The sequence below is a fragment of the Syngnathus typhle genome, linkage group LG2 (genome assembly GCF_033458585.1).
Source record: "Syngnathus typhle isolate RoL2023-S1 ecotype Sweden linkage group LG2, RoL_Styp_1.0, whole genome shotgun sequence".
Lineage (NCBI taxonomy): Eukaryota > Metazoa > Chordata > Actinopteri > Syngnathiformes > Syngnathidae > Syngnathus > Syngnathus typhle.
Window position 1 is genome coordinate 27,910,178 of NC_083739.1, and position 144,179 is coordinate 28,054,356.

Sequence of the window (144,179 nt, forward strand, 5' to 3'; positions counted from 1 at the left end):
CAATAAAATTAAAAATGCTTATTAAACATAAACCAAACGTTGGAGGTGGTCATTTCTTCATGCGCAGTGAATAACTCGGCACTCTAAAGCACCCGAGAGCGTTTTTTTCGATGCCAACCTAACCAGAGTGACGGGAGCGGCACAATTCAGAAAAAGTGCTCAGCTCGCCGAGAAAATGCGATTTAAGCAATAAAATTAAAAATGCTTATAAAACATAAACCAAACGTTGGAGGTGGTCATTTCTTAATGCGCAGTAATAAACTCGGCACTCTAAAGCACCCGAGAGCGTTTTTTTCGATGCCAACCTAACCAGAGTGACGGGAGCGGCACAATTCAGAAAAAGCGCTCAGCTCGCCGAGAAAATGCGATTTAAGCAATAAAATTAAAAATGCTTATAAAACATAAACCAAACGTTGGAGGTGGTCATTTCCTAATGCGCAGTAATAAACTCGGCACTCTAAAGCACCCGAGAGCGTTTTTTTCGATGCCAACCTAACCAGAGTGACGGGAGCGGCACAATTCAGAAAAAGTGCTCAGCTCGCCGAGAAAATGCGATTTAAGCAATAAAATTAAAAATGCTTATTAAACATAAACCAAACGTTGGAGGTGGTCATTTCTTCATGCGCAGTGAATAACTCGGCACTCTAAAGCACCCGAGAGCGTTTTTTTCGATGCCAACCTAACCAGAGTGACGGGAGCGGCACAATTCAGAAAAAGCGCTCAGCTCGCCGAGAAAATGCGATTTAAGCAATAAAATTAAAAATGCTTATCAAACATAAACCAAACGTTGGAGGTGGTCATTTCCTAATGCGCAGTAATAAACTCGGCACTCTAAAGCACCCGAGAGCGTTTTTTTCGATGCCAACCTAACCAGAGTGACGGGAGCGGCACAATTCAGAAAAAGTGCTCAGCTCGCCGAGAAAATGCGATTTAAGCAATAAAATTAAAAATGCTTATTAAACATAAACCAAACGTTGGAGGTGGTCATTTCTTCATGCGCAGTGAATAAGTCGGCACTCTAAAGCACCCGAGAGCGTTTTTTTCGATGCCAACCTAACCAGAGTGACGGGAGCGGCACAATTCAGAAAAAGCGCTCAGCTCGCCGAGAAAATGCGATTTAAGCAATAAAATTAAAAATGCTTATTAAACATAAACCAAACATTGGAGGTGGTCATTTCTTCATGCGCAGTGAATAACTCGGCACTCTAAAGCACCCGAGAGCGTTTTTTTCGATGCCAACCTAACCAGAGTGACGGGAGCGGCACAATTCAGAAAAAGCGCTCAGCTCGCCGAGAAAATGCGATTTAAGCAATAAAATTAAAAATGCTTATAAAACATAAACCAAACGTTGGAGGTGGTCATTTCTTCATGCGCAGTGATAAACTCGGCACTCTAAAGCACCCGAGAGCGTTTTTTTCGATGCCAACCTAACCAGAGTGACGGGAGCGGCACAATTCAGAAAAAGTGCTCAGCTCGCCGAGAAAATGCGATTTAAGCAATAAAATTAAAAATGCTTATAAAACATAAACCAAACGTTGGAGGTGGTCATTTCTTCATGCGCAGTGAATAACTCGGCACTCTAAAGCACCCGAGAGCGTTTTTTTCGATGCCAACCTAACCAGAGTGACGGGAGCGGCACAATTCAGAAAAAGTGCTCAGCTCGCCGAGAAAATGCGATTTAAGCAATAAAATTAAAAATGCTTATAAAACATAAACCAAACGTTGGAGGTGGTCATTTCTTAATGCGCAGTAATAAACTCGGCACTCTAGAGCACCCGAGAGCGTTTTTTTCGATGCCAACCTAACCAGAGTGACGGGAGCGGCACAATTCATAAAAAGTGCTCAGCTCGCCGAGAAAATGCGATTTAAGCAATAAAATTAAAAATGCTTATAAAACATAAACCAAACGTTGGAAGTGGTCATTTCTTCATGCGCAGTGATAAACTCGGCACTCTAAAGCACCCGAGAGCGTTTTTTTCGATGCCAACCTAACCAGAGTTACGGGAGCGGCACAATTCAGAAAAAGCGCTCAGCTCGCCGAGAAAATGCGATTTAAGCAATAAAATTAAAAATGCTTATAAAACATAAACCAAACGTTGGAGGTGGTCATTTCTTCATGCGCAGTGATGAACTCGGCACTCTAAAGCACCCGAGAGCGTTTTTTTCGATGCCAACCTAACCAGAGTGACGGGAGCGGCACAATTCAGAAAAAGCGCTCAGCTCGCCGAGAAAATGCGATTTAAGCAATAAAATTAAAAATGCTTATAAAACATAAACCAAACGTTGGAGGTGGTCATTTCTTAATGCGCAGTAATAAACTCGGCACTCTAAAGCACCCGAGAGCGTTTTTTTCGATGCCAACCTAACCAGAGTGACGGGAGCGGCACAATTCAGAAAAAGTGCTCAGCTCGCCGAGAAAATGCGATTTAAGCAATAAAATTAAAAATGCTTATAAAACATAAACCAAACGTTGGAGGTGGTCATTTCTCAATGCGCAGTAATAAACTCGGCACTCTAAAGCACCCGAGAGCGTTTTTTTCGATGCCAACCTAACCAGAGTGACGGGAGCGGCACAATTCAGAAAAAGTGCTCAGCTCGCCGAGAAAATGCGATTTAAGCAATAAAATTAAAAATCCTTATAAAACATAAACCAAACGTTGGAGGTGGTCATTTCTTAATGCGCAGTAATAAACTCGGCACTCTAAAGCACCCGAGAGCGTTTTTTTCGATGCCAACCTAACCAGAGTGACGGGAGCGGCACAATTCAGAAAAAGCGCTCAGCTCGCCGAGAAAATGCGATTTAAGCAATAAAATTAAAAATGCTTATAAAACATAAACCAAACGTTGGAGGTGGTCATTTCCTAATGCGCAGTAATAAACTCGGCACTCTAAAGCACCCGAGAGCGTTTTTTTCGATGCCAACCTAACCAGAGTGACGGGAGCGGCACAATTCAGAAAAAGTGCTCAGCTCGCCGAGAAAATGCGATTTAAGCAATAAAATTAAAAATGCTTATTAAACATAAACCAAACGTTGGAGGTGGTCATTTCTTCATGCGCAGTGATAAACTCGGCACTCTAAAGCACCCGAGAGCGTTTTTTTCGATGCCAACCTAACCAGAGTGACGGGAGCGGCACAATTCAGAAAAAGTGCTCAGCTCGCCGAGAAAATGCGATTTAAGCAATAAAATTAAAAATGCTTATAAAACATAAACCAAACGTTGGAGGTGGTCATTTCTTCATGCGCAGTGAATAACTCGGCACTCTAAAGCACCCGAGAGCGTTTTTTTCGATGCCAACCTAACCAGAGTGACGGGAGCGGCACAATTCAGAAAAAGTGCTCAGCTCGCCGAGAAAATGCGATTTAAGCAATAAAATTAAAAATGCTTATAAAACATAAACCAAACGTTGGAGGTGGTCATTTCTTAATGCGCAGTAATAAACTCGGCACTCTAAAGCACCCGTGAGCGTTTTTTTCGATGCCAACCTAACCAGAGTGACGGGAGCGGCACAATTCAGAAAAAGTGCTCAGCTCGCCGAGAAAATGCGATTTAAGCAATAAAATTAAAAATGCTTATAAAACATAAACCAAACGTTGGAGGTGGTCATTTCTTCATGCGCAGTGATAAAGTCGGCACTCTAAAGCACCCGAGAGCGTTTTTTTCGATGCCAACCTAACCAGAGTGACGGGAGCGGCACAATTCAGAAAAAGTGCTCAGCTCGCCGAGAAAATGCGATTTAAGCAATAAAATTAAAAATGCTTATTAAACATAAACCAAACGTTGGAGGTGGTCATTTCTTCATGCGCAGTGATAAACTCGGCACTCTAAAGCACCCGAGAGCGTTTTTTTCGATGCCAACCTAACCAGAGTGACGGGAGCGGCACAATTCAGAAAAAGTGCTCAGCTCGCCGAGAAAATGCGATTTAAGCAATAAAATTAAAAATGCTTATAAAACATAAACCAAACGTTGGAGGTGGTCATTTCTTAATGCGCAGTAATAAACTCGGCTCTCTAAAGCACCCGAGAGCGTTTTTTTCGATGCCAACCTAACCAGAGTGACGGGAGCGGCACAATTCAGAAAAAGTGCTCAGCTCGCCGAGAAAATGCGATTTAAGCAATAAAATTAAAAATGCTTATTAAACATAAACCAAACGTTGGAGGTGGTCATTTCTTCATGCGCAGTGAATAACTCGGCACTCTAAAGCACCCGAAAGCGTTTTTTTCGATGCCAACCTAACCAGAGTGACGGGAGCGGCACAATTCAGAAAAAGCGCTCAGCTCGCCGAGAAAATGCGATTTAAGTAATAAAATTAAAAATGCTTATTAAACATAAACCAAACGTTGGAGGTGGTCATTTCTTCATGCGCAGTGATAAACTCGGCACTCTAAAGCACCCGAGAGCGTTTTTTTCGATGCCAACCTAACCAGAGTGACGGGAGCGGCACAATTCAGAAAAGGTGCTCAGCTCGCCGAGAAAATGCGATTTAAGCAATAAAATTAAAAATGCTTATAAAACATAAACCAAACGTTGGAGGTGGTCATTTCTTCATGCGCAGTGAATAACTCGGCACTCTAAAGCACCCGAGAGCGTTTTTTTCGATGCCAACCTAACCAGAGTGACGGGAGCGGCACAATTCAGAAAAAGTGCTCAGCTCGCCGAGAAAATGCGATTTAAGCAATACAATTAAAAATGCTTATAAAACATAAACCAAACGTTGGAGGTGGTCATTTCTTAATGCGCAGTAATAAACTCGGCACTCTAAAGCACCCGTGAGCGTTTTTTTCGATGCCAACCTAACCAGAGTGACGGGAGCGGCACAATTCAGAAAAAGTGCTCAGCTCGCCGAGAAAATGCGATTTAAGCAATAAAATTAAAAATGCTTATAAAACATAAACCAAACGTTGGAGGTGGTCATTTCTTAATGCGCAGTAATAAACTCGGCACTCTAAAGCACCCGAGAGCGTTTTTTTCGATGCCAACCTAACCAGAGTGACGGGAGCGGCACAATTCAGAAAAAGTGCTCAGCTCGCCGAGAAAATGCGATTTAAGCAATAAAATTAAAAATGCTTATTAAACATAAACCAAACGTTGGAGGTGGTCATTTCTTCATGCGCAGTGAATAACTCGGCACTCTAAAGCACCCGAGAGCGTTTTTTTCAATGCCAACCTAACCAGAGTGACGGGAGCGGCACAATTCAGAAAAAGCGCTCAGCTCGCCGAGAAAATGCGATTTAAGCAATAAAATTAAAAATGCTTATAAAACATAAACCAAACGTTGGAGGTGGTCGTTTCTTAATGCGCAGTAATAAACTCGGCACTCTAAAGCACCCGAGAGCGTTTTTTTTCGATGCCAACCTAACCAGAGTGACGGGAGCGGCACAATTCAGAAAAAGTGCTCAGCTCGCCGAGAAAATGCGATTTAAGCAATAAAATTAAAAATGCTTATAAAACATAAACCAAACGTTGGAGGTGGTCATTTCTTAATGCGCAGTAATAAACTCGGCACTCTAAAGCACCCGAGAGCGTTTTTTTCGATGCCAACCTAACCAGAGTGACGGGAGCGGCACAATTCAGAAAAAGTGCTCAGCTCGCCGCGAAAATGCGATTTAAGCAATAAAATTAAAAATGCTTATTAAACATAAACCAAACGTTGGAGGTGGTCATTTCTTCATGCGCAGTGAATAACTCGGCACTCTAAAGCACCCGAGAGCGTTTTTTTCGATGCCAACCTAACCAGAGTGACGGGAGCGGCACAATTCAGAAAAAGCGCTCAGCTCGCCGAGAAAATGCGATTTAAGCAATAAAATTAAAAATGCTTATTAAACATAAACCAAACATTGGAGGTGGTCATTTCTTCATGCGCAGTGAATAACTCGGCACTCTAAAGCACCCGAGAGCGTTTTTTTCGATGCCAACCTAACCAGAGTGATGGGAGCGGCACAATTCAGAAAAAGCGCTCAGCTCGCCGAGAAAATGCGATTTAAGCAATAAAATTAAAAATGCTTATAAAACATAAACCAAACGTTGGAGGTGGTCATTTCTTCATGCGCAGTGATAAACTCGGCACTCTAAAGCACCCGAGAGCGTTTTTTTCGATGCCAACCTAACCAGAGTGACGGGAGCGGCACAATTCAGAAAAAGTGCTCAGCTCGCCGAGAAAATGCGATTTAAGCAATAAAATTAAAAATGCTTATAAAACATAAACCAAACGTTGGAGGTGGTCATTTCTTCATGCGCAGTGAATAACTCGGCACTCTAAAGCACCCGAGAGCGTTTTTTTCGATGCCAACCTAACCAGAGTGACGGGAGCGGCACAATTCAGAAAAAGTGCTCAGCTCGCCGAGAAAATGCGATTTAAGCAATAAAATTAAAAATGCTTATAAAACATAAACCAAACGTTGGAGGTGGTCATTTCTTCATGCGCAGTGATAAAGTCGGCACTCTAAAGCACCCGAGAGCGTTTTTTTCGATGCCAACCTAACCAGAGTGACGGGAGCGGCACAATTCAGAAAAAGTGCTCAGCTCGCCGAGAAAATGCGATTTAAGCAATAAAATTAAAAATGCTTATTAAACATAAACCAAACGTTGGAGGTGGTCATTTCTTCATGCGCAGTGATAAACTCGGCACTCTAAAGCACCCGAGAGCGTTTTTTTCGATGCCAACCTAACCAGAGTGACGGGAGCGGCACAATTCAGAAAAAGTGCTCAGCTCGCCGAGAAAATGCGATTTAAGCAATAAAATTAAAAATGCTTATAAAACATAAACCAAACGTTGGAGGTGGTCATTTCTCCATGCGCAGTGAATAACTCGGCACTCTAAAGCACCCGAGAGCGTTTTTTTCGATGCCAACCTAACCAGAGTGACGGGAGCGGCACAATTCAGAAAAAGTGCTCAGCTCGCCGAGAAAATGCGATTTAAGCAATAAAATTAAAAATGCTTATAAAACATAAACCAAACGTTGGAGGTGGTCATTTCTTAATGCGCAGTAATAAACTCGGCACTCTAAAGCACCCGAGAGCGTTTTTTTCGATGCCAACCTAACCAGAGTGACGGGAGCGGCACAATTCAGAAAAAGCGCTCAGCTCGCCGAGAAAATGCGATTTAGGCAATAAAATTAAAAATGCTTATAAAACATAAACCAAACGTTGGAGGTGGTCATTTCTTAATGCGCAGTAATAAACTCAGCACTCTAAAGCACCCGAGAGCGTTTTTTTCGATGCCAACCTAACCAGAGTGACGGGAGCGGCACAATTCAGAAAAAGCGCTCAGCTCGCCGAGAAAATGCGATTTAAGCAATAAAATTAAAAATGCTTATAAAACATAAACCAAACGTTGGAGGTGGTCATTTCTTCATGCGCAGTGAATAACTCGGCACTCTAAAGCACCCGAGAGCGTTTTTTTCGATGCCAAGTGACGGGAGCGGCACAATTCAGAAAAAGTGCTCAGCTCGCCGAGAAAATGCGATTTAAGCAATAAAATTAAAAATGCTTATAAAACATAAACCAAACGTTGGAGGTGGTCATTTCTTAATGCGCAGTAATAAACTCGGCACTCTAAAGCACCCGAGAGCGTTTTTTTCGATGCCAACCTAACCAGAGTGACGGGAGCGGCACAATTCAGAAAAAGTGCTCAGCTCGCCGAGAAAATGCGATTTAAGCAATAAAATTAAAAATGCTTATAAAACATAAACCAAACGTTGGAGGTGGTCATTTCTTAATGCGCAGTAATAAACTCGGCACTCTAAAGCACCCGAGAGCGTTTTTTTCGATGCCAACCTAACCAGAGTGACGGGAGCGGCACAATTCAGAAAAAGTGCTCAGCTCGCCGAGAAAATGCGATTTAAGCAATAAAATTAAAAATGCTTATTAAACATAAACCAAACGTTGGAGGTGGTCATTTCTTCATGCGCAGTGAATAACTCGGCACTCTAAAGCACCCGATAGCGTTTTTTTCGATGCCAACCTAACCAGAGTGACGGGAGCGGCACAATTCAGAAAAAGTGCTCAGCTCGACGAGAAAATGCGATTTAAGCAATAAAATTAAAAATGCTTATAAAACATAAACCAAACGTTGGAGGTGGTCATTTCTTAATGCGCAGTAATAAACTCGGCACTCTAAAGCACCCGAGAGCGTTTTTTTCGATGCCAACCTAACCAGAGTGACGGGAGCGGCACAATTCAGAAAAAGTGCTCAGCTCGCCGAGAAAATGCGATTTAAGCAATAAAATTAAAAATGCTTATAAAACATAAACCAAACGTTGGAGGTGGTCATTCCTTAATGCGCAGTAATAAACTCGGCACTCTAAAGCACCCGTGAGCGTTTTTTTCGATGCCAACCTAACCAGAGTGACGGGAGCGGCACAATTCAGAAAAAGTGCTCAGCTCGCCGAGAAAATGCGATTTAAGCAATAAAATTAAAAATGCTTATAAAACATAAACCAAACGTTGGAGGTGGTCATTTCTTCATGCGCAGTGATAAAGTCGGCACTCTAAAGCACCCGAGAGCGTTTTTTTCGATGCCAACCTAACCAGAGTGACGGGAGCGGCACAATTCAGAAAAAGTGCTCAGCTCGCCGAGAAAATGCGATTTAAGCAATAAAATTAAAAATGCTTATAAAACATAAACCAAACGTTGGAGGTGGTCATTTCTTCATGCGCAGTGATAAACTCGGCACTCTAAAGCACCCGAGAGCGTTTTTTTCGATGCCAACCTAACCAGAGTGACGGGAGCGGCACAATTCAGAAAAAGTGCTCAGCTCGCCGAGAAAATGCGATTTAAGCAATAAAATTAAAAATGCTTATAAAACATAAACCAAACGTTGGAGGTGGTCATTTCTTAATGCGCAGTAATAAACTCGGCACTCTAAAGCACCCGAGAGCGTTTTTTTCGATGCCAACCTAACCAGAGTGACGGGAGCGGCACAAGAAAAAGCGCTCAGCTCGCCGAGAAAATGCGATTTAAGCAATAAAATTAAAAATGCTTATAAACTATAAACCAAACGTTGGAGGTGGTCATTTCTTCGTGCGCAGTGAATAACTCGGCACTCTAAAGCACCCGAGAGCGTTTTTTTCGATGCCAACCTAACCAGAGTGACGGGAGCGGCACAATTCAGAAAAAGTGCTCAGCTCGCCGAGAAAATGCGATTTAAGCAATAAAATTAAAAATGCTTATAAAACATAAACCAAACGTTGGAGGTGGTCATTTCTTAATGCGCAGTAATAAACTCGGCACTCTAAAGCACCCGAGAGCGTTTTTTTCGATGCCAACCTAACCAGAGTGACGGGAGCGGCACAATTCAGAAAAAGTGCTCAGCTCGCCGAGAAAATGCGATTTAAGCAATAAAATTAAAAATGCTTATTAAACATAAACCAAACGTTGGAGGTGGTCATTTCTTCATGCGCAGTGAATAACTCGGCACTCTAAAGCACCCGAGAGCGTTTTTTTCGATGCCAACCTAACCAGAGTGACGGGAGCGGCACAATTCAGAAAAAGCGCTCAGCTCGCCGAGAAAATGCGATTTAATCAATAAAATTAAAAATGCTTATAAAACATAAACCAAACGTTGGAGGTGGTCATTTCTTAATGCGCAGTAATAAACTCGGCACTCTAAAGCACCCGAGAGCGTTTTTTTCGATGCCAACCTAACCAGAGTGACGGGAGCGGCACAATTCAGAAAAAGTGCTCAGCTCGCCGAGAAAATGCGATTTAAGCAATAAAATTAAAAATGCTTATTAAACATAAACCAAACGTTGGAGGTGGTCATTTCTTCATGCGCAGTGAATAACTCGGCACTCTAAAGCACCCAATAGCGTTTTTTTCGATGCCAACCTAACCAGAGTGACGGGAGCGGCACAATTCAGAAAAAGTGCTCAGCTCGCCGAGAAAATGCGATTTAAGCAATAAAATTAAAAATGCTTATAAAACATAAACCAAACGTTGGAGGTGGTCATTTCTTAATGCGCAGTAATAAACTCGGCACTCTAAAGCACCCGAGAGCGTTTTTTTCGATGCCAACCTAACCAGAGTGACGGGAGCGGCACAATTCAGAAAAAGTGCTCAGCTCGCCGAGAAAATGCGATTTAAGCAATAAAATTAAAAATGCTTATAAAACATAAACCAAACGTTGGAGGTGGTCATTTCTTAATGCGCAGTAATAAACTCGGCACTCTAAAGCACCCGAGAGCGTTTTTTTCGATGCCAACCTAACCAGAGTGACGGGAGCGGCACAATTCAGAAAAAGTGCTCAGCTCGCCGAGAAAATGCGATTTAAGCAATAAAATTAAAAATGCTTATTAAACATAAACCAAACGTTGGAGGTGGTCATTTCTTCATGCGCAGTGAATAACTCGGCACTCTAAAGCACCCGATAGCGTTTTTTTCGATGCCAACCTAACCAGAGTGACGGGAGCGGCACAATTCAGAAAAAGTGCTCAGCTCGCCGAGAAAATGCGATTTAAGCAATAAAATTAAAAATGCTTATAAAACATAAACCAAACGTTGGAGGTGGTCATTTCTTAATGCGCAGTAATAAACTCGGCACTCTAAAGCACCCGAGAGCGTTTTTTTCGATGCCAACCTAACCAGAGTGACGGGAGCGGCACAATTCAGAAAAAGTGCTCAGCTCGCCGAGAAAATGCGATTTAAGCAATAAAATTAAAAATGCTTATAAAACATAAACCAAACGTTGGAGGTGGTCATTTCTTAATGCGCAGTAATAAACTCGGCACTCTAAAGCACCCGAGAGCGTTTTTTTCTATGCCAACCTAACCAGAGTGACGGGAGCGGCACAAGAAAAAGCGCTCAGCTCGCCGAGAAAATGCGATTTAAGCAATAAAATTAAAAATGCTTATAAACTATAAACCAAACGTTGGAGGTGGTAATTTCTTCGTGCGCAGTGAATAACTCGGCACTCTAAAGCACCCGAGAGCGTTTTTTTCGATGCCAACCTAACCAGAGTGACGGGAGCGGCACAATTCAGAAAAAGTGCTCAGCTCGCCGAGAAAATGCGATTTAAGCAATAAAATTAAAAATGCTTATAAAACATAAACCAAACGTTGGAGGTGGTCATTTCTTAATGCGCAGTAATAAACTCGGCACTCTAAAGCACCCGAGAGCGTTTTTTTCGATGCCAACCTAACCAGAGTGACGGGAGCGGCACAATTCAGAAAAAGTGCTCAGCTCGCCGAGAAAATGCGATTTAAGCAATAAAATTAAAAATGCTTATTAAACATAAACCAAACGTTGGAGGTGGTCATTTCTTCATGCGCAGTGAATAACTCGGCACTCTAAAGCACCCGAGAGCGTTTTTTTCGATGCCAACCTAACCAGAGTGACGGGAGCGGCACAATTCAGAAAAAGTGCTCAGCTCGCTGAGAAAATGCGATTTAAGCAATAAAATTAAAAATGCTTATTAAACATAAACCAAACGTTGGAGGTGGTCATTTCTTCATGCGCAGTGAATAACTCGGCACTCTAAAGCACCCGAGAGCGTTTTTTTCGATGCCAACCTAACCAGAGTGACGGGAGCGGCACAATTCAGAAAAAGCGCTCACCTCGCCGAGAAAATGCGATTTAAGCAATAAAATTAAAAATGCTTATTAAACATAAACCAAACGTTGGAGGTGGTCATTTCTTCATGCGCAGTGAATAACTCGGCACTCTAAAGCACCCGAGAGCGTTTTTTTCGATGCCAACCTAACCAGAGTGACGGGAGCGGCACAATTCAGAAAAAGCGCTCAGCTCGCCGAGAAAATGCGATTTAAGCAATAAAATTAAAAATGCTTATAAAACATAAACCAAACGTTGGAGGTGGTCATTTCTTCATGCGCAGTGATAAACTCGGCACTCTAAAGCACCCGAGAGCGTTTTTTTCGATGCCAACCTAACCAGAGTGACGGGAGCGACACAATTCAGAAAAAGTGCTCAGCTCGCCGAGAAAATGCGATTTAAGCAATAAAATTAAAAATGCTTATAAAACATAAACCAAACGTTGGAGGTGGTCATTTCTTCATGCGCAGTGAATAACTCGGCACTCTAAAGCACCCGAGAGCGTTTTTTTCGATGCCAACCTAACCAGAGTGACGGGAGCGGCACAATTCAGAAAAAGTGCTCAGCTCGCCGAGAAAATGCGATTTAAGCAATAAAATTAAAAATGCTTATAAAACATAAACCAAACGTTGGAGGTGGTCATTTCTTAATGCGCAGTAATAAACTCGGCACTCTAAAGCACCCGAGAGCGTTTTTTTCGATGCCAACCTAACCAGAGTGACGGGAGCGGCACAATTCAGAAAAAGTGCTCAGCTCGCCGAGAAAATGCGATTTAAGCAATAAAATTAAAAATGCTTATAAAACATAAACCAAACGTTGGAGGTGGTCATTTCTTAATGCGCAGTAATAAACTCGGCACTCTAGAGCACCCGAGAGCGTTTTTTTCGATGCCAACCTAACCAGAGTGACGGGAGCGGCACAATTCAGAAAAAGTGCTCAGCTCGCCGAGAAAATGCGATTTAAGCAATAAAATTAAAAATGCTTATAAAACATAAACCAAACGTTGGAAGTGGTCATTTCTTCATGCGCAGTGATAAACTCGGCACTCTAAAGCACCCGAGAGCGTTCTTTTCGATGCCAACCTAACCAGAGTTACGGGAGCGGCACAATTCAGAAAAAGCGCTCAGCTCGCCGAGAAAATGCGATTTAAGCAATAAAATTAAAAATGCTTATAAAACATAAACCAAACGTTGGAGGTGGTCATTTCTTCATGCGCAGTGATAAACTCGGCACTCTAAAGCACCCGAGAGCGTTTTTTTCGATGCCAACCTAACCAGAGTGACGGGAGTGGCACAATTCAGAAAAAGCGCTCAGCTCGCCGAGAAAATGCGATTTAAGCAATAAAATTAAAAATGCTTATAAAACATAAACCAAACGTTGGAGGTGGTCATTTCTTCATGCGCAGTGATAAACTCGGCACTCTAAAGCACCCGAGAGCGTTTTTTTCGATGCCAACCTAACCAGAGTGACGGGAGCGGCACAATTCAGAAAAAGTGCTCAGCTCGCCGAGAAAATGCGATTTAAGCAATAAAATTAAAAATGCTTATAAAACATAAACCAAACGTTGGAGGTGGTCATTTCTTCATGCGCAGTGATAAAGTCGGCACTCTAAAGCACCCGAGAGCGTTTTTTTCGATGCCAACCTAACCAGAGTGACGGGAGCGGCACAATTCAGAAAAAGTGCTCAGCTCGCCGAGAAAATGCGATTTAAGCAATAAAATTAAAAATGCTTATTAAACATAAACCAAACGTTGGAGGTGGTCATTTCTTCATGCGCAGTGATAAACTCGGCACTCTAAAGCACCCGAGAGCGTTTTTTTCGATGCCAACCTAACCAGAGTGACGGGAGCGGCACAATTCAGAAAAAGTGCTCAGCTCGCCGAGAAAATGCGATTTAAGCAATTAAATTAAAAATGCTTATAAAACATAAACCAAACGTTGGAGGTGGTCATTTCTTAATGCGCAGTAATAAACTCGGCACTCTAAAGCACCCGAGAGCGTTTTTTTCGATGCCAACCTAACCAGAGTGACGGGAGCGGCACAATTCAGAAAAAGTGCTCAGCTCGCCGAGAAAATGCGATTTAAGCAATAAAATTAAAAATGCTTATTAAACATAAACCAAACGTTGGAGCTGGTCATTTCTTCATGCGCAGTGAATAACTCGGCACTCTAAAGCACCCGAAAGCGTTTTTTTCGATGCCAACCTAACCAGAGTGACGGGAGCGGCACAATTCAGAAAAAGCGCTCAGCTCGCCGAGAAAATGCGATTTAAGCAATAAAATTAAAAATGCTTATAAAACATAAACCAAACGTTGGAGGTGGTCATTTCTTAATGCGCAGTAATAAACTCGGCACTCTAAAGCACCCGAGAGCGTTTTTTTCGATGCCAACCTAACCAGAGTGACGGGAGCGGCACAATTCAGAAAAAGTGCTCAGCTCGCCGAGAAAATGCGATTTAAGCAATAAAATTAAAAATGCTTATTAAACATAAACCAAACGTTGGAGGTGGTCATTTCTTCATGCGCAGTGAATAACTCGGCACTCTAAAGCACCCGAGAGCGTTTTTTTCGATGCCAACCTAACCAGAGTGACGGGAGCGGCACAATTCAGAAAAAGCGCTCAGCTCGCCGAGAAAATGCGATTTAAGCAATAAAATTAAAAATGCTTATAAAACATAAACCAAACGTTGGAGGTGGTCATTTCTTAATGCGCAGTAATAAACTCGGCACTCTAAAGCACCCGAGAGCGTTTTTTTCGATGCCAACCTCACCAGAGTGACGGGAGCGGCACAATTCAGAAAAAGTGCTCAGCTCGCCGAGAAAATGCGATTTAAGCAATAAAATTAAAAATGCTTATAAAACATAAACCAAACGTTGGAGGTGGTCATTTCTTAATGCGCAGTAATAAACTCGGCACTCTAAAGCACCCGAGAGCGTTTTTTTCGATGCCAACCTAACCAGAGTGACGGGAGCGGCACAATTCAGAAAAAGTGCTCAGCTCGCCGAGAAAATGCGATTTAAGCAATAAAATTAAAAATGCTTATTAAACATAAACCAAACGTTGGAGGTGGTCATTTCTTCATGCGCAGTGAATAACTCGGCACTCTAAAGCACCCGATAGCGTTTTTTTCGATGCCAACCTAACCAGAGTGACGGGAGCGGCACAATTCAGAAAAAGTGCTCAGCTCGCCGAGAAAATGCGATTTAAGCAATAAAATTAAAAATGCTTATAAAACATAAACCAAACGTTGGAGGTGGTCATTTCTTAATGCGCAGTAATAAACTCGGCACTCTAAAGCACCCGAGAGCGTTTTTTTCGATGCCAACCTAACCAGAGTGACGGGAGCGGCACAATTCAGAAAAAGTGCTCAGCTCGCCGAGAAAATGCGATTTAAGCAATAAAATTAAAAATGCTTATAAAACATAAACCAAACGTTGGAGGTGGTCATTTCTTCATGCGCAGTGATAAACTCGGCACTCTAAAGCACCCGAGAGCGTTTTTTTCGATGCCAACCTAACCAGAGTGACGGGAGCGGCACAATTCAGAAAAAGCGCTCAGCTCGCCGAGAAAATGCGATTTAAGCAATAAAATTAAAAATGCTTATAAAACATAAACCAAACGTTGGAGGTGGTCATTTCTTAATGCGCAGTAATAAACTCAGCACTCTAAAGCACCCGAGAGCGTTTTTTTCGATGCCAACCTAACCAGAGTGACGGGAGCGGCACAATTCAGAAAAAGTGCTCAGCTCGCCGAGAAAATGCGATTTAAGCAATAAAATTAAAAACTGCTTATAAAACATAAACCAAACGTTGGAGGTGGTCATTTCTCAATGCGCAGTAATAAACTCGGCACTCTAAAGCACCCGAGAGCGTTTTTTTCGATGCCAACCTAACCAGAGTGACGGGAGCGGCACAATTCAGAAAAAGTGCTCAGCTCGCCGAGAAAATGCGATTTAAGCAATAAAATTAAAAATGCTTATAAAACATAAACCAAACGTTGGAGGTGGTCATTTCTTCATGCGCAGTAAACTCGGCACTCTAAAGCACCCGAGAGCGTTTTTTTCGATGCCAACCTAACCAGAGTGACGGGAGCGGCACAATTCAGAAAAAGCGCTCAGCTCGCCGAGAAAATGCGATTTAAGCAATAAAATTAAAAATGCTTATAAAACATAAACCAAACGTTGGAGGTGGTCATTTCCTAATGCGCAGTAATAAACTCGGCACTCTAAAGCACCCGAGAGCGTTTTTTTCGATGCCAACCTAACCAGAGTGACGGGAGCGGCACAATTCAGAAAAAGTGCTCAGCTCGCCGAGAAAATGCGATTTAAGCAATAAAATTAAAAATGCTTATAAAACATAAACCAAACGTTGGAGGTGGTCATTTCTTCATGCGCAGTGATAAAGTCGGCACTCTAAAGCACCCGAGAGCGTTTTTTTCGATGCCAACCTAACCAGAGTGACGGGAGCGGCACAATTCAGAAAAAGTGCTCAGCTCGCCGAGAAAATGCGATTTAAGCAATAAAATTAAAAATGCTTATTAAACATAAACCAAACGTTGGAGGTGGTCATTTCTTCATGCGCAGTGATAAACTCGGCACTCTAAAGCACCCGAGAGCGTTTTTTTCGATGCCAACCTAACCAGAGTGACGGGAGCGGCACAATTCAGAAAAAGTGCTCAGCTCGCCGAGAAAATGCGATTTAAGCAATAAAATTAAAAATGCTTATAAAACATAAACCAAACGTTGGAGGTGGTCATTTCTTAATGCGCAGTAATAAACTCGGCACTCTAAAGCACCCGAGAGCGTTTTTTTCGATGCCAACCTAACCAGAGTGACGGGAGCGGCACAATTCAGAAAAAGTGCTCAGCTCGCCGAGAAAATGCGATTTAAGCAATAAAATTAAAAATGCTTATTAAACATAAACCAAACGTTGGAGCTGGTCATTTCTTCATGCGCAGTGAATAACTCGGCACTCTAAAGCACCCGAAAGCGTTTTTTTCGATGCCAACCTAACCAGAGTGACGGGAGCGGCACAATTCAGAAAAAGCGCTCAGCTCGCCGAGAAAATGCGATTTAAGCAATAAAATTAAAAATGCTTATAAAACATAAACCAAACGTTGGAGGTGGTCATTTCTTAATGCGCAGTAATAAACTCGGCACTCTAAAGCACCCGAGAGCGTTTTTTTCGATGCCAACCTAACCAGAGTGACGGGAGCGGCACAATTCAGAAAAAGTGCTCAGCTCGCCGAGAAAATGCGATTTAAGCAATAAAATTAAAAATGCTTATTAAACATAAACCAAACGTTGGAGGTGGTCATTTCTTCATGCGCAGTGAATAACTCGGCACTCTAAAGCACCCGAGAGCGTTTTTTTCGATGCCAACCTAACCAGAGTGACGGGAGCGGCACAATTCAGAAAAAGCGCTCAGCTCGCCGAGAAAATGCGATTTAAGCAATAAAATTAAAAATGCTTATAAAACATAAACCAAACGTTGGAAGTGGTCATTTCTTCATGCGCAGTGATAAACTCGGCACTCTAAAGCACCCGAGAGCGTTTTTTTCGATGCCAACCTAACCAGAGTTACGGGAGCGGCACAATTCAGAAAAAGCGCTCAGCTCGCCGAGAAAATGCGATTTAAGCAATAAAATTAAAAATGCTTATTAAACATAAACCAAACGTTGGAGGTGGTCATTTCTTCATGCGCAGTGAATAACTCGGCACTCAAAAGCACCCAGAGCGTTTTTTTCGATGCCAACCTAACCAGAGTGACGGGAGCGGCACAATTCAGAAAAAGTGCTCAGCTCGCCGAGAAAATGCGATTTAAGCAATAAAATTAAAAATGCTTATAAAACATAAACCAAACGTTGGAGGTGGTCATTTCTTAATGCGCAGTAATAAACTCGGCACTCTAAAGCACCCGAGAGCGTTTTTTTCGATGCCAACCTAACCAGAGTGACGGGAGCGGCACAATTCAGAAAAAGTGCTCAGCTCGCCGAGAAAATGCGATTTAAGCAATAAAATTAAAAATGCTTATTAAACATAAACCAAACGTTGGAGGTGGTCATTTCTTCATGCGCAGTGAATAACTCGGCACTCTAAAGCACCCGATAGCGTTTTTTTCGATGCCAACCTAACCAGAGTGACGGGAGCGGCACAATTCAGAAAAAGTGCTCAGCTCGCCGAGAAAATGCGATTTAAGCAATAAAATTAAAAATGCTTATAAAACATAAACCAAACGTTGGAGGTGGTCATTTCTTAATGCGCAGTAATAAACTCGGCACTCTAAAGCACCCGAGAGCGTTTTTTTCGATGCCAACCTAACCAGAGTGACGGGAGCGGCACAATTCAGAAAAAGTGCTCAGCTCGCCGAGAAAATGCGATTTAAGCAATAAAATTAAAAATGCTTATAAAACATAAACCAAACGTTGGAGGTGGTCATTTCTCAATGCGCAGTAATAAACTCGGCACTCTAAAGCACCCGAGAGCGTTTTTTTCGATGCCAACCTAACCAGAGTGACGGGAGCGGCACAATTCAGAAAAAGTGCTCAGCTCGCCGAGAAAATGCGATTTAAGCAATAAAATTAAAAATGCTTATAAAACATAAACCAAACGTTGGAGGTGGTCATTTCTTAATGCGCAGTAAACTCGGCACTCTAAAGCACCCGAGAGCGTTTTTTTCGATGCCAACCTAACCAGAGTGACGGGAGCGGCACAATTCAGAAAAAGCGCTCAGCTCGCCGAGAAAATGCGATTTAAGCAATAAAATTAAAAATGCTTATAAAACATAAACCAAACGTTGGAAGTGGTCATTTCTTCATGCGCAGTGATAAACTCGGCACTCTAAAGCACCCGAGAGCGTTTTTTTCGATGCCAACCTAACCAGAGTTACGGGAGCGGCACAATTCAGAAAAAGCGCTCAGCTCGCCGAGAAAATGCGATTTAAGCAATAAAATTAAAAATGCTTATAAAACATAAACCAAACGTTGGAGATGGTCATTTCTTAATGCGCAGTAATAAACTCGGCACTCTAAAGCACCCGAGAGCGTTTTTTTCGATGCCAACCTAACCAGAGTGACGGGAGCGGCACAATTCAGAAAAAGTGCTCAGCTCGCCGAGAAAATGCGATTTAAGCAATAAAATTAAAAATGCTTATTAAACATAAACCAAACGGTGGAGGTGGTCATTTCTTCATGCGCAGTGAATAACTCGGCACTCTAAAGCACCCGAGAGCGTTTTTTTCGATGCCAACCTAACCAGAGTGACGGGAGCGGCACAATTCAGAAAAAGCGCTCAGCTCGCCGAGAAAATGCGATTTAAGCAATAAAATTAAAAATGCTTATTTAACATAAACCAAACGTTGGAGGTGGTCATTTCTTCATGCGCAGTGAATAACTCGGCACTCTAAAGCACCCGAGAGCGTTTTTTTCGATGCCAACCTAACCAGAGTGACGGGAGCGGCACAATTCAGAAAAAGCGCTCATCTCGCCGAGAAAATGCGATTTAAGCAATAAAATTAAAAATGCTTATAAAACATAAACCAAACGTTGGAGGTGGTCATTTCTTCATGCGCAGTGATAAACTCGGCACTCTAAAGCACCCGAGAGCGTTTTTTTCGATGCCAACCTAACCAGAGTGACGGGAGCGGCACAATTCAGAAAAAGTGCTCAGCTCGCCGAGAAAATGCGATTTAAGCAATAAAATTAAAAATGCTTATAAAACATAAACCAAACGTTGGAGGTGGTCATTTCTTCATGCGCAGTGAATAACTCGGCACTCTAAAGCACCCGAGAGCGTTTTTTTCGATGCCAACCTAACCAGAGTGACGGGAGCGGCACAATTCAGAAAAAGTGCTCAGCTCGCCGAGAAAATGCGATTTAAGCAATAAAATTAAAAATGCTTATAAAACATAAACCAAACGTTGGAGGTGGTCATTTCTTAATGCGCAGTAATAAACTCGGCACTCTAGAGCACCCGAGAGCGTTTTTTTCGATGCCAACCTAACCAGAGTGACGGGAGCGGCACAATTCAGAAAAAGTGCTCAGCTCGCCGAGAAAATGCGATTTAAGCAATAAAATTAAAAATGCTTATAAAACATAAACCAAACGTTGGAAGTGGTCATTTCTTCATGCGCAGTGATAAACTCGGCACTCTAAAGCACCCGAGAGCGTTTTTTTCGATGCCAACCTAACCAGAGTTACGGGAGCGGCACAATTCAGAAAAAGCGCTCAGCTCGCCGAGAAAATGCGATTTAACAATAAAATTAAAAATGCTTATAAAACATAAACCAAACGTTGGAAGTGGTCATTTCTTCATGCGCAGTGATAAACTCGGCACTCTAAAGCACCCGAGAGCGTTTTTTTCGATGCCAACCTAACCAGAGTTACGGGAGCGGCACAATTCAGAAAAAGCGCTCAGCTCGCCGAGAAAATGCGATTTAAGCAATAAAATTAAAAATGCTTATTAAACATAAACCAAACGTTGGAGGTGGTCATTTCTTCATGCGCAGCGAATAACTCGGCACTCAAAAGCACCCAGAGCGTTTTTTTCGATGCCAACCTAACCCGAGTGACGGGAGCGGCACAATTCAGAAAAAGTGCTCAGCTCGCCGAGAAAATGCGATTTAAGCAATAAAATTAAAAATGCTTATAAAACATAAACCAAACGTTGGAGGTGGTCATTTCTTCATGCGCAGTGAATAACTCGGCACTCTAAAGCACCCGAGAGCGTTTTTTTCGATGCCAACCTAACCAGAGTGACGGGAGCGGCACAATTCAGTAAAAGTGCTCAGCTCGCCGAGAAAATGCGATTTAAGCAATAAAATTAAAAATGCTTATAAAACATAAACCAAACGTTGGAGGTGGTCATTTCTTAATGCGCAGTAATAATCTCGGCACTCTAGAGCACCCGAGAGCGTTTTTTTCGATGCCAACCTAACCAGAGTGACGGGAGCGGCACAATTCAGAAAAAGTGCTTAGCTCGCCGAGAAAATGCGATTTAAGCAATAAAATTAAAAATGCTTATAAAACATAAACCAAACGTTGGAAGTGGTCATTTCTTCATGCGCAGTGATAAACTCGGCACTCTAAAGCACCCGAGAGCGTTTTTTTCGATGCCAACCTAACCAGAGTTACGGGAGCGGCACAATTCAGAAAAAGCGCTCAGCTCGCCGAGAAAATGCGATTTAAGCAATAAAATTAAAAATGCTTATAAAACATAAACCAAACGTTGGAGGTGGTCATTTCTTCATGCGCAGTGATAAACTCGGCACTCTAAAGCACCCGAGAGCGTTTTTTTCGATGCCAACCTAACCAGAGTGACGGGAGCGGCACAATTCAGAAAAAGCGCTCAGCTCGCCGAGAAAATGCGATTTAAGCAATAAAATTAAAAATGCTTATAAAACATAAACCAAACGTTGGAGGTGGTCATTTCTTCATGCGCAGTGATAAACTCGGCACTCTAAAGCACCCGAGAGCGTTTTTTTCGATGCCAACCTAACCAGAGTGACGGGAGCGGCACAATTCAGAAAAAGTGCTCAGCTCGCCGAGAAAATGCGATTTAAGCAATAAAATTAAAAATGCTTATAAAACATAAACCAAACGTTGGAGGTGGTCATTTCTCCATGCGCAGTGAATAACTCGGCACTCTAAAGCACCCGAGAGCGTTTTTTTCGATGCCAACCTAACCAGAGTGACGGGAGCGGCACAATTCAGAAAAAGTGCTCAGCTCGCCGAGAAAATGCGATTTAAGCAATAAAATTAAAAATGCTTATAAAACATAAACCAAACGTTGGAGGTGGTCATTTCTTAATGCGCAGTAATAAACTCGGCACTCTAAAGCACCCGTGAGCGTTTTTTTCGATGCCAACCTAACCAGAGTGACGGGACGGCACAATTCAGAAAAAGTGCTCAGCTCGCCGAGAAAATGCGATTTAAGCAATAAAATTAAAAATGCTTATAAAACATAAACCAAACGTTGGAAGTGGTCATTTCTTCATGCGCAGTGATAAACTCGGCACTCTAAAGCACCCGAGAGCGTTTTTTTCGATGCCAACCTAACCAGAGTTACGGGAGCGGCACAATTCAGAAAAAGCGCTCAGCTCGCCGAGAAAATGCGATTTAAGCAATAAAATTAAAAATGCTTATAAAACATAAACCAAACGTTGGAGGTGGTCATTTCTTCATGCGCAGTGATAAACTCGGCACTCTAAAGCACCCGAGAGCGTTTTTTTCGATGCCAACCTAACCAGAGTGACGGGAGCGGCACAATTCAGAAAAAGCGCTCAGCTCGCCGAGAAAATGCGATTTAAGCAATAAAATTAAAAATGCTTATAAAACATAAACCAAACGTTGGAGGTGGTCATTTCTTCATGCGCAGTGATAAACTCGGCACTCTAAAGCACCCGAGAGCGTTTTTTTCGATGCCAACCTAACCAGAGTGACGGGAGCGGCACAATTCAGAAAAAGTGCTCAGCTCGCCGAGAAAATGCGATTTAAGCAATAAAATTAAAAATGCTTATAAAACATAAACCAAACGTTGGAGGTGGTCATTTCTCCATGCGCAGTGAATAACTCGGCACTCTAAAGCACCCGAGAGCGTTTTTTTCGATGCCAACCTAACCAGAGTGACGGGAGCGGCACAATTCAGAAAAAGTGCTCAGCTCGCCGAGAAAATGCGATTTAAGCAATAAAATTAAAAATGCTTATAAAACATAAACCAAACGTTGGAGGTGGTCATTTCTTAATGCGCAGTAATAAACTCGGCACTCTAAAGCACCCGTGAGCGTTTTTTTCGATGCCAACCTAACCAGAGTGACGGGACGGCACAATTCAGAAAAAGTGCTCAGCTCGCCGAGAAAATGCGATTTAAGCAATAAAATTAAAAATGCTTATAAAACATAAACCAAACGTTGGAGGTGGTCATTTCTTAATGCGCAGTAATAAACTCGGCACTCTAAAGCACCCGAGAGCGTTTTTTTCGATGCCAACCTAACCAGAGTGACGGGAGCGGCACAATTCAGAAAAAGCGCTCAGCTCGCCGAGAAAATGCGATTTAAGCAATAAAATTAAAAATGCTTATAAAACATAAACCAAACGTTGGAGGTGGTCATTTCTTAATGCGCAGTAATAAACTCGGCACTCTAAAGCACCCGAGAGCGTTTTTTTCGATGCCAACCTAACCAGAGTGACGGGAGCGGCACAATTCAGAAAAAGTGCTCAGCTCGCCGAGAAAATGCGATTTAAGCAATAAAATTAAAAATGCTTATTAAACATAAACCAAACGTTGGAGGTTGTCATTTCTTCATGCGCAGTGAATAACTCGGCACTCTAAAGCACCCGAGAGCGTTTTTTTCGATGCCAACCTAACCAGAGTGACGGGAGCGGCACAATTCAGAAAAAGCGCTCAGCTCGCCGAGAAAATGCGATTTAAGCAATAAAATTAAAAATGCTTATTAAACATAAACCAAACGTTGGAGGTGGTCATTTCTTCATGCGCAGTGAATAACTCGGCACTCTAAAGCACCCGAGAGCGTTTTTTTCGATGCCAACCTAACCAGAGTGACGGGAGCGGTACAATTCAGAAAAAGTGCTCAGCTCGCCGAGAAAATGCGATTTAAGCAATAAAATTAAAAATGCTTATAAAACATAAACCAAACGTTGGAGGTGGTCATTTCTTCATGCGCAGTGATAAACTCGGCACTCTAAAGCACCCGAGAGCGTTTTTTTCGATGCCAACCTAACCAGAGTGACGGGAGCGGCACAATTCAGAAAAAGCGCTCAGCTCGCCGAGAAAATGCGATTTAAGCAATAAAATTAAAAATGCTTATAAAACATAAACCAAACGTTGGAGGTGGTCATTTCTTCATGCGCAGTGATAAACTCGGCACTCTAAAGCACCCGAGAGCGTTTTTTTCGATGCCAACCTAACCAGAGTGACGGGAGCGGCACAATTCAGAAAAAGTGCTCAGCTCGCCGAGAAAATGCGATTCAAGCAATAAAATTAAAAATGCTTATTAAACATAAACCAAACGTTGGAGGTGGTCATTTCTTCATGCGCAGTGAATAACTCGGCACTCTAAAGCACCCGAGAGCGTTTTTTTCGATGCCAACCTAACCAGAGTGACGGGAGCGGCACAATTCAGAAAAAGTGCTCAGCTCGCCGAGAAAATGCGATTTAAGCAATAAAATTAAAAATGCTTATAAAACATAAACCAAACGTTGGAGGTGGTCATTTCTTAATGCGCAGTAATAAACTCGGCACTCTAAAGCACCCGAGAGCGTTTTTTTCGATGCCAACCTAACCAGAGTGACGGGAGCGGCACAATTCAGAAAAAGTGCTCAGCTCGCCGAGAAAATGCGATTTAAGCAATAAAATTAAAAATGCTTATAAAACATAAACCAAACGTTTCTTAATGCGCAGTAATAAACTCGGCACTCTAGAGCACCCGAGAGCGTTTTTTTCCAAGCCAACCTAACCAGAGTGACGGGAGCGGCACAATTCAGAAAAAGTGCTCAGCTCGCCGAGAAAATGCGATTTAAGCAATAAAATTAAAAATGCTTATAAAACATAAACCAAACGTTGGAAGTGGTCATTTCTTCATGCGCAGTGATAAACTCGGCACTCTAAAGCACCCGAGAGCGTTTTTTTCGATGCCAACCTAACCAGAGTTACGGGAGCGGCACAATTCAGAAAAAGCGCTCAGCTCGCCGAGAAAATGCGATTTAAGCAATAAAATTAAAAATGCTTATAAAACATAAACCAAACGTTGGAGGTGGTCATTTCTTCATGCGCAGTGATAAACTCGGCACTCTAAAGCACCCGAGAGCGTTTTTTTCGATGCCAACCTAACCAGAGTGACGGGAGCGGCACAATTCAGAAAAAGCGCTCAGCTCGCCGAGAAAATGCGATTTAAGCAATAAAATTAAAAATGCTTATAAAACATAAACCAAACGTTGGAGGTGGTCATTTCTTCATGCGCAGTGATAAACTCGGCACTCTAAAGCACCCGAGAGCGTTTTTTTCGATGCCAACCTAACCAGAGTGACGGGAGCGGCACAATTCAGAAAAAGTGCTCAGCTCGCCGAGAAAATGCGATTTAAGCAATAAAATTAAAAATGCTTATAAAACATAAACCAAACGTTGGAGGTGGTCATTTCTTCATGCGCAGTGAATAACTCGGCACTCTAAAGCACCCGAGAGCGTTTTTTTCGATGCCAACCTAACCAGAGTGACGGGAGCGGCACAATTCAGAAAAAGTGCTCAGCTCGCCGAGAAAATGCGATTTAAGCAATAAAATTAAAAATGCTTATAAAACATAAACCAAACGTTGGAGGTGGTCATTTCTTAATGCGCAGTAATAAACTCGGCACTCTAAAGCACCCGTGAGCGTTTTTTTCGATGCCAACCTAACCAGAGTGACGGGAGCGGCACAATTCAGAAAAAGTGCTCAGCTCGCCGAGAAAATGCGATTTAAGCAATAAAATTAAAAATGCTTATAAAACATAAACCAAACGTTGGAGGTGGTCATTTCTTCATGCGCAGTGATAAAGTCGGCACTCTAAAGCACCCGAGAGCGTTTTTTTCGATGCCAACCTAACCAGAGTGACGGGAGCGGCACAATTCAGAAAAAGTGCTCAGCTCGCCGAGAAAATGCGATTTAAGCAATAAAATTAAAAATGCTTATTAAACATAAACCAAACGTTGGAGGTGGTCATTTCTTCATGCGCAGTGATAAACTCGGCACTCTAAAGCACCCGAGAGCGTTTTTTTCGATGCCAACCTAACCAGAGTGACGGGAGCGGCACAATTCAGAAAAAGTGCTCAGCTCGCCGAGAAAATGCGATTTAAGCAATAAAATTAAAAATGCTTATAAAACATAAACCAAACGTTGGAGGTGGTCATTTCTTAATGCGCAGTAATAAACTCGGCACTCTAAAGCACCCGAGAGCGTTTTTTTCGATGCCAACCTAACCAGAGTGACGGGAGCGGCACAATTCAGAAAAAGTGCTCAGCTCGCCGAGAAAATGCGATTTAAGCAATAAAATTAAAAATGCTTATAAAACATAAACCAAACGTTGGAGGTGGTCATTTCTTAATGCGCAGTAATAAACTCGGCACTCTAAAGCACCCGAGAGCGTTTTTTTCGATGCCAACCTAACCAGAGTGACGGGAGCGGCACAATTCAGAAAAAGTGCTCAGCTCGCCGAGAAAATGCGATTTAAGCAATAAAATTAAAAATGCTTATAAAACATAAACCAAACGTTGGAGGTGGTCATTTCTTCATGCGCAGTGATAAACTCGGCACTCTAAAGCACCCGAGAGCGTTTTTTTCGATGCCAACCTAACCAGAGTGACGGGAGCGGCACAATTCAGAAAAAGCGCTCAGCTCGCCGAGAAAATGCGATTTAAGCAATAAAATTAAAAATGCTTATAAAACATAAACCAAACGTTGGAGGTGGTCATTTCTTCATGCGCAGTGATAAACTCGGCACTCTAAAGCACCCGAGAGCGTTTTTTTCGATGCCAACCTAACCAGAGTGACGGGAGCGGCACAATTCAGAAAAAGTGCTCAGCTCGCCGAGAAAATGCGATTTAAGCAATAAAATTAAAAATGCTTATAAAACATAAACCAAACGTTGGAGGTGGTCATTTCTTCATGCGCAGTGAATAACTCGGCACTCTAAAGCACCCGAGAGCGTTTTTTTCGATGCCAACCTAACCAGAGTGACGGGAGCGGCACAATTCAGAAAAAGTGCTCAGCTCGCCGAGAAAATGCGATTTAAGCAATAAAATTAAAAATGCTTATAAAACATAAACCAAACGTTGGAGGTGGTCATTTCTTAATGCGCAGTAATAAACTCGGCACTCTAAAGCACCCGAGAGCGTTTTTTTCGATGCCAACCTAACCAGAGTGACGGGAGCGGCACAATTCAGAAAAAGTGCTCAGCTCGCCGAGAAAATGCGATTTAAGCAATAAAATTAAAAATGCTTATAAAACATAAACCAAACGTTGGAGGTGGTCATTTCTTAATGCGCAGTAATAAACTCGGCACTCTAGAGCACCCGAGAGCGTTTTTTTCGATGCCAACCTAACCAGAGTGACGGGAGCGGCACAATTCAGAAAAAGTGCTCAGCTCGCCGAGAAAATGCGATTTAAGCAATAAAATTAAAAATGCTTACAAAACATAAACCAAACGTTGGAAGTGGTCATTTCTTCATGCGCAGTGATAAACTCGGCACTCTTAAGCACCCGAGAGCGTTTTTTTCGATGCCAACCTAACCAGAGTTACGGGAGCGGCACAATTCAGAAAAAGCGCTCAGCTCGCCGAGAAAATGCGATTTAAGCAATAAAATTAAAAATGCTTATAAAACATAAACCAAACGTTGGAGGTGGTCATTTCTTCATGCGCAGTGATAAACTCGGCACTCTAAAGCACCCGAGAGCGTTTTTTTCGATGCCAACCTAACCAGAGTGACGGGAGCGGCACAATTCAGAAAAAGCGCTCAGCTCGCCGAGAAAATGCGATTTAAGCAATAAAATTAAAAATGCTTATAAAACATAAACCAAACGTTGGAGGTGGTCATTTCTTCATGCGCAGTGATAAACTCGGCACTCTAAAGCACCCGAGAGCGTTTTTTTCGATGCCAACCTAACCAGAGTGACGGGAGCGGCACAATTCAGAAAAAGTGCTCAGCTCGCCGAGAAAATGCGATTTAAGCAATAAAATTAAAAATGCTTATAAAACATAAACCAAACGTTGGAAGTGGTCATTTCTTCATGCGCAGTGATAAACTCGGCACTCTAAAGCACCCGAGAGCGTTTTTTTCGATGCCAACCTAACCAGAGTTACGGGAGCGGCACAATTCAGAAAAAGCGCTCAGCTCGCCGAGAAAATGCGATTTAAGCAATAAAATTAAAAATGCTTATAAAACATAAACCAAACGTTGGAAGTGGTCATTTCTTCATGCGCAGTGATAAACTCGGCACTCTAAAGCACCCGAGAGCGTTTTTTTCGATGCCAACCTAACCAGAGTTACGGGAGCGGCACAATTCAGAAAAAGCGCTCAGCTTGCCGAGAAAATGCGATTTAAGCAATAAAATTAAAAATGCTTATTAAACATAAACCAAACGTTGGAGGTGGTCATTTCTTCATGCGCAGTGATAAACTCGGCACTCTAAAGCACCCGAGAGCGTTTTTTTCGATGCCAACCTAACCAGAGTTACGGGAGCGGCACAATTCAGAAAAAGCGCTCAGCTCGCCGAGAAAATGCGATTTAAGCAATAAAATTAAAAATGCTTATAAAACATAAACCAAACGTTGGAGGTGGTCATTTCTTCATGCGCAGTGATAAACTCGGCACTCTAAAGCACCCGAGAGCGTTTTTTTCGATGCCAACCTAACCAGAGTGACGGGAGCGGCACAATTCAGAAAAAGCGCTCAGCTCGCCGAGAAAATGCGATTTAAGCAATAAAATTAAAAATGCTTATAAAACATAAACCAAACGTTGGAGGTGGTCATTTCTTCATGCGCAGTGATAAACTCGGCACTCTAAAGCACCCGAGAGCGTTTTTTTCGATGCCAACCTAACCAGAGTGACGGGAGCGGCACAATTCAGAAAAGGTGCTCAGCTCGCCGAGAAAATGCGATTTAAGCAATAAAATTAAAAATGCTTATAAAACATAAACCAAACGTTGGAGGTGGTCATTTCTCCATGCGCAGTGAATAACTCGGCACTCTAAAGCACCCGAGAGCGTTTTTTTCGATGCCAACCTAACCAGAGTGACGGGAGCGGCACAATTCAGAAAAAGTGCTCAGCTCGCCGAGAAAAGCAATAAAATTAAAAATGCTTATAAAACATAAACCAAACGTTGGAGGTGGTCATTTCTTAATGCGCAGTAATAAACTCGGCACTCTAAAGCACCCGTGAGCGTTTTTTTCGATGCCAACCTAACCAGAGTGACGGGACGGCACAATTCAGAAAAAGTGCTCAGCTCGCCGAGAAAATGCGATTTAAGCAATAAAATTAAAAATGCTTATAAAACATAAACCAAACGTTGGAGGTGGTCATTTCTTAATGCGCAGTAATAAACTCGGCACTCTAAAGCACCCGAGAGCGTTTTTTTCGGTGCCAACCTAACCAGAGTGACGGGAGCGGCACAATTCAGAAAAAGCGCTCAGCTCGCCGAGAAAATGCGATTTAAGCAATAAAATTAAAAATGCTTATAAAACATAAACCAAACGTTGGAGGTGGTCATTTCTTAATGCGCAGTAATAAACTCGGCACTCTAAAGCACCCGAGAGCGTTTTTTTCGATGCCAACCTAACCAGAGTGACGGGAGCGGCACAATTCAGAAAAAGTGCTCAGCTCGCCGAGAAAATGCGATTTAAGCAATAAAATTAAAAATGCTTATTAAACATAAACCAAACGTTGGAGGTTGTCATTTCTTCATGCGCAGTGAATAACTCGGCACTCTAAAGCACCCGAGAGCGTTTTTTTCGATGCCAACCTAACCAGAGTGACGGGAGCGGCACAATTCAGAAAAAGCGCTCAGCTCGCCGAGAAAATGCGATTTAAGCAATAAAATTAAAAATGCTTATTAAACATAAACCAAACGTTGGAGGTGGTCATTTCTTCATGCGCAGTGAATAACTCGGCACTCTAAAGCACCCGAGAGCGTTTTTTTCGATGCCAACCTAACCAGAGTGACGGGACAGGCACAATTCAGAAAAAGCGCTCAGCTCGCCGAGAAAATGCGATTTAAGCAATAAAATTAAAAATGCTTATAAAACATAAACCAAACGTTGGAGGTGGTCATTTCTTCATGCGCAGTGATAAACTCGGCACTCTAAAGCACCCGAGAGCGTTTTTTTCGATGCCAACCTAACCAGAGTGACGGGAGCGGCACAATTCAGAAAAAGTGCTCAGCTCGCCGAGAAAATGCGATTTAAGCAATAAAATTAAAAATGCTTATTAAACATAAACCAAACGTTGGAGGTGGTCATTTCTTCATGCGCAGTGAATAACTCGGCACTCTAAAGCACCCGAGAGCGTTTTTTTCGATGCCAACCTAACCAGAGTGACGGGAGCGGCACAATTCAGAAAAAGCGCTCAGCTCGCCGAGAAAATGCGATTTAAGCAATAAAATTAAAAATGCTTATAAAACATAAACCAAACGTTGGAGGTGGTCATTTTTTAATGCGCAGTAATAAACTCGGCACTCTAGAGCACCCGAGAGCGTTTTTTTCGATGCCAACCTAACCAGAGTGACGGGAGCGGCACAATTCAGAAAAAGTGCTCAGCTCGCCGAGAAAATGCGATTTAAGCATTAAAATTAAAAATGCTTATAAAACATAAACCAAACGTTGGAAGTGGTCATTTCTTCATGCGCAGTGATAAACTCGGCACTCTAAAGCACCCGAGAGCGTTTTTTTCGATGCCAACCTAACCAGAGTTACGGGAGCGGCACAATTCAGAAAAAGCGCTCAGCTCGCCGAGAAAATGCGATTTAAGCAATAAAATTAAAAATGCTTATAAAACATAAACCAAACGTTGGAGGTGGTCATTTCTTCATGCGCAGTGATAAACTCGGCACTCTAAAGCACCCGAGAGCGTTTTTTTCGATGCCAACCTAACCAGAGTGACGGGAGCGGCACAATTCAGAAAAAGCGCTCAGCTCGCCGAGAAAATGCGATTTAAGCAATAAAATTAAAAATGCTTATAAAACATAAACCAAACGTTGGAGGTGGTCATTTCTTCATGCGCAGTGATAAACTCGGCACTCTAAAGCACCCGAGAGCGTTTTTTTCGATGCCAACCTAACCAGAGTGACGGGAGCGGCACAATTCAGAAAAAGTGCTCAGCTCGCCGAGAAAATGCGATTTAAGCAATAAAATTAAAAATGCTTATAAAACATAAACCAAACGTTGGAGGTGGTCATTTCTTCATGCGCAGTGAATAACTCGGCACTCTAAAGCACCCGAGAGCGTTTTTTTCGATGCCAACCTAACCAGAGTGACGGGAGCGGCACAATTCAGAAAAAGTGCTCAGCTCGCCGAGAAATCGCGATTTAAGCAATAAAATTAAAAATGCTTATAAAACATAAACCAAACGTTGGAGGTGGTCATTTCTTAATGCGCAGTAATAAACTCGGCACTCTAAAGCACCCGTGAGCGTTTTTTTTCGATGCCAACCTAACCAGAGTGACGGGCGCGGCACAATTCAGAAAAAGTGCTCAGCTCGCCGAGAAAATGCGATTTAAGCAATAAAATTAAAAATGCTTATAAAACATAAACCAAACGTTGGAGGTGGTCATTTCTTCATGCGCAGTGATAAAGTCGGCACTCTAAAGCACCCGAGAGCGTTTTTTTCGATGCCAACCTAACCAGAGTGACGGGAGCGGCACAATTCAGAAAAAGTGCTCAGCTCGCCGAGAAAATGCGATTTAAGCAATAAAATTAAAAATGCTTATAAAACATAAACCAAACGTTGGAGGTGGTCATTTCTTAATGCGCAGTAATAAACTCGGCACTCTAAAGCACCCGAGAGCGTTTTTTTCGATGCCAACCTAACCAGAGTGACGGGAGCGGCACAATTCAGAAAAAGTGCTCAGCTCGCCGAGAAAATGCGATTTAAGCAATAAAATTAAAAATGCTTATTAAACATAAACCAAACGTTGGAGGTGGTCATTTCTTCATGCGCAGTGAATAACTCGGCACTCTAAAGCACCCGAGAGCGTTTTTTTCGATGCCAACCTAACCAGAGTGACGGGAGCGGCACAATTCAGAAAAAGCGCTCAGCTCGCCGAGAAAATGCGATTTAAGCAATAAAATTAAAAATGCTTATAAAACATAAACCAAACGTTGGAGGTGGTCATTTCTTAATGCGCAGTAATAAACTCGGCACTCTAAAGCACCCGAGAGCGTTTTTTTCGATGCCAACCTAACCAGAGTGACGGGAGCGGCACAATTCAGAAAAAGCGCTCAGCTCGCCGAGAAAATGCGATTTAAGCAATAAAATTAAAAATGCTTATAAAACATAAACCAAACGTTGGAGGTGGTCATGTCTTAATGCGCAGTAATAAACTCGGCACTCTAAAGCACCCGTGAGCGTTTTTTTCGATGCCAACCTAACCAGAGTGACGGGAGCGGCACAATTCAGAAAAAGTGCTCAGCTCGCCGAGAAAATGCGATTTAAGCAATAAAATTAAAAATGCTTATAAAACATAAACCAAACGTTGGAGGTGGTCATTTCTTCATGCGCAGTGATAAAGTCGGCACTCTAAAGCACCCGAGAGCGTTTTTTTCGATGCCAACCTAACCAGAGTGACGGGAGCGGCACAATTCAGAAAAAGTGCTCAGCTCGCCGAGAAAATGCGATTTAAGCAATAAAATTAAAAATGCTTATTAAACATAAACCAAACGTTGGAGGTGGTCATTTCTTCATGCGCAGTGATAAACTCGGCACTCTAAAGCACCCGAGAGCGTTTTTTTCGATGCCAACCTAACCAGAGTGACGGGAGCGGCACAATTCAGAAAAAGTGCTCAGCTCGCCGAGAAAATGCGATTTAAGCAATAAAATTAAAAATGCTTATAAAACATAAACCAAACGTTGGAGGTGGTCATTTCTTAATGCGCAGTAATAAACTCGGCACTCTAAAGCACCCGAGAGCGTTTTTTTCGATGCCAACCTAACCAGAGTGACGGGAGCGGCACAATTCAGAAAAAGTGCTCAGCTCGCCGAGAAAATGCGATTTAAGCAATAAAATTAAAAATGCTTATTAAACATAAACCAAACGTTGGAGCTGGTCATTTCTTCATGCGCAGTGATAAACTCGGCACTCTAAAGCACCCGAGAGCGTTTTTTTCGATGCCAACCTAACCAGAGTTACGGGAGCGGCACAATTCAGAAAAAGCGCTCAGCTCGCCGAGAAAATGCGATTTAAGCAATAAAATTAAAAATGCTTATTAAACATAAACCAAACGTTGGAGGTGGTCATTTCTTCATGCGCAGTGAATAACTCGGCACTCTAAAGCACCCGAGAGCGTTTTTTTCGATGCCAACCTAACCAGAGTGACGGGAGCGGCACAATTCAGAAAAAGCGCTCAGCTCGCCGAGAAAATGCGATTTAAGCAATAAAATTAAAAATGCTTATAAAACATAAACCAAACGTTGGAGGTGGTCATTTTTTAATGCGCAGTAATAAACTCGGCACTCTAGAGCACCCGAGAGCGTTTTTTTCGATGCCAACCTAACCAGAGTGACGGGAGCGGCACAATTCAGAAAAAGTGCTCAGCTCGCCGAGAAAATGCGATTTAAGCATTAAAATTAAAAATGCTTATAAAACATAAACCAAACGTTGGAAGTGGTCATTTCTTCATGCGCAGTGATAAACTCGGCACTCTAAAGCACCCGAGAGCGTTTTTTTCGATGCCAACCTAACCAGAGTTACGGGAGCGGCACAATTCAGAAAAAGCGCTCAGCTCGCCGAGAAAATGCGATTTAAGCAATAAAATTAAAAATGCTTATAAAACATAAACCAAACGTTGGAGGTGGTCATTTCTTCATGCGCAGTGATAAACTCGGCACTCTAAAGCACCCGAGAGCGTTTTTTTCGATGCCAACCTAACCAGAGTGACGGGAGCGGCACAATTCAGAAAAAGCGCTCAGCTCGCCGAGAAAATGCGATTTAAGCAATAAAATTAAAAATGCTTATAAAACATAAACCAAACGTTGGAGGTGGTCATTTCTTCATGCGCAGTGATAAACTCGGCACTCTAAAGCACCCGAGAGCGTTTTTTTCGATGCCAACCTAACCAGAGTGACGGGAGCGGCACAATTCAGAAAAAGTGCTCAGCTCGCCGAGAAAATGCGATTTAAGCAATAAAATTAAAAATGCTTATAAAACATAAACCAAACGTTGGAGGTGGTCATTTCTTCATGCGCAGTGAATAACTCGGCACTCTAAAGCACCCGAGAGCGTTTTTTTCGATGCCAACCTAACCAGAGTGACGGGAGCGGCACAATTCAGAAAAAGTGCTCAGCTCGCCGAGAAATCGCGATTTAAGCAATAAAATTAAAAATGCTTATAAAACATAAACCAAACGTTGGAGGTGGTCATTTCTTAATGCGCAGTAATAAACTCGGCACTCTAAAGCACCCGTGAGCGTTTTTTTTCGATGCCAACCTAACCAGAGTGACGGGCGCGGCACAATTCAGAAAAAGTGCTCAGCTCGCCGAGAAAATGCGATTTAAGCAATAAAATTAAAAATGCTTATAAAACATAAACCAAACGTTGGAGGTGGTCATTTCTTCATGCGCAGTGATAAAGTCGGCACTCTAAAGCACCCGAGAGCGTTTTTTTCGATGCCAACCTAACCAGAGTGACGGGAGCGGCACAATTCAGAAAAAGTGCTCAGCTCGCCGAGAAAATGGGATTTAAGCAATAAAATTAAAAATGCTTATAAAACATAAACCAAACGTTGGAGGTGGTCATTTCTTAATGCGCAGTAATAAACTCGGCACTCTAAAGCACCCGAGAGCGTTTTTTTCGATGCCAACCTAACCAGAGTGACGGGAGCGGCACAATTCAGAAAAAGTGCTCAGCTCGCCGAGAAAATGCGATTTAAGCAATAAAATTAAAAATGCTTATTAAACATAAACCAAACGTTGGAGGTGGTCATTTCTTCATGCGCAGTGAATAACTCGGCACTCTAAAGCACCCGAGAGCGTTTTTTTCGATGCCAACCTAACCAGAGTGACGGGAGCGGCACAATTCAGAAAAAGCGCTCAGCTCGCCGAGAAAATGCGATTTAAGCAATAAAATTAAAAATGCTTATAAAACATAAACCAAACGTTGGAGGTGGTCATTTCTTAATGCGCAGTAATAAACTCGGCACTCTAAAGCACCCGAGAGCGTTTTTTTCGATGCCAACCTAACCAGAGTGACGGGAGCGGCACAATTCAGAAAAAGTGCTCAGCTCGCCGAGAAAATGCGATTTAAGCAATAAAATTAAAAATGCTTATAAAACATAAACCAAACGTTGGAGGTGGTCATTTCTTAATGCGCAGTAATAAACTCGGCACTCTAAAGCACCCGAGAGCGTTTTTTTCGATGCCAACCTAACCAGAGTGACGGGAGCGGCACAATTCAGAAAAAGTGCTCAGTTCGCCGAGAAAATGCGATTTAAGCAATAAAATTAAAAATGCTTATAAAACATAAACCAAACGTTGGAGGTGGTCATTTCTTAATGCGCAGTAATAAACTCGGCACTCTAGAGCACCCGAGAGCGTTTTTTTCGATGCCAACCTAACCAGAGTGACGGGAGCGGCACAATTCAGAAAAAGTGCTCAGCTCGCCGAGAAAATGCGATTTAAGCAATAAAATTAAAAATGCTTATAAAACATAAACCAAACGTTGGAAGTGGTCATTTCTTCATGCGCAGTGATAAACTCGGCACTCTAAAGCACCCGAGAGCGTTTTTTTCGATGCCAACCTAACCAGAGTTACGGGAGCGGCACAATTCAGAAAAAGCGCTCAGCTCGCCGAGAAAATGCGATTTAAGCAATAAAATTAAAAATGCTTATAAAACATAAACCAAACGTTGGAGGTGGTCATTTCTTAATGCGCAGTAATAAACTCGGCACTCTAAAGCACCCGAGAGCGTTTTTTTCGATGCCAACCTAACCAGAGTGACGGGAGCGGCACAATTCAGAAAAAGTGCTCAGCTCGCCGAGAAAATGCGATTTAAGCAATAAAATTAAAAATGCTTATTAAACATAAACCAAACGTTGGAGGTTGTCATTTCTTCATGCGCAGTGAATAACTCGGCACTCTAAAGCACCCGAGAGCGTTTTTTTCGATGCCAACCTAACCAGAGTGACGGGAGCGGCACAATTCAGAAAAAGCGCTCAGCTCGCCGAGAAAATGCGATTTAAGCAATAAAATTAAAAATGCTTATTAAACATAAACCAAACGTTGGAGGTGGTCATTTCTTCATGCGCAGTGAATAACTCGGCACTCTAAAGCACCCGAGAGCGTTTTTTTCGATGCCAACCTAACCAGAGTGACGGGACAGGCACAATTCAGAAAAAGCGCTCAGCTCGCCGAGAAAATGCGATTTAAGCAATAAAATTAAAAATGCTTATAAAACATAAACCAAACGTTGGAGGTGGTCATTTCTTCATGCGCAGTGATAAACTCGGCACTCTAAAGCACCCGAGAGCGTTTTTTTCGATGCCAACCTAACCAGAGTGACGGGAGCGGCACAATTCAGAAAAAGCGCTCAGCTCGCCGAGAAAATGCGATTTAAGCAATAAAATTAAAAATGCTTATAAAACATAAACCAAACGTTGGAGGTGGTCATTTCCTAATGCGCAGTAATAAACTCGGCACTCTAAAGCACCCGAGAGCGTTTTTTTCGATGCCAACCTAACCAGAGTGACGGGAGCGGCACAATTCAGAAAAAGTGCTCAGCTCGCCGAGAAAATGCGATTTAAGCAATAAAATCAAAAATGCTTGTTAAACATAAACCAAACGTTGGAGGTGATAATTTCTTCATGCGCAGTGAATAACTCGGCACTCTAAAGCACCCGAGAGCGTTTTTTTCGATGCCAACCTAACCAGAGTGACGGGAGCGGCACAATTCAGAAAAAGCGCTCAGCTCGCCGAGAAAATGCGATTTAAGCAATAAAATTAAAAATGCTTATTAAACATAAACCAAACATTGGAGGTGGTCATTTCTTCATGCGCAGTGAATAACTCGGCACTCTAAAGCACCCGAGAGCGTTTTTTTCGATGCCAACCTAACCAGAGTGACGGGAGCGGCACAATTCAGAAAAAGCGCTCAGCTCGCCGAGAAAATGCGATTTAAGCAATAAAATTAAAAATGCTTATAAAACATAAACCAAACGTTGGAGGTGGTCATTTCTTCATGCTCAGTGATAAACTCGGCACTCTAAAGCACCGAGAGCGTTTTTTTCGATGCCAACCTAACCAGAGTGACGGGAGCGGCACAATTCAGAAAAAGTGCTCAGCTCGCCGAGAAAATGCGATTTAAGCAATAAAATTAAAAATGCTTATAAAACATAAACCAAACGTTGGAGGTGGTCATTTCTTCATGCGCAGTGAATAACTCGGCACTCTAAAGCACCCGAGAGCGTTTTTTTCGATGCCAACCTAACCAGAGTGACGGGAGCGGCACAATTCAGAAAAAGTGCTCAGCTCGCCGAGAAAATGCGATTTAAGCAATAAAATTAAAAATGCTTATAAAACATAAACCAAACGTTGGAGGTGGTCATTTCTTAATGCGCAGTAATAAACTCGGCACTCTAAAGCACCCGAGAGCGTTTTTTTCGATGCCAACCTAACCAGAGTGACGGGAGCGGCACAATTCAGAAAAAGTGCTCAGTTCGCCGAGAAAATGCGATTTAAGCAATAAAATTAAAAATGCTTATAAAACATAAACCAAACGTTGGAGGTGGTCATTTCTTAATGCGCAGTAATAAACTCGGCACTCTAGAGCACCCGAGAGCGTTTTTTTCGATGCCAACCTAACCAGAGTGACGGGAGCGGCACAATTCAGAAAAAGTGCTCAGCTCGCCGAGAAAATGCGATTTAAGCAATAAAATTAAAAATGCTTATAAAACATAAACCAAACGTTGGAAGTGGTCATTTCTTCATGCGCAGTGATAAACTCGGCACTCTAAAGCACCCGAGAGCGTTTTTTTCGATGCCAACCTAACCAGAGTTACGGGAGCGGCACAATTCAGAAAAAGCGCTCAGCTCGCCGAGAAAATGCGATTTAAGCAATAAAATTAAAAATGCTTATAAAACATAAACCAAACGTTGGAGGTGGTCATTTCTTCATGCGCAGTGATAAACTCGGCACTCTAAAGCACCCGAGAGCGTTTTTTTCGATGCCAACCTAACCAGAGTGACGGGAGCGGCACAATTCAGAAAAAGCGCTCAGCTCGCCGAGAAAATGCGATTTAAGCAATAAAATTAAAAATGCTTATAAAACATAAACCAAACGTTGGAGGTGGTCATTTCTTCATGCGCAGTGATAAACTCGGCACTCTAAAGCACCCGAGAGCGTTTTTTTCGATGCCAACCTAACCAGAGTGACGGGAGCGGCACAATTCAGAAAAAGTGCTCAGCTCGCCGAGAAAATGCGATTTAAGCAATAAAATTAAAAATGCTTATAAAACATAAACCAAACGTTGGAGGTGGTCATTTCTTCATGCGCAGTGAATAACTCGGCACTCTAAAGCACCCGAGAGCGTTTTTTTCGATGCCAACCTAACCAGAGTGACGGGAGCGGCACAATTCAGAAAAAGTGCTCAGCTCGCCGAGAAAATGCGATTTAAGCAATAAAATTAAAAATGCTTATAAAACATAAACCAAACGTTGGAGGTGGTCATTTCTTAATGCGCAGTAATAAACTCGGCACTCTAAAGCACCCGTGAGCGTTTTTTTCGATGCCAACCTAACCAGAGTGACGGGAGCGGCACAATTCAGAAAAAGTGCTCAGCTCGCCGAGAAAATGCGATTTAAGCAATAAAATTAAAAATGCTTATAAAACATAAACCAAACGTTGGAGGTGGTCATTTCTTCATGCGCAGTGATAAAGTCGCCACTCTAAAGCACCCGAGAGCGTTTTTTTCGATGCCAACCTAACCAGAGTGACGGGAGCGGCACAATTCAGAAAAAGTGCTCAGCTCGCCGAGAAAATGCGATTTAAGCAATAAAATTAAAAATGCTTATTAAACATAAACCAAACGTTGGAGGTGGTCATTTCTTCATGCGCAGTGATAAACTCGGCACTCTAAAGCACCCGAGAGCGTTTTTTTCGATGCCAACCTAACCAGAGTGACGGGAGCGGCACAATTCAGAAAAAGTGCTCAGCTCGCCGAGAAAATGCGATTTAAGCAATAAAATTAAAAATGCTTATAAAACATAAACCAAACGTTGGAGGTGGTCATTTCTTAATGCGCAGTAATAAACTCGGCACTCTAAAGCACCCGAGAGCGTTTTTTTCGATGCCAACCTAACCAGAGTGACGGGAGCGGCACAATTCAGAAAAAGTGCTCAGCTCGCCGAGAAAATGCGATTTAAGCAATAAAATTAAAAATGCTTATTAAACATAAACCAAACGTTGGAGCTGGTCATTTCTTCATGCGCAGTAATAAACTCGGCACTCTAGAGCACCCGAGAGCGTTTTTTTCGATGCCAACCTAACCAGAGTGACGGGAGCGGCACAATTCAGAAAAAGTGCTCAGCTCGCCGAGAAAATGCGATTTAAGCAATAAAATTAAAAATGCTTATAAAACATAAACCAAACGTTGGAAGTGGTCATTTCTTCATGCGCAGTGATAAACTCGGCACTCTAAAGCACCCGAGAGCGTTTTTTTCGATGCCAACCTAACCAGAGTTACGGGAGCGGCACAATTCAGAAAAAGCGCTCAGCTCGCCGAGAAAATGCGATTTAAGCAATAAAATTAAAAATGCTTATAAAACATAAACCAAACGTTGGAGGTGGTCATTTCTTCATGCGCAGTGATAAACTCGGCACTCTAAAGCACCCGAGAGCGTTTTTTTCGATGCCAACCTAACCAGAGTGACGGGAGCGGCACAATTCAGAAAAAGCGCTCAGCTCGCCGAGAAAATGCGATTTAAGCAATAAAATTAAAAATGCTTATAAAACATAAACCAAACGTTGGAGGTGGTCATTTCTTCATGCGCAGTGATAAACTCGGCACTCTAAAGCACCCGAGAGCGTTTTTTTCGATGCCAACCTAACCAGAGTGACGGGAGCGGCACAATTCAGAAAAAGTGCTCAGCTCGCCGAGAAAATGCGATTTAAGCAATAAAATTAAAAATGCTTATAAAACATAAACCAAACGTTGGAGGTGGTCATTTCTTCATGCGCAGTGAATAACTCGGCACTCTAAAGCACCCGAGAGCGTTTTTTTCGATGCCAACCTAACCAGAGTGACGGGAGCGGCACAATTCAGAAAAAGTGCTCAGCTCGCCGAGAAAATGCGATTTAAGCAATAAAATTAAAAATGCTTATAAAACATAAACCAAACGTTGGAGGTGGTCATTTCTTAATGCGCAGTAATAAACTCGGCACTCTAAAGCACCCGTGAGCGTTTTTTTCGATGCCAACCTAACCAGAGTGACGGGAGCGGCACAATTCAGAAAAAGTGCTCAGCTCGCCGAGAAAATGCGATTTAAGCAATAAAATTAAAAATGCTTATAAAACATAAACCAAACGTTGGAGGTGGTCATTTCTTCATGCGCAGTGATAAAGTCGCCACTCTAAAGCACCCGAGAGCGTTTTTTTCGATGCCAACCTAACCAGAGTGACGGGAGCGGCACAATTCAGAAAAAGTGCTCAGCTCGCCGAGAAAATGCGATTTAAGCAATAAAATTAAAAATGCTTATTAAACATAAACCAAACGTTGGAGGTGGTCATTTCTTCATGCGCAGTGATAAACTCGGCACTCTAAAGCACCCGAGAGCGTTTTTTTCGATGCCAACCTAACCAGAGTGACGGGAGCGGCACAATTCAGAAAAAGTGCTCAGCTCGCCGAGAAAATGCGATTTAAGCAATAAAATTAAAAATGCTTATAAAACATAAACCAAACGTTGGAGGTGGTCATTTCTTAATGCGCAGTAATAAACTCGGCACTCTAAAGCACCCGAGAGCGTTTTTTTCGATGCCAACCTAACCAGAGTGACGGGAGCGGCACAATTCAGAAAAAGTGCTCAGCTCGCCGAGAAAATGCGATTTAAGCAATAAAATTAAAAATGCTTATTAAACATAAACCAAACGTTGGAGCTGGTCATTTCTTCATGCGCAGTGAATAACTCGGCACTCTAAAGCACCCGAAAGCGTTTTTTTCGATGCCAACCTAACCAGAGTGACGGGAGCGGCACAATTCAGAAAAAGCGCTCAGCTCGCCGAGAAAATGCGATTTAAGCAATAAAATTAAAAATGCTTATAAAACATAAACCAAACGTTGGAGGTGGTCATTTCTTAATGCGCAGTAATAAACTCGGCACTCTAAAGCACCCGAGAGCGTTTTTTTCGATGCCAACCTAACCAGAGTGACGGGAGCGGCACAATTCAGAAAAAGTGCTCAGCTCGCCGAGAAAATGCGATTTAAGCAATAAAATTAAAAATGCTTATAAAACATAAACCAAACGTTGGAAGTGGTCATTTCTTCATGCGCAGTGATAAACTCGGCACTCTAAAGCACCCGAGAGCGTTTTTTTCGATGCCAACCTAACCAGAGTTACGGGAGCGGCACAATTCAGAAAAAGCGCTCAGCTCGCCGAGAAAATGCGATTTAAGCAATAAAATTAAAAATGCTTATAAAACATAAACCAAACGTTGGAGGTGGTCATTTCTTCATGCGCAGTGATAAACTCGGCACTCTAAAGCACCCGAGAGCGTTTTTTTTCGATGCCAACCTAACCAGAGTGACGGGAGCGGCACAATTCAGAAAAAGCGCTCAGCTCGCCGAGAAAATGCGATTTAAGCAATAAAATTAAAAATGCTTATAAAACATAAACCAAACGTTGGAGGTGGTCATTTCTTCATGCGCAGTGATAAAATCGGCACTCTAAAGCACCCGAGAGCGTTTTTTTCGATGCCAACCTAACCAGAGTGACGGGAGCGGCACAATTCAGAAAAAGTGCTCAGCTCGCCGAGAAAATGCGATTTAAGCAATAAAATTAAAAATGCTTATAAAACATAAACCAAACGTTGGAAGTGGTCATTTCTTCATGCGCAGTGATAAACTCGGCACTCTAAAGCACCCGAGAGCGTTTTTTTCGATGCCAACCTAACCAGAGTTACGGGAGCGGCACAATTCAGAAAAAGCGCTCAGCTCGCCGAGAAAATGCGATTTAAGCAATAAAATTAAAAATGCTTATAAAACATAAACCAAACGTTGGAGGTGGTCATTTCTTCATGCGCAGTGATAAACTCGGCACTCTAAAGCACCCGAGAGCGTTTTTTTCGATGCCAACCTAACCAGAGTGACGGGAGCGGCACAATTCAGAAAAAGCGCTCAGCTCGCCGAGAAAATGCGATTTAAGCAATAAAATTAAAAATGCTTATAAAACATAAACCAAACGTTGGAGGTGGTCATTTCTTCATGCGCAGTGATAAACTCGGCACTCTAAAGCACCCGAGAGCGTTTTTTTCGATGCCAACCTAACCAGAGTGACGGGAGCGGCACAATTCAGAAAAAGTGCTCAGCTCGCCGAGAAAATGCGATTTAAGCAATAAAATTAAAAATGCTTATAAAACATAAACCAAACGTTGGAGGTGGTCTTTTCTTCATGCGCAGTGAATAACTCGGCACTCTAAAGCACCCGAGAGCGTTTTTTTCGATGCCAACCTAACCAGAGTGACGGGAGCGGCACAATTCAGAAAAAGTGCTCAGCTCGCCGAGAAAATGCGATTTAAGCAATAAAATTAAAAATGCTTATAAAACATAAACCAAACGTTGGAGGTGGTCATTTCTTAATGCGCAGTAATAAACTCGGCACTCTAAAGCACCCGTGAGCGTTTTTTTCGATGCCAACCTAACCAGAGTGACGGGAGCGGCACAATTCAGAAAAAGTGCTCAGCTCGCCGAGAAAATGCGATTTAAGCAATAAAATTAAAAATGCTTATAAAACATAAACCAAACGTTGGAGGTGGTCATTTCTTCATGCGCAGTGATAAAGTCGGCACTCTAAAGCACCCGAGAGCGTTTTTTTCGATGCCAACCTAACCAGAGTGACGGGAGCGGCACAATTCAGAAAAAGTGCTCAGCTCGCCGAGAAAATGCGATTTAAGCAATAAAATTAAAAATGCTTATTAAACATAAACCAAACGTTGGAGGTGGTCATTTCTTCATGCGCAGTGATAAACTCGGCACTCTAAAGCACCCGAGAGCGTTTTTTTCGATGCCAACCTAACCAGAGTGACGGGAGCGGCACAATTCAGAAAAAGTGCTCAGCTCGCCGAGAAAATGCGATTTAAGCAATAAAATTAAAAATGCTTATAAAACATAAACCAAACGTTGGAGGTGGTCATTTCTTAATGCGCAGTAATAAACTCGGCACTCTAAAGCACCCGAGAGCGTTTTTTTCGATGCCAACCTAACCAGAGTGACGGGAGCGGCACAATTCAGAAAAAGTGCTCAGCTCGCCGAGAAAATGCGATTTAAGCAATAAAATTAAAAATGCTTATTAAACATAAACCAAACGTTGGAGCTGGTCATTTCTTCATGCGCAGTGAATAACTCGGCACTCTAAAGCACCCGAAAGCGTTTTTTTCGATGCCAACCTAACCAGAGTGACGGGAGCGGCACAATTCAGAAAAAGCGCTCAGCTCGCCGAGAAAATGCGATTTAAGCAATAAAATTAAAAATGCTTATAAAACATAAACCAAACGTTGGAGGTGGTCATTTCTTAATGCGCAGTAATAAACTCGGCACTCTAAAGCACCCGAGAGCGTTTTTTTCGATGCCAACCTAACCAGAGTGACGGGAGCGGCACAATTCAGAAAAAGTGCTCAGCTCGCCGAGAAAATGCGATTTAAGCAATAAAATTAAAAATGCTTATAAAACATAAACCAAACGTTGGAAGTGGTCATTTCTTCATGCGCAGTGATAAACTCGGCACTCTAAAGCACCCGAGAGCGTTTTTTTCGATGCCAACCTAACCAGAGTTACGGGAGCGGCACAATTCAGAAAAAGCGCTCAGCTCGCCGAGAAAATGCGATTTAAGCAATAAAATTAAAAATGCTTATAAAACATAAACCAAACGTTGGAGGTGGTCATTTCTTCATGCGCAGTGATAAACTCGGCACTCTAAAGCACCCGAGAGCGTTTTTTTCGATGCCAACCTAACCAGAGTGACGGGAGCGGCACAATTCAGAAAAAGCGCTCAACTCGCCGAGAAAATGCGATTTAAGCAATAAAATTAAAAATGCTTATAAAACATAAACCAAACGTTGGAGGTGGTCATTTCTTCATGCGCAGTGATAAACTCGGCACTCTAAAGCACCCGAGAGCGTTTTTTTCGATGCCAACCTAACCAGAGTGACGGGAGCGGCACAATTCAGAAAAAGTGCTCAGCTCGCCGAGAAAATGCGATTTAAGCAATAAAATTAAAAATGCTTATAAAACATAAACCAAACGTTGGAGGTGGTCATTTCTTCATGCGCAGTGAATAACTCGGCACTCTAAAGCACCCGAGAGCGTTTTTTTCGATGCCAACCTAACCAGAGTGACGGGAGCGGCACAATTCAGAAAAAGTGCTCAGCTCGCCGAGAAAATGCGATTTAAGCAATAAAATTAAAAATGCTTATAAAACATAAACCAAACGTTGGAGGTGGTCATTTCTTAATGCGCAGTAATAAACTCGGCACTCTAAAGCACCCGTGAGCGTTTTTTTCGATGCCAACCTAACCAGAGTGACGGGAGCGGCACAATTCAGAAAAAGTGCTCAGCTCGCCGAGAAAATGCGATTTAAGCAATAAAATTAAAAATGCTTATAAAACATAAACCAAACGTTGGAGGTGGTCATTTCTTCATGCGCAGTGATAAAGTCGGCACTCTAAAGCACCCGAGAGCGTTTTTTTCGATGCCAACCTAACCAGAGTGACGGGAGCGGCACAATTCAGAAAAAGTGCTCAGCTCGCCGAGAAAATGCGATTTAAGCAATAAAATTAAAAATGCTTATTAAACATAAACCAAACGTTGGAGGTGGTCATTTCTTCATGCGCAGTGATAAACTCGGCACTCTAAAGCACCCGAGAGCGTTTTTTTCGATGCCAACCTAACCAGAGTGACGGGAGCGGCACAATTCAGAAAAAGTGCTCAGCTCGCCGAGAAAATGCGATTTAAGCAATAAAATTAAAAATGCTTATAAAACATAAACCAAACGTTGGAGGTGGTCATTTCTTAATGCGCAGTAATAAACTCGGCACTCTAAAGCACCCGAGAGCGTTTTTTTCGATGCCAACCTAACCAGAGTGACGGGAGCGGCACAATTCAGAAAAAGTGCTCAGCTCGCCGAGAAAATGCGATTTAAGCAATAAAATTAAAAATGCTTATTAAACATAAACCAAACGTTGGAGCTGGTCATTTCTTCATGCGCAGTGAATAACTCGGCACTCTAAAGCACCCGAAAGCGTTTTTTTCGATGCCAACCTAACCAGAGTGACGGGAGCGGCACAATTCAGAAAAAGCGCTCAGCTCGCCGAGAAAATGCGATTTAAGCAATAAAATTAAAAATGCTTATAAAACATAAACCAAACGTTGGAGGTGGTCATTTCTTAATGCGCAGTAATAAACTCGGCACTCTAAAGCACCCGAGAGCGTTTTTTTCGATGCCAACCTAACCAGAGTGACGGGAGCGGCACAATTCAGAAAAAGTGCTCAGCTCGCCGAGAAAATGCGATTTAAGCAATAAAATTAAAAATGCTTATAAAACATAAACCAAACGTTGGAAGTGGTCATTTCTTCATGCGCAGTGATAAACTCGGCACTCTAAAGCACCCGAGAGCGTTTTTTTCGATGCCAACCTAACCAGAGTTACGGGAGCGGCACAATTCAGAAAAAGCGCTCAGCTCGCCGAGAAAATGCGATTTAAGCAATAAAATTAAAAATGCTTATAAAACATAAACCAAACGTTGGAGGTGGTCATTTCTTCATGCGCAGTGATAAACTCGGCACTCTAAAGCACCCGAGAGCGTTTTTTTCGATGCCAACCTAACCAGAGTGACGGGAGCGGCACAATTCAGAAAAAGCGCTCAACTCGCCGAGAAAATGCGATTTAAGCAATAAAATTAAAAATGCTTATAAAACATAAACCAAACGTTGGAGGTGGTCATTTCTTCATGCGCAGTGATAAACTCGGCACTCTAAAGCACCCGAGAGCGTTTTTTTCGATGCCAACCTAACCAGAGTGACGGGAGCGGCACAATTCAGAAAAAGTGCTCAGCTCGCCGAGAAAATGCGATTTAAGCAATAAAATTAAAAATGCTTATAAAACATAAACCAAACGTTGGAGGTGGTCATTTCTTCATGCGCAGTGAATAACTCGGCACTCTAAAGCACCCGAGAGCGTTTTTTTCGATGCCAACCTAACCAGAGTGACGGGAGCGGCACAATTCAGAAAAAGTGCTCAGCTCGCCGAGAAAATGCGATTTAAGCAATAAAATTAAAAATGCTTATAAAACATAAACCAAACGTTGGAGGTGGTCATTTCTTAATGCGCAGTAATAAACTCGGCACTCTAAAGCACCCGTGAGCGTTTTTTTTCGATGCCAACCTAACCAGAGTGACGGGCGCGGCACAATTCAGAAAAAGTGCTCAGCTCGCCGAGAAAATGCGATTTAAGCAATAAAATTAAAAATGCTTATAAAACATAAACCAAACGTTGGAGGTGGTCATTTCTTCATGCGCAGTGATAAAGTCGGCACTCTAAAGCACCCGAGAGCGTTTTTTTCGATGCCAACCTAACCAGAGTGACGGGAGCGGCACAATTCAGAAAAAGTGCTCAGCTCGCCGAGAAAATGCGATTTAAGCAATAAAATTAAAAATGCTTATTAAACATAAACCAAACGTTGGAGGTGGTCATTTCTTCATGCGCAGTGATAAACTCGGCACTCTAAAGCACCCGAGAGCGTTTTTTTCGATGCCAACCTAACCAGAGTGACGGGAGCGGCACAATTCAGAAAAAGTGCTCAGCTCGCCGAGAAAATGCGATTTAAGCAATACAATTAAAAATGCTTATAAAACATAAACCAAACGTTGGAGGTGGTCATTTCTTAATGCGCAGTAATAAACTCGGCACTCTAAAGCACCCGAGAGCGTTTTTTTCGATGCCAACCTAACCAGAGTGACGGGAGCGGCACAATTCAGAAAAAGTGCTCAGCTCGCCGAGAAAATGCGATTTAAGCAATAAAATTAAAAATGCTTATTAAACATAAACCAAACGTTGGAGGTGGTCATTTCTTCATGCGCAGTGAATAACTCGGCACTCTAAAGCACCCGAGAGCGTTTTTTTCGATGCCAACCTAACCAGAGTGACGGGAGCGGCACAATTCAGAAAAAGCGCTCAGCTCGCCGAGAAAATGCGATTTAAGCAATAAAATTAAAAATGCTTATAAAACATAAACCAAACGTTGGAGGTGGTCATTTCTTAATGCGCAGTAATAAACTCGGCACTCTAAAGCACCCGAGAGCGTTTTTTTCGATGCCAACCTAACCAGAGTGACGGGAGCGGCACAATTCAGAAAAAGTGCTCAGCTCGCCGAGAAAATGCGATTTAAGCAATAAAATTAAAAATGCTTATTAAACATAAACCAAACGTTGGAGGTGGTCATTTCTTCATGCGCAGTGAATAACTCGGCACTCTAAAGCACCCGAGAGCGTTTTTTTCGATGCCAACCTAACCAGAGTGACGGGAGCGGCACAATTCAGAAAAAGCGCTCAGCTCGCCGAGAAAATGCGATTTAAGCAATAAAATTAAAAATGCTTATAAAACATAAACCAAACGTTGGAGGTGGTCATTTCTTAATGCGCAGTAATAAACTCGGCACTCTAAAGCACCCGAGAGCGTTTTTTTCGATGCCAACCTAACCAGAGTGACGGGAGCGGCACAATTCAGAAAAAGCGCTCAGCTCGCCGAGAAAATGCGATTTAAGCAATAAAATTAAAAATGCTTATAAAACATAAACCAAACGTTGGAGGTGGTCATTTCTTCGTGCGCAGTGAATAACTCGGCACTCTCAAGCACCCGAGAGCGTTTTTTTCGATGCCAACCTAACCAGAGTGACGGGAGCGGCACAATTCAGAAAAAGTGCTCAGCTCGCCGAGAAAATGCGATTTAAGCAATAAAATTAAAAATGCTTATTAAACATAAACCAAACGGTGGAGGTGGTCATTTCTTCATGCGCAGTGAATAACTCGGCACTCTAAAGCACCCGAGAGCGTTTTTTTCGATGCCAACCTAACCAGAGTGACGGGAGCGGCACAATTCAGAAAAAGCGCTCAGCTCGCCGAGAAAATGCGATTTAAGCAATAAAATTAAAAATGCTTATTAAACATAAACCAAACGTTGGAGGTGGTCATTTCTTCATGCGCAGTGAATAACTCGGCACTCTAAAGCACCCGAGAGCGTTTTTTTCGATGCCAACCTAACCAGAGTGACGGGAGCGGCACAATTCAGAAAAAGCTCTCAGCTCGCCGAGAAAATGCGATTTAAGCAATAAAATTAAAAATGCTTATAAAACATAAACCAAACGTTGGAGGTGGTCATTTCTTCATGCGCAGTGAATAACTCGGCACTCTAAAGCACCCGAGAGCGTTTTTTTCGATGCCAACCTAACCAGAGTGACGGGAGCAGCACAATTCAGAAAAAGCTCTCAGCTCGCCGAGAAAATGCGATTTAAGCAATAAAATTAAAAATGCTTATAAAACATAAACCAAACGTTGGAGGTGGTCATTTCTTCATGCGCAGTGAATAACTCGGCACTCTAAAGCACCCGAGAGCGTTTTTTTCGATGCCAACCTAACCAGAGTGACGGGAGCGGCACAATTCAGAAAAAGTGCTCAGCTCGCCGAGAAAATGCGATTTAAGCAATAAAATTAAAAATGCTTATAAAACATAAACCAAACGTTGGAGGTGGTCATTTCTTAATGCGCAGTAATAAACTCGGCACTCTAAAGCACCCGTGAGCGTTTTTTTCGATGCCAACCTAACCAGAGTGACGGGCGCGGCACAATTCAGAAAAAGTGCTCAGCTCGCCGAGAAAATGCGATTTAAGCAATAAAATTAAAAATGCTTATAAAACATAAACCAAACGTTGGAGGTGGTCATTTCTTCATGCGCAGTGATAAAGTCGGCACTCTAAAGCACCCGAGAGCGTTTTTTTCGATGCCAACCTAACCAGAGTGACGGGAGCGGCACAATTCAGAAAAAGTGCTCAGCTCGCCGAGAAAATGCGATTTAAGCAATAAAATTAAAAATGCTTATTAAACATAAACCAAACGTTGGAGGTGGTCATTTCTTCATGCGCAGTGATAAACTCGGCACTCTAAAGCACCCGAGAGCGTTTTTTTCGATGCCAACCTAACCAGAGTGACGGGAGCGGCACAATTCAGAAAAAGTGCTCAGCTCGCCGAGAAAATGCGATTTAAGCAATAAAATTAAAAATGCTTATAAAACATAAACCAAACGTTGGAGGTGGTCATTTCTTAATGCGCAGTAATAAACTCGGCACTCTAAAGCACCCGAGAGCGTTTTTTTCGATGCCAACCTAACCAGAGTGACGGGAGCGGCACAATTCAGAAAAAGTGCTCAGCTCGCCGAGAAAATGCGATTTAAGCAATAAAATTAAAAATGCTTATTAAACATAAACCAAACGTTGGAGGTGGTCATTTCTTCATGCGCAGTGAATAACTCGGCACTCTAAAGCACCCGAGAGCGTTTTTTTCGATGCCAACCTAACCAGAGTGACGGGAGCGGCACAATTCAGAAAAAGCGCTCAGCTCGCCGAGAAAATGCGATTTAAGCAATAAAATTAAAAATGCTTATAAAACATAAACCAAACGTTGGAGGTGGTCATTTCTTAATGCGCAGTAATAAACTCGGCACTCTAAAGCACCCGAGAGCGTTTTTTTCGATGCCAACCTAACCAGAGTGACGGGAGCGGCACAATTCAGAAAAAGTGCTCAGCTCGCCGAGAAAATGCGATTTAAGCAATAAAATTAAAAATGCTTATTAAACATAAACCAAACGTTGGAGGTTGTCATTTCTTCATGCGCAGTGAATAACTCGGCACTCTAAAGCACCCGAGAGCGTTTTTTTCGATGCCAACCTAACCAGAGTGACGGGAGCGGCACAATTCAGAAAAAGCGCTCAGCTCGCCGAGAAAATGCGATTTAAGCAATAAAATTAAAAATGCTTATTAAACATAAACCAAACGTTGGAGGTGGTCATTTCTTCATGCGCAGTGAATAACTCGGCACTCTAAAGCACCCGAGAGCGTTTTTTTCGATGCCAACCTAACCAGAGTGACGGGACAGGCACAATTCAGAAAAAGCGCTCAGCTCGCCGAGAAAATGCGATTTAAGCAATAAAATTAAAAATGCTTATAAAACATAAACCAAACGTTGGAGGTGGTCATTTCTTCATGCGCAGTGATAAACTCGGCACTCTAAAGCACCCGAGAGCGTTTTTTTCGATGCCAACCTAACCAGAGTGACGGGAGCGGCACAATTCAGAAAAAGCGCTCAGCTCGCCGAGAAAATGCGATTTAAGCAATAAAATTAAAAATGCTTATAAAACATAAACCAAACGTTGGAGGTGGTCATTTCCTAATGCGCAGTAATAAACTCGGCACTCTAAAGCACCCGAGAGCGTTTTTTTCGATGCCAACCTAACCAGAGTGACGGGAGCGGCACAATTCAGAAAAAGTGCTCAGCTCGCCGAGAAAATGCGATTTAAGCAATAAAATCAAAAATGCTTATTAAACATAAACCAAACGTTGGAGGTGGTAATTTCTTCATGCGCAGTGAATAACTCGGCACTCTAAAGCACCCGAGAGCGTTTTTTTCGATGCCAACCTAACCAGAGTGACGGGAGCGGCACAATTCAGAAAAAGCGCTCAGCTCATCGAGAAAATGCGATTTAAGCAATAAAATTAAAAATGCTTATTAAACATAAACCAAACATTGGAGGTGGTCATTTCTTCATGCGCAGTGAATAACTCGGCACTCTAAAGCACCCGAGAGCGTTTTTTTCGATGCCAACCTAACCAGAGTGACGGGAGCGGCACAATTCAGAAAAAGTGCTCAGCTCGCCGAGAAAATGCGATTTAAGCAATAAAATTAAAAATGCTTATAAAACATAAACCAAACGTTGGAGGTGGTCATTTCTTCATGCGCAGTAATAAACTCGGCACTCTAAAGCACCCGAGAGCGTTTTTTTCGATGCCAACCTAACCAGAGTGACGGGAGCGGCACAATTCAGAAAAAGTGCTCAGCTCGCCGAGAAAATGCGATTTAAGCAATAAAATTAAAAATGCTTATTAAACATAAACCAAACGTTGGAGCTGGTCATTTCTTCATGCGCAGTGAATAACTCGGCACTCTAAAGCACCCGAAAGCGTTTTTTTCGATGCCAACCTAACCAGAGTGACGGGAGCGGCACAATTCAGAAAAAGCGCTCAGCTCGCCGAGAAAATGCGATTTAAGCAATAAAATTAAAAATGCTTATAAAACATAAACCAAACGTTGGAGGTGGTCATTTCTTAATGCGCAGTAATAAACTCGGCACTCTAAAGCACCCGAGAGCGGTTTTTTCGATGCCAACCTAACCAGAGTGACGGGAGCGGCACAATTCAGAAAAAGTGCTCAGCTCGCCGAGAAAATGCGATTTAAGCAATAAAATTAAAAATGCTTATAAAACATAAACCAAACGTTGGAAGTGGTCATTTCTTCATGCGCAGTGATAAACTCGGCACTCTAAAGCACCCGAGAGCGTTTTTTTCGATGCCAACCTAACCAGAGTTACGGGAGCGGCACAATTCAGAAAAAGCGCTCAGCTCGCCGAGAAAATGCGATTTAAGCAATAAAATTAAAAATGCTTATAAAACATAAACCAAACGTTGGAGGTGGTCATTTCTTCATGCGCAGTGATAAACTCGGCACTCTAAAGCACCCGAGAGCGTTTTTTTCGATGCCAACCTAACCAGAGTGACGGGAGCGGCACAATTCAGAAAAAGCGCTCAGCTCGCCGAGAAAATGCGATTTAAGCAATAAAATTAAAAATGCTTATAAAACATAAACCAAACGTTGGAGGTGGTCATTTCTTCATGCGCAGTGATAAACTCGGCACTCTAAAGCACCCGAGAGCGTTTTTTTCGATGCCAACCTAACCAGAGTGACGGGAGCGGCACAATTCAGAAAAAGTGCTCAGCTCGCCGAGAAAATGCGATTTAAGCAATAAAATTAAAAATGCTTATAAAACATAAACCAAACGTTGGAAGTGGTCATTTCTTCATGCGCAGTGATAAACTCGGCACTCTAAAGCACCCGAGAGCGTTTTTTTCGATGCCAACCTAACCAGAGTTACGGGAGCGGCACAATTCAGAAAAAGCGCTCAGCTCGCCGAGAAAATGCGATTTAAGCAATAAAATTAAAAATGCTTATAAAACATAAACCAAACGTTGGAGGTGGTCATTTCTTCATGCGCAGTGATAAACTCGGCACTCTAAAGCACCCGAGAGCGTTTTTTTCGATGCCAACCTAACCAGAGTGACGGGAGCGGCACAATTCAGAAAAAGCGCTCAGCTCGCCGAGAAAATGCGATTTAAGCAATAAAATTAAAAATGCTTATAAAACATAAACCAAACGTTGGAGGTGGTCATTTCTTCATGCGCAGTGATAAACTCGGCACTCTAAAGCACCCGAGAGCGTTTTTTTCGATGCCAACCTAACCAGAGTGACGGGAGCGGCACAATTCAGAAAAAGTGCTCAGCTCGCCGAGAAAATGCGATTTAAGCAATAAAATTAAAAATGCTTATAAAACATAAACCAAACGTTGGAGGTGGTCATTTCTTCATGCGCAGTGAATAACTCGGCACTCTAAAGCACCCGAGAGCGTTTTTTTCGATGCCAACCTAACCAGAGTGACGGGAGCGGCACAATTCAGAAAAAGTGCTCAGCTCGCCGAGAAAATGCGATTTAAGCAATAAAATTAAAAATGCTTATAAAACATAAACCAAACGTTGGAGGTGGTCATTTCTTAATGCGCAGTAATAAACTCGGCACTCTAAAGCACCCGAGAGCGTTTTTTTCGATGCCAACCTAACCAGAGTTACGGGAGCGGCACAATTCAGAAAAAGCGCTCAGCTCGCCGAGAAAATGCGATTTAAGCAATAAAATTAAAAATGCTTATACAACATAAACCAAACGTTGGAGGTGGTCATTTCTTCATGCGCAGTGATAAACTCGGCACTCTAAAGCACCCGAGAGCGTTTTTGTCGATGCCAACCTAACCAGAGTGACGGGAGCGGCACAATTCAGAAAAAGCGCTCAGCTCGCCGAGAAAATGCGATTTAAGCAATAAAATTAAAAATGCTTATAAAACATAAACCAAACGTTGGAGGTGGTCATTTCTTCATGCGCAGTGATAAACTCGGCACTCTAAAGCACCCGAGAGCGTTTTTTTCGATGCCAACCTAACCAGAGTGACGGGAGCGGCACAATTCAGAAAAAGTGCTCAGCTCGCCGAGAAAATGCGATTTAAGCAATAAAATTAAAAATGCTTATAAAACATAAACCAAACGTTGGAGGTGGTCATTTCTTCATGCGCAGTGAATAACTCGGCACTCTAAAGCACCCGAGAGCGTTTTTTTCGATGCCAACCTAACCAGAGTGACGGGAGCGGCACAATTCAGAAAAAGTGCTCAGCTCGCCGAGAAAATGCGATTTAAGCAATAAAATTAAAAATGCTTATAAAACATAAACCAAACGTTGGAGGTGGTCATTTCTTAATGCGCAGTAATAAACTCGGCACTCTAAAGCACCCGTGAGCGTTTTTTTTCGATGCCAACCTAACCAGAGTGACGGGCGCGGCACAATTCAGAAAAAGTGCTCAGCTCGCCGAGAAAATGCGATTTAAGCAATAAAATTAAAAATGCTTATAAAACATAAACCAAACGTTGGAGGTGGTCATTTCTTCATGCGCAGTGATAAAGTCGGCACTCTAAAGCACCCGAGAGCGTTTTTTTCGATGCCAACCTAACCAGAGTGACGGGAGCGGCACAATTCAGAAAAAGTGCTCAGCTCGCCGAGAAAATGCGATTTAAGCAATAAAATTAAAAATGCTTATTAAACATAAACCAAACGTTGGAGGTGGTCATTTCTTCATGCGCAGTGATAAACTCGGCACTCTAAAGCACCCGAGAGCGTTTTTTTCGATGCCAACCTAACCAGAGTGACGGGAGCGGCACAATTCAGAAAAAGTGCTCAGCTCGCCGAGAAAATGCGATTTAAGCAATAAAATTAAAAATGCTTATAAAACATAAACCAAACGTTGGAGGTGGTCATTTCTTAATGCGCAGTAATAAACTCGGCACTCTAAAGCACCCGAGAGCGTTTTTTTCGATGCCAACCTAACCAGAGTGACGGGAGCGGCACAATTCAGAAAAAGTGCTCAGCTCGCCGAGAAAATGCGATTTAAGCAATAAAATTAAAAATGCTTATTAAACATAAACCAAACGTTGGAGGTGGTCATTTCTTCATGCGCAGTGAATAACTCGGCACTCTAAAGCACCCGAGAGCGTTTTTTTCGATGCCAACCTAACCAGAGTGACGGGAGCGGCACAATTCAGAAAAAGCGCTCAGCTCGCCGAGAAAATGCGATTTAAGCAATAAAATTAAAAATGCTTATAAAACATAAACCAAACGTTGGAGGTGGTCATTTCTTAATGCGCAGTAATAAACTCGGCACTCTAAAGCACCCGAGAGCGTTTTTTTCGATGCCAACCTAACCAGAGTGACGGGAGCGGCACAATTCAGAAAAAGTGCTCAGCTCGCCGAGAAAATGCGATTTAAGCAATAAAATTAAAAATGCTTATTAAACATAAACCAAACGTTGGAGGTGGTCATTTCTTCATGCGCAGTGAATAACTCGGCACTCTAAAGCACCCGAGAGCGTTTTTTTCGATGCCAACCTAACCAGAGTGACGGGAGCGGCACAATTCAGAAAAAGCGCTCAGCTCGCCGAGAAAATGCGATTTAAGCAATAAAATTAAAAATGCTTATAAAACATAAACCAAACGTTGGAGGTGGTCATTTCTTAATGCGCAGTAATAAACTCGGCACTCTAAAGCACCCGAGAGCGTTTTTTTCGATGCCAACCTAACCAGAGTGACGGGAGCGGCACAATTCAGAAAAAGCGCTCAGCTCGCCGAGAAAATGCGATTTAAGCAATAAAATTAAAAATGCTTATAAAACATAAACCAAACGTTGGAGGTGGTCATTTCTTCGTGCGCAGTGAATAACTCGGCACTCTAAAGCACCCGAGAGCGTTTTTTTCGATGCCAACCTAACCAGAGTGACGGGAGCGGCACAATTCAGAAAAAGTGCTCAGCTCGCCGAGAAAATGCGATTTAAGCAATAAAATTAAAAATGCTTATTAAACATAAACCAAACGTTGGAGGTGGTCATTTCTTCATGCGCAGTGAATAACTCGGCACTCTAAAGCACCCGAGAGCGTTTTTTTCGATGCCAACCTAACCAGAGTGACGGGAGCGGCACAATTCAGAAAAAGCTCTCAGCTCGCCGAGAAAATGCGATTTAAGCAATAAAATTAAAAATGCTTATAAAACATAAACCAAACGTTGGAGGTGGTCATTTCTTCATGCGCAGTGAATAACTCGGCACTCTAAAGCACCCGAGAGCGTTTTTTTCGATGCCAACCTAACCAGAGTGACGGGAGCGGCACAATTCAGAAAAAGTGCTCAGCTCGCCGAGAAAATGCGATTTAAGCAATAAAATTAAAAATGCTTATAAAACATAAACCAAACGTTGGAGGTGGTCATTTCTTAATGCGCAGTAATAAACTCGGCACTCTAAAGCACCCGAGAGCGTTTTTTTCGATGCCAACCTAACCAGAGTGACGGGAGCGGCACAATTCAGAAAAAGTGCTCAGTTCGCCGAGAAAATGCGATTTAAGCAATAAAATTAAAAATGCTTATAAAACATAAACCAAACGTTGGAGGTGGTCATTTCTTAATGCGCAGTAATAAACTCGGCACTCTAGAGCACCCGAGAGCGTTTTTTTCGATGCCAACCTAACCAGAGTGACGGGAGCGGCACAATTCAGAAAAAGTGCTCAGCTCGCCGAGAAAATGCGATTTAAGCAATAAAATTAAAAATGCTTATAAAACATAAACCAAACGTTGGAAGTGGTCATTTCTTCATGCGCAGTGATAAACTCGGCACTCTAAAGCACCCGAGAGCGTTTTTTTCGATGCCAACCTAACCAGAGTTACGGGAGCGGCACAATTCAGAAAAAGCGCTCAGCTCGCCGAGAAAATGCGATTTAAGCAATAAAATTAAAAATGCTTATAAAACATAAACCAAACGTTGGAGGTGGTCATTTCTTCATGCGCAGTGATAAACTCGGCACTCTAAAGCACCCGAGAGCGTTTTTTTCGATGCCAACCTAACCAGAGTGACGGGAGCGGCACAATTCAGAAAAAGCGCTCAGCTCGCCGAGAAAATGCGATTTAAGCAATAAAATTAAAAATGCTTATAAAACATAAACCAAACGTTGGAGGTGGTCATTTCTTCATGCGCAGTGATAAACTCGGCACTCTAAAGCACCCGAGAGCGTTTTTTTCGATGCCAACCTAACCAGAGTGACGGGAGCGGCACAATTCAGAAAAAGTGCTCAGCTCGCCGAGAAAATGCGATTTAAGCAATAAAATTAAAAATGCTTATAAAACATAAACCAAACGTTGGAGGTGGTCATTTCTTCATGCGCAGTGAATAACTCGGCACTCTAAAGCACCCGAGAGCGTTTTTTTCGATGCCAACCTAACCAGAGTGACGGGAGCGGCACAATTCAGAAAAAGTGCTCAGCTCGCCGAGAAAATGCGATTTAAGCAATAAAATTAAAAATGCTTATAAAACATAAACCAAACGTTGGAGGTGGTCATTTCTTAATGCGCAGTAATAAACTCGGCACTCTAAAGCACCCGTGAGCGTTTTTTTCGATGCCAACCTAACCAGAGTGACGGGCGGGGCACAATTCAGAAAAAGTGCTCAGCTCGCCGAGAAAATGCGATTTAAGCAATAAAATTAAAAATGCTTATAAAACATAAACCAAACGTTGGAGGTGGTCATTTCTTCATGCGCAGTGATAAAGTCGGCACTCTAAAGCACCCGAGAGCGTTTTTTTCGATGCCAACCTAACCAGAGTGACGGGAGCGGCACAATTCAGAAAAAGTGCTCAGCTCGCCGAGAAAATGCGATTTAAGCAATAAAATTAAAAATGCTTATTAAACATAAACCAAACGTTGGAGGTGGTCATTTCTTCATGCGCAGTGATAAACTCGGCACTCTAAAGCACCCGAGAGCGTTTTTTTCGTTGCCAACCTAACCAGAGTGACGGGAGCGGCACAATTCAGAAAAAGTGCTCAGCTCGCCGAGAAAATGCGATTTAAGCAATAAAATTAAAAATGCTTATAAAACATAAACCAAACGTTGGAGGTGGTCATTTCTTAATGCGCAGTAATAAACTCGGCACTCTAAAGCACCCGAGAGCGTTTTTTTCGATGCCAACCTAACCAGAGTGACGGGAGCGGCACAATTCAGAAAAAGTGCTCAGCTCGCCGAGAAAATGCGATTTAAGCAATAAAATTAAAAATGCTTATTAAACATAAACCAAACGTTGGAGGTGGTCATTTCTTCATGCGCAGTGAATAACTCGGCACTCTAAAGCACCCGAGAGCGTTTTTTTCGATGCCAACCTAACCAGAGTGACGGGAGCGGCACAATTCAGAAAAAGCGCTCAGCTCGCCGAGAAAATGCGATTTAAGCAATAAAATTAAAAATGCTTATAAAACATAAACCAAACGTTGGAGGTGGTCATTTCTTAATGCGCAGTAATAAACTCGGCACTCTAAAGCACCCGAGAGCGTTTTTTTCGATGCCAACCTAACCAGAGTGACGGGAGCGGCACAATTCAGAAAAAGTGCTCAGCTCGCCGAGAAAATGCGATTTAAGCAATAAAATTAAAAATGCTTATTAAACATAAACCAAACGTTGGAGGTTGTCATTTCTTCATGCGCAGTGAATAACTCGGCACTCTAAAGCACCCGAGAGCGTTTTTTTCGATGCCAACCTAACCAGAGTGACGGGAGCGGCACAATTCAGAAAAAGCGCTCAGCTCGCCGAGAAAATGCGATTTAAGCAATAAAATTAAAAATGCTTATTAAACATAAACCAAACGTTGGAGGTGGTCATTTCTTCATGCGCAGTGAATAACTCGGCACTCTAAAGCACCCGAGAGCGTTTTTTTCGATGCCAACCTAACCAGAGTGACGGGACAGGCACAATTCAGAAAAAGCGCTCAGCTCGCCGAGAAAATGCGATTTAAGCAATAAAATTAAAAATGCTTATAAAACATAAACCAAACGTTGGAGGTGGTCATTTCTTCATGCGCAGTAATAAACTCGGCACTCTAAAGCACCCGAGAGCGTTTTTTTCGATGCCAACCTAACCAGAGTGACGGGAGCGGCACAATTCAGAAAAAGCGCTCAGCTCGCCGAGAAAATGCGATTTAAGCAATAAAATTAAAAATGCTTATAAAACATAAACCAAACGTTGGAGGTGGTCATTTCCTAATGCGCAGTAATAAACTCGGCACTCTAAAGCACCCGAGAGCGTTTTTTTCGATGCCAACCTAACCAGAGTGACGGGAGCGGCACAATTCAGAAAAAGTGCTCAGCTCGCCGAGAAAATGCGATTTAAGCAATAAAATCAAAAATGCTTATTAAACATAAACCAAACGTTGGAGGTGGTAATTTCTTCATGCGCAGTGAATAACTCGGCACTCTAAAGCACCCGAGAGCGTTTTTTTCGATGCCAACCTAACCAGAGTGACGGGAGCGGCACAATTCAGAAAAAGCGCTCAGCTCGCCGAGAAAATGCGATTTAAGCAATAAAATTAAAAATGCTTATAAAACATAAACCAAACGTTGGAGGTGGTCATTTCTTAATGCGCAGTAATAAACTCGGCACTCTAAAGCACCCGAGAGCGTTTTTTTCGATGCCAACCTAACCAGAGTGACGGGAGCGGCACAATTCAGAAAAAGTGCTCAGTTCGCCGAGAAAATGCGATTTAAGCAATAAAATTAAAAATGCTTATAAAACATAAACCAAACGTTGGAGGTGGTCATTTCTTAATGCGCAGTAATAAACTCGGCACTCTAGAGCACCCGAGAGCGTTTTTTTCGATGCCAACCTAACCAGAGTGACGGGAGCGGCACAATTCAGAAAAAGTGCTCAGCTCGCCGAGAAAATGCGATTTAAGCAATAAAATTAAAAATGCTTATAAAACATAAACCAAACGTTGGAAGTGGTCATTTCTTCATGCGCAGTGATAAACTCGGCACTCTAAAGCACCCGAGAGCGTTTTTTTCGATGCCAACCTAACCAGAGTTACGGGAGCGGCACAATTCAGAAAAAGCGCTCAGCTCGCCGAGAAAATGCGATTTAAGCAATAAAATTAAAAATGCTTATAAAACATAAACCAAACGTTGGAGGTGGTCATTTCTTCATGCGCAGTGATAAACTCGGCACTCTAAAGCACCCGAGAGCGTTTTTTTCGATGCCAACCTAACCAGAGTGACGGGAGCGGCACAATTCAGAAAAAGCGCTCAGCTCGCCGAGAAAATGCGATTTAAGCAATAAAATTAAAAATGCTTATAAAACATAAACCAAACGTTGGAGGTGGTCATTTCTTCATGCGCAGTGATAAACTCGGCACTCTAAAGCACCCGAGAGCGTTTTTTTCGATGCCAACCTAACCAGAGTGACGGGAGCGGCACAATTCAGAAAAAGTGCTCAGCTCGCCGAGAAAATGCGATTTAAGCAATAAAATTAAAAATGCTTATAAAACATAAACCAAACGTTGGAGGTGGTCATTTCTTCATGCGCAGTGAATAACTCGGCACTCTAAAGCACCCGAGAGCGTTTTTTTCGATGCCAACCTAACCAGAGTGACGGGAGCGGCACAATTCAGAAAAAGTGCTCAGCTCGCCGAGAAAATGCGATTTAAGCAATAAAATTAAAAATGCTTATAAAACATAAACCAAACGTTGGAGGTGGTCATTTCTTAATGCGCAGTAATAAACTCGGCACTCTAAAGCACCCGTGAGCGTTTTTTTCGATGCCAACCTAACCAGAGTGACGGGAGCGGCACAATTCAGAAAAAGTGCTCAGCTCGCCGAGAAAATGCGATTTAAGCAATAAAATTAAAAATGCTTATAAAACATAAACCAAACGTTGGAGGTGGTCATTTCTTCATGCGCAGTGATAAAGTCGGCACTCTAAAGCACCCGAGAGCGTTTTTTTCGATGCCAACCTAACCAGAGTGACGGGAGCGGCACAATTCAGAAAAAGTGCTCAGCTCGCCGAGAAAATGCGATTTAAGCAATAAAATTAAAAATGCTTATTAAACATAAACCAAACGTTGGAGGTGGTCATTTCTTCATGCGCAGTGATAAACTCGGCACTCTAAAGCACCCGAGAGCGTTTTTTTCGATGCCAACCTAACCAGAGTGACGGGAGCGGCACAATTCAGAAAAAGTGCTCAGCTCGCCGAGAAAATGCGATTTAAGCAATAAAATTAAAAATGCTTATAAAACATAAACCAAACGTTGGAGGTGGTCATTTCTTAATGCGCAGTAATAAACTCGGCACTCTAAAGCACCCGAGAGCGTTTTTTTCGATGCCAACCTAACCAGAGTGACGGGAGCGGCACAATTCAGAAAAAGTGCTCAGCTCGCCGAGAAAATGCGATTTAAGCAATAAAATTAAAAATGCTTATTAAACATAAACCAAACGTTGGAGCTGGTCATTTCTTCATGCGCAGTGAATAACTCGGCACTCTAAAGCACCCGAAAGCGTTTTTTTCGATGCCAACCTAACCAGAGTGACGGGAGCGGCACAATTCAGAAAAAGTGCTCAGCTCGCCGAGAAAATGCGATTTAAGCAATAAAATTAAAAATGCTTATAAAACATAAACCAAACGTTGGAGGTGGTCATTTCTTAATGCGCAGTAATAAACTCGGCACTCTAAAGCACCCGAGAGCGTTTTTTTCGATGCCAACCTAACCAGAGTGACGGGAGCGGCACAATTCAGAAAAAGTGCTCAGCTCGCCGAGAAAATGCGATTTAAGCAATAAAATTAAAAATGCTTATTAAACATAAACCAAACGTTGGAGGTGGTCATTTCTTCATGCGCAGTGAATAACTCGGCACTCTAAAGCACCCGAGAGCGTTTTTTTCGATGCCAACCTAACCAGAGTGACGGGAGCGGCACAATTCAGAAAAAGCGCTCAGCTCGCCGAGAAAATGCGATTTAAGCAATAAAATTAAAAATGCTTATAAAACATAAACCAAACGTTGGAGGTGGTCATTTCTTAATGCGCAGTAATAAACTCGGCACTCTAAAGCACCCGAGAGCGTTTTTTTCGATGCCAACCTAACCAGAGTGACGGGAGCGGCACAATTCAGAAAAAGTGCTCAGCTCGCCGAGAAAATGCGATTTAAGCAATAAAATTAAAAATGCTTATAAAACATAAACCAAACGTTGGAGGTGGTCATTTCTTAATGCGCAGTAATAAACTCGGCACTCTAAAGCACCCGAGAGCGTTTTTTTCGATGCCAACCTAACCAGAGTGACGGGAGCGGCACAAATCAGAAAAAGTGCTCAGCTCGCCGAGAAAATGCGATTTAAGCAATAAAATTAAAAATGCTTATTAAACATAAACCAAACGTTGGAGGTGGTCATTTCTTCATGCGCAGTGAATAACTCGGCACTCTAAAGCACCCGATAGCGTTTTTTTCGATGCCAACCTAACCAGAGTGACGGGAGCGGCACAATTCAGAAAAAGTGCTCAGCTCGCCGAGAAAATGCGATTTAAGCAATAAAATTAAAAATGCTTATAAAACATAAACCAAACGTTGGAGGTGGTCATTTCTTAATGCGCAGTAATAAACTCGGCACTCTAAAGCACCCGAGAGCGTTTTTTTCGATGCCAACCTAACCAGAGTGACGGGAGCGGCACAATTCAGAAAAAGTGCTCAGCTCGCCGAGAAAATGCGATTTAAGCAATAAAATTAAAAATGCTTATAAAACATAAACCAAACGTTGGAGGTGGTCATTTCTTCATGCGCAGTGATAAACTCGGCACTCTAAAGCACCCGAGAGCGTTTTTTTCGATGCCAACCTAACCAGAGTGACGGGAGCGGCACAATTCAGAAAAAGCGCTCAGCTCGCCGAGAAAATGCGATTTAAGCAATAAAATTAAAAATGCTTATAAAACATAAACCAAACGTTGGAGGTGGTCATTTCTTAATGCGCAGTAATAAACTCGGCACTCTAAAGCACCCGAGAGCGTTTTTTTCGATGCCAACCTAACCAGAGTGACGGGAGCGGCACAATTCAGAAAAAGTGCTCAGCTCGCCGAGAAAATGCGATTTAAGCAATAAAATTAAAAATGCTTATAAAACATAAACCAAACGTTGGAGGTGGTCATTTCTTCATGCGCAGTGAATAACTCGGCACTCTAAAGCACCCGAGAGCGTTTTTTTCGATGCCAACCTAACCAGAGTGACGGGAGCGGCACAATTCAGAAAAAGTGCTCAGCTCGCCGAGAAAATGCGATTTAAGCAATAAAATTAAAAATGCTTATAAAACATAAACCAAACGTTGGAGGTGGTCATTTCTTCATGCGCAGTGAATAACTCGGCACTCTAAAGCACCCGAGAGCGTTTTTTTCGATGCCAACCTAACCAGAGTGACGGGAGCGGCACAATTCAGAAAAAGTGCTCAGCTCGCCGAGAAAATGCGATTTAAGCAATAAAATTAAAAATGCTTATAAAACATAAACCAAACGTTGGAGGTGGTCATTTCTTAATGCGCAGTAATAAACTCGGCACTCTAAAGCACCCGTGAGCGTTTTTTTCGATGCCAACCTAACCAGAGTGACGGGAGCGGCACAATTCAGAAAAAGTGCTCAGCTCGCCGAGAAAATGCGATTTAAGCAATAAAATTAAAAATGCTTATAAAACATAAACCAAACGTTGGAGGTGGTCATTTCTTCATGCGCAGTGATAAACTCGGCACTCTAAAGCACCCGAGAGCGTTTTTTTCGATGCCAACCTAACCAGAGTGACGGGAGCGGCACAATTCAGAAAAAGTGCTCAGCTCGCCGAGAAAATGCGATTTAAGCAATAAAATTAAAAATGCTTATAAAACATAAACCAAACGTTGGAGGTGGTCATTTCTTAATGCGCAGTAATAAACTCGGCACTCTAAAGCACCCGAGAGCGTTTTTCTCGATGCCAACCTAACCAGAGTGACGGGAGCGGCACAATTCAGAAAAAGCGTTCAGCTCGCCGAGAAAATGCGATTTAAGCAATAAAATTAAAAATGCTTATAAAACATAAACCAAACGTTGGAGGTGGTCATTTCTTAATGCGCAGTAATAAACTCGGCACTCTAAAGCACCCGAGAGCGTTTTTTTCGATGCCAACCTAACCAGAGTGACGGGAGCGGCACAATTCAGAAAAAGTGCTCAGCTCGCCGAGAAAATGCGATTTAAGCAATAAAATTAAAAATGCTTATAAAACATAAACCAAACGTTGGAGGTGGTCATTTCTTAATGCGCAGTAATAAACTCGGCACTCTAAAGCACCCGAGAGCGATTTTTTCGATGCCAACCTAACCAGAGTGACGGGAGCGGCACAATTTAGAAAAAGCGCACAGCTCGCCGAGAATATGCGATTTAAGCAATAAAATTAAAAATGCTTATAAAACATAAACCAAACGTTGGAGGTGGTCATTTCCTAATGCGCAGTAATAAACTCGGCACTCTAAAGCACCCGAGAGCGTTTTTTTCGATGCCAACCTAACTAGAGTGACGACAGCGGCACAATTCAGAAAAAGTGCTCAGCTCGCCGAGAAAATGCGATTTAAGCAATAAAATTAAAAATGCTTATAAAACATAAACCAAACGTTGGAGGTGGTCATTTCTTAATGCGCAGTAATAAACTCGGCACTCTAAAGCACCCGAGAGCGTTTTTTTCGATGCCAACCTAACCAGAGTGACGGGAGCGGCACAATTCAGAAAAAGCGCTCAGCTCGCCGAGAAAATGCGATTTAAGCAATAAAATTAAAAATGCTTATAAAACATAAACCAAACGTTGGAGGTGGTCATTTCTTCGTGCGCAGTGAATAACTCGGCACTCTAAAGCACCCGAGAGCGTTTTTTTCGATGCCAACCTAACCAGAGTGACGGGAGCGGCACAATTCAGAAAAAGTGCTCAGCTCGCCGAGAAAATGCGATTTAAGCAATAAAATTAAAAATGCTTATAAAACTTAAACCAAACGTTGGAGGTGGTCATTTCTTAATGTCCAGTAATAAACTCGGCACTCTAAAGCACCCGAGAGCGTTTTTTTCGATGCCAACCTAACCAGAGTGACGGGAGCGGCACAATTCAGAAAAAGTGCTCAGCTCGCCGAGAAAATGCGATTTAAGCAATAAAATTAAAAATGCTTATTAAACATAAACCAAACGTTGGAGGTGGTCATTTCTTCATGCGCAGTGAATAACTCGGCACTCTAAAGCACCCGAGAGCGTTTTTTTCGATGCCAACCTAACCAGAGTGACGGGAGCGGCACAATTCAGAAAAAGCGCTCAGCTCGCCGAGAAAATGCGATTTAAGCAATAAAATTAAAAATGCTTATAAAACACAAACCAAACGTTGGAGGTGGTCATTTCTTAATGCGCAGTAATAAACTCGGCACTCTAAAGCACCCGAGAGCGTTTTTTTCGATGCCAACCTAACCAGAGTGACGGGAGCGGCACAATTCAGAAAAAGTGCTCAGCTCGCCGAGAAAATGCGATTTAAGCAATAAAATTAAAAATGCTTATTAAACATAAACCAAACGTTGGAGGTGGTCATTTCTTCATGCGCAGTGAATAACTCGGCACTCTAAAGCACCCGATAGCGTTTTTTTCGATGCCAACCTAACCAGAGTGACGGGAGCGGCACAATTCAGAAAAAGTGCTCAGCTCGCCGAGAAAATGCGATTTAAGCAATAAAATTAAAAATGCTTATAAAACATAAACCAAACGTTGGAGGAGGTCATTTCTTAATGCGCAGTAATAAACTCGGCACTCTAAAGCACCCGAGAGCGTTTTTTTCGATGCCAACCTAACCAGAGTGACGGGAGCGGCACAATTCAGAAAAAGTGCTCAGCTCGCCGAGAAAATGCGATTTAAGCAATAAAATTAAAAATGCTTATAAAACATAAACCAAACGTTGGATGTGGTCATTTCTTAATGCGCAGTAATAAACTCGGCACTCTAAAGCACCCGAGAGCGTTTTTTTCGATGCCAACCTAACCAGAGTGACGGGAGCGGCACAATTCAGAAAAAGCGCTCAGCTCGCCGAGAAAATGCGATTTAAGCAATAAAATTAAAAATGCTTATAAAACATAAACCAAACGTTGGAGGTGGTCATTTCTTCATGCGCAGTGATAAACTCGGCACTCTAAAGCACCCGAGAGCGTATTTTTCGATGCCAACCTAACCAGAGTGACGGGAGCGGCACAATTCAGAAAAAGTGCTCAGCTCGCCGAGAAAATGCGATTTAAGCAATAAAATTAAAAATGCTTATAAAACATAAACCAAACGTTGGAGGTGGTCATTTCTTAATGCGCAGTAATAAACTCGGCACTCTAAAGCACCCGAGAGCGTTTTTTTCGATGCCAACCTAACCAGAGTGACGGGAGCGGCACAATTCAGAAAAAGTGCTCAGCTCGCCGAGAAAATGCGATTTAAGCAATAAAATTAAAAATGCTTATAAAACATAAACCAAACGTTGGAGGTGGTCATTTCTTAATGCGCAGTAATAAACTCGGCACTCTAAAGCACCCGAGAGCGTTTTTTTCGATGCCAACCTAACCAGAGTGACGGGAGCGGCACAATTCAGAAAAAGCGCTCAGCTCGCCGAGAAAATGCGATTTAAGCAATAAAATTAAAAATGCTTATAAAACATAAACCAAACGTTGGAGGTGGTCATTTCTTCGTGCGCAGTGAATAACTCGGCACTCTAAAGCACCCGAGAGCGTTTTTTTCGATGCCAACCTAACCAGAGTGACGGGAGCGGCACAATTCAGAAAAAGTGCTCAGCTCGCCGAGAAAATGCGATTTAAGCAATAAAATTAAAAATGCTTATAAAACTTAAACCAAACGTTGGAGGTGGTCATTTCTTAATGCGCAGTAATAAACTCGGCACTCTAAAGCACCCGAGAGCGTTTTTTTCGATGCCAACCTAACCAGAGTGACGGGAGCGGCACAATTCAGAAAAAGTGCTCAGCTCGCCGAGAAAATGCGATTTAAGCAATAAAATTAAAAATGCTTATTAAACATAAACCAAACGTTGGAGGTGGTCATTTCTTCATGCGCAGTGAATAACTCGGCACTCTAAAGCACCCGAGAGCGTTTTTTTCGATGCCAACCTAACCAGAGTGACGGGAGCGGCACAATTCAGAAAAAGCGCTCAGCTCGCCGAGAAAATGCGATTTAAGCAATAAAATTAAAAATGATTATAAAACATAAACCAAACGTTGGAGGTGGTCATTTCTTAATGCGCAGTAATAAACTCGGCACTCTAAAGCACCCGAGAGCGTTTTTTTCGATGCCAACCTAACCAGAGTGACGGGAGCGGCACAATTCAGAAAAAGTGCTCAGCTCGCCGAGAAAATGCGATTTAAGCAATAAAATTAAAAATGCTTATTAAACATAAACCAAACGTTGGAGGTGGTCATTTCTTCATGCGCAGTGAATAACTCGGCACTCTAAAGCACCCGATAGCGTTTTTTTCGATGCCAACCTAACCAGAGTGACGGGAGCGGCACAATTCAGAAAAAGTGCTCAGCTCGCCGAGAAAATGCGATTTAAGCAATAAAATTAAAAATGCTTATAAAACATAAACCAAACAATGGAGGTGGTCATTTCTTCATGCGCAGTGAATAACTCGGCACTCTAAAGCACCCGAGAGCGTTTTTTTCGATGCCAACCTAACCAGAGTGACGGGAGCGGCACAATTCAGAAAAAGTGCTCAGCTCGCCGAGAAAATGCGATTTAAGCAATAAAATAAAAAATGCTTATAAAACATAAACCAAACGTTGGAGGTGGTCATTTCTTAATGCGCAGTAATAAACTCGGCACTCTAAAGCACCCGAGAGCGTTTTTTTCGATGCTAACCTAACCAGAGTGACGGGAGCGGCACAATTCAGAAAAAGTGCTCAGCTCGCCGAGAAAATGCGATTTAAGCAATAAAATTAAAAATGCTTATAAAACATAAACCAAACGTTGGAGGTGGTCATTTCTTAATGCGCAGTAATAAACTCGGCACTCTAAAGCACCCGAGAGCGTTTTTTTCGATGCCAACCTAACCAGAGTGACGGGAGCGGCACAATTCAGAAAAAGCGCTCAGCTCGCCGAGAAAATGCGATTTAAGCAATAAAATTAAAAATGCTTATAAAACATAAGCCAAACGTTGGAGGTGGTCATTTCTTCGTGCGCAGTGAATAACTCGGCACTCTAAAGCACCCGAGAGCGTTTTTTTCGATGCCAACCTAACCAGAGTGACGGGAGCGGCACAATTCAGAAAAAGTGCTCAGCTCGCCGAGAAAATGCGATTTAAGCAATAAAATTAAAAATGCTTATAAAACTTAAACCAAACGTTGGAGGTGGTCATTTCTTAATGTCCAGTAATAAACTCGGCACTCTAAAGCACCCGAGAGCGTTTTTTTCGATGCCAACCTAACCAGAGTGACGGGAGCGGCACAATTCAGAAAAAGTGCTCAGCTCGCCGAGAAAATGCGATTTAAGCAATAAAATTAAAAATGCTTATTAAACATAAACCAAACGTTGGAGGTGGTCATTTCTTCATGCGCAGTGAATAACTCGGCACTCTAAAGCACCCGAGAGCGTTTTTTTCGATGCCAACCTAACCAGAGTGACGGGAGCGGCACAATTCAGAAAAAGCGCTCAGCTCGCCGAGAAAATGCGATTTAAGCAATAAAATTAAAAATGCTTATAAAACACAAACCAAACGTTGGAGGTGGTCATTTCTTAATGCGCAGTAATAAACTCGGCACTCTAAAGCACCCGAGAGCGTTTTTTTCGATGCCAACCTAACCAGAGTGACGGGAGCGGCACAATTCAGAAAAAGTGCTCAGCTCGCCGAGAAAATGCGATTTAAGCAATAAAATTAAAAATGCTTATTAAACATAAACCAAACGTTGGAGGTGGTCATTTCTTCATGCGCAGTGAATAACTCGGCACTCTAAAGCACCCGATAGCGTTTTTTTCGATGCCAACCTAACCAGAGTGACGGGAGCGGCACAATTCAGAAAAAGCGCTCAGCTCGCCGAGAAAATGCGATTTAAGCAATAAAATTAAAAATGCTTATAAAACATAAACCAAACGTTGGAGGTGGTCATTTCTTAATGCGCAGTAATAAACTCGGCACTCTAAAGCACCCGAGAGCGTTTTTTTCGATGCCAACCTAACCAGAGTGACGGGAGCGGCACAATTCAGAAAAAGTGCTCAGCTCGCCGAGAAAATGCGATTTAAGCAATAAAATTAAAAATGCTTATTAAACATAAACCAAACGTTGGAGGTGGTCATTTCTTCATGCGCAGTGAATAACTCGGCACTCTAAAGCACCCGATAGCGTTTTTTTCGATGCCAACCTAACCAGAGTGACGGGAGCGGCACAATTCAGAAAAAGTGCTCAGCTCGCCGAGAAAATGCGATTTAAGCAATAAAATTGAAAATGCTTATAAAACATAAACCAAACGTTGGAGGTGGTCATTTCTTAATGCGCAGTAATAAACTCGGCACTCTAAAGCACCCGAGAGCGTTTTTTTCGATGCCAACCTAACCAGAGTGACGGGAGCGGCACAATTCAGAAAAAGTGCTCAGCTCGCCGAGAAAATGCGATTTAAGCAATAAAATTAAAAATGCTTATAAAACATAAACCAAACGTTGGAAGTGGTCATTTCTTCATGCGCAGTGATAAACTCGGCACTCTAAAGCACCCGAGAGCGTTTTTTTCGATGCCAACCTAACCAGAGTTACGGGAGCGGCACAATTCAGAAAAAGCGCTCAGCTCGCCGAGAAAATGCGATTTAAGCAATAAAATTAAAAATGCTTATAAAACATAAACCAAACGTTGGAGGTGGTCATTTCTTCATGCGCAGTGATAAACTCGGCACTCTAAAGCACCCGAGAGCGTTTTTTTCGATACCAACCTAACCAGAGTGACGGGAGCGGCACAATTCAGAAAAAGTGCTCAGCTCGCCGAGAAAATGCGATTTAAGCAATAAAATTAAAAATGCTTATTAAACATAAACCAAACGTTGGAGGTGGTAATTTCTTCATGCGCAGTGAATAACTCGGCACTCTAAAGCACCCGAGAGCGTTTTTTTCGATGCCAACCTAACCAGAGTGACGGGAGCGGCACAATTCAGAAAAAGCGCTCAGCTCGCCGAGAAAATGCGATTTAAGCAATAAAATTAAAAATGCTTATAAAACATAAACCAAACGTTGGAGGTGGTCATTTCTTAATGCGCAGTAATAAACTCGGCACTCTAAAGCACCCGAGAGCGTTTTTTTCGATGCCAACCTAACCAGAGTGACGGGAGCGGCACAATTCAGAAAAAGTGCTCAGCTCGCCGAGAAAATGCGATTTAAGCAATAAAATTAAAAATGCTTATTGAACATAAACCAAACGTTGGAGGTGGTCATTTCTTCATGCGCAGTGAATAACTCGGCACTCTAAAGCACCCGAGAGCGTTTTTTTCGATGCCAACCTAACCAGAGTGACGGGAGCGGCACAATTCAGAAAAAGCGCTCAGCTCGCCGAGAAAATGCGATTTAAGCAATAAAATTAAAAATGCTTATTAAACATAAACCAAACGTTGGAGGTGGTCATTTCTTCATGCGCAGTGAATAACTCGGCACTCTAAAGCACCCGAGAGCGTTTTTTTCGATGCCAACCTAACCAGAGTGACGGGAGCGGCACAATTCAGAAAAAGCGCTCAGCTCGCCGAGAAAATGCGATTTAAGCATTAAAATTAAAAATGCTTATAAAACATAAACCAAACGTTGGAGGTGGTCATTTCTTCATGCGCAGTGATAAACTCGGCACTCTAAAGCACCCGAGAGCGTTTTTTTCGATGCCAACCTAACCAGAGTGACGGGAGCGGCACAATTCAGAAAAAGTGCTCAGCTCGCCGAGAAAATGCGATTTAAGCAATAAAATTAAAAATGCTTATTAAACATAAACCAAACGTTGGAGGTGGTCATTTCTTCATGCGCAGTGAATAACTCGGCACTCTAAAGCACCCGAGAGCGTTTTTTTCGATGCCAACCTAACCAGAGTGACGGGAGCGGCACAATTCAGAAAAAGTGCTCAGCTCGCCGAGAAAATGCGATTTAAGCAATAAAATTAAAAATGCTTATAAAACATAAACCAAACGTTGGAGGTGGTCATTTCTTAATGCGCAGTAATAAACTCGGCACTCTAAAGCACCCGAGAGCGTTTTTTTCGATGCCAACCTAACCAGAGTGACGGGAGCGGCACAATTCAGAAAAAGTGCTCAGCTCGCCGAGAAAATGCGATTTAAGCAATAAAATTAAAAATGCTTATAAAACATAAACCAAACGTTGGAAGTGGTCATTTCTTCATGCGCAGTGATAAACTCGGCACTCTAAAGCACCCGAGAGCGTTTTTTTCGATGCCAACCTAACCAGAGTTACGGGAGCGGCACAATTCAGAAAAAGCGCTCAGCTCGCCGAGAAAATGCGATTTAAGCAATAAAATTAAAAATGCTTATAAAACATAAACCAAACGTTGGAGGTGGTCATTTCTTCATGCGCAGTGATAAACTCGGCACTCTAAAGCACCCGAGAGCGTTTTTTTCGATGCCAACCTAACCAGAGTGACGGGAGCGGCACAATTCAGAAAAAGCGCTCAGCTCGCCGAGAAAATGCGATTTAAGCAATAAAATTAAAAATGCTTATAAAACATAAACCAAACGTTGGAGGTGGTCATTTCTTCATGCGCAGTGAATAACTCGGCACTCTAAAGCACCCGAGAGCGTTTTTTTCGATGCCAACCTAACCAGAGTGACGGGAGCGGCACAATTCAGAAAAAGCGCTCAGCTCGCCGAGAAAATGCGATTTAAGCAATAAAATTAAAAATGCTTATAAAACATAAACCAAACGTTGGAGGTGGTCATTTCTTCATGCGCAGTGATAAACTCGGCACTCTAGAGCACCCGAGAGCGTTTTTTTCGATGCCAACCTAACCAGAGTGACGGGAGCGGCACAATTCAGAAAAAGCGCTCAGCTCGCCGAGAAAATGCGATTTAAGCAATAAAATTAAAAATGCTTATAAAACATAAACCAAACGTTGGAGGTGGTCATTTCTTCATGCGCAGTGATAAACTCGGCACTCTAAAGCACCCGAGAGCGTTTCTTTCGATGCCAACCTAACCAGAGTGACGGGAGCGGCACAATTCAGAAAAAGTGCTCAGCTCGCCGAGAAAATGCGATTCAAGCAATAAAATTAAAAATGCTTATTAAACATAAACCAAACGTTGGAGGTGGTCATTTCTTCATGCGCAGTGAATAACTCGGCACTCTAAAGCACCCGAGAGCGTTTTTTTCGATGCCAACCTAACCAGAGTGACGGGAGCGGCACAATTCAGAAAAAGTGCTCAGCTCGCCGAGAAAATGCGATTTAAGCAATAAAATTAAAAATGCTTATAAAACATAAACCAAACGTTGGAGGTGGTCATTTCTTAATGCGCAGTAATAAACTCGGCACTCTAAAGCACCCGAGAGCGTTTTTTTCGATGCCTACCTAACCAGAGTGTCGGGAGCGGCACAATTCAGAAAAAGTGCTCAGCTCGCCGAGAAAATGCGATTTAAGCAATAAAATTAAAAATGCTTATTAAACATAAACCAAACGTTGGAGGTGGTCATTTCTTAATGCGCAGTGAATAACTCGGCACTCTAAAGCACCCGAGAGCGTTTTTTTCGATGCCAACCTAACCAGAGTAACGGGAGCGGCACAATTCAGAAAAAGCGCTCAGCTCGCCGAGAAAATGCGATTTAAGCAATAAAATTAAAAATGCTTATTAAACATAAACCAAACATTGGAGGTGGTCATTTCTTCATGCGCAGTGAATAACTCGGCACTCTAAAGCACCCGAGAGCGTTTTTTTCGATGCCAACCTAACCAGAGTGACGGGAGCGGCACAATTCAGAAAAAGCGCTCAGCTCGCCGAGAAAATGCGATTTAAGCAATAAAATTAAAAATGCTTATAAAACATAAACCAAACGTTGGAGGTGGTCATTTCTTCATGCGCAGTGATAAACTCGGCACTCTAAAGCACCCGAGAGCGTTTTTTTCGATGCCAACCTAACCAGAGTGACGGGAGCGGCACAATTCAGAAAAAGTGCTCAGCTCGCCGAGAAAATGCGATTTAAGCAATAAAATTAAAAATGCTTATAAAACATAAACCAAACGTTGGAGTGGTCATTTCTTCATGCGCAGTGATAAACTCGGCACTCTAAAGCACCCGAGAGCGTTTTTTTCGATGCCAACCTAACCAGAGTGACGGGAGCGGCACAATTCAGAAAAAGCGCTCAGCTCGCCGAGAAAATGCGATTTAAGCAATAAAATTAAAAATGCTTATAAAACATAAACCAAACGTTGGAGTGGTCATTTCTTCATGCGCAGTGATAAACTCGGCACTCTAAAGCACCCGAGAGCGTTTTTTTCGATGCCAACCTAACCAGAGTGACGGGAGCGGCACAATTCAGAAAAAGCGCTCAGCTCGCCGAGAAAATGCGATTTAAGCAATAAAATTAAAAATGCTTATAAAACATAAACCAAACGTTGGAGGTGGTCATTTCTTCATGCGCAGTGATAAACTCGGCACTCTAAAGCACCCGAGAGCGTTTTTTTCGATGCCAACCTAACCAGAGTGACGGGAGCGGCACAATTCAGAAAAAGTGCTCAGCTCGCCGAGAAAATGCGATTTAAGCAATAAAATTAAAAATGCTTATAAAACATAAACCAAACGTTGGAGGTGGTCATTTCTTCATGCGCAGTGAATAACTCGGCACTCTAAAGCACCCGAGAGCGTTTTTTTCGATGCCAACCTAACCAGAGTGACGGGAGCGGCACAATTCAGAAAAAGTGCTCAGCTCGCCGAAAAAATGCGATTTAAGCAATAAAATTAAAAATGCTTATAAAACATAAACCAAACGTTGGAGGTGGTCATTTCTTAATGCGCAGTAATAAACTCGGCACTCTAAAGCACCCGAGAGCGTTTTTTTCGATGCCAACCTAACCAGAGTGACGGGAGCGGCACAATTCAGAAAAAGTGCTCAGCTCGCCGAGAAAATGCGATTTAAGCAATAAAATTAAAAATGCTTATAAAACATAAACCAAACGTTGGAGGTGGTCATTTCTTAATGCGCAGTAATAAACTCGGCACTCTAAAGCACCCGAGAGCGTTTTTTTCGATGCCAACCTAACCAGAGTGACGGGAGCGGCACAATTCAGAAAAAGTGCTCAGCTCGCCGAGAAAATGCGATTTAAGCAATAAAATTAAAAATGCTTATAAAACATAAACCAAACGTTGGAAGTGGTCATTTCTTCATGCGCAGTGATAAACTCGGCACTCTAAAGCACCCGAGAGCGTTTTTTTCGATGCCAACCTAACCAGAGTTACGGGAGCGGCACAATTCAGAAAAAGCGCTCAGCTCGCCGAGAAAATGCGATTTAAGCAATAAAATTAAAAATGCTTATAAAACATAAACCAAACGTTGGAGGTGGTCATTTCTTCATGCGCAGTGATAAACTCGGCACTCTAAAGCACCCGAGAGCGTTTTTTTCGATGCCAACCTAACCAGAGTGACGGGAGCGGCACAATTCAGAAAAAGCGCTCAGCTCGCCGAGAAAATGCGATTTAAGCAATAAAATTAAAAATGCTTATAAAACATAAACCAAACGTTGGAGGTGGTCATTTCTTCATGCGCAGTGATAAACTCGGCACTCTAAAGCACCCGAGAGCGTTTTTTTCGATGCCAACCTAACCAGAGTGACGGGAGAGGCACAATTCAGAAAAAGTGCTCAGCTCGCCGAGAAAATGCGATTTAAGCAATAAAATTAAAAATGCTTATAAAACATAAACCAAACGTTGGAGGTGGTCATTTCTTCATGCGCAGTGATAAACTCGGCACTCTAGAGCACCCGAGAGCGTTTTTTTCGATGCCAACCTAACCAGAGTGACGGGAGCGGCACAATTCAGAAAAAGCGCTCAGCTCGCCGAGAAAATGCGATTTAAGCAATAAAATTAAAAATGCTTATAAAACATAAACCAAACGTTGGAGGTGGTCATTTCTTCATGCGCAGTGATAAACTCGGCACTCTAAAGCACCCGAGAGCGTTTTTTTCGATGCCAACCTAACCAGAGTGACGGGAGCGGCACAATTCAGAAAAAGTGCTCAGCTCGCCGAGAAAATGCGATTCAAGCAATAAAATTAAAAATGCTTATTAAACATAAACCAAACGTTGGAGGTGGTCATTTCTTCATGCGCAGTGAATAACTCGGCACTCTAAAGCACCCGAGAGCGTTTTTTTCGATGCCAACCTAACCAGAGTGACGGGAGCGGCACAATTCAGAAAAAGTGCTCAGCTCGCCGAGAAAATGCGATTTAAGCAATAAAATTAAAAATGCTTATAAAACATAAACCAAACGTTGGAGGTGGTCATTTCTTAATGCGCAGTAATAAACTCGGCACTCTAAAGCACCCGAGAGCGTTTTTTTCGATGCCTACCTAACCAGAGTGTCGGGAGCGGCACAATTCAGAAAAAGTGCTCAGCTCGCCGAGAAAATGCGATTTAAGCAATAAAATTAAAAATGCTTATTAAACATAAACCAAACGTTGGAGGTGGTCATTTCTTAATGCGCAGTGAATAACTCGGCACTCTAAAGCACCCGAGAGCGTTTTTTTCGATGCCAACCTAACCAGAGTAACGGGAGCGGCACAATTCATAAAAAGCGCTCAGCTCGCCGAGAAAATGCGATTTAAGCAATAAAATTAAAAATGCTTATTAAACATAAACCAAACATTGGAGGTGGTCATTTCTTCATGCGCAGTGAATAACTCGGCACTCTAAAGCACCCGAGAGCGTTTTTTTCGATGCCAACCTAACCAGAGTGACGGGAGCGGCACAATTCAGAAAAAGTGCTCAGCTCGCCGAGAAAATGCGATTTAAGCAATAAAATTAAAAATGCTTATAAAACATAAACCAAACGTTGGAGGTGGTCATTTCTTAATGCGCAGTAATAAACTCGGCACTCTAGAGCACCCGAGAGCGTTTTTTTCGATGCCAACCTAACCAGAGTGACGGGAGCGGCACAATTCAGAAAAAGTGCTCAGCTCGCCGAGAAAATGCGATTTAAGCAATAAAATTAAAAATGCTTATAAAACATAAACCAAACGTTGGAAGTGGTCATTTCTTCATGCGCAGTGATAAACTCGGCACTCTAAAGCACCCGAGAGCGTTTTTTTCGATGCCAACCTAACCAGAGTTACGGGAGCGGCACAATTCAGAAAAAGCGCTCAGCTCGCCGAGAAAATGCGATTTAAGCAATAAAATTAAAAATGCTTATAAAACATAAACCAAACGTTGGAGTGGTCATTTCTTCATGCGCAGTGATAAACTCGGCACTCTAAAGCACCCGAGAGCGTTTTTTTCGATGCCAACCTAACCAGAGTGACGGGAGCGGCACAATTCAGAAAAAGCGCTCAGCTCGCCGAGAAAATGCGATTTAAGCAATAAAATTAAAAATGCTTATAAAACATAAACCAAACGTTGGAGGTGGTCATTTCTTCATGCGCAGTGATAAACTCGGCACTCTAAAGCACCCGAGAGCGTTTTTTTCGATGCCAACCTAACCAGAGTGACGGGAGCGGCACAATTCAGAAAAAGTGCTCAGCTCGCCGAGAAAATGCGATTTAAGCAATAAAATTAAAAATGCTTATAAAACATAAACCAAACGTTGGAGGTGGTCATTTCTTCATGCGCAGTGAATAACTCGGCACTCTAAAGCACCCGAGAGCGTTTTTTTCGATGCCAACCTAACCAGAGTGACGGGAGCGGCACAATTCAGAAAAAGTGCTCAGCTCGCCGAAAAAATGCGATTTAAGCAATAAAATTAAAAATGCTTATAAAACATAAACCAAACGTTGGAGGTGGTCATTTCTTAATGCGCAGTAATAAACTCGGCACTCTAAAGCACCCGTGAGCGTTTTTTTCGATGCCAACCTAACCAGAGTGACGGGAGCGGCACAATTCAGAAAAAGTGCTCAGCTCGCCGAGAAAATGCGATTTAAGCAATAAAATTAAAAATGCTTATAAAACATAAACCAAACGTTGGAGGTGGTCATTTCTTCATGCGCAGTGATAAAGTCGGCACTCTAAAGCACCCGAGAGCGTTTTTTTCGATGCCAACCTAACCAGAGTGACGGGAGCGGCACAATTCAGAAAAAGTGCTCAGCTCGCCGAGAAAATGCGATTTAAGCAATAAAATTAAAAATGCTTATTAAACATAAACCAAACGTTGGAGGTGGTCATTTCTTCATGCGCAGTGATAAACTCGGCACTCTAAAGCACCCGAGAGCGTTTTTTTCGATGCCAACCTAACCAGAGTGACGGGAGCGGCACAATTCAGAAAAAGTGCTCAGCTCGCCGAGAAAATGCGATTTAAGCAATAAAATTAAAAATGCTTATAAAACATAAACCAAACGTTGGAGGTGGTCATTTCTTAAGGCGCAGTAATAAACTCGGCACTCTAAAGCACCCGAGAGCGTTTTTTTCGATGCCAACCTAACCAGAGTGACGGGAGCGGCACAATTCAGAAAAAGTGCTCAGCTCGCCGAGAAAATGCGATTTAAGCAATAAAATTAAAAATGCTTATTAAACATAAACCAAACGTTGGAGCTGGTCATTTCTTCATGCGCAGTGAATAACTCGGCACTCTAAAGCACCCGAAAGCGTTTTTTTCGATGCCAACCTAACCAGAGTGACGGGAGCGGCACAATTCAGAAAAAGCGCTCAGCTGGCCGAGAAAAATGCGATTTAAGCAATAAAATTAAAAATGCTTATAAAACATAAACCAAACGTTGGAGGTGGTCATTTCTTAATGCGCAGTAATAAACTCGGCAGTCTAAAGCACCCGAGAGCGTTTTTTTCGATGCCAACCTAACCAGAGTGACGGGAGCGGCACAATTCAGAAAAAGTGCTCAGCTCGCCGAGAAAATGCGATTTAAGCAATAAAATTAAAAATGCTTATTAAACATAAACCAAACGTTGGAGGTGGTTATTTCTTCATGCGCAGTGAATAACTCGGCACTCTAAAGCACCCGAGAGCGTTTTTTTCGATGCCAACCTAACCAGAGTGACGGGAGCGGCACAATTCAGAAAAAGCGCTCAGCTCGCCGAGAAAATGCGATTTAAGCAATAAAATTAAAAATGCTTATTAAACATAAACCAAACGTTGGAGGTGGTCATTTCTTCATGCGCAGTGAATAACTCGGCACTCTAAAGCACCCGAGAGCGTTTTTTTCGATGCCAACCTAACCAGAGTGACGGGAGCGGCACAATTCAGAAAAAGCGCTCAGCTCGCCGAGAAAATGCGATTTAAGCAATAAAATTAAAAATGCTTATAAAACATAAACCAAACGTTGGAAGTGGTCATTTCTTCATGCGCAGTGATAAACTCGGCACTCTAAAGCACCCGAGAGCGTTTTTTTCGATGCCAACCTAACCAGAGTGACGGGAGCGGCACAATTCAGAAAAAGTGCTCAGCTCGCCGAGAAAATGCGATTTAAGCAAAAAAATTAAAAATGCTTATAAAACATAAACCAAACGTTGGAGGTGGTCATTTCTTAATGCGCAGTAATAAACTCGGCACTCTAAAGCACCCGAGAGCGTTTTTTTCGATGCCAACCTAACCAGAGTGACGGGAGCGGCACAATTCAGAAAAAGTGCTCAGCTCGCCGAGAAAATGCGATTTAAGCAATAAAATTTAAAATGCTTATTAAACATAAACCAAACGTTGGAGGTGGTCATTTCTTCATGCGCAGTGAATAACTCGGCACTCTAAAGCACCCGAAAGCGTTTTTTTCGATGCCAACCTAACCAGAGTGACGGGAGCGGCACAATTCAGAAAAAGCGCTCAGCTCGCCGAGAAAATTCGATTTAAGCAATAAAATTAAAAATGCTTATTAAACATAAACCAAACGTTGGAGGTGGTCATTTCTTCATGCGCAGTGAATAACTCGGCACTCTAAAGCACCCGAAAGCGTTTTTTTCGATGCCAACCTAACCAGAGTGACGGGAGCGGCACAATTCAGAAAAAGCGCTCAGCTCGCCGAGAAAATGCGATATAAGCAATAAAATTAAAAATGCTTATAAAACATAAACCAAACGTTGGAGGTGGTCATTTCTTAATGCGCAGTAATAAACTCGGCACTCTAAAGCACCCGAGAGCGTTTTTTTCGATGCCAACCTAACCAGAGTGACGGGAGCGGCACAATTCAGAAAAAGTGCTCAGCTCGCCGAGAAAATGCGATTTAAGCAATAAAATTAAAAATGCTTATTAAACATAAACCAAACGTTGGAGGTGGTCATTTCTTCATGCGCAGTGAATAACTCGGCACTCTAAAGCACCCGAGAGCGTTTTTTTCGATGCCAACCTAACCAGAGTGACGGGAGCGGCACAATTCAGAAAAAGCGCTCAGCTCGCCGAGAAAATGCGATTTAAGCAATAAAATTAAAAATGCTTATAAAACATAAACCAAACGTTGGAGTGGTCATTTCTTCATGCGCAGTGATAAACTCGGCACTCTAAAGCACCCGAGAGCGTTTTTTTCGATGCCAACCTAACCAGAGTGACGGGAGCGGCACAATTCAGAAAAAGTGCTCAGCTCGCCGAGAAAATGCGATTTAAGCAATAAAATTAAAAATGCTTATAAAACATAAACCAAACGTTGGAGGTGGTCATTTCTTCATGCGCAGTGATAAACTCGGCACTCTAAAGCACCCGAGAGCGTTTTTTTCGATGCCAACCTAACCAGAGTGACGGGAGCGGCACAATTCAGAAAAAGTGCTCAGCTCGCCGAGAAAATGCGATTTAAGCAATAAAATTAAAAATGCTTATAAAACATAAACCAAACGTTGGAGGTGGTCATTTCTTCATGCGCAGTGAATAACTCGGCACTCTAAAGCACCCGAGAGCGTTTTTTTCGATGCCAACCTAACCAGAGTGACGGGAGCGGCACAATTCAGAAAAAGTGCTCAGCTCGCCGAAAAAATGCGATTTAAGCAATAAAATTAAAAATGCTTATAAAACATAAACCAAACGTTGGAGGTGGTCATTTCTTAATGCGCAGTAATAAACTCGGCACTCTAAAGCACCCGTGAGCGTTTTTTTCGATGCCAACCTAACCAGAGTGACGGGAGCGGCACAATTCAGAAAAAGTGCTCAGCTCGCCGAGAAAATGCGATTTAAGCAATAAAATTAAAAATGCTTATAAAACATAAACCAAACGTTGGAGGTGGTCATTTCTTCATGCGCAGTGATAAAGTCGGCACTCTAAAGCACCCGAGAGCGTTTTTTTCGATGCCAACCTAACCAGAGTGACGGGAGCGGCACAATTCAGAAAAAGTGCTCAGCTCGCCGAGAAAATGCGATTTAAGCAATAAAATTAAAAATGCTTATTAAACATAAACCAAACGTTGGAGGTGGTCATTTCTTCATGCGCAGTGATAAACTCGGCACTCTAAAGCACCCGAGAGCGTTTTTTTCGATGCCAACCTAACCAGAGTGACGGGAGCGGCACAATTCAGAAAAAGTGCTCAGCTCGCCGAGAAAATGCGATTTAAGCAATAAAATTAAAAATGCTTATAAAACATAAACCAAACGTTGGAGGTGGTCATTTCTTAATGCGCAGTAATAAACTCGGCACTCTAAAGCACCCGAGAGCGTTTTTTTCGATGCCAACCTAACCAGAGTGACGGGAGCGGCACAATTCAGAAAAAGTGCTCAGCTCGCCGAGAAAATGCGATTTAAGCAATAAAATTAAAAATGCTTATTAAACATAAACCAAACGTTGGAGCTGGTCATTTCTTCATGCGCAGTGAATAACTCGGCACTCTAAAGCACCCGAAAGCGTTTTTTTCGATGCCAACCTAACCAGAGTGACGGGAGCGGCACAATTCAGAAAAAGCGCTCAGCTCGCCGAGAAAATGCGATTTAAGCAATAAAATTAAAAATGCTTATAAAACATAAACCAAACGTTGGAGGTGGTCATTTCTTAATGCGCAGTAATAAACTCGGCACTCTAAAGCACCCGAGAGCGTTTTTTTCGATGCCAACCTAACCAGAGTGACGGGAGCGGCACAATTCAGAAAAAGTGCTCAGCTTGCCGAGAAAATGCGATTTAAGCAATAAAATTAAAAATGCTTATTAAACATAAACCAAACGTTGGAGGTGGTCATTTCTTCATGCGCAGTGAATAACTCGGCACTCTAAAGCACCCGAGAGCGTTTTTTTCGATGCCAACCTAACCAGAGTGACGGGAGCGGCACAATTCAGAAAAAGCGCTCAGCTCGCCGAGAAAATGCGATTTAAGCAATAAAATTAAAAATGCTTATAAAACATAAACCAAACGTTGGAAGTGGTCATTTCTTCATGCGCAGTGATAAACTCGGCACTCTAAAGCACCCGAGAGCGTTTTTTTCGATGCCAACCTAACCAGAGTTACGGGAGCGGCACAATTCAGAAAAAGCGCTCAGCTCGCCGAGAAAATGCGATTTAAGCAATAAAATTAAAAATGCTTATAAAACATAAACCAAACGTTGGAGGTGGTCATTTCTTCATGCGCAGTGATAAACTCGGCACTCTAAAGCACCCGAGAGCGTTTTTTTCGATGCCAACCTAACCAGAGTGACGGGAGCGGCACAATTCAGAAAAAGCGCTCAGCTCGCCGAGAAAATGCGATTTAAGCAATAAAATTAAAAATGCTTATAAAACATAAACCAAACGTTGGAGGTGGTCATTTCTTCATGCGCAGTGATAAACTCGGCACTCTAAAGCACCCGAGAGCGTTTTTTTCGATGCCAACCTAACCAGAGTGACGGGAGCGGCACAATTCAGAAAAAGTGCTCAGCTCGCCGAGAAAATGCGATTTAAGCAATAAAATTAAAAATGCTTATAAAACATAAACCAAACGTTGGAGGTGGTCATTTCTTCATGCGCAGTGAATAACTCGGCACTCTAAAGCACCCGAGAGCGTTTTTTTCGATGCCAACCTAACCAGAGTGACGGGAGCGGCACAATTCAGAAAAAGTGCTCAGCTCGCCGAGAAAATGCGATTTAAGCAATAAAATTAAAAATGCTTATAAAACATAAACCAAACGTTGGAGGTGGTCATTTCTTAATGCGCAGTAATAAACTCGGCACTCTAAAGCACCCGTGAGCGTTTTTTTCGATGCCAACCTAACCAGAGTGACGGGAGCGGCACAATTCAGAAAAAGTGCTCAGCTCGCCGAGAAAATGCGATTTAAGCAATAAAATTAAAAATGCTTATAAAACATAAACCAAACGTTGGAGGTGGTCATTTCATCATGCGCAGTGATAAAGTCGGCACTCTAAAGCACCCGAGAGCGTTTTTTTCGATGCCAACCTAACCAGAGTGACGGGAGCGGCACAATTCAGAAAAAGTGCTCAGCTCGCCGAGAAAATGCGATTTAAGCAATAAAATTAAAAATGCTTATAAAACATAAACCAAACGTTGGAGGTGGTCATTTCTTAATGCGCAGTAATAAACTCGGCACTCTAAAGCACCCGAGAGCGTTTTTTTCGATGCCAACCTAACCAGAGTGACGGGAGCGGCACAATTCAGAAAAAGTGCTCAGCTCGCCGAGAAAATGCGATTTAAGCAATAAAATTAAAAATGCTTATTAAACATAAACCAAACGTTGGAGGTGGTCATTTCTTCATGCGCAGTGAATAACTCGGCACTCTAAAGCACCCGAAAGCGTTTTTTTCGATGCCAACCTAACCAGAGTGACGGGAGCGGCACAATTCAGAAAAAGCGCTCAGCTCGCCGAGAAAATGCGATTTAAGCAATAAAATTAAAAATGCTTATTAAACATAAACCAAACGTTGGAGGTGGTCATTTCTTCATGCGCAGTGAATAACTCGGCACTCTAAAGCACCCGAAAGCGTTTTTTTCGATGCCAACCTAACCAGAGTGACGGGAGCGGCACAATTCAGAAAAAGCGCTCAGCTCGCCGAGAAAATGCGATTTAAGCAATAAAATTAAAAATGCTTATAAAACATAAACCAAACGTTGGAGGTGGTCATTTCTTAATGCGCAGTAATAAACTCGGCACTCTAAAGCACCCGAGAGCGTTTTTTTCGATGCCAACCTAACCAGAGTGACGGGAGCGGCACAATTCAGAAAAAGTGCTCAGCTCGCCGAGAAAATGCGATTTAAGCAATAAAATTAAAAATGCTTATTAAACATAAACCAAACGTTGGAGGTGGTCATTTCTTCATGCGCAGTGAATAACTCGGCACTCTAAAGCACCCGAGAGCGTTTTTTTCGATGCCAACCTAACCAGAGTGACGGGAGCGGCACAATTCAGAAAAAGCGCTCAGCTCGCCGAGAAAATGCGATTTAAGCAATAAAATTAAAAATGCTTATAAAACATAAACCAAACGTTGGAGGTGGTCATTTCTTAATGCGCAGTAATAAACTCGGCACTCTAAAGCACCCGAGAGCGTTTTTTTCGATGCCAACCTAACCAGAGTGACGGGAGCGGCACAATTCAGAAAAAGTGCTCAGCTCGCCGAGAAAATGCGATTTAAGCAATAAAATTAAAAATGCTTATAAAACATAAACCAAACGTTGGAGGTGGTCATTTCTTAATGCGCAGTAATAAACTCGGCACTCTAAAGCACCCGAGAGCGTTTTTTTCGATGCCAACCTAACCAGAGTGACGGGAGCGGCACAATTCAGAAAAAGTGCTCAGCTCGCCGAGAAAATGCGATTTAAGCAATAAAATTAAAAATGCTTATTAAACATAAACCAAACGTTGGAAGTGGTCATTTCTTCATGCGCAGTGAATAACTCGGCACTCTAAAGCACCCGATAGCGTTTTTTTCGATGCCAACCTAACCAGAGTGACGGGAGCGGCACAATTCAGAAAAAGTGCTCAGCTCGCCGAGAAAATGCGATTTAAGCAATAAAATTAAAAATGCTTATAAAACATAAACCAAACGTTGGAGGTGGTCATTTCTTAATGCGCAGTAATAAACTCGGCACTCTAAAGCACCCGAGAGCGTTTTTTTCGATGCCAACCTAACCAGAGTGACGGGAGCGGCACAATTCAGAAAAAGTGCTCAGCTCGCCGAGAAAATGCGATTTAAGCAATAAAATTAAAAATGCTTATTAAACATAAACCAAACGTTGGAGGTGGTCATTTCTTCATGCGCAGTGAATAACTCGGCACTCTAAAGCACCCGAGAGCGTTTTTTTCGATGCCAACCTAACCAGAGTGACGGGAGCGGCACAATTCAGAAAAAGCGCTCAGTTCGCCGAGAAAATGCGATTTAAGCAATAAAATTAAAAATGCTTATTAAACATAAACCAAACGTTGGAGGTGGTCATTTCTTCATGCGCAGTGAATAACTCGGCACTCTAAAGCACCCGAGAGCGTTTTTTTCGATGCCAACCTAACCAGAGTGACGGGAGCGGCACAATTCAGAAAAAGTGCTCAGCTCGCCGAGAAAATGCGATTTAAGCAATAAAATTAAAAATGCTTATAAAACATAAACCAAACGTTGGAGGTGGTCATTTCTTAATGCGCAGTAATAAACTCGGCACTCTAGAGCACCCGAGAGCGTTTTTTTCGATGCCAACCTAACCAGAGTGACGGGAGCGGCACAATTCAGAAAAAGTGCTCAGCTCGCCGAGAAAATGCGATTTAAGCAATAAAATTAAAAATGCTTATAAAACATAAACCAAACGTTGGAGGTGGTCATTTCTTAATGCGCAGTAATAAACTCGGCACTCTAAAGCACCCGAGAGCGTTTTTTTCGATGCCAACCTAACCAGAGTGACGGGAGCGGCACAATTCAGAAAAAGCGCTCAGCTCGCCGAGAAAATGCGATTTAAGCAATAAAATTAAAAATGCTTATAAAACATAAACCAAACGTTGGAGGTGGTCATTTCTTCGTGCGCAGTGAATAACTCGGCACTCTAAAGCACCCGAGAGCGTTTTTTTCGATGCCAACCTAACCAGAGTGACGGGAGCGGCACAATTCAGAAAAAGTGCTCAGCTCGCCGAGAAAATGTGATTTAAGCAATAAAATTAAAAATGCTTATAAAACATAAACCAAACGTTGGAGGTGGTCATTTCTTAATGCGCAGTAATAAACTCGGCACTCTAAAGCACCCGAGAGCGTTTTTTTCGATGCCAACCTAACCAGAGTGACGGGAGCGGCACAATTCAGAAAAAGTGCTCAGCTCGCCGAGAAAATGCGATTTAAGCAATAAAATTAAAAATGCTTATTAAACATAAACCAAACGTTGGAGGTGGTCATTTCTTCATGCGCAGTGAATAACTCGGCACTCTAAAGCACCCGAGAGCGTTTTTTTCGATGCCAACCTAACCAGAGTGACAGGAGCGGCACAATTCAGAAAAAGCGCTCAGCTCGCCGAGAAAATGCGATTTAAGCAATAAAATTAAAAATGCTTATTAAACATAAACCAAACGTTGGAGGTGGTCATTTCTTCATGCGCAGTGAATAACTCGGCACTCTAAAGCACCCGAGAGCGTTTTTTTCGATGCCAACCTAACCAGAGTGACGGGAGCGGCACAATTCAGAAAAAGCGCTCAGCTCGCCGAGAAAATGCGATTTAAGCAATAAAATTAAAAATGCTTATAAAACATAAACCAAACGTTGGAGGTGGTCATTTCTTCATGCGCAGTGATAAACTCGGCACTCTAAAGCACCCGAGAGCGTTTTTTTCGATGCCAACCTAACCAGAGTGACGGGAGCGGCACAATTCAGAAAAAGTGCTCAGCTCGCCGAGAAAATGCGATTTAAGCAATAAAATTAAAAATGCTTATAAAACATAAACCAAACGTTGGAGGTGGTCATTTCTTCATGCGCAGTGAATAACTCGGCACTCTAAAGCACCCGAGAGCGTTTTTTTCGATGCCAACCTAACCAGAGTGACGGGAGCGGCACAATTCAGAAAAAGTGCTCAGCTCGCCGAGAAAATGCGATTTAAGCAATAAAATTAAAAATGCTTATAAAACATAAACCAAACGTTGGAGGTGGTCATTTCTTCATGCGCAGTGAATAACTCGGCACTCTAAAGCACCCGAGAGCGTTTTTTTCGATGCCAACCTAACCAGAGTGACGGGAGCGGAACAATTCAGAAAAAGTGCTCAGCTCGCCGAGAAAATGCGATTTAAGCAATAAAATGAAAAATGCTTATAAAACATAAACCAAACGTTGGAGGTGGTCATTTCTTAATGCGCAGTAATAAACTCGGCACTCTAAAGCACCCGTGAGCGTTTTTTTCGATGCCAACCTAACCAGAGTGACGGGAGCGGCACAATTCAGAAAAAGTGCTCAGCTCGCCGAGAAAATGCGATTTAAGCAATAAAATTAAAAATGCTTATAAAACATAAACCAAACGTTGGAGGTGGTCATTTCTTCATGCGCAGTGATAAAGTCGGCACTCTAAAGCACCCGAGAGCGTTTTTTTCGATGCCAACCTAACCAGAGTGACGGGAGCGGCACAATTCAGAAAAAGTGCTCAGCTCGCCGAGAAAATGCGATTTAAGCAATAAAATTAAAAATGCTTATAAAACATAAACCAAACGTTGGAGGTGGTCATTTCTTCATGCGCAGTGATAAACTCGGCACTCTAAAGCACCCGAGAGCGTTTTTTTCGATGCCAACCTAACCAGAGTGACGGGAGCGGCACAATTCAGAAAAAGTGCTCAGCTCGCCGAGAAAATGCGATTTAAGCAATAAAATTAAAAATGCTTATAAAACATAAACCAAACGTTGGAGGTGGTCATTTCTTAATGCGCAGTAATAAACTCGGCACTCTAAAGCACCCGAGAGCGTTTTTTTCGATGCCAACCTAACCAGAGTGACGGGAGCGGCACAATTCAGAAAAAGTGCTCAGCTCGCCGAGAAAATGCGATTTAAGCAATAAAATTAAAAATGCTTATTAAACATAAACCAAACGTTGGAGCTGGTCATTTCTTCATGCGCAGTGAATAACTCGGCACTCTAAAGCACCCGAAAGCGTTTTTTTCGATGCCAACCTAACCAGAGTGACGGGAGCGGCACAATTCAGAAAAAGTGCTCAGCTCGCCGAGAAAATGCGATTTAAGCAATAAAATTAAAAATGCTTATAAAACATAAACCAAACGTTGGAGGTGGTCATTTCTTAATGCGCAGTAATAAACTCGGCACTCTAAAGCACCCGAGAGCGTTTTTTTCGATGCCAACCTAACCAGAGTGACGGGAGCGGCACAATTCAGAAAAAGCGCTCAGCTCGCCGAGAAAATGCGATTTAAGCAATAAAATTAAAAATGCTTATAAAACATAAACCAAACGTTGGAGGTGGTCATTTCTTCATGCGCAGTGAATAACTCGGCACTCTAAAGCACCCGAGAGCGTTTTTTTCGATGCCAACCTAACCAGAGTGACGGGAGCGGCACAATTCAGAAAAAGTGCTCAGCTCGCCGAGAAAATGCGATTTAAGCAATAAAATTAAAAATGCTTATTAAACATAAACCAAACGTTGGAGGTGGTCATTTCTTCATGCGCAGTGATAAACTCGGCACTCTAAAGCACCCGAGAGCGTTTTTTTCGATGCCAACCTAACCAGAGTGACGGGAGCGGCACAATTCAGAAAAAGTGCTCAGCTCGCCGAGAAAATGCGATTTAAGCAATAAAATTAAAAATGCTTATAAAACATAAACCAAACGTTAGAGGTGGTCATTTCTTAATGCGCAGTAATAAACTCGGCACTCTAAAGCACCCGAGAGCGTTTTTTTCGATGCCAACCTAACCAGAGTGACGGGAGCGGCACAATTCAGAAAAAGTGCTCAGCTCGCCGAGAAAATGCGATTTAAGCAATAAAATTAAAAATGCTTATTAAACATAAACCAAACGTTGGAGGTGGTCATTTCTTCATGCGCAGTGAATAACTCGGCACTCTAAAGCACCCGAGAGCGTTTTTTTCGATGCCAACCTAACCAGAGTGACGGGAGCGGCACAATTCAGAAAAAGCGCTCAGCTCGCCGAGAAAATGCGATTTAAGCAATAAAATTAAAAATGCTTATAAAACATAAACCAAACGTTGGAGGTGGTCATTTCTTAATGCGCAGTAATAAACTCGGCACTCTAAAGCACCCGAGAGCGTTTTTTTCGATGCCAACCTAACCAGAGTGACGGGAGCGGCACAATTCAGAAAAAGTGCTCAGCTCGCCGAGAAAATGCGATTTAAGCAATAAAATTAAAAATGCTTATTAAACATAAACCAAACGTTGGAGGTGGTCATTTCTTCATGCGCAGTGAATAACTCGGCACTCTAAAGCACCCGAGAGCGTTTTTTTCGATGCCAACCTAACCAGAGTGACGGGAGCGGCACAATACAGAAAAAGCGCTCAGCTCGCCGAGAAAATGCGATTTAAGCAATAAAATTAAAAATGCTTATAAAACATAAACCAAACGTTGGAGGTGGTCATTTCTTAATGCGCAGTAATAAACTCGGCACTCTAAAGCACCCGAGAGCGTTTTTTTCGATGCCAACCTAACCAGAGTGACGGGAGCGGCACAATTCAGAAAAAGTGCTCAGCTCGCCGAGAAAATGCGATTTAAGCAATAAAATTAAAAATGCTTATAAAACATAAACCAAACGTTGGAGGTGGTCATTTCTTAATGCGCAGTAATAAACTCGGCACTCTAAAGCACCCGAGAGCGTTTTTTTCGATGCCAACCTAACGAGAGTGACGGGAGCGGCACAATTCAGAAAAAGTGCTCAGCTCGCCGAGAAAATGCGATTTAAGCAATAAAATTAAAAATGCTTATTAAACATAAACCAAACGTTGGAGGTGGTCATTTCTTCATGCGCAGTGAATAACTCGTCACTCTAAAGCACCCGATAGCGTTTTTTTCGATGCCAACCTAACCAGAGTGACGGGAGCGGCACAATTCAGAAAAAGTGCTCAGCTCGCCGAGAAAATGCGATTTAAGCAATAAAATTAAAAATGCTTATAAAACATAAACCAAACGTTGGAGGTGGTCATTTCTTAATGCGCAGTAATAAACTCGGCACTCTAAAGCACCCGAGAGCGTTTTTTTCGATGCCAACCTAACCAGAGTGACGGGAGCGGCACAATTCAGAAAAAGTGCTCAGCTCGCCGAGAAAATGCGATTTAAGCAATAAAATTAAAAATGCTTATAAAACATAAACCAAACGTTGGAGGTGGTCATTTCTTAATGCGCAGTAATAAACTCGGCACTCTAAAGCACCCGAGAGCGTTTTTTTTCGATGCCAACCTAACCAGAGTGACGGGAGCGGCACAATTCAGAAAAAGCGCTCAGCTCGCCGAGAAAATGCGATTTAAGCAATAAAATTAAAAATGCTTATAAAACATAAACCAAACGTTGGAGGTGGTCATTTCTTCGTGCGCAGTGAATAACTCGGCACTCTAAAGCACCCGAGAGCGTTTTTTTCGATGCCGACCTAACCAGAGTGACGGGAGCGGCACAATTCAGAAAAAGTGCTCAGCTCGCCGAGAAAATGCGATTTAAGCAATAAAATTAAAAATGCTTATAAAACATAAACCAAACGTTGGAGGTGGTCATTTCTTAATGCGCAGTAATAAACTCGGCACTCTAAAGCACCCGTGAGCGTTTTTTTCGATGCCAACCTAACCAGAGTGACGGGAGCGGCACAATTCAGAAAAAGTGCTCAGCTCGCCGAGAAAATGCGATTTAAGCAATAAAATTAAAAATGCTTATAAAACATAAACCAAACGTTGGAGGTGGTCATTTCTTCATGCGCAGTGATAAAGTCGGCACTCTAAAGCACCCGAGAGCGTTTTTTTCGATGCCAACCTAACCAGAGTGACGGGAGCGGCACAATTCAGAAAAAGTGCTCAGCTCGCCGAGAAAATGCGATTTAAGCAATAAAATTAAAAATGCTTATTAAACATAAACCAAACGTTGGAGGTGGTCATTTCTTCATGCGCAGTGATAAACTCGGCACTCTAAAGCACCCGAGAGCGTTTTTTTCGATGCCAACCTAACCAGAGTGACGGGAGCGGCACAATTCAGAAAAAGTGCTCAGCTCGCCGAGAAAATGCGATTTAAGCAATAAAATTAAAAATGCTTATAAAACATAAACCAAACGTTGGAGGTGGTCATTTCTTAATGCGCAGTAATAAACTCGGCACTCTAAAGCACCCGAGAGCGTTTTTTTCGATGCCAACCTAACCAGAGTGACGGGAGCGGCACAATTCAGAAAAAGTGCTCAGCTCGCCGAGAAAATGCGATTTAAGCAATAAAATTAAAAATGCTTATTAAACATAAACCAAACGTTGGAGGTGGTCATTTCTTCATGCGCAGTGAATAACTCGGCACTCTAAAGCACCCGAGAGCGTTTTTTTCGATGCCAACCTAACCAGAGTGACGGGAGCGGCACAATTCAGAAAAAGCGCTCAGCTCGCCGAGAAAATGCGATTTAAGCAATAAAATTAAAAATGCTTATTAAACATAAACCAAACATTGGAGGTGGTCATTTCTTCATGCGCAGTGAATAACTCGGCACTCTAAAGCACCCGAGAGCGTTTTTTTCGATGCCAACCTAACCAGAGTGACGGGAGCGGCACAATTCAGAAAAAGCGCTCAGCTCGCCGAGAAAATGCGATTTAAGCAATAAAATTAAAAATGCTTATAAAACATAAACCAAACGTTGGAGGTGGTCATTTCTTCATGCGCAGTGATAAACTCGGCACTCTAAAGCACCCGAGAGCGTTTTTTTCGATGCCAACCTAACCAGAGTGACGGGAGCGGCACAATTCAGAAAAATTGCTCAGCTCGCCGAGAAAATGCGATTTAAGCAATAAAATTAAAAATGCTTATAAAACATAAACCAAACGTTGGAGGTGGTCATTTCTTCATGCGCAGTGATAAACTCGGCACTCTAAAGCACCCGAGAGCGTTTTTTTCGATGCCAACCTAACCAGAGTGACGGGAGCGGCACAATTCAGAAAAAGTGCTCAGCTCGCCGAGAAAATGCGATTCAAGCAATAAAATTAAAAATGCTTATTAAACATAAACCAAACGTTGGAGGTGGTCATTTCTTCATGCGCAGTGAATAACTCGGCACTCTAAAGCACCCGATAGCGTTTTTTTCGATGCCAACCTAACCAGAGTGACGGGAGCGGCACAATTCAGAAAAAGTGCTCAGCTCGCCGAGAAAATGTGATTTAAGCAATAAAATTAAAAATGCTTCTAAAACATAAACCAAACGTTGGAGGTGGTCATTTCTTAATGCGCAGTAATAAACTCGGCACTCTAAAGCACCCGAGAGCGTTTTTTTCGATGCCAACCTAACCAGAGTGACGGGAGCGGCACAATTCAGAAAAAGTGCTCAGCTCGCCGAGAAAATGCGATTTAAGCAATAAAATTAAAAATGCTTATAAAACATAAACCAAACGTTGGAGGTGGTCATTTCTTAATGCGCAGTAATAAACTCGGCACTCTAAAGCACCCGAGAGCGTTTTTTTCGATGCCAACCTAACCAGAGTGACGGGAGCGGCACAATTCAGAAAAAGCGCTCAGCTCGCCGAGAAAATGCGATTTAAGCAATAAAATTAAAAATGCTTATAAAACATAAACCAAACGTTGGAGGTGGTCATTTCCTAATGCGCAGTAATAAACTCGGCACTCTAAAGCACCCGAGAGCGTTTTTTTCGATGCCAACCTAACCAGAGTGACGGGAGCGGCACAATTCAGAAAAAGTGCTCAGCTCGCCGAGAAAATGCGATTTAAGCAATAAAATTAAAAATCCTTATAAAACATAAACCAAACGTTGGAGGTGGTCATTTCTTAATGCGCAGTAATAAACTCGGCACTCTAAAGCACCCGAGAGCGTTTTTTTCGATGCCAACCTAACCAGAGTGACGGGAGCGGCACAATTCAGAAAAAGTGCTCAGCTCGCCGAGAAAATGCGATTTAAGCAATAAAATTAAAAATGCTTATAAAACATAAACCAAACGTTGGAGGTGGTCATTTCTTCATGCGCAGTGAATAACTCGGCACTCTAAAGCACCCGAGAGCGTTTTTTTCGATGCCAACCTAACCAGAGTGACGGGAGCGGCACAATTCAGAAAAAGTGCTCAGCTCGCCGAGAAAATGCGATTTAAGCAATAAAATTAAAAATGCTTATAAAACATAAACCAAACGTTGGAGGTGGTCATTTCTTAATGCGCAGTAATAAACTCGGCACTCTAAAGCACCCGAGAGCGTTTTTTTCGATGCCAACCTAACCAGAGTGACGGGAGCGGCACAATTCAGAAAAAGTGCTCAGCTCGCCGAGAAAATGCGATTTAAGCAATAAAATTAAAAATGCTTATAAAACATAAACCAAACGTTGGAGGTGGTCATTTCTTAATGCGCAGTAATAAACTCGGCACTCTAAAGCACCCGAGAGCGTTTTTTTCGATGCCAACCTAACCAGAGTGACGGGAGCGGCACAATTCAGAAAAAGTGCTCAGCTCGCCGAGAAAATGCGATTTAAGCAATAAAATTAAAAATGCTTATAAAACATAAACCAAACGTTGGAGGTGGTCATTTCTTAATGCGCAGTAATAAACTCGTTACTCTAAAGCACCCGAGAGCGTTTTTTTCGATGCCAACCTAACCAGAGTGACGGGAGCGGCACAATTCAGAATAAGTGCTCAGCTCGCCGAGAAAATGCGATTTAAGCAATAAAATTAAAAATGCTTATTAAACATAAACCAAACGTTGGAGGTGGTCATTTCTTCATGCGCAGTGAATAACTCGGCACTCTAAAGCACCCGAGAGCGTTTTTTTCGATGCCAACCTAACCAGAGTGACGGGAGCGGCACAATTCAGAAAAAGCGCTCAGCTCGCCGAGAAAATGCGATTTAAGCAATAAAATTAAAAATGCTTATTAAACATAAACCAAACATTGGAGGTGGTCATTTCTTCATGCGCAGTGAATAACTCGGCACTCTAAAGCACCCGAGAGCGTTTTTTTCGATGCCAACCTAACCAGAGTGACGGGAGCGGCACAATTCAGAAAAAGCGCTCAGCTCGCCGAGAAAATGCGATTTAAGCAATAAAATTAAAAATGCTTATAAAACATAAACCAAACGTTGGAGGTGGTCATTTCTTCATGCGCAGTGATAAACTCGGCACTCTAAAGCACCCGAGAGCGTTTTTTTCGATGCCAACCTAACCAGAGTGACGGGAGCGGCACAATTCAGAAAAAGTGCTCAGCTCGCCGATAAAATGCGATTTAAGCAATACAATTAAAAATGCTTATAAAACATAAACCAAACGTTGGAGGTGGTCATTTCTTCATGCGCAGTAATAAACTCGGCACTCTAAAGCACCCGAGAGCGTTTTTTTCGATGCCAACCTAACCAGAGTGACGGGAGCGGCACAATTCAGAAAAAGTGCTCAGCTCGCCGAGAAAATGCGATTTAAGCAATAAAATTAAAAATGCTTATAAAACATAAACCAAACGTTGGAAGTGGTCATTTCTTCATGCGCAGTGATAAACTCGGCACTCTAAAGCACCCGAGAGCGTTTTTTTCGATGCCAACCTAACCAGAGTGACGGGAGCGGCACAATTCAGAAAAAGTGCTCAGCTCGCCGAGAAAATGCGATTTAAGCAATAAAATTAAAAATGCTTATTAAACATAAACCAAACGTTGGAGGTGGTCATTTCTTCATGCGCAGTGAATAACTCGGCACTCTAAAGCACCCGAGAGCGTTTTTTTCGATGCCAACCTAACCAGAGTGACGGGAGCGGCACAATTCAGAAAAAGCGCTCAGCTCGCCGAGAAAATGCGATTTAAGCAATAAAATTAAAAATGCTTATTAAACATAAACCAAACGTTGGAGGTGGTCATTTCTTAATGCGCAGTAATAAACTCGGCACTCTAAAGCACCCGAGAGCGTTTTTTTCGATGCCAACCTAACCAGAGTGACGGGAGCGGCACAATTCAGAAAAAGTGCTCAGCTCGCCGAGAAAATGCGATTTAAGCAATAAAATTAAAAATGCTTATTAAACATAAACCAAACGTTGGAGGTGGTCATTTCTTCATGCGCAGTGAATAACTCGGCACTCTAAAGCACCCGAGAGCGTTTTTTTCGATGCCAACAGAGTGACGGGAGCGGCACAATTCAGAAAAAGCGCTCAGCTCGCCGAGAAAATGCGATTTAAGCAATAAAATTAAAAATGCTTATAAAACATAAACCAAACGTTGGAGGTGGTCATTTCTTAATGCGCAGTAATAAACTCGGCACTCTAGAGCACCCGAGAGCGTTTTTTTCGATGCCAACCTAACCAGAGTGACGGGAGCGGCACAATTCAGAAAAAGTGCTCAGCTCGCCGAGAAAATGCGATTTAAGCAATAAAATTAAAAATGCTTATAAAACATAAACCAAACGTTGGAAGTGGTCATTTCTTCATGCGCAGTGATAAACTCGGCACTCTAAAGCACCCGAGAGCGTTTTTTTCGATGCCAACCTAACCAGAGTTACGGGAGCGGCACAATTCAGAAAAAGCGCTCAGCTCGCCGAGAAAATGCGATTTAACAATAAAATTAAAAATGCTTATAAAACATAAACCAAACGTTGGAAGTGGTCATTTCTTCATGCGCAGTGATAAACTCGGCACTCTAAAGCACCCGAGAGCGTTTTTTTCGATGCCAACCTAACCAGAGTGACGGGAGCGGCACAATTCAGAAAAAGTGCTCAGCTCGCCGAGAAAATGCGATTTAAGCAATAAAATTAAAAATGCTTATAAAACATAAACCAAACGTTGGAGGTGGTCATTTCTTAATGCGCAGTGATAAACTCGGCACTCTAAAGCACCCGAGAGCGTTTTTTTCGATGCCAACCTAACCAGAGTGACGGGAGCGGCACAATTCAGAAAAAGTGCTCAGCTCGCCGAGAAAATGCGATTTAAGCAATAAAATTAAAAATGCTTATTAAACATAAACCAAACGTTGGAGGTGGTCATTTCTTCATGCGCAGTGAATAACTCGGCACTCTAAAGCACCCGAGAGCGTTTTTTTCGATGCCAACCTAACCAGAGTGACGGGAGCGGCACAATTCAGAAAAAGCGCTCAGCTCGCCGAGAAAATGCGATTTAAGCAATAAAATTAAAAATGCTTATAAAACATAAACCAAACGTTGGAGGTGTTCATTCCTTAATGCGCAGTAATAAACTCGGCACTCTAAAGCACCCGAGAGCGTTTTTTTCGATGCCAACCTAACCAGAGTGACGGGAGCGGCACAATTCAGAAAAAGTGCTCAGCTCGCCGAGAAAATGCGATTTAAGCAATAAAATTAAAAATGCTTATTAAACATAAACCAAACGTTGGAGGTGGTCATTTCTTCATGCGCAGTGAATAACTCGGCACTCTAAAGCACCCGAGAGCGTTTTTTTCGATGCCAACCTAACCAGAGTGACGGGAGCGGCACAATTCAGAAAAAGCGCTCAGCTCGCCGAGAAAATGCGATTTAAGCAATAAAATTAAAAATGCTTATAAAACATAAACCAAACGTTGGAGGTGGTCATTTCTTAATGCGCAGTAATAAACTCGGCACTCTAAAGCACCCGAGAGCGTTTTTTTCGATGCCAACCTAACCAGAGTGACGGGAGCGGCACAATTCAGAAAAAGTGCTCAGCTCGCCGAGAAAATGCGATTTAAGCAATAAAATTAAAAATGCTTATAAAACATAAACCAAACGTTGGAGGTGGTCATTTCTTAATGCGCAGTAATAAACTCGGCACTCTAAAGCACCCGAGAGCGTTTTTTTCGATGCCAACCTAACCAGAGTGACGGGAGCGGCACAATTCAGAAAAAGTGCTCAGCTCGCCGAGAAAATGCGATTTAAGCAATAAAATTAAAAATGCTTATTAAACATAAACCAAACGTTGGAGGTGGTCATTTCTTCATGCGCAGTGAATAACTCGGCACTCTAAAGCACCCGATAGCGTTTTTTTCGATGCCAACCTAACCAGAGTGACGGGAGCGGCACAATTCAGAAAAAGTGCTCAGCTCGCCGAGAAAATGCGATTTAAGCAATAAAATTAAAAATGCTTATAAAACATAAACCAAACGTTGGAGGTGGTCATTTCTTCATGCGCAGTGAATAACTCGGCACTCTAAAGCACCCGAGAGCGTTTTTTTCGATGCCAACCTAACCAGAGTGACGGGAGCGGCACAATTCAGAAAAAGTGCTCAGCTCGCCGAGAAAATGCGATTTAAGCAATAAAATTAAAAATGCTTATAAAACATAAACCAAACGTTGGAGGTGGTCATTTCTTAATGCGCAGTAATAAACTCGGCACTCTAAAGCACCCGTGAGCGTTTTTTTCGATGCCAACCTAACCAGAGTGACGGGAGCGGCACAATTCAGAAAAAGTGCTCAGCTCGCCGAGAAAATGCGATTTAAGCAATAAAATTAAAAATGCTTATAAAACATAAACCAAACGTTGGAGGTGGTCATTTCTTCATGCGCAGTGATAAAGTCGGCACTCTAAAGCACCCGAGAGCGTTTTTTTCGATGCCAACCTAACCAGAGTGACGGGAGCGGCACAATTCAGAAAAAGTGCTCAGCTCGCCGAGAAAATGCGATTTAAGCAATAAAATTAAAAATGCTTATTAAACATAAACCAAACGTTGGAGGTGGTCATTTCTTCATGCGCAGTGATAAACTCGGCACTCTAAAGCACCCGAGAGCGTTTTTTTCGATGCCAACCTAACCAGAGTGACGGGAGCGGCACAATTCAGAAAAAGTGCTCAGCTCGCCGAGAAAATGCGATTTAAGCAATAAAATTAAAAATGCTTATAAAACATAAACCAAACGTTGGAGGTGGTCATTTCTTAATGCGCAGTAATAAACTCGGCACTCTAAAGCACCCGAGAGCGTTTTTTTCGATGCCAACCTAACCAGAGTGACGGGAGCGGCACAATTCAGAAAAAGTGCTCAGCTCGCCGAGAAAATGCGATTTAAGCAATAAAATTAAAAATGCTTATTAAACATAAACCAAACGTTGGAGGTGGTCATTTCTTCATGCGCAGTGAATAACTCGGCACTCTAAAGCACCCGAGAGCGTTTTTTTCGATGCCAACCTAACCAGAGTGACGGGAGCGGCACAATTCAGAAAAAGCGCTCAGCTCGCCGAGAAAATGCGATTTAAGCAATAAAATTAAAAATGCTTATAAAACATAAACCAAACGTTGGAGGTGGTCATTTCTTAATGCGCAGTAATAAACTCGGCACTCTAAAGCACCCGAGAGCGTTTTTTTCGATGCCAACCTAACCAGAGTGACGGGAGCGGCACAATTCAGAAAAAGTGCTCAGCTCGCCGAGAAAATGCGATTTAAGCAATAAAATTAAAAATGCTTATTAAACATAAACCAAACGTTGGAGGTGGTCATTTCTTCATGCGCAGTGAATAACTCGGCACTCTAAAGCACCCGAGAGCGTTTTTTTCGATGCCAACCTAACCAGAGTGACGGGAGCGGCACAATTCAGAAAAAGCGCTCAGCTCGCCGAGAAAATGCGATTTAAGCAATAAAATTAAAAATGCTTATAAAACATAAACCAAACGTTGGAGGTGGTCATTTCTTCATGCGCAGTGATAAACTCGGCACTCTAAAGCACCCGAGAGCGTTTTTTTCGATGCCAACCTAACCAGAGTGACGGGAGCGGCACAATTCAGAAAAAGTGCTCAGCTCGCCGAGAAAATGCGATTTAAGCAATAAAATTAAAAATGCTTATTAAACATAAACCAAACGTTGGAGGTGGTCATTTCTTCATGCGCAGTGAATAACTCGGCACTCTAAAGCACCCGATAGCGTTTTTTTCGATGCCAACCTAACCAGAGTGACGGGAGCGGCACAATTCAGAAAAAGTGCTCAGCTCGCCGAGAAAATGCGATTTAAGCAATAAAATTAAAAATGCTTATAAAACATAAACCAAACGTTGGAGGTGGTCATTTCTTAATGCGCAGTAATAAACTCGGCACTCTAAAGCACCCGAGAGCGTTTTTTTCGATGCCAACCTAACCAGAGTGACGGGAGCGGCACAATTCAGAAAAAGTGCTCAGCTCACCGAGAAAATGCGATTTAAGCAATAAAATTAAAAATGCTTATAAAACATAAACCAAACGTTGGAGGTGGTCATTTCTTAATGCGCAGTAATAAACTCGGCACTCTAAAGCACCCGAGAGCGTTTTTTTCGATGCCAACCTAACCAGAGTTACGGGAGCGGCACAATTCAGAAAAAGCGCTCAGCTCGCCGAGAAAATGCGATTTAAGCAATAAAATTAAAAATGCTTATAAAACATAAACCAAACGTTGGAGGTGGTCATTTCTTCATGCGCAGTGAATAACTCGGCACTCTAAAGCACCCGAGAGCGTTTTTTTCGATGCCAACCTAACCAGAGTGACGGGAGCGGCACAATTCAGAAAAAGTGCTCAGCTCGCCGAGAAAATGCGATTTAAGCAATAAAATTAAAAATGCTTATAAAACATAAACCAAACGTTGGAGGTGGTCATTTCTTAATGCGCAGTAATAAACTCGGCACTCTAAAGCACCCGTGAGCGTTTTTTTCGATGCCAACCTAACCAGAGTGACGGGAGCGGCACAATTCAGAAAAAGTGCTCAGCTCGCCGAGAAAATGCGATTTAAGCAATAAAATTAAAAATGCTTATAAAACATAAACCAAACGTTGGAGGTGGTCATTTCTTCATGCGCAGTGATAAAGTCGGCACTCTAAAGCACCCGAGAGCGTTTTTTTCGATGCCAACCTAACCAGAGTGACGGGAGCGGCACAATTCAGAAAAAGTGCTCAGCTCGCCGAGAAAATGCGATTTAAGCAATAAAATTAAAAATGCTTATTAAACATAAACCAAACGTTGGAGGTGGTCATTTCTTCATGCGCAGTGATAAACTCGGCACTCTAAAGCACCCGAGAGCGTTTTTTTCGATGCCAACCTAACCAGAGTGACGGGAGCGGCACAATTCAGAAAAAGTGCTCAGCTCGCCGAGAAAATGCGATTTAAGCAATAAAATTAAAAATGCTTATAAAACATAAACCAAACGTTGGAGGTGGTCATTTCTTAATGCGCAGTAATAAACTCGGCACTCTAAAGCACCCGAGAGCGTTTTTTTCGATGCCAACCTAACCAGAGTGACGGGAGCGGCACAATTCAGAAAAAGTGCTCAGCTCGCCGAGAAAATGCGATTTAAGCAATAAAATTAAAAATGCTTATTAAACATAAACCAAACGTTGGAGGTGGTCATTTCTTCATGCGCAGTGAATAACTCGGCACTCTAAAGCACCCGAGAGCGTTTTTTTCGATGCCAACCTAACCAGAGTGACGGGAGCGGCACAATTCAGAAAAAGCGCTCAGCTCGCCGAGAAAATGCGATTTAAGCAATAAAATTAAAAATGCTTATAAAACATAAACCAAACGTTGGAGGTGGTCATTTCTTAATGCGCAGTAATAAACTCGGCACTCTAAAGCACCCGAGAGCGTTTTTTTCGATGCCAACCTAACCAGAGTGACGGGAGCGGCACAATTCAGAAAAAGTGCTCAGCTCGCCGAGAAAATGCGATTTAAGCAATAAAATTAAAAATGCTTATTAAACATAAACCAAACGTTGGAGGTGGTCATTTCTTCATGCGCAGTGAATAACTCGGCACTCTAAAGCACCCGAGAGCGTTTTTTTCGATGCCAACCTAACCAGAGTGACGGGAGCGGCACAATTCAGAAAAAGCGCTCAGCTCGCCGAGAAAATGCGATTTAAGCAATAAAATTAAAAATGCTTATAAAACATAAACCAAACGTTGGAGGTGGTCATTTCTTCATGCGCAGTGATAAACTCGGCACTCTAAAGCACCCGAGAGCGTTTTTTTCGATGCCAACCTAACCAGAGTTACGGGAACGGCACAATTCAGAAAAAGCGCTCAGCTCGCCGAGAAAATGCGATTTAAGCAATAAAATTAAAAATGCTTATTAAACATAAACCAAACGTTGGAGGTGGTCATTTCTTCATGCGCAGTGAATAACTCGGCACTCTAAAGCACCCGAGAGCGTTTTTTTCGATGCCAACCTAACCAGAGTGACGGGAGCGGCACAATTCAGAAAAAGCGCTCAGCTCGCCGAGAAAATGCGATTTAAGCAATAAAATTAAAAATGCTTATTAAACATAAACCAAACATTGGAGGTGGTCATTTCTTCATGCGCAGTGAATAACTCGGCACTCTAAAGCACCCGATAGCGTTTTTTTCGATGCCAACCTAACCAGAGTGACGGGAGCGGCACAATTCAGAAAAAGTGCTCAGCTCGCCGAGAAAATGCGATTTAAGCAATAAAATTAAAAATGCTTATAAAACATAAACCAAACGTTGGAGGTGGTCATTTCTTCATGCGCAGTGATAAACTCGGCACTCTAAAGCACCCGAGAGCGTTTTTTTCGATGTCAACCTAACCAGAGTGACGGGAGCGGCACAATTCAGAAAAAGTGCTCAGCTCGCCGAGAAAATGCGATTTAAGCAATAAAATTAAAAATGCTTATAAAACATAAACCAAACGTTGGAGGTGGTCATTTCTTCATGCGCAGTGAATAACTCGGCACTCTAAAGCACCCGAGAGCGTTTTTTTCGATGCCAACCTAACCAGAGTGACGGGAGCGGCACAATTCAGAAAAAGTGCTCAGCTCGCCGAGAAAATGCGATTTAAGCAATAAAATTAAAAATGCTTATAAAACATAAACCAAACGTTGGAGGTGGTCATTTCTTCATGCGCAGTGATAAACTCGGCACTCTAAAGCACCCGAGAGCGTTTTTTTCGATGCCAACCTAACCAGAGTGACGGGAGCGGCACAATTCAGAAAAAGTGCTCAGCTCGCCGAGAAAATGCGATTCAAGCAATAAAATTAAAAATGCTTATTAAACATAAACCAAACGTTGGAGGTGGTCATTTCTTCATGCGCAGTGAATAACTCGGCACTCTAAAGCACCCGAGAGCGTTTTTTTCGATGCCAACCTAATAAGAGTGACGGGAGCGGCACAATTCAGAAAAAGTGCTCAGCTCGCCGAGAAAATGCGATTTAAGCAATAAAATTAAAAATGCTTCTAAAACATAAACCAAACGTTGGAGGTGGTCATTTCTTCATGCGCAGTGAATAACTCGGCACTCTAAAGCACCCGAGAGCGTTTTTTTCGATGCCAACCTAACCAGAGTGACGGGAGCGGCACAATTCAGAAAAAGCGCTCAGCTCGCCGAGAAAATGCGATTTAAGCAATAAAATTAAAAATGCTTATTAAACATAAACCAAACATTGGAGGTGGTCATTTCTTCATGCGCAGTGAATAACTCGGCACTCTAAAGCACCCGAGAGCGTTTTTTTCGATGCCAACCTAACCAGAGTGACGGGAGCGGCACAATTCAGAAAAAGCGCTCAGCTCGCCGAGAAAATGCGATTTAAGCAATAAAATTAAAAATGCTTATAAAACATAAACCAAACGTTGGAGGTGGTCATTTCTTCATGCGCAGTGATAAACTCGGCACTCTAAAGCACCCGAGAGCGTTTTTTTCGATGCCAACCTAACCAGAGTGACGGGAGCGGCACAATTCAGAAAAAGTGCTCAGCTCGCCGAGAAAATGCGATTTAAGCAATAAAATTAAAAATGCTTATAAAACATAAACCAAACGTTGGAGGTGGTCATTTCTTCATGCGCAGTGAATAACTCGGCACTCTAAAGCACCCGAGAGCGTTTTTTTCGATGCCAACCTAACCAGAGTGACGGGAGCGGCACAATTCAGAAAAAGTGCTCAGCTCGCCGAGAAAATGCGATTTAAGCAATAAAATTAAAAATGCTTATAAAACATAAACCAAACGTTGGAGGTGGTCATTTCTTAATGCGCAGTAATAAACTCGGCACTCTAGAGCACCCGAGAGCGTTTTTTTCGATGCCAACCTAACCAGAGTGACGGGAGCGGCACAATTCAGAAAAAGTGCTCAGCTCGCCGAGAAAATGCGATTTAAGCAATAAAATTAAAAATGCTTATAAAACATAAACCAAACGTTGGAAGTGGTCATTTCTTCATGCGCAGTGATAAACTCGGCACTCTAAAGCACCCGAGAGCGTTTTTTTCGATGCCAACCTAACCAGAGTTACGGGAGCGGCACAATTCAGAAAAAGCGCTCAGCTCGCCGAGAAAATGCGATTTAAGCAATAAAATTAAAAATGCTTATAAAACATAAACCAAACGTTGGAGGTGGTCATTTCTTCATGCGCAGTGATAAACTCGGCACTCTAAAGCACCCGAGAGCGTTTTTTTCGATGCCAACCTAACCAGAGTGACGGGAGCGGCACAATTCAGAAAAAGCGCTCAGCTCGCCGAGAAAATGCGATTTAAGCAATAAAATTAAAAATGCTTATAAAACATAAACCAAACGTTGGAGGTGGTCATTTCTTAATGCGCAGTATAAACTCGGCACTCTAAAGCACCCGAGAGCGTTTTTTTCGATGCCAACCTAACCAGAGTGACGGGAGCGGCACAATTCAGAAAAAGTGCTCAGCTCGCCGAGAAAATGCGATTTAAGCAATAAAATTAAAAATGCTTATAAAACATAAACAAAACGTTGGAGGTGGTCATTTCTCAATGCGCAGTAATAAACTCGGCACTCTAAAGCACCCGAGAGCGTTTTTTTCGATGCCAACCTAACCAGAGTGACGGGAGCGGCACAATTCAGAAAAAGTGCTCAGCTCGCCGAGAAAATGCGATTTAAGCAATAAAATTAAAAATCCTTATAAAACATAAACCAAACGTTGGAGGTGGTCATTTCTTAATGCGCAGTAATAAACTCGGCACTCTAAAGCACCCGAGAGCGTTTTTTTCGATGCCAACCTAACCAGAGTGACGGGAGCGGCACAATTCAGAAAAAGCGCTCAGCTCGCCGAGAAAATGCGATTTAAGCAATAAAATTAAAAATGCTTATAAAACATAAACCAAACGTTGGAGGTGGTCATTTCCTAATGCGCAGTAATAAACTCGGCACTCTAAAGCACCCGAGAGCGTTTTTTTCGATGCCAACCTAACCAGAGTGACGGGAGCGGCACAATTCAGAAAAAGTGCTCAGCTCGCCGAGAAAATGCGATTTAAGCAATAAAATTAAAAATGCTTATAAAACATAAACCAAACGTTGGAGGTGGTCATTTCTTAATGCGCAGTAATAAACTCGGCACTCTAAAGCACCCGAGAGCGTTTTTTTCGATGCCAACCTAACCAGAGTGACGGGAGCGGCACAATTCAGAAAAAGCGCTCAGCTCGCCGAGAAAATGCGATTTAAGCAATAAAATTAAAAATGCTTATAAAACATAAACCAAACGTTGGAGGTGGTCATTTCCTAATGCGCAGTAATAAACTCGGCACTCTAAAGCACCCGAGAGCGTTTTTTTCGATGCCAACCTAACCAGAGTGACGGGAGCGGCACAATTCAGAAAAAGTGCTCAGCTCGCCGAGAAAATGCGATTTAAGCAATACAATTAAAAATGCTTATTAAACATAAACCAAACGTTGGAGGTGGTCATTTCTTCATGCGCAGTGAATAACTCGGCACTCTAAAGCACCCGAGAGCGTTTTTTTCGATGCCAACCTAACCAGAGTGACGGGAGCGGCACAATTCAGAAAAAGCGCTCAGCTCGCCGAGAAAATGCGATTTAAGCAATAAAATTAAAAATGCTTATTAAACATAAACCAAACATTGGAGGTGGTCATTTCTTCATGCGCAGTGAATAACTCGGCACTCTAAAGCACCCGAGAGCGTTTTTTTCGATGCCAACCTAACCAGAGTGACGGGAGCGGCACAATTCAGAAAAAGCGCTCAGCTCGCCGAGAAAATGCGATTTAAGCAATAAAATTAAAAATGCTTATAAAACATAAACCAAACGTTGGAGGTGGTCATTTCTTCATGCGCAGTGATAAACTCGGCACTCTAAAGCACCCGAGAGCGTTTTTTTCGATGCCAACCTAACCAGAGTGACGGGAGCGGCACAATTCAGAAAAAGTGCTCAGCTCGCCGAGAAAATGCGATTTAAGCAATAAAATTAAAAATGCTTATAAAACATAAACCAAACGTTGGAGGTGGTCATTTCTTCATGCGCAGTGAATAACTCGGCACTCTAAAGCACCCGAGAGCGTTTTTTTCGATGCCAACCTAACCAGAGTGACGGGAGCGGCACAATTCAGAAAAAGTGCTCAGCTCGCCGAGAAAATGCGATTTAAGCAATAAAATTAAAAATGCTTATAAAACATAAACCAAACGTTGGAAGTGGTCATTTCTTCATGCGCAGTGATAAACTCGGCACTCTAAAGCACCCGAGAGCGTTTTTTTCGATGCCAACCTAACCAGAGTTACGGGAGCGGCACAATTCAGAAAAAGTGCTCAGCTCGCCGAGAAAATGCGATTTAAGCAATAAAATTAAAAATGCTTATAAAACATAAACCAAACGTTGGAGGTGGTCATTTCTTCATGCGCAGTGATAAACTCGGCACTCTAAAGCACCCGAGAGCGTTTTTTTCGATGCCAACCTAACCAGAGTGACGGGAGCGGCACAATTCAGAAAAAGCGCTCAGCTCGCCGAGAAAATGCGATTTAAGCAATAAAATTAAAAATGCTTATAAAACATAAACCAAACGTTGGAGGTGGTCATTTCTTAATGCGCAGTAATAAACTCGGCACTCTAAAGCACCCGAGAGCGTTTTTTTCGATGCCAACCTAACCAGAGTGACGGGAGCGGCACAATTCAGAAAAAGTGCTCAGCTCGCCGAGAAAATGCGATTTAAGCAATAAAATTAAAAATGCTTATAAAACATAAACCAAACGTTGGAGGTGGTCATTTCTCAATGCGCAGTAATAAACTCGGCACTCTAAAGCACCCGAGAGCGTTTTTTTCGATGCCAACCTAACCAGAGTGACGGGAGCGGCACAATTCAGAAAAAGTGCTCAGCTCGCCGAGAAAATGCGATTTAAGCAATAAAATTAAAAATCCTTATAAAACATAAACCAAACGTTGGAGGTGGTCATTTCTTAATGCGCAGTAATAAACTCGGCACTCTAAAGCACCCGAGAGCGTTTTTTTCGATGCCAACCTAACCAGAGTGACGGGAGCGGCACAATTCAGAAAAAGCGCTAAGCTCGCCGAGAAAATGCGATTTAAGCAATAAAAATAAAAATGCTTATAAAACATAAACCAAACGTTGGAGGTGGTCATTTCCTAATGCGCAGTAATAAACTCGGCACTCTAAAGCACCCGAGAGCGTTTTTTTCGATGCCAACCTAACCAGAGTGACGGGAGCGGCACAATTCAGAAAAAGTGCTCAGCTCGCCGAGAAAATGCGATTTAAGCAATAAAATTAAAAATGCTTATTAAACATAAACCAAACGTTGGAGGTGGTCATTTCTTCATGCGCAGTGAATAACTCGGCACTCTAAAGCACCCGAGAGCGTTTTTTTCGATGCCAACCTAACCAGAGTGACGGGAGCGGCACAATTCAGAAAAAGCGCTCAGCTCGCCGAGAAAATGCGATTTAAGCAATAAAATTAAAAATGCTTATTAAACATAAACCAAACATTGGAGGTGGTCATTTCTTCATGCGCAGTAATAAACTCGGCACTCTAAAGCACCCGAGAGCGTTTTTTTCGATGCCAACCTAACCAGAGTGACGGGAGCGGCACAATTCAGAAAAAGTGCTCAGCTCGCCGAGAAAATGCGATTTAAGCAATAAAATTAAAAATGCTTATAAAACATAAACCAAACGTTGGAGGTGGTCATTTCTTAATGCGCAGTAATAAACTCGGCACTCTAGAGCACCCGAGAGCGTTTTTTTCGATGCCAACCTAACCAGAGTGACGGGAGCGGCACAATTCAGAAAAAGTGCTCAGCTCGCCGAGAAAATGCGATTTAAGCAATAAAATTAAAAATGCTTATAAAACATAAACCAAACGTTGGAAGTGGTCATTTCTTCATGCGCAGTGATAAACTCGGCACTCTAAAGCACCCGAGAGCGTTTTTTTCGATGCCAACCTAACCAGAGTTACGGGAGCGGCACAATTCAGAAAAAGCGCTCAGCTCGCCGAGAAAATGCGATTTAAGCAATAAAATTAAAAATGCTTATAAAACATAAACCAAACGTTGGAGGTGGTCATTTCTTCATGCGCAGTGATAAACTCGGCACTCTAAAGCACCCGAGAGCGTTTTCTTCGATGCCAACCTAACCAGAGTGACGGGAGCGGCACAATTCAGAAAAAGCGCTCAGCTCGCCGAGAAAATGCGATTTAAGCAATAAAATTAAAAATGCTTATAAAACATAAACCAAACGTTGGAGGTGGTCATTTCTTCATGCGCAGTGATAAATTCGGCACTCTAAAGCACCCGAGAGCGTTTTTTTCGATGCCAACCTAACCAGAGTGACGGGAGCGGCACAATTCAGAAAAAGTGCTCAGCTCGCCGAGAAAATGCGATTTAAGCAATAAAATTAAAAATGCTTTTAAAACATAAACCAAACGTTGGAGGTGGTCATTTCTTAATGCGCAGTAATAAACTCGGCACTCTAAAGCACCCGAGAGCGTTTTTTTCGATGCCAACCTAACCAGAGTGACGGGAGCGGCACAATTCAGAAAAAGTGCTCAGCTCGCCGAGAAAATGCGATTTAAGCAATAAAATTAAAAATGCTTATAAAACATAAACCAAACGTTGGAGGTGGTCATTTCTTAATGCGCAGTAATAAACTCGTTACTCTAAAGTACCCGAGAGCGTTTTTTTCGATGCCAACCTAACCAGAGTGACGGGAGCGGCACAATTCAGAATAAGTGCTCAGCTCGCCGAGAAAATGCGATTTAAGCAATAAAATTAAAAATGCTTATTAAACATAAACCAAACGTTGGAGGTGGTCATTTCTTCATGCGCAGTGAATAACTCGGCACTCTAAAGCACCCGAGAGCGTTTTTTTCGATGCCAACCTAACCAGAGTGACGGGAGCGGCACAATTCAGAAAAAGCGCTCAGCTCGCCGAGAAAATGCGATTTAAGCAATAAAATTAAAAATGCTTATTAAACATAAACCAAACATTGGAGGTGGTCATTTCTTCATGCGCAGTGAATAACTCGGCACTCTAAAGCACCCGAGAGCGTTTTTTTCGATGCCAACCTAACCAGAGTGACGGGAGCGGCACAATTCAGAAAAAGCGCTCAGCTCGCCGAGAAAATGCGATTTAAGCAATAAAATTAAAAATGCTTATAAAACATAAACCAAACGTTGGAGGTGGTCATTTCTTCATGCGCAGTGATAAACTCGGCACTCTAAAGCACCCGAGAGCGTTTTTTTCGATGCCAACCTAACCAGAGTGACGGGAGCGGCACAATTCAGAAAAAGTGCTCAGCTCGCCGAGAAAATGCGATTTAAGCAATAAAATTAAAAATGCTTATAAAACATAAACCAAACGTTGGAGGTGGTCATTTCTCAATGCGCAGTAATAAACTCGGCACTCTAAAGCACCCGAGAGCGTTTTTTTCGATGCCAACCTAACCAGAGTGACGGGAGCGGCACAATTCAGAAAAAGTGCTCAGCTCGCCGAGAAAATGCGATTTAAGCAATAAAATTAAAAATGCTTATAAAACATAAACCAAACGTTGGAGGTGGTCATTTCTTAATGCGCAGTGAATAACTCGGCACTCTAAAGCACCCGAGAGCGTTTTTTTCGATGCCAACCTAACCAGAGTGACGGGAGCGGCACAATTCAGAAAAAGCGCTCAGCTCGCCGAGAAAATGCGATTTAAGCAATAAAATTAAAAATGCTTATAAAACATAAACCAAACGTTGGAGGTGGTCATTTCTTCATGCGCAGTGATAAACTCGGCACTCTAAAGCACCCGAGAGCGTTTTTTTCGATGCCAACCTAACCAGAGTGACGGGAGCGGCACAATTCAGAAAAAGTGCTCAGCTCGCCGAGAAAATGCGATTTAAGCAATAAAATTAAAAATGCTTATAAAACATAAACCAAACGTTGGAGGTGGTCATTTCTTCATGCGCAGTAATAAACTCGGCACTCTAAAGCACCCGAGAGCGTTTTTTTCGATGCCAACCTAACCAGAGTGACGGGAGCGGCACAATTCAGAAAAAGTGCTCAGCTCGCCGAGAAAATGCGATTTAAGCAATAAAATTAAAAATGCTTATAAAACATAAACCAAACGTTGGAAGTGGTCATTTCTTCATGCGCAGTGATAAACTCGGCACTCTAAAGCACCCGAGAGCGTTTTTTTCGATGCCAACCTAACCAGAGTTACGGGAGCGGCACAATTCAGAAAAAGCGCTCAGCTCGCCGAGAAAATGCGATTTAAGCAATAAAATTAAAAATGCTTATAAAACATAAACCAAACGTTGGAGGTGGTCATTTCTTCATGCGCAGTGATAAACTCGGCACTCTAAAGCACCCGAGAGCGTTTTTTTCGATGCCAACCTAACCAGAGTGACGGGAGCGGCACAATTCAGAAAAAGCGCTCAGCTCGCCGAGAAAATGCGATTTAAGCAATAAAATTAAAAATGCTTGTCAGGTTCAAAATCAGCAAAAGGATCAGCAGACAAAACCAGTGAGGCAGAATGTTGAGTCTTTTCTCGCGAGGAGTGCAACCAGACTTACAGCAGTCCAGAAAACACTAAAGATCTGTCACACCCCTCGCTCTTTTTATTAAGGGATGCCCTATCTACAATGTGAGACCAGCCCCTAACAGGTGGGGGGGAAAGCATGGCCTAGTCTCACGAGAAAATAAAGGAGCGCAAGGACATAAACAAGTATTCTATGTGAAACAAGTAGTTACAGACAGGACGCCATGGGAAAGGAATGCAAGGACAGAATGTCATGTGCAGACATCAACAGAGTAGATTGAGCTATCAGCAACTTTCTTGGATTCCCAGAGGTGTAGAAGGTCAGGAAGCCCCAGACAGCATCGTATGACTTGTTGTGGACTGGTGGACGTCTGCAAGGCGAAACAGCAAGCATTCTGCGCAATAACTTATTAATAAGTACTCATTAGGGAACGCATGATAACATATATATACAATTTATCTAACAATTCCCCCCTGTTTATCATAAGTTCCCGGAGACCAACCCATCACCCATATGGCCACTTCAAAAAGATTTACAGCCACAGGGATCACATTTCGCAGGAACCAACTTACACACGGGAGGAAACTGAGTCACAATCGGCAAAGCCCGGGTCAGAAAACAAATCGGACAAGTTTACCACAACAGATTCGCTGACCGGGTCGTCAATAGAGAAGGAACCCCCGTCGACCGAAAGGTCATCCCTTAGGAGCAACGGGAAAGTCTCAGCTGGTGGAGAGATAGCAGCCGTAATTAGCCTGTTAATTAGGGATCGGAGACAAGGGATGCAACAACATCCACACAAGGTCAAAATGGCAGAGAAAACGGCAACGGAGACCAGGGCAGAGGAAACCAGGGCGCGGTACTTTCCGAACACGTTCAACCAGTTGGCCCAAACCTCCGTGTTCACTCCACTGTGCTCCTTCATCTTCCCGTTCAAGGCCCGCAGGCCCTCAAGGGCCTGGGACAGGCTTCCGTCGGCCGCAGTGTTATTTGGAATAAAAGTGCAACATTGCTCACCGAACATGGCGCAGACACCGCCCTCTCTTGAGAGTAGCATGTCAAGGGCCATTCGATTCTGGAAAGCCATGAGGGAAGTAGCGGCCAGTTGGGAGTGGACCGCCTTGAAACCCGCCTCGGTCCAGTTTCCAAGCCTCTGCACGTTGTAATGGACGTAGTTAATCCTGTCAACATTTTTGTTAAGAGTACACCACCAACACAGGGCGGATTCAAAACCAGCTGCTATCTGATTCACCAGCTTATACTCATCCGGCACTCCCCTAGGAACACCAATGGCGTCGATGTAGGTTGGATTAGCTGTGCCCCGCCATTCGGCGTCTCGTTTCGTTCTCGGCCAGAATTTGGGCACTACGGACTTAGCAAAAGACGTTAGATCATAAGAGGACATTGGTATCAAATGAACAGGTAGCAATAGGGTTACCAAAGCGCAAATTCCAGCGCTGTCGAAAGGCAACCTATCATAAAGTTTGTTACTATTACACCAAAACCAAATATCACAACGAGCAATGGGCAAAAAAGGGGCCGTGACCTCGGTCACGGACCCACACCACGGAGCAGGCAGGGCGCCGAGCATCACACCGGTACCAGGTAATCTAATGCATGTAAAATCACCCATAGCTACAACAGACGAAAAAAGGGGTTTATGCTTTGTCATAGGGGCAACAGGGTAAACCGTATCCCATCTAAAACAATCGTGAGCGGGTGAAATGGACGAGTCTAACATCAAAACGACAGCACACTTAGGGCCTATATTTGCAGGTATGATTTTCAAAAGAGGTCTGGGACCCATGCATGCAATGCAACTAGCGCCAGCCATCTTTGCGGCCTGCTCAGCCATAAGAAGCCAGTTGTTAGTATGACCGCTTATCCCTGTGGAGGCCACAAAATAGCTGTCTACATCAGTGAGGAGCGTACTCGTGATTTTTGCTCCCGCTGACAAGGTGTATCTATTTGTAACGGGACGGTCCGCGACCGACATTGTTCTATTAAGGCAAATAGCAATAGGAAAGCGAGGATCGGTTCCAGAGGACCAAGCCCACAGTTGAAAACCCCAACAAGAAGTGTTAAACAAGGTGGCATTTGGAGGACGAATATGACCGTCAGGGAGTGTAAGAGTCAAAAGGAGGCTTGTGCCCCGATTTATCAAAGTCACTCGTTTAGCAAAGAACACAGCCTCGTCACTGGAACCAGAGGGCCAATACCCCCGCATTTGCGTGGTGACAAGGGTGCCCCAGCCGGTGTTAACCGGGTGGCCAGTCAAATACCACCAATACCCGAGCCATCTATCTCCAGTAGTGGGGCGACCATTACGAAACCCCTTCAAACTTTTCAAAGGTAAAATAATAGAAGAAGATGTGTTAGGAGCCACAGTAAACATTAATGAGTTATTATAAGCCCAAGACAAAAGCCATGGTACACAGGTTGGAACACGGACGGCTCCTGGAACACAAACAACATGACCAAAAGGGGATTTAGTGTCGCGCTTATGTCTAGCAAGTTCTCCCCATGAGCCACATCGACTAGAATTAGCGTTAGCAGTCGCCTGAGAGAATAATGTGCGAGGCTCATGGCACTCTATCCCTCCAGATAAAGTAACCCCTGAAAAAAATATAATGGTAACACAAACCATCAAAAACAACCAAAAGCACATGGTAGACTTCGCGCAGGCTACAGCCCGATTAAAGCACTCACCAAATGACTCTCTAATGCTCATGTTTTGGATCTCCCCAGAGTCAACACCCTGAGCTTCGGGTTGGCGTCTTGGAATTCTTCTGCTAGCTTTCGTGTCAACCCTGGATCTTGACACCAGAATCAGGCACTATTACCAGACTTTGCTCACCTTCCGTACTTAGGTTGGGTCTGCGGAGATCACTTTTTTACAATGAGTTAAATGAATCCACGTGTTGCGTTCGGCTATTTTTAAAGCATTAGGTGTCGTGAGTAGTACCAAAAAGGGACCTTCCCACTTGGGTGAATGCCAATTCTTCCTCTTGATACTCCTGATCAAAACCCAGTCTCCCGGTACCACCTTGGGGTCTTCCTGCAGAGAAATGGGTTCATCATCAGTGTTATTGGTTAGAATCTTTTGACGTTCCAACATTTTCCTCATGTAATCAGCTAACGTGGCTTCCTCGGGGATCTCCCATGTGTTTTTGAACTGAGGAAGCCTGTAAGGTCTCCCAAACATAGTTTCATAAGGAGTTAGCCCTGTTGTACTTGTAATATTTATGTACATTTTAACCAGGTCTAAACACTGAGTCCACGATCGTTTTGTTTCTTCCATACATTTCTTTAATCTGTTTTTTATAGACTGGTTCGCTCTCTCAACCAGGCCAGCGGATTGCGGTCTGTATGAACAATGGTTCTTTACATTTATGTGGAACATTCTCCCAATGTTATGCACTATTTGATTTACAAAATGTGGACCATTGTCGCTATAAATTGTTTCTGGAATACCGTACCTTGGAATGATGTCTTTGCATAAGGCTTTTGCCACTGTGAGTGCATCTGCATGTCTCGGCCAGAATTTCTACCCATTTAGAAAATGCGTCTATTATGACCAATCAATATTCTTTCCCTTCACATTTATGTAATTGGATATAATCCATATGTATTGTCTGAAACGGGTACAATGGAGTCGGGAATTTCCCTCTCTGAGGTCTTAAATTGCCTTGTGGGTTATGTTTAGCACAGATCAAACACGCTCTGCAAAATCGTTGTGAAAAAGCGGCAAAGCCGTATGTTGTATAAATAGCCTCGACTTGTTTCACCATACCTCCCGCCGAGACATGGGTGACCCCGTGACTTGAAATAGCAGCCCATTTGAACAAGCTACGAGGCAAAACAGGTTTGCCCAAAGGTCACACAAAAAGACCATCGGTGTTTTTAGTTGCACCCCGCTTTTCCCAAGAGAGTCGTTCCTGGGAGGGGCTCTGAGACTGCATGTCAAGCAACACATCAGGGGAGATGTGTGACATTGAATCATGAGCCGTGAGAGACGAGAGGACATGAAGCAGGCCTTCCGCAGCGGCCTTAGCGGATTTGTCAGCAAAAGCATTACCGAGAGAAACAGGATCAGAGCCCGCAGTGTGAGCAGCACACTTGCAAACCGCTACCTTCAAAGGCAGCTGGACAGCATCCAAAAGTTGAGTTAGTATAGCGGAATGGGAGACGGGCTTCCCTGTAGAAGTTATCATGCCACGGTTGCTCCACTGCTGAGCAAAAACATGCACTGTAGCAAAAGCATACTGACCATCAGTCCAGATAGTAACGGACTTGTTTGCAAACAATTTGCAGGCCCCAGTCAAAGCAATGAGCTCAGCGGCCTGTGCCGACATATTGGATGGCAGTTTAGCAGCCTCCAAAACCACGTCGGCAGTAACAATGGCATACCCAGTAAGGGTCACACCAGATTCATTCTTCTTAGAAGACCCATCAACAAAAACCACATGACCATCTGGCAGAGGCGTATCTTCCAAATCAGGCCGAGCCTTTGCAATCTGTTGGGCAGCATCGACACAATCATGGAATTCGCCATCGTCAGGAAGGGGAATGAGAGTGGCAGGATTGAGTGTCGTGCATCTTTCAACGGTCAGATGCGGCTGAGACAGCAACGTAGCCATGCAAGAAAGATGACGCGCAGGCGACAGAAAGGTCATATTAGTCTGTAGCAGAAGAGCCGAGACAGCATGAGGAACTTTCAGTGTTAAAGGATGAAATAACACAACACCAGCACTGCTCTCCACAGCCATGGAGGCTGCCACCACGGCCCTCACGCATGGTGGGAGAGCACATGCAACACTGTCCAGTTTAGAGGAATAAAAAGCAATAGGACGCAATTTTGAGCCATGTGATTGGAGCAAAACAGAGGTCATGTAATGACCTTTGCAGTCAACAGTCTGGACAAACACCTTATCATAGTCGGGTAAGGCTAGAGTGGAGCTGGAGACCAAAGCCTGTTTGATCAAAACAAAAGCATCCTCGGCTTCAGGAGTCCATTTTAAGTGAGCGGACATTGAGATGTCTTCCACATACATCAATTTGGACAGAGGAGCAACAATTTGGGCATAATCAAGTATCCAGTTTCTACAATAACCTGTGAGACCCAAAAAAGACATCATTTGCTTCTTTGTTAGTGGCTTAGGAGCTTGTAAAATAGAGGCTTTTCTGCTTTCAATTATGGATCGACCTTGGGAACTTAGATTGTGGCCTAGATACTTAATTTCAGCAGACCACAGTTGAAGCTTGTTCTTGCTGACCTTGTGGCCTTCACTTGCCAAGTGATGCAGCACTGCAAGCGTGTCTGTTTGGCAAGAGGCAAAATCAGGAGATGCTATCAAAATGTCATCAACATAAAGCAAGATCTGACTTCCTATCGGCGGGACAAATTTAGCCATGCTGGCTGCCATCACCTGGGAGTAAATTGTCGGGCTTTCACAGTACCCTTGTGGTAACCTTGAAAAGGTGTACCTTGAGCCAGCATATGTAAACGCAAACCAAAACTGACTCTCTTTTGCAATAGGGACAGAGAAAAAAGCATTGCTAATGTCAATCACTGTGAAGATTTTCGCATCAGGTGTCAATGAATTCAACAAAGTATGCGGGTCAGGGACACAAGGCGCTCTCTGAATAACAGCATTGTTTACAGCTTGCAAGTCTTGCACCATTCTCCACCCCACAGAAGGGGGTGCCTTCTTTACAGGGAAAATTGGGGTATTGCAAGGAGAATCCGGGCAAGGAACGATGACACCTGCTTTTAATAAATCAGAAATAACAGGTGCTATACCCTGTAAGGCATCAGGTTTTAAAGGATACTGCCTCACACAAGGGCGGTATTCAGTTTTAGGTCTTATGACAACAGGAAGCGCACCTTTCACTAAACCAACGTCAGAAGGACCCGCAGACCAAAGATGACTTGGGACCTCAGCGAGGATGTGCTCGTCATCGGACGTCAACACATAATCTCAAGATGAGGGTGTTTGCTCAACACCAGGATCAGCGTGGATTCCACTAATGAATGACAAGGCTTTAGTCATATTTTGTTTGAAGAGCTTGGTGGAAGGACTGTAAAAGGAGTCAGGATTAACCTGAGTCCAGTCAGAAGCTGCCAAGGCATCACCAGCCATAAATCCTAAACTCTGCCAGGCTGCGGTGTGAGGCCTGTAGAGAGAGATGTGGAGCGGAGTGGGAGACACGTGTAACTTCTGCACAGCAGGGGGAGCCGCTTGTATGACTACACAAGCACGGCTCTCACCATCGTGCAGAAGGAAAGAAGTTGTCAAGGTGGCAGGTGTAGCAGCCTCAAGCATGTTCTCGTAGTTGTGATCAGGACCCGGTGTGTCTTTATGCCACATAGTTATGTATAGTTGATTGGCTTCCATTGCTTGTTCAGGGCAGCGCAAAAGGGTGGCCACACGGGCCAAAAGAGGGGAACCAAATTCCATCACTTCTGCGTCAGCCAAATCCAATGAATAAAAATAGTAGCAGTGAAATTGGCCAAATATCTGTAACTGGTGTCGCCTTTTGACAGCAATTTGACCATTAAGAGACACAAGGGAAAGCCCAAGGGCAGTGAGAGCGTCTCTACCTAGCAAATTAATAGGGCAACTGGGCATCAGCAAAATGGGAATGCAACAACTTCCCCCTTCTGGGTCCCGTATCCAAACTGGTCGAGACTGGGGAACTGGGGTTGCCAGCCCATTCGCTGCTCTCACCCAAAAGGATCTACCGTTACTTTGCACATCTGCAGGTATGTCACGACACGTGGTCACACATGCCCCTGAGTCACACAAAAAGGTTATTGGAGTCCCGTTTACGAATAGAGTTATCACTGGCTTCTCAACATTGTTCATCAACAAATCTTGAATGTTCAAATCTACATCAACAGGGGGAGCTGTTGGCAAGACAGTTGTTTCAACTGTATTTTGACCTTCGGCCAGTCATAAGGGAGGTCTACCCCCACCCTTGTGATTATCTGGGCAGTTTCTTGCTATATGGCCTGTTTTCCCACATGACCAGCAAACGGGAGGTCCAGCATTGTACCGTCTTGACTGACCTGAAGCGGGCTGGTCATTTGTTCCATAATTGGGAGAATCACGACTGTACCCCCCTCTACCCTTGCCACGGAATTTGTTACGACCACGCCCCTCCAGGCGCGGTTCGAAGGTCTTATTTTGATAAAACATCTCAGACTGCTCTCCTTTAACAAAAAACACGGTGCCCATTTTCCCCTTCTCTTTCGCTCTTTTCGCATTGACAACCTTTTCGGCGTGTATAGCATGATCAATGAACTGTGGCAAGGTAGATGTCGGGAAAGTGATCATATGTTTAGTGATCCAGCTCTGGATTGCTGGTCGCGAATTTGCATGTAGAGCGTTTTTGAGTTGTTGGTCATAAACATCAGATCCATGCTCCAAGCCACTATTGGCCTTGAACACTCTCTCGAGTCTGTGCCTAAAGTCTTCAAACAACTCATCTTCTTTTTGTTTGGTTCGGCCAATGTCTGTGTAATTTGCCCTACGTTCAAATTTTATTTTGATCCTGCCCAATAGTTGGTCAATTTCTCTTTGTAATGGCACCCCGTTACATTCCAATGGACGGCCCCGGGAATCAAAGGGATCCCAGGTGCCTTTAACGCTTGCCCAATGTTTGGTTAAAGATGCCATAAAAACCTGTTGTACTTCATCGCCTCTCAAATTGTATGAAGCAATGAGTTGTCTCATGTCGGTACAATATTGATCAACATCTTCAGTGGGCAACGCTATACCCTCAATTGCTGATTTTATATCAGCGTGGGTCCATGTTCTGTATACTAAAATTGTGGGTCCTCCCTCATCATGAGGATTCGCCACTTCAATCATCGGGTATGCGTCTGCGTCAGCCGAAGGAACCAACTTAGCACGGCCCCGCGTCAACACACCACGAGCACGGCTCCGCGTCAACACACCACGAGCAGAAGCACCATACTCAGGAGGATGATTTGTGCTTGGTAATTTGGGGTACAGAGACGGGAAAATTGGTTCACTTTGGCGTGCTGCAATCTCCGTCTCTATAGAGTGATCATTCTTTTCATCCTCATTCATCGCATCGTCAGCTTTGGCCTTCAAGCGAGCCCGCGCTGACACTGTCTCATCATCCTCCTGCCTGTGCAACAACAAGTTCTTTTTTATCTTTCCTCCGTCTTCCTTATCTCTCAGTCTTTCTCTTATCTGCCCACATTTTCTCTTCTCAGCCTCCAATTCCCATTTTACTATTAGATGATATCCGTCGTTATTCCTCTTTACACCGCATTTAGCACCAATTGATTGCTTTAGGTTATTCAACGAATTTGTTTTCAGCTGACCGTCAAATTTGTAATCGGTTATCCATTTGTCAAGATATTTTACATTTTCGGGGTCAACTGCTTCCATCAATGTCCAATCTTTGCATTTCAATTCATGTCGGGGCAGCGGCTTTTGCTTGCTATTTGCTGTCCCCATGATTTATTTGTTTAGTTTACGGATTTGGCAATTTGAATGGCACCCGCAGTGTCCTAAAGCCAATTTAGTTTACAGGACAGTGGATAAATGTTCGATGTGTGGTGGGTCTCCGGAGGAAACGGAGAATCCTTGCTTTCGTCCACACAAAGCCACTGTTTACACTCCTGCGTGTTTATACAGAGGACTCAAACCTCAAATCAGAGCTCAAATGAGGTCACTCTCAGTCAAACCATACACACGCACACACACACACAATGCGCATTCCTATCGTCTCACAGGCAAGCAGGGGAGCCCGCCCTCCAGTGGATTTTAACAACTCTTTAACCTTCCTATTGTGTAAGGAAAACTTATCTTTACCTTTTTCCCAAAGTAAATATAAAACCTATCTTTTCACGGAGAAAGAAGCCAAACCAGCTAAACAAGGGATAAGGAAAACCCACCACAGATGGCAGCAGAAAACTAACACAGTAGGAAGGTTAGTGAGGAGGCCCCACCACACCTCAGCGGGATTTAACTGCTCCAACTACCTGTACTTCTTTATTTCTTTAGAAAACAGAGGAGTCTGCCCTCCTGTGGAATTTAACTGATGTTTACGTCAGGGGACTCCAGCATCCCATACAGAATTTAACTGTCTCTAAATATGCACTTGATAGGGTCTAGAATTGTCAAGGTTTCAAGTGACCTCTTGCCACTACACTTCCATTCCTTTCAACAGAATCAACATTCATACTCACAGTCCGCTGGGCCTTTCCCTCGGACGATCTCGTCAACCACTCCGGCGTCCAGCTGACTGATCGAGACAGCCCCGTGAAAAGGGTTTCCTTTCTATGCCTTGGCCAAGGACTTGTCCTGCGTCGAAAAGTCAGCCGGAACCCGAAGTCGGTCTATTGAGATCCCGGACGAGCCCCCAAAAATCTGTCAGGTTCAAAATCAGCAAAAGGATCAGCAGACAAAACCAGTGAGGCAGAATGTTGAGTCTTTTCTCGCGAGGAGTGCAACCAGACTTACAGCAGTCCAGAAAACACTAAAGATCTGTCACACCCCTCGCTCTTTTTATTAAGGGATGCCCTATCTACAATGTGAGACCAGCCCCTAACAGGTGGGGGGGAAAGCATGGCCTAGTCTCACGAGAAAATAAAGGAGCGCAAGGACATAAACAAGTATTCTATGTGAAACAAGTAGTTACAGACAGGACGCCATGGGAAAGGAATGCAAGGACAGAATGTCATGTGCAGACATCAACAGAGTAGATTGAGCTATCAGCAACTTTCTTGGATTCCCAGAGGTGTAGAAGGTCAGGAAGCCCCAGACAGCATCGTATGACTTGTTGTGGACTGGTGGACGTCTGCAAGGCGAAACAGCAAGCATTCTGCGCAATAACTTATTAATAAGTACTCATTAGGGAACGCATGATAACATATATATACAATTTATCTAACAATGCTTATAAAACATAAACCAAACGTTGGAGGTGGTCATTTCTTAATGCGCAGTAATAAACTCGGCACTCTAAAGCACCCGAGAGCGTTTTTTTCGATGCCAACCTAACCAGAGTGACGGGAGCGGCACAATTCAGAAAAAGTGCTCAGCTCGCCGAGAAAATGCGATTTAAGCAATAAAATTAAAAATGCTTATAAAACATAAACCAAACGTTGGAGGTGGTCATTTCTCAATGCGCAGTAATAAACTCGGCACTCTAAAGCACCCGAGAGCGTTTTTTTCGATGCCAACCTAACCAGAGTGACGGGAGCGGCACAATTCAGAAAAAGTGCTCAGCTCGCCGAGAAAATGCGATTTAAGCAATAAAATTAAAAATGCTTATAAAACATAAACCAAACGTTGGAGGTGGTCATTTCTTAATGCGCAGTAATAAACTCGGCACTCTAAAGCACCCGAGAGCGTTTTTTTCGATGCCAACCTAACCAGAGTGACGGGAGCGGCACAATTCAGAAAAAGCGCTCAGCTCGCCGAGAAAATGCGATTTAAGCAATAAAATTAAAAATGCTTATAAAACATAAACCAAACGTTGGAGGTGGTCATTTCCTAATGCGCAGTAATAAACTCGGCACTCTAAAGCACCCGAGAGCGTTTTTTTCGATGCCAACCTAACCAGAGTGACGGGAGCGGCACAATTCAGAAAAAGTGCTCAGCTCGCCGAGAAAATGCGATTTTAGCAATAAAATTAAAAATGCTTATTAAACATAAACCAAACGTTGGAGGTGGTCATTTCTTCATGCGCAGTGAATAACTCGGCACTCTAAAGCACCCGAGAGCGTTTTTTTCGATGCCAACCTAACCAGAGTGACGGGAGCGGCACAATTCAGAAAAAGCGCTCAGCTCGCCGAGAAAATGCGATTTAAGCAATAAAATTAAAAATGCTTATTAAACATAAACCAAACGTTGGAGGTGGTCATTTCTTAATGCGCAGTAATAAACTCGGCACTCTAAAGCACCCGAGAGCGTTTTTTTCGATGCCAACCTAACCAGAGTGACGGGAGCGGCACAATTCAGAAAAAGTGCTCAACTCGCCGAGAAAATGCGATTTAAGCAATAAAATTAAAAATGCTTATTAAACATAAACCAAACGTTGGAGGTGGTCATTTCTTCATGCGCAGTGAATAACTCGGCACTCTAAAGCACCCGAGAGCGTTTTTTTCGATGCCAACCTAACCAGAGTGACGGGAGCGGCACAATTCAGAAAAAGCGCTCAGCTCGCCGAGAAAATGCGATTTAAGCAATAAAATTAAAAATGCTTATAAAACATAAACCAAACGTTGGAGGTGGTCATTTCTTCATGCGCAGTGAATAACTCGGCACTCTAAAGCACCCGAGAGCGTTTTTTTCGATGCCAAGTGACGGGAGCGGCACAATTCAGAAAAAGTGCTCAGCTCGCCGAGAAAATGCGATTTAAGCAATAAAATTAAAAATGCTTATAAAACATAAACCAAACGTTGGAGGTGGTCATTTCTTAATGCGCAGTAATAAACTCGGCACTCTAAAGCACCCGAGAGCGTTTTTTTCGATGCCAACCTAACCAGAGTGACGGGAGCGGCACAATTCAGAAAAAGTGCTCAGCTCGCCGAGAAAATGCGATTTAAGCAATAAAATTAAAAATGCTTATAAAACATAAACCAAACGTTGGAGGTGGTCATTTCTTAATGCGCAGTAATAAACTCGGCACTCTAAAGCACCCGAGAGCGTTTTTTTCGATGCCAACCTAACCAGAGTGACGGGAGTGGCACAATTCAGAAAAAGTGCTCAGCTCGCCGAGAAAATGCGATTTAAGCAATAAAATTAAAAATGCTTATTAAACATAAACCAAACGTTGGAGGTGGTCATTTCTTCATGCGCAGTGAATAACTCGGCACTCTAAAGCACCCGATAGCGTTTTTTTCGATGCCAACCTAACCAGAGTGACGGGAGCGGCACAATTCAGAAAAAGTGCTCAGCTCGCCGAGAAAATGCGATTTAAGCAATAAAATTAAAAATGCTTATAAAACATAAACCAAACGTTGGAGGTGGTCATTTCTTAATGCGCAGTAATAAACTCGGCACTCTAAAGCACCCGAGAGCGTTTTTTTCGATGCCAGCCTAACCAGAGTGACGGGAGCGGCACAATTCAGAAAAAGTGCTCAGCTCGCCGAGAAAATGCGATTTAAGCAATAAAATTAAAAATGCTTATAAAACATAAACCAAACGTTGGAGGTGGTCATTTCTTAATGCGCAGTAATAAACTCGGCACTCTAAAGCACCCGAGAGCGTTTTTTTCGATGCCAACCTAACCAGAGTTACGGGAGCGGCACAATTCAGAAAAAGCGCTCAGCTCGCCGAGAAAATGCGATTTAAGCAATAAAATTAAAAATGCTTATAAAACATAAACCAAACGTTGGAGGTGGTCATTTCTTCATGCGCAGTGAATAACTCGGCACTCTAAAGCACCCGAGAGCGTTTTTTTCGATGCCAACCTAACCAGAGTGACGGGAGCGGCACAATTCAGAAAAAGTGCTCAGCTCGCCGAGAAAATGCGATTTAAGCAATAAAATTAAAAATGCTTATAAAACATAAACCAAACGTTGGAGGTGGTCATTTCTTAATGCGCAGTAATAAACTCGGCACTCTAAAGCACCCGAGAGCGTTTTTTTCGATGCCAACCTAACCAGAGTGACGGGAGCGGCACAATTCAGAAAAAGTGCTCAGCTCGCCGAGAAAATGCGATTTAAGCAATAAAATTAAAAATGCTTATAAAACATAAACCAAACGTTGGAGGTGGTCATTTCTTCATGCGCAGTGAATAACTCGGCACTCTAAAGCACCCGAGAGCGTTTTTTTCGATGCCAACCTAACCAGAGTGACGGGAGCGGCACAATTCAGAAAAAGCGCTCAGCTCGCCGAGAAAATGCGATTTAAGCAATAAAATTAAAAATGCTTATAAAACATAAACAGAACGTTGGAGGTGGTCATTTCTTAATGCGCAGTAATAAACTCGGCACTCTAAAGCACCCGAGAGCGTTTTTTTCGATGCCAACCTAACCAGAGTGACGGGAGCGGCACAATTCAGAAAAAGTGCTCAGCTCGCCGAGAAAATGCGATTTAAGCAATAAAATTAAAAATGCTTATTAAACATAAACCAAACGTTGGAGGCGGTCATTTCTTCATGCGCAGTGAATAACTCGGCACTCTAAAGCACCCGAGAGCGTTTTTTTCGATGCCAACCTAACCAGAGTGACGGGAGCGGCACAATTCAGAAAAAGCGCTCAGCTCGCCGAGAAAATGCGATTTAAGCAATAAAATTAAAAATGCTTATAAAACATAAACCAAACGTTGGAGGTGGTCATTTCTTAATGCGCAGTAATAAACTCGGCACTCTAAAGCACCCGAGAGCGTTTTTTTCGATGCCAACCTAACCAGAGTGACGGGAGCGGCACAATTCAGAAAAAGTGCTCAGCTCGCCGAGAAAATGCGATTTAAGCAATAAAATTAAAAATGCTTATAAAACATAAACCAAACGTTGGAGGTGGTCATTTCTTAATGCGCAGTAATAAACTCGGCACTCTAAAGCACCCGAGAGCGTTTTTTTCGATGCCAACCTAACCAGAGTGACGGGAGCGGCACAATTCAGAAAAAGTGCTCAGCTCGCCGAGAAAATGCGATTTAAGCAATAAAATTAAAAATGCTTATTAAACATAAACCAAACGTTGGAGGTGGTCATTTCTTCATGCGCAGTGAATAACTCGGCACTCTAAAGCACCCGATAGCGTTTTTTTCGATGCCAACCTAACCAGAGTGACGGGAGCGGCACAATTCAGAAAAAGTGCTCAGCTCGCCGAGAAAATGCGATTTAAGCAATAAAATTAAAAATGCTTATAAAACATAAACCAAACGTTGGAGGTGGTCATTTCTTAATGCGCAGTAATAAACTCGGCACTCTAAAGCACCCGAGAGCGTTTTTTTCGATGCCAACCTAACCAGAGTGACGGGAGCGGCACAATTCAGAAAAAGTGCTCAGCTCGCCGAGAAAATGCGATTTAAGCAATAAAATTAAAAATGCTTATTAAACATAAACCAAACGTTGGAGGTGGTCATTTCTTAATGTGCAGTAATAAACTCGGCACTCTAAAGCACCCGAGAGCGTTTTTTTCGATGCCAACCTAACCAGAGTGACGGGAGCGGCACAATTCAGAAAAAGCGCTCAGCTTGCCGAGAAAATGCGATTTAAGCAATAAAATTAAAAATGCTTATAAAACATAAACCAAACGTTGGAGGTGGTCATTTCTTCGTGCGCAGTGAATAACTCGGCACTCTAAAGCACCCGAGAGCGTTTTTTTCGATGCCAACCTAACCAGAGTGACGGGAGCGGCACAATTCAGAAAAAGTGCTCAGCTCGCCGAGAAAATGCGATTTAAGCAATAAAATTAAAAATGCTTATAAAACATAAACCAAACGTTGGAGGTGGTCATTTCTTAATGCGCAGTAATAAACTCGGCACTCTAAAGCACCCGAGAGCGTTTTTTTCGATGCCAACCTAACCAGAGTGACGGGAGCGGCACAATTCAGAAAAAGTGCTCAGCTCGCCGAGAAAATGCGATTTAAGCAATAAAATTAAAAATGCTTATTAAACATAAACCAAACGGTGGAGGTGGTCATTTCTTCATGCGCAGTGAATAACTCGGCACTCTAAAGCACCCGAGAGCGTTTTTTTCGATGCCAACCTAACCAGAGTGACGGGAGCGGCACAATTCAGAAAAAGCGCTCAGCTCGCCGAGAAAATGCGATTTAAGCAATAAAATTAAAAATGCTTATTAAACATAAACCAAACGTTGGAGGTGGTCATTTCTTCATGCGCAGTGAATAACTCGGCTCTCTAAAGCACCCGAGAGCGTTTTTTTCGATGCCAACCTAACCAGAGTGACGGGAGCGGCACAATTCAGAAAAAGCGCTCAGCTCGCCGAGAAAATGCGATTAAAGCAATAAAATTAAAAATGCTTATAAAACATAAACCAAACGTTGGAGGTGGTCATTTCTTCATGCGCAGTGATAAACTCGGCACTCTAAAGCACCCGAGAGCGTTTTTTTCGATGCCAACCTAACCAGAGTGACGGGAGCGGCACAATTCAGAAAAAGTGCTCAGCTCGCCGAGAAAATGCGATTTAAGCAATAAAATTAAAAATGCTTATAAAACATAAACCAAACGTTGGAGGTGGTCATTTCTTCATGCGCAGTGAATAACTCGGCACTCTAAAGCACCCGAGAGCGTTTTTTTCGATGCCAACCTAACCAGAGTGACGGGAGCGGCACAATTCAGAAAAAGTGCTCAGCTCGCCGAGAAAATGCGATTTAAGCAATAAAATTAAAAATGCTTATAAAACATAAACCAAACGTTGGAGGTGGTCATTTCTTAATGCGCAGTAATAAACTCGGCACTCTAGAGCACCCGAGAGCGTTTTTTTCGATGCCAACCTAACCAGAGTGACGGGAGCGGCACAATTCAGAAAAAGTGCTCAGCTCGCCGAGAAAATGCGATTTAAGCAATAAAATTAAAAATGCTTATAAAACATAAACCAAACGTTGGAAGTGGTCATTTCTTCATGCGCAGTGATAAACTCGGCACTCTAAAGCACCCGAGAGCGTTTTTTTCGATGCCAACCTAACCAGAGTTACGGGAGCGGCACAATTCAGAAAAAGCGCTCAGCTCGCCGAGAAAATGCGATTTAAGCAATAAAATTAAAAATGCTTATAAAACATAAACCAAACGTTGGAAGTGGTCATTTCTTCATGCGCAGTGATAAACTCGGCACTCTAAAGCACCCGAGAGCGTTTTTTTCGATGCCAACCTAACCAGAGTTACGGGAACGGCACAATTCAGAAAAAGCGCTCAGCTCGCCGAGAAAATGCGATTTAAGCAATAAAATTAAAAATGCTTATTAAACATAAACCAAACGTTGGAGGTGGTCATTTCTTCATGCGCAGTGAATAACTCGGCACTCTAAAGCACCCGAGAGCGTTTTTTTCGATGCCAACCTAACCAGAGTGACGGGAGCGGCACAATTCAGAAAAAGCGCTCAGCTCGCCGAGAAAATGCGATTTAAGCAATAAAATTAAAAATGCTTATAAAACATAAACCAAACGTTGGAGGTGGTCATTTCTTCATGCGCAGTGATAAACTCGGCACTCTAAAGCACCCGAGAGCGTTTTTTTCGATGCCAACCTAACCAGAGTGACGGGAGCGGCACAATTCAGAAAAAGTGCTCAGCTCGCCGAGAAAATCCGATTTAAGCAATAAAATTAAAAATGCTTATAAAACATAAACCAAACGTTGGAGGTGGTCATTTCTTCATGCGCAGTGAATAACTCGGCACTCTAAAGCACCCGAGAGCGTTTTTTTCGATGCCAACCTAACCAGAGTGACGGGAGCGGCACAATTTAGAAAAAGTGCTCAGCTCGCCGAGAAAATGCGATTTAAGCAATAAAATTAAAAATGCTTATAAAACATAAACCAAACGTTGGAGGTGGTCATTTCTTAATGCGCAGTAATAAACTCGGCACTCTAGAGCACCCGAGAGCGTTTTTTTCGATGCCAACCTAACCAGAGTGACGGGAGCGGCACAATTCAGAAAAAGTGCTCAGCTCGCCGAGAAAATGCGATTTAAGCAATAAAATTAAAAATGCTTATAAAACATAAACCAAACGTTGGAAGTGGTCATTTCTTCATGCGCAGTGATAAACTCGGCACTCTAAAGCACCCGAGAGCGTTTTTTTCGATGCCAACCTAACCAGAGTTACGGGAGCGGCACAATTCAGAAAAAGCGCTCAGCTCGCCGAGAAAATGCGATTCAAGCAATAAAATTAAAAATGCTTATTAAACATAAACCAAACGTTGGAGGTGGTCATTTCTTCATGCGCAGTGAATAACTCGGCACTCTAAAGCACCCGAGAGCGTTTTTTTCGATGCCAACCTAACCAGAGTGACGGGAGCGGCACAATTCAGAAAAAGTGCTCAGCTCGCCGAGAAAATGCGATTTAAGCAATAAAATTAAAAATGCTTATAAAACATAAACCAAACGTTGGAGGTGGTCATTTCTTAATGCGCAGTAATAAACTCGGCACTCTAAAGCACCCGAGAGCGTTTTTTTCGATGCCAACCTAACCAGAGTGACGGGAGCGGCACAATTCAGAAAAAGTGCTCAGCTCGCCGAGAAAATGCGATTTAAGCAATAAAATTAAAAATGCTTATAAAACATAAACCAAACGTTGGAGGTGGTCATTTCTTAATGCGCAGTAATAAACTCGGCACTCTAAAGCACCCGAGAGCGTTTTTTTCGATGCCAACCTAACCAGAGTGACGGGAGCGGCACAATTCAGAAAAAGTGCTCAGCTCGCCGAGAAAATGCGATTTAAGCAATAAAATTAAAAATGCTTATAAAACATAAACCAAACGTTGGAGGTGGTCATTTCTTAATGCGCAGTAATAAACTCGGCACTCTAAAGCACCCGAGAGCGTTTTTTTCGATGCCAACCTAACCAGAGTGACGGGAGCGGCACAATTCAGAAAAAGCGCTCAGCTCGCCGAGAAAATGCGATTTAAGCAATAAAATTAAAAATGCTTATAAAACATAAACCAAACGTTGGAGGTGGTCATTTCCTAATGCGCAGTAATAAACTCGGCACTCTAAAGCACCCGAGAGCGTTTTTTTCGATGCCAACCTAACCAGAGTTACGGGAGCGGCACAATTCAGAAAAAGCGCTCAGCTCGCCGAGAAAATGCGATTTAAGCAATAAAATTAAAAATGCTTATAAAACATAAACCAAACGTTGGAGGTGGTCATTTCTTCATGCGCAGTGATAAACTCGGCACTCTAAAGCACCCGAGAGCGTTTTTTTCGATGCCAACCTAACCAGAGTGACGGGAGCGGCACAATTCAGAAAAAGTGCTCAGCTCGCCGAGAAAATGCGATTTAAGCAATAAAATTAAAAATGCTTATAAAACATAAACCAAACGTTGGAGGTGGTCATTTCTCCATGCGCAGTGAATAACTCGGCACTCTAAAGCACCCGAGAGCGTTTTTTTCTATGCCAACCTAACCAGAGTGACGGGAGCGGCACAATTCAGAAAAAGTGCTCAGCTCGCCGAGAAAATGCGATTTAAGCAATAAAATTAAAAATGCTTATAAAACATAAACCAAACGTTGGAGGTGGTCATTTCTTAATGCGCAGTAATAAACTCGGCACTCTAAAGCACCCGTGAGCGTTTTTTTCGATGCCAACCTAACCAGAGTGACGGGACGGCACAATTCAGAAAAAGTGCTCAGCTCGCCGAGAAAATGCGATTTAAGCAATAAAATTAAAAATGCTTATAAAACATAAACCAAACGTTGGAGGTGGTCATTTCTTCATGCGCAGTGAATAACTCGGCACTCTAAAGCACCCGAGAGCGTTTTTTTCGATGCCAACCTAACCAGAGTGACGGGACAGGCACAATTCAGAAAAAGCGCTCAGCTCGCCGAGAAAATGCGATTTAAGCAATAAAATTAAAAATGCTTATAAAACATAAACCAAACGTTGGAGGTGGTCATTTCCTAATGCGCAGTAATAAACTCGGCACTCTAAAGCACCCGAGAGCGTTTTTTTCGATGCCAACCTAACCAGAGTGACGGGAGCGGCACAATTCAGAAAAAGTGCTCAGCTCGCCGAGAAAATGCGATTTAAGCAATAAAATTAAAAATGCTTATAAAACATAAACCAAACGTTGGAGGTGGTCATTTCTTAATGCGCAGTAATAAACTCGGCACTCTAAAGCACCCGAGAGCGTTTTTTTCGATGCCAACCTAACCAGAGTGACGGGAGCGGCACAATTCAGAAAAAGTGCTCAGCTCGCCGAGAAAATGCGATTTAAGCAATAAAATTAAAAATGCTTATAAAACATAAACCAAACGTTGGAGGTGGTCATTTCTTAATGCGCAGTAATAAACTCGGCACTCTAAAGCACCCGAGAGCGTTTTTTTCGATGCCAACCTAACCAGAGTGACGGGAGCGGCACAATTCAGAAAAAGCGCTCAGCTCGCCGAGAAAATGCGATTTAAGCAATAAAATTAAAAATGCTTATAAAACATAAACCAAACGTTGGAGGTGGTCATTTCTTAATGCGCAGTAATAAACTCGGCACTCTAAAGCACCCGAGAGCGTTTTTTTCGATGCCAACCTAACCAGAGTGACGGGAGCGGCACAATTCAGAAAAAGCGCTCAGCTCGCCGAGAAAATGCGATTTAAGCAATAAAATTAAAAATGCTTATAAAACATAAACCAAACGTTGGAGGTGGTCATTTCCTAATGCGCAGTAATAAACTCGGCACTCTAAAGCACCCGAGAGCGTTTTTTTCGATGCCAACCTAACCAGAGTTACGGGAGCGGCACAATTCAGAAAAAGCGCTCAGCTCGCCGAGAAAATGCGATTTAAGCAATAAAATTAAAAATGCTTATAAAACATAAACCAAACGTTGGAGGTGGTCATTTCTTCATGCGCAGTGATAAACTCGGCACTCTAAAGCACCCGAGAGCGTTTTTTTCGATGCCAACCTAACCAGAGTGACGGGAGCGGCACAATTCAGAAAAAGTGCTCAGCTCGCCGAGAAAATGCGATTTAAGCAATAAAATTAAAAATGCTTATAAAACATAAACCAAACGTTGGAGGTGGTCATTTCTCCATGCGCAGTGAATAACTCGGCACTCTAAAGCACCCGAGAGCGTTTTTTTCGATGCCAACCTAACCAGAGTGACGGGAGCGGCACAATTCAGAAAAAGTGCTCAGCTCGCCGAGAAAATGCGATTTAAGCAATAAAATTAAAAATGCTTATAAAACATAAACCAAACGTTGGAGGTGGTCATTTCTTAATGCGCAGTAATAAACTCGGCACTCTAAAGCACCCGTGAGCGTTTTTTTCGATGCCAACCTAACCAGAGTGACGGGACGGCACAATTCAGAAAAAGTGCTCAGCTCGCCGAGAAAATGCGATTTAAGCAATAAAATTAAAAATGCTTATAAAACATAAACCAAACGTTGGAGGTGGTCATTTCTTCATGCGCAGTGAATAACTCGGCACTCTAAAGCACCCGAGAGCGTTTTTTTCGATGCCAACCTAACCAGAGTGACGGGACAGGCACAATTCAGAAAAAGTGCTCAGCTCGCCGAGAAAATGCGATTTAAGCAATAAAATTAAAAATGCTTATAAAACATAAACCAAACGTTGGAGGTGGTCATTTCTTAATGCGCAGTAATAAACTCGGCACTCTAAAGCACCCGAGAGCGTTTTTTTCGATGCCAACCTAACCAGAGTGACGGGAGCGGCACAATTCAGAAAAAGTGCTCAGCTCGCCGAGAAAATGCGATTTAAGCAATAAAATTAAAAATGCTTATAAAACATAGACCAAACGTTGGAGGTGGTCATTTCTTAATGCGCAGTAATAAACTCGGCACTCTAAAGCACCCGAGAGCGTTTTTTTCGATGCCAACCTAACCAGAGTGACGGGAGCGGCACAATTCAGAAAAAGCGCTCAGCTCGCCGAGAAAATGCGATTTAAGCAATAAAATTAAAAATGCTTATAAAACATAAACCAAACGTTGGAGGTGGTCATTTCTTAATGCGCAGTAATAAACTCGGCACTCTAAAGCACCCGAGAGCGTTTTTTTCGATGCCAACCTAACCAGAGTGACGGGAGCGGCACAATTCAGAAAAAGTGCTCAGCTCGCCGAGAAAATGCGATTTAAGCAATAAAATTAAAAATGCTTATTAAACATAAACCAAACGTTGGAGGTTGTCATTTCTTCATGCGCAGTGAATAACTCGGCACTCTAAAGCACCCGAGAGCGTTTTTTTCGATGCCAACCTAACCAGAGTGACGGGAGCGGCACAATTCAGAAAAAGCGCTCAGCTCGCCGAGAAAATGCGATTTAAGCAATAAAATTAAAAATGCTTATTAAACATAAACCAAACGTTGGAGGTGGTCATTTCTTCATGCGCAGTGAATAACTCGGCACTCTAAAGCACCCGAGAGCGTTTTTTTCGATGCCAACCTAACCAGAGTGACGGGACAGGCACAATTCAGAAAAAGCGCTCAGCTCGCCGAGAAACTGCGATTTAAGCAATAAAATTAAAAATGCTTATAAAACATAAACCAAACGTTGGAGGTGGTCATTTCTTCATGCGCAGTGATAAACTCGGCACTCTAAAGCACCCGAGAGCGTTTTTTTCGATGCCAACCTAACCAGAGTGACGGGAGCGGCACTATTCAGAAAAAGTGCTCAGCTCGCCGAGAAAATGCGATTTAAGCAATAAAATTAAAAATGCTTATAAAACATAAACCAAACGTTGGAGGTGGTCATTTCTTAATGCGCAGTAATAAAGTCGGCACTCTAAAGCACCCGAGAGCGTTTTTTTCGATGCCAACCTAACCAGAGTGACGGGAGCGGCACAATTCAGAAAAAGTGCTCAGCTCGCCGAGAAAATGCGATTTAAGCAATAAAATTAAAAATGCTTATAAAACATAAACCAAACGTTGGAGGTGGTCATTTCTTAATGCGCAGTAATAAACTCGGCACTCTAAAGCACCCGAGAGCGTTTTTTTCGATGCCAACCTAACCAGAGTGACGGGAGCGGCACAATTCAGAAAAAGTGCTCAGCTCGCCGAGAAAATGCGATTTAAGCAATAAAATTAAAAATGCTTATAAAACATAGACCAAACGTTGGAGGTGGTCATTTCTTAATGCGCAGTAATAAACTCGGCACTCTAAAGCACCCGAGAGCGTTTTTTTCGATGCCAACCTAACCAGAGTGACGGGAGCGGCACAATTCAGAAAAAGTGCTCAGCTCGCCGAGAAAATGCGATTTAAGCAATAAAATTAAAAATGCTTATAAAACATAAACCAAACGTTGGAGGTGGTCATTTCTTAATGCGCAGTAATAAACTCGGCACTCTAAAGCACCCGAGAGCGTTTTTTTCGATGCCAACCTAACCAGAGTGACGGGAGCGGCACAATTCAGAAAAAGTGCTCAGCTCGCCGAGAAAATGCGATTTAAGCAATAAAATTAAAAATGCTTATAAAACATAGACCAAACGTTGGAGGTGGTCATTTCTTAATGCGCAGTAATAAACTCGGCACTCTAAAGCACCCGAGAGCGTTTTTTTCGATGCCAACCTAACCAGAGTGACGGGAGCGGCACAATTCAGAAAAAGCGCTCAGCTCGCCGAGAAAATGCGATTTAAGCAATAAAATTAAAAATGCTTATAAAACATAAACCAAACGTTGGAGGTGGTCATTTCCTAATGCGCAGTAATAAACTCGGCACTCTAAAGCACCCGAGAGCGTTTTTTTCGATGCCAACCTAACCAGAGTGACGGGAGCGGCACAATTCAGAAAAAGTGCTCAGCTCGCCGAGAAAATGCGATTTAAGCAATAAAATTAAAAATGCTTATTAAACATAAACCAAACGTTGGAGGTGGTCATTACTTCATGCGCAGTGAATAACTCGGCACTCTAAAGCACCCGAGAGCGTTTTTTTCGATGCCAACCTAACCAGAGTGACGGGAGCGGCACAATTCAGAAAAAGCGCTCAGCTCGCCGAGAAAATGCGATTTAAGCAATACAATTAAAAATGCTTATTAAACATAAACCAAACATTGGAGGTGGTCATTTCTTCATGCGCAGTGAATAACTCGGCACTCTAAAGCACCCGAGAGCGTTTTTTTCGATGCCAACCTAACCAGAGTGACGGGAGCGGCACAATTCAGAAAAAGTGCTCAGCTCGCCGAGAAAATGCGATTTAAGCAATAAAATTAAAAATGCTTATAAAACATAAACCAAACGTTGGAGGTGGTCATTTCTTAATGCGCAGTAATAAACTCGGCACTCTAAAGCACCCGAGAGCGTTTTTTTCGATGCCAACCTAACCAGAGTGACGGGAGCGGCACAATTCAGAAAAAGTGCTCAGCTCGCCGAGAAAATGCGATTTAAGCAATAAAATTAAAAATGCTTATAAAACATAAACCAAACGTTGGAGGTGGTCATTTCTTAATGCGCAGTAATAAACTCGGCACTCTAAAGCACCCGAGAGCGTTTTTTTCGATGCCAACCTAACCAGAGTGACGGGAGCGGCACAATTCAGAAAAAGTGCTCAGCTCGCCGAGAAAATGCGATTTAAGCAATAAAATTAAAAATGCTTATAAAACATAGACCAAACGTTGGAGGTGGTCATTTCTTAATGCGCAGTAATAAACTCGGCACTCTAAAGCACCCGAGAGCGTTTTTTTCGATGCCAACCTAACCAGAGTGACGGGAGCGGCACAATTCAGAAAAAGCGCTCAGCTCGCCGAGAAAATGCGATTTAAGCAATAAAATTAAAAATGCTTATAAAACATAAACCAAACGTTGGAGGTGGTCATTTCCTAATGCGCAGTAATAAACTCGGCACTCTAAAGCACCCGAGAGCGTTTTTTTCGATGCCAACCTAACCAGAGTGACGGGAGCGGCACAATTCAGAAAAAGTGCTCAGCTCGCCGAGAAAATGCGATTTAAGCAATAAAATTAAAAATGCTTATTAAACATAAACCAAACGTTGGAGGTGGTCATTACTTCATGCGCAGTGAATAACTCGGCACTCTAAAGCACCCGAGAGCGTTTTTTTCGATGCCAACCTAACCAGAGTGACGGGAGCGGCACAATTCAGAAAAAGCGCTCAGCTCGCCGAGAAAATGCGATTTAAGCAATACAATTAAAAATGCTTATTAAACATAAACCAAACATTGGAGGTGGTCATTTCTTCATGCGCAGTGAATAACTCGGCACTCTAAAGCACCCGAGAGCGTTTTTTTCGATGCCAACCTAACCAGAGTGACGGGAGCGGCACAATTCAGAAAAAGCGCTCAGCTCGCCGAGAAAATGCGATTTAAGCAATAAAATTAAAAATGCTTATAAAACATAAACCAAACGTTGGAGGTGGTCATTTCTTCATGCGCAGTGATAAACTCGGCACTCTAAAGCACCCGAGAGCGTTTTTTTCGATGCCAACCTAACCAGAGTGACGGGAGCGGCACAATTCAGAAAAAGTGCTCAGCTCGCCGAGAAAATGCGATTTAAGCAATAAAATTAAAAATGCTTATAAAACATAAACCAAACGTTGGAGGTGGTCATTTCTTCATGCGCAGTGAATAACTCGGCACTCTAAAGCACCCGAGAGCGTTTTTTTCGATGCCAACCTAACCAGAGTGACGGGAGCGGCACAATTCAGAAAAAGTGCTCAGCTCGCCGAGAAAATGCGATTTAAGCAATAAAATTAAAAATGCTTATAAAACATAAACCAAACGTTGGAGGTGGTCATTTCTTAATGCGCAGTAATAAACTCGGCACTCTAAAGCACCCGAGAGCGTTTTTTTCGATGCCAACCTAACCAGAGTGACGGGAGCGGCACAATTCAGAAAAAGTGCTCAGCTCGCCGAGAAAATGCGATTTAAGCAATAAAATTAAAAATGCTTATAAAACATAAACCAAACGTTGGAGGTGGTCATTTCTTAATGCGCAGTAATAAACTCGGCACTCTAGAGCACCCGAGAGCGTTTTTTTCGATGCCAACCTAACCAGAGTGACGGGAGCGGCACAATTCAGAAAAAGTGCTCAGCTCGCCGAGAAAATGCGATTTAAGCAATAAAATTAAAAATGCTTATAAAACATAAACCAAACGTTGGAAGTGGTCATTTCTTCATGCGCAGTGATAAACTCGGCACTCTAAAGCACCCGAGAGCGTTTTTTTCGATGCCAACCTAACCAGAGTTACGGGAGCGGCACAATTCAGAAAAAGCGCTCAGCTCGCCGAGAAAATGCGATTTAAGCAATAAAATTAAAAATGCTTATAAAACATAAACCAAACGTTGGAGGTGGTCATTTCTTCATGCGCAGTGATAAACTCGGCACTCTAAAGCACCCGAGAGCGTTTTTTTCGATGCCAACCTAACCAGAGTGACGGGAGCGGCACAATTCAGAAAAAGCGCTCAGCTCGCCGAGAAAATGCGATTTAAGCAATAAAATTAAAAATGCTTATAAAACATAAACCAAACGTTGGAGGTGGTCATTTCTTAATGCGCAGTAATAAACTCGGCACTCTAAAGCACCCGAGAGCGTTTTTTTCGATGCCAACCTAACCAGAGTGACGGGAGCGGCACAATTCAGAAAAAGTGCTCAGCTCGCCGAGAAAATGCGATTTAAGCAATAAAATTAAAAATGCTTATAAAACATAAACCAAACGTTGGAGGTGGTCATTTCTCAATGCGCAGTAATAAACTCGGCACTCTAAAGCACCCGAGAGCGTTTTTTTCGATGCCAACCTAACCAGAGTGACGGGAGCGGCACAATTCAGAAAAAGTGCTCAGCTCGCCGAGAAAATGCGATTCAAGCAATAAAATTAAAAATGCTTATAAAACATAAACCAAACGTTGGAGGTGGTCATTTCTTAATGCGCAGTAATAAACTCGGCACTCTAAAGCACCCGAGAGCGTTTTTTTCGATGCCAACCTAACCAGAGTGACGGGAGCGGCACAATTCAGAAAAAGCGCTCAGCTCGCCGAGAAAATGCAATTTAAGCAATAAAATTAAAAATGCTTATAAAACATAAACCAAACGTTGGAGGTGGTCATTTCCTAATGCGCAGTAATAAACTCGGCACTCTAAAGCACCCGAGAGCGTTTTTTTCGATGCCAACCTAACCAGAGTGACGGGAGCGGCACAATTCAGAAAAAGTGCTCAGCTCGCCGAGAAAATGCGATTTAAGCAATAAAATTAAAAATGCTTATTAAACATAAACCAAACGTTGGAGGTGGTCATTTCTTCATGCGCAGTGAATAACTCGGCACTCTAAAGCACCCGAGAGCGTTTTTTTCGATGCCAACCTAACCAGAGTGACGGGAGCGGCACAATTCAGAAAAAGCGCTCAGCTCGCCGAGAAAATGCGATTTAAGCAATAAAATTAAAAATGCTTATTAAACATAAACCAAACATTGGAGGTGGTCATTTCTTCATGCGCAGTGAATAACTCGGCACTCTAAAGCACCCGAGAGCGTTTTTTTCGATGCCAACCTAACCAGAGTGACGGGAGCGGCACAATTCAGAAAAAGTGCTCAGCTCGCCGAGAAAATGCGATTTAAGCAATAAAATTAAAAATGCTTATAAAACATAAACCAAACGTTGGAGGTGGTCATTTCTTAATGCGCAGTAATAAACTCGGCACTCTAAAGCACCCGAGAGCGTTTTTTTCGATGCCAACCTAACCAGAGTGACGGGAGTGGCACAATTCAGAAAAAGCGCTCAGCTCGCCGAGAAAATGCGATTTAAGCAATAAAATTAAAAATGCTTATAAAACATAAACCAAACGTTGGAGGTGGTCATTTCTTAATGCGCAGTAATAAACTCAGCACTCTGAAGCACCCGAGAGCGTTTTTTTCGATGCCAACCTAACCAGAGTGACGGGAGCGGCACAATTCAGAAAAAGCGCTCAGCTCGCCGAGAAAATGCGATTTAAGCAATAAAATTTAAAATGCTTATAAAACATAAACCAAACGTTGGAGGTGGTCATTTCTTCATGCGCAGTGAATAACTCGGCACTCTAAAGCACCCGAGAGCGTTTTTTTCGATGCCAAGTGACGGGAGCGGCACAATTCAGAAAAAGTGCTCAGCTCGCCGAGAAAATGCGATTTAAGCAATAAAATTAAAAATGCTTATAAAACATAAACCAAACGTTGGAGGTGGTCATTTCTTAATGCGCAGTAATAAACTCGGCACTCTAAAGCACCCGAGAGCGTTTTTTTCGATGCCAACCTAACCAGAGTGACGGGAGCGGCACAATTCAGAAAAAGTGCTCAGCTCGCCGAGAAAATGCGATTTAAGCAATAAAATTAAAAATGCTTATAAAACATAAACCAAACGTTGGAGGTGGTCATTTCTTAATGCGCAGTAATAAACTCGGCACTCTAAAGCACCCGAGAGCGTTTTTTTCGATGCCAACCTAACCAGAGTGACGGGAGCGGCACAATTCAGAAAAAGTGCTCAGCTCGCCGAGAAAATGCGATTTAAGCAATAAAATTAAAAATGCTTATTAAACATGAACCAAACGTTGGAGGTGGTCATTTCTTCATGCGCAGTGAATAACTCGGCACTCTAAAGCACCCGAGAGCGTTTTTTTCGATGCCAACCTAACCAGAGTGACGGGAGCGGCACAATTCAGAAAAAGCGCTCAGCTCGCCGAGAAAATGCGATTTAAGCAATAAAATTAAAAATGCTTATAAAACATAAACCAAACGTTGGAGGTGGTCATTTCTTAATGCGCAGTAATAAACTCGGCACTCTAAAGCACCCGAGAGCGTTTTTTTCGATGCCAACCTAACCAGATTGACGGGAGCGGCACAATTCAGAAAAAGTGCTCAGCTCGCCGAGAAAATGCGATTTAAGCAATAAAATTAAAAATGCTTATAAAACATAAACCAAACGTTGGAGGTGGTCATTTCTTAATGCGCAGTAATAAACTCGGCACTCTAAAGTACCCGAGAGCGTTTTTTTCGATGCCAACCTAACCAGAGTGACGGGAGCGGCACAATTCAGAAAAAGTGCTCAGCTCGCCGAGAAAATGCGATTTAAGCAATAAAATTAAAAATGCTTATTAAACATAAACCAAACGTTGGAGGTGGTCATTTCTTCATGCGCAGTGAATAACTCGGCACTCTAAAGCACCCGATAGCGTTTTTTTCGATGCCAACCTACCCAGAGTGACGGGAGCGGCACAATTCAGAAAAAGCGCTCAGCTCGCCGAGAAAATGCGATTTAAGCAATAAAATTAAAAATGCTTATAAAACATAAACCAAACGTTGGAGGTGGTCATTTCTTAATGCGCAGTAATAAACTCGGCACTCTAAAGCACCCGAGAGCGTTTTTTTCGATGCCAACCTAACCAGAAAGACGGGAGCGGCACAATTCAGAAAAAGTGCTCAGCTCGCCGAGAAAATGCGATTTAAGCAATACAATTAAAAATGCTTATAAAACATAAACCAAACGTTGGAGGTGGTCATTTCTTAATGCGCAGTAATAAACTCGGCACTCTAAAGCACCCGAGAGCGTTTTTTTCGATGCCAACCTAACCAGAGTGACGGGAGCGGCACAATTCAGAAAAAGTGCTCAGCTCGCCGAGAAAATGCGATTTAAGCAATAAAATTAAAAATGCTTATTAAACATAAACCAAACGTTGGAGGTGGTCATTTCTTCATGCGCAGTGAATATAACTCGGCACTCTAAAGCACCCGATAGCGTTTTTTTCGATGCCAACCTAACCAGAGTGACGGGAGCGGCACAATTCAGAAAAAGTGCTCAGCTCGCCGAGAAAATGCGATTTAAGCAATAAAATTAAAAATGCTTATAAAACATAAACCAAACGTTGGAGGTGGTCATTTCTTAATGCGCAGTAATAAACTCGGCACTCTAAAGCACCCGAGAGCGTTTTTTTCGATGCCAACCTAACCAGAGTGACGGGAGCGGCACAATTCAGAAAAAGTGCTCAGCTCGCCGAGAAAATGCGATTTAAGCAATAAAATTAAAAATGCTTATAAAACATAAACCAAACGTTGGAGGTGGTCATTTCTTAATGCGCAGTAATAAACTCGGCACTCTAAAGCACCCGAGAGCGTTTTTTTCGATGCCAACCTAACCAGAGTGATGGGAGCGGCACAATTCAGAAAAAGCGCTCAGCTCGCCGAGAAAATGCGATTTAAGCAATAAAATTAAAAATGCTTATAAAACATAAACCAAACGTTGGAGGTGGTCATTTCTTCGTGCGCAGTGAATAACTCGGCACTCTAAAGCACCCGAGAGCGTTTTTTTCGATGCCAACCTAACCAGAGTGACGGGAGCGGCACAATTCAGAAAAAGTGCTCAGCTCGCCGAGAAAATTCGATTTAAGCAATAAAATTAAAAATGCTTATAAAACATAAACCAAACGTTGGAGGTGGTCATTTCTTAATGCGCAGTAATAAACTCGGCACTCTAAAGCACCCGAGAGCGTTTTTTTCGATGCCAACCTAACCAGAGTGACGGGAGCGGCACAATTCAGAAAAAGCGCTCAGCTCGCCGAGAAAATGCGATTTAAGCAATAAAATTAAAAATGCTTATAAAACATAAACCAAACGTTGGAGGTGGTCATTTCTTAATGCGCAGTAATAAACTCAGCACTCTAAAGCACCCGAGAGCGTTTTTTTCGATGCCAACCTAACCAGAGTGACGGGAGCGGCACAATTCAGAAAAAGCGCTCAGCTCGCCGAGAAAATGCGATTTAAGCAATAAAATTAAAAATGCTTATAAAACATAAACCAAACGTTGGAGGTGGTCATTTCTTCATGCGCAGTGAATAACTCGGCACTCTAAAGCACCCGAGAGCGTTTTTTTCGATGCCAAGTGACGGGAGCGGCACAATTCAGAAAAAGTGCTCAGCTCGCCGAGAAAAAGCAATAAAATTAAAAATGCTTATAAAACATAAACCAAACGTTGGAGGTGGTCATTTCTTAATGCGCAGTAATAAACTCGGCACTCTAAAGCACCCGAGAGCGTTTTTTTCGATGCCAACCTAACCAGAGTGACGGGAGCGGCACAATTCAGAAAAAGCGCTCAGCTCGCCGAGAAAATGCGATTTAAGCAATAAAATTAAAAATGCTTATAAAACATAAACCAAACGTTGGAGGTGGTCATTTCTTAATGCGCAGTAATAAACTCGGCACTCTAAAGCACCCGAGAGCGTTTTTTTCGATGCCAACCTAACCAGAGTGACGGGAGCGGCACAATTCAGAAAAAGTGCTCAGCTCGCCGAGAAAATGCGATTTAAGCAATAAAATTAAAAATGCTTATTAAACATAAACCAAACGTTGGAGGTGGTCATTTCTTCATGCGCAGTGAATAACTCGGCACTCTAAAGCACCCGAGAGCGTTTTTTTCGATGCCAACCTAACCAGAGTGACGGGAGCGGCACAATTCAGAAAAAGCGCTCAGCTCGCCGAGAAAATGCGATTTAAGCAATAAAATTAAAAATGCTTATGAAACATAAACCAAACGTTGGAGGTGGTCATTTCTTAATGCGCAGTAATAAACTCGGCACTCTAAAGCACCCGAGAGCGTTTTTTTCGATGCCAACCTAACCAGAGTGACGGGAGCGGCACAATTCAGAAAAAGTGCTCAGCTCGCCGAGAAAATGCGATTTAAGCAATAAAATTAAAAATGCTTATAAAACATAAACCAAACGTTGGAGGTGGTCATTTCTTAATGCGCAGTAATAAACTCGGCACTCTAAAGCACCCGAGAGCGTTTTTTTCTATGCCAACCTAACCAGAGTGACGGGAGCGGCACAATTCAGAAAAAGTGCTCAGCTCGCCGAGAAAATGCGATTTAAGCAATAAAATTAAAAATGCTTATTAAACATAAACCAAACGTTGGAGGTGGTCATTTCTTCATGCGCAGTGAATAACTCGGCACTCTAAAGCACCCGATAGCGTTTTTTTCGATGCCAACCTAACCAGAGTGACGGGAGCGGCACAATTCAGAAAAAGTGCTCAGCTCGCCGAGAAAATGCGATTTAAGCAATAAAATTAAAAATGCTTATAAAACATAAACCAAACGTTGGAGGTGGTCATTTCTTAATGCGCAGTAATAAACTCGGCACTCTAAAGCACCCGAGAGCGTTTTTTTCGATGCCAACCTAACCAGAGTGACGGGAGCGGCACAATTCAGAAAAAGTGCTCAGCTCGCCGAGAAAATGCGATTTAAGCAATAAAATTAAAAATGCTTATTAAACATAAACCAAACGTTGGAGGTGGTCATTTCTTCATGCGCAGTGAATAACTCGGCACTCTAAAGCACCCGATAGCGTTTTTTTCGATGCCAACCTAACCAGAGTGACGGGAGCGGCACAATTCAGAAAAAGCGCTCAGCTCGCCGAGAAAATGCGATTTAAGCAATAAAATTAAAAATGCTTATAAAACATAAACCAAACGTTGGAGGTGGTCATTTCTTAATGCGCAGTAATAAACTCGGCACTCTAAAGCACCCGAGAGCGTTTTTTTCGATGCCAACCTAACCAGAAAGACGGGAGCGGCACAATTCAGAAAAAGTGCTCAGCTCGCCGAGAAAATGCGATTTAAGCAATAAAATTAAAAATGCTTATAAAACATAAACCAAACGTTGGAGGTGGTCATTTCTTAATGCGCAGTAATAAACTCGGCACTCTAAAGCACCCGAGAGCGTTTTTTTCGATGCCAACCTAACCAGAGTGACGGGAGCGGCACAATTCAGAAAAAGTGCTCAGCTCGCCGAGAAAATGCGATTTAAGCAATAAAATTAAAAATGCTTATTAAACATAAACCAAACGTTGGAGGTGGTCATTTCTTCATGCGCAGTGAATATAACTCGGCACTCTAAAGCACCCGATAGCGTTTTTTTCGATGCCAACCTAACCAGAGTGACGGGAGCGGCACAATTCAGAAAAAGTGCTCAGCTCGCCGAGAAAATGCGATTTAAGCAATAAAATTAAAAATGCTTATAAAACATAAACCAAACGTTGGAGGTGGTCATTTCTTAATGCGCAGTAATAAACTCGGCACTCTAAAGCACCCGAGAGCGTTTTTTTCGATGCCAACCTAACCAGAGTGACGGGAGCGGCACAATTCAGAAAAAGTGCTCAGCTCGCCGAGAAAATGCGATTTAAGCAATAAAATTAAAAATGCTTATAAAACATAAACCAAACGTTGGAGGTGGTCATTTCTTAATGCGCAGTAATAAACTCGGCACTCTAAAGCACCCGAGAGCGTTTTTTTCGATGCCAACCTAACCAGAGTGATGGGAGCGGCACAATTCAGAAAAAGCGCTCAGCTCGCCGAGAAAATGCGATTTAAGCAATAAAATTAAAAATGCTTATAAAACATAAACCAAACGTTGGAGGTGGTCATTTCTTCGTGCGCAGTGAATAACTCGGCACTCTAAAGAACCCGAGAGCGTTTTTTTCGATGCCAACCTAACCAGAGTGACGGGAGCGGCACAATTCAGAAAAAGTGCTCAGCTCGCCGAGAAAATTCGATTTAAGCAATAAAATTAAAAATGCTTATAAAACATAAACCAAACGTTGGAGGTGGTCATTTCTTAATGCGCAGTAATAAACTCGGCAAGCACCCGAGAGCGTTTTTTTCGATGCCAACCTAACCAGAGTGACGGGAGCGGCACAATTCAGAAAAAGCGCTCAGCTCGCCGAGAAAATGCGATTTAAGCAATAAAATTAAAAATGCTTATAAAACATAAACCAAACGTTGGAGGTGGTCATTTCTTAATGCGCAGTAATAAACTCAGCACTCTAAAGCACCCGAGAGCGTTTTTTTCGATGCCAACCTAACCAGAGTGACGGGAGCGGCACAATTCAGAAAAAGCGCTCAGCTCGCCGAGAAAATGCGATTTAAGCAATAAAATTAAAAATGCTTATAAAACATAAACCAAACGTTGGAGGTGGTCATTTCTTCATGCGCAGTGAATAACTCGGCACTCTAAAGCACCCGAGAGCGTTTTTTTCGATGCCAAGTGACGGGAGCGGCACAATTCAGAAAAAGTGCTCAGCTCGCCGAGAAAAAGCAATAAAATTAAAAATGCTTATAAAACATAAACCAAACGTTGGAGGTGGTCATTTCTTAATGCGCAGTAATAAACTCGGCACTCTAAAGCACCCGAGAGCGTTTTTTTCGATGCCAACCTAACCAGAGTGACGGGAGCGGCACAATTCAGAAAAAGCGCTCAGCTCGCCGAGAAAATGCGATTTAAGCAATAAAATTAAAAATGCTTATAAAACATAAACCAAACGTTGGAGGTGGTCATTTCTTAATGCGCAGTAATAAACTCGGCACTCTAAAGCACCCGAGAGCGTTTTTTTCGATGCCAACCTAACCAGAGTGACGGGAGCGGCACAATTCAGAAAAAGTGCTCAGCTCGCCGAGAAAATGCGATTTAAGCAATAAAATTAAAAATGCTTATTAAACATAAACCAAACGTTGGAGGTGGTCATTTCTTCATGCGCAGTGAATAACTCGGCACTCTAAAGCACCCGAGAGCGTTTTTTTCGATGCCAACCTAACCAGAGTGACGGGAGCGGCACAATTCAGAAAAAGCGCTCAGCTCGCCGAGAAAATGCGATTTAAGCAATAAAATTAAAAATGCTTATAAAACATAAACCAAACGTTGGAGGTGGTCATTTCTTAATGCGCAGTAATAAACTCGGCACTCTAAAGCACCCGAGAGCGTTTTTTTCGATGCCAACCTAACCAGAGTGACGGGAGCGGCACAATTCAGAAAAAGTGCTCAGCTCGCCGAGAAAATGCGATTTAAGCAATAAAATTAAAAATGCTTATAAAACATAAACCAAACGTTGGAGGTGGTCATTTCTTAATGCGCAGTAATAAACTCGGCACTCTAAAGCACCCGAGAGCGTTTTTTTCTATGCCAACCTAACCAGAGTGACGGGAGCGGCACAATTCAGAAAAAGTGCTCAGCTCGCCGAGAAAATGCGATTTAAGCAATAAAATTAAAAATGCTTATTAAACATAAACCAAACGTTGGAGGTGGTCATTTCTTCATGCGCAGTGAATAACTCGGCACTCTAAAGCACCCGATAGCGTTTTTTTCGATGCCAACCTAACCAGAGTGACGGGAGCGGCACAATTCAGAAAAAGTGCTCAGCTCGCCGAGAAAATGCGATTTAAGCAATAAAATTAAAAATGCTTATAAAACATAAACCAAACGTTGGAGGTGGTCATTTCTTAATGCGCAGTAATAAACTCGGCACTCTAAAGCACCCGAGAGCGTTTTTTTCGATGCCAACCTAACCAGAGTGACGGGAGCGGCATAATTCAGAAAAAGTGCTCAGCTCGCCGAGAAAATGCGATTTAAGCAATAAAATTAAAAATGCTTATAAAACATAAACCAAACGTTGGAGGTGGTCATTTCTTAATGCGCAGTAATAAACTCGGCACTCTAAAGCACCCGAGAGCGTTTTTTTCGATGCCAACCTAACCAGAGTGACGGGAGCGGCACAATTCAGAAAAAGTGCTCAGCTCGCCGAGAAAATGCGATTTAAGCAATAAAATTAAAAATGCTTATTAAACATAAACCAAACGTTGGAGGTGGTCATTTCTTCATGCGCAGTGAATAACTCGGCACTCTAAAGCACCCGATAGCGTTTTTTTCGATGCCAACCTAACCAGAGTGACGGGAGCGGCACAATTCAGAAAAAGTGCTCAGCTCGCCGAGAAAATGCGATTTAAGCAATAAAATTAAAAATGCTTATAAAACATAAACCAAACGTTGGAGGTGGTCATTTCTTAATGCGCAGTAATAAACTCGGCACTCTAAAGCACCCGAGAGCGTTTTTTTCGATGCCAACCTAACCAGAGTGACGGGAGCGGCACAATTCAGAAAAAGTGCTCAGCTCGCCGAGAAAATGCGATTTAAGCAATAAAATTAAAAATGCTTATAAAACATAAACCAAACGTTGGAGGTGGTCATTTCTTAATGCGCAGTAATAAACTCGGCACTCTAAAGCACCCGAGAGCGTTTTTTTCGATGCCAACCTAACCAGAGTGACGGGAGCGGCACAATTCAGAAAAAGCGCTCAGCTCGCCGAGAAAATGCGATTTAAGCAATAAAATTAAAAATGCTTATAAAACATAAACCAAACGTTGGAGGTGGTCATTTCTTCGTGCGCAGTGAATAACTCGGCACTCTAAAGCACCCGAGAGCGTTTTTTTCGATGCCAACCTAACCAGAGTGACGGGAGCGGCACAATTCAGAAAAAGTGCTCAGCTCGCCGAGAAAATGCGATTTAAGCAATAAAATTAAAAATGCTTATAAAACATAAACCAAACGTTGGAGGTGGTCATTTCTTAATGCGCAGTAATAAACTCGGCACTCTAAAGCACCCGAGAGCGTTTTTTTCGATGCCAACCTAACCAGAGTGACGGGAGCGGCACAATTCAGAAAAAGCGCTCAGCTCGCCGAGAAAATGCGATTTAAGCAATAAAATTAAAAATGCTTATAAAACATAAACCAAACGTTGGAGGTGGTCATTTCTTAATGCGCAGTAATAAAGTCGGCACTCTAAAGCACCCGAGAGCGTTTTTTTCGATGCCAACCTAACCAGAGTGACGGGAGCGGCACAATTCAGAAAAAGCGCTCAGCTCGCCGAGAAAATGCGATTTAAGCAATAAAATTAAAAATGCTTATAAAACATAAACCAAACGTTGGAGGTGGTCATTTCTTCGTGCGCAGTGAATAACTCGGCACTCTAAAGCACCCGAGAGCGTTTTTTTCGATGCCAACCTAACCAGAGTGACGGGAGCGGCACAATTCAGAAAAAGTGCTCAGCTCGCCGAGAAAATGCGATTTAAGCAATAAAATTAAAAATGCTTATAAAACATAAACCAAACGTTGGAGGTGGTCATTTCTTAATGCGCAGTAATAAACTCGGCACTCTAAAGCACCCGAGAGCGTTTTTTTCGATGCCAACCTAACCAGAGTGACGGGAGCGGCACAATTCAGAAAAAGCGCTCAGCTCGCCGAGAAAATGCGAATCAAGCAATAAAATTAAAAATGCTTATAAAACATAAACCAAACGTTGGAGGTGGTCATTTCTTAATGCGCAGTAATAAACTCAGCACTCTAAAGCACCCGAGAGCGTTTTTTTCGATGCCAACCTAACCAGAGTGACGGGAGCGGCACAATTCAGAAAAAGCGCTCAGCTCGCCGAGAAAATGCGATTTAAGCAATAAAATTAAAAATGCTTATTAAACATAAACCAAACGTTGGAGGTGGTCATTTCTTCATGCGCAGTGAATAACTCGGCACTCTAAAGCACCCGAGAGCGTTTTTTTCGATGCCAAGTGACGGGAGCGGCACAATTCAGAAAAAGTGCTCAGCTCGCCGAGAAAATGCGATTTAAGCAATAAAATTAAAAATGCTTATAAAACATAAACCAAACGTTGGAGGTGGTCATTTCTTAATGCGCAGTAATAAACTCGGCACTCTAAAGCACCCGAGAGCGTTTTTTTCGATGCCAACCTAACCAGAGTGACGGGAGCGGCACAATTCAGAAAAAGCGCTCAGCTCGCCGAGAAAATGCGATTTAAGCAATAAAATTAAAAATGCTTATAAAACATAAACCAAACGTTGGAGGTGGTCATTTCTTCATGCGCAGTGATAAACTCGGCACTCTAAAGCACCCGAGAGCGTTTTTTTCGATGCCAACCTAACCAGAGTGACGGGAGCGGCACAATTCAGAAAAAGTGCTCAGCTCGCCGAGAAAATGCGATTTAAGCAATAAAATTAAAAATGCTTATAAAACATAAACCAAACGTTGGAGGTGGTCATTTCTTCATGCGCAATGATAAACTCGGCACTCTAAAGCACCCGAGAGCGTTTTTTTCGATGCCAACCTAACCAGAGTGACGGGAGCGGCACAATTCAGAAAAAGTGCTCAGCTCGCCGAGAAAATGCGATTCAAGCAATAAAATTAAAAATGCTTATTAAACATAAACCAAACGTTGG

At 42.7% G+C, this 144,179-nt stretch overlaps 1 protein-coding gene across 1 annotated transcript; it reads right to left on the reverse strand.

Annotated features, from left to right (window-relative positions):
* Positions 1-31,899: 31,899 nt before the first annotated feature.
* Positions 31,900-117,483, reverse strand: LOC133150216 (uncharacterized). The gene is made up of 3 exons (XM_061272600.1): positions 116,776-117,483; positions 109,193-110,604; positions 31,900-31,903 (listed from the first exon to the last, which is right to left on the reverse strand). Exons 2-3 carry the CDS (start codon positions 110,275-110,277, stop codon positions 31,900-31,902), a joined length of 1,089 nt encoding a protein of 362 aa, XP_061128584.1. The 5' UTR covers positions 110,278-110,604; positions 116,776-117,483.
* Positions 117,484-144,179: the final 26,696 nt, after the last annotated feature.

Bases quoted from the DNA above. Each gene is read 5' to 3' on its own strand.
- LOC133150216 (XM_061272600.1), bottom strand. From the start codon at position 110,277: ATGAGCATTAGAGAGTCATTTGGTGAGTGCTTTAATCGGGCTGTAGCC.